Genomic DNA, 144,179 nt, shown 5'->3' with positions numbered 1-144,179 from the left:
CACATCTGAAGGAATTATGTTTAATTAATTTGTTTGTTTGGTAATTTAATGTCGATTTAATGATCAAGGATAGTGATGATAATTGTTGCTTTAAACTTCTACACGATCAATGGTACACACATGCGGATCAATTAGTGAAGTATACCTCGTACGCATGTTTGCGATTAACAAATCAATTAAGCGTGTCATCATTTAGAAGGGGTAATTATGCCTCTGGGCAAATACGCTTCCTGCTACCAACTTCGCACATTTTTGTCGATAAAACTACGTATGTTCCAACAGTTTAAGGACAATTTTTTGCAGTATTTTTTTTGTAGCATTTTTATAAATTAATCGCCATTTTCTATCGCCAAAAATTGCGTTTTAATCGACACCTTAATAAAATAATCGCCATTTGGCGATAATGTCGATTGTATTTGATTAATCTCTGGATATCTTGTTAATTGTACTTAACTGCTATGACATTAGGTCAAAATACCCAAGTTTATTTAATTACCTATATATTCTAGATAATCTTATCAACATTATCCCTACTTCTGTTTATTTTTAATTTACATTGTCTATGTAGCCTACCGTAACAGCAAATGACACAATGCATGATTTTCCGATTTATATCTCTGGAATTCCCATGCTACTATTATTAGTTTCCAAAAATAACCATCCAATGGTACAATTGAACATGCATGATCGACCACGTGATGCCCAATCAAAACCTTCGAAAACCTCCGGATTATTCCGTATAGATCATTAGATGGATGACGTCATGGCGCACTTGTTTTTACTTTGAGTCTGGTAAATTCGGCCAGTCCTGACTTCTTGTTTAAATGATGATAGTTTAAAATATCCTGGTATGTATTTGCATGTATTCAAAAAGAAATAAATAGTATGGAAAAAGTTGAGTCGAAATTTATTATTTTTTGTTTGAAAACGATTTGATGAAGCCTTCGTACTATTAGTAAACGTTACAAGTTTATCAAACGGGTGCACAAATCGAACTTCAAATAAGCACGATCTATATACATGTGACGCAGTGCTTCCCTATAGACAATATGGCGTCTTCCAACGCATAAACGCTGGTAAAAAATACTACGGGTCATTAATCTAACTAGTCATTAGTCAAGTTATTATTCCAGTGTATTTTTTCCTTTAATTCTAGTCAAGTAACAGTTACTAGTCTTTGTTGTTGCTCATAATAAATTAAGTCTTTCTGCGAGTTTTTCAATATTTTTATGACCACTACCATAGCTGTAAGTCTTACCATAAAAATGGTGGTACATGTATACCGTGGTAATTAGGAAAAAAACGTGGTATACCGCGGTATTTTTTCAAGGTGGTACCCAGCCCTATGAGATATGGCCATAATTTCACTCTTCTTTTCATACATTTAAGTCCGATTGGGCAATAATACTTTCTAATCTCGATTGGGCTTTTAAGCCCGATCAGGCAATGTGACAAGTCCGTTTATAATAGGAAGTGTCTAGCCGTCCGGTAACCGGACGCCTAGCCTGCATTCTAGCCGTCCAGTAATTGATTTCTTAATGAATATGTAATGATTTTATATAGTTTTAACTGTTATTCAATTAAGATACCAATATTTATCTGATTTTTCAGTCGATAAAACGACTGAGTTCGTGTTTGTATACAAATCTGTTGATATTCTATTTTTAGAAATGATAAAACATTGATTGCCGAACGTCAATGTTATTTTGTAAAAAGTAATGTTTTTCTAACGGCCTAAGCTTAATTCCTAAAACACAAGTTTATCAATATTTTTTTTTTGATGAATGGAAATCTTGTAAAACAAGCAATTCATTAATTAATGTTGACTATTATTTCAAAATAAAATGGATTAATTATTGTTTTTCTAAAAGTTTTGAACATCACAATGCCGCTACTGAAATTAAAAATCATTTAAAACAGTTATTCATTATAAAAATATTTGAATACTAAAATAAGAAAATAATTATTGTAAATATTTCAAAACTGTTTTATTTTGAAAATCCAGTGTAAAAGTTGTTATAATTAAAAAATTCTGACCCCATAAAACATTGTTTAGCCCGCCACCAGATGAACAGATTTTAATGAGTGACGTCACGGCGATGTCGCCATTATTGATTTCGGCAAACTTGCGTTTTATCAGCTGAATAATGCAGTGATTTATTCAAGACGATTAAAAGTAAATCTTTAGTATGTATTCACACAAAAGTTTGTTTGCAGATAAGTATCGATAGCTTTAGCATGTTAAGTAAATAACAGGTATCATTATTGTTCATTAGGAAAGCTATTACCGGACGGCTAGAACGCAGGCTAAGCTTCCGGTTACCTAGCTTAAGTTAAGATCTTCAGCTCTCTCGGTTTATATACTGGATTTGGACGGGAGAGCTGAAGTGCACTCCGTAGGGAAATCATACCAATAATCGTGCCAGAAATCTGACACGCTCGCGTTTGTACATTTTAAAAGAAATCGGCAGCAGCACTTTCTGATCAGTTAATATATAGTAAAATCTACCATTGTGCCAAATTTTACGCATTAAAACCCATAATTGATGGCAGAACTACCTGACAATTTTGAACTGGTCTGAAACGTTTACTCTACGCTGCCATCTTGCTCCTTTGAAATACGAGACTGACCTTTCACCCGCGCGAACCGCTAAGAGAGCACTCACATGTGCCGCTTCGTATTTGAAGTTGCATCAGCATCCCGGTGGCACAAAAACTTGAGAAAATGGTTATTTTTTATTGAAATTGATTTGAATTATTACTTTCATAGATAAATCCTTAAGAAAACTTGTATGTATAAATCATTTCTTTTGTTTACAAGGTGCTCTAGAGACTCTACATGTGTATTTTTAGCGGCTCGCGCTGTTACGTCATGCGAGAATCTCGTTGTAGCTATTCAACAATGGCCGCCGAAATGATGCTGATCTAGCAGTGACTTGTAAAAATTGGCGATTTTATTGTAAGATTTGCTTCCAGAATTTGATAAATGGTGTTAACTGATGTAGAAGTGATTACTTTATCAAGATATCCATACATCTTCGTTCAAAATTTCAGTTGACTACGTTTGCGACGAAAAGTTGGACAACTTTTTATTTTGGTATGGTTTCATAGTAGGCCTGGTCCAAAACTCTAAAGCCGCAACTATGAAAAAAATAAAATATAAAAAAGCAGCATTTAGAGTTTTGGAAGCCAGGACTACCGGTTACCGGACAACACTTCCTTTTTATAGCGAAAATGGCCTTCGCTATACAGGAGTTGACACTCCTATTAGAGGCAGAAAAGGTTCCTAACCCTAACAGGCAGATATAACTACAATACAGGTCACTTACTACCCAGATGGCCCTGGATTTCGGTGGATAAGCAAGAATACACAAATTGATACAATGGAGTCTGGTTGTGAAGCGATGCTGCTCGTCGGTGATTGGTCCTCCTGGCCATGTGATAGGAATCATCCTCTCCGATTGGCTGGTTCTCCTGTGACCTCTTACTGTGACCTAACTAACCCCAACTACGTTCCCACTACACTCCCCCCCCCCCCCCCCCCCCCCCCGTTCTATAAAGTTGGTCACCAGGGTCCGTGTGAATCACACAGAAAAGAGATGGCCTGGGAGGCTATAGATGGGTTCCTCGTAGAGACAGGCATAACAGGGATACCCTGCTTAATAATAATCATGGAGGTTTCACCATTAACGATTTTACATCTGGTGCAAAACAGACCAGACAACAAGGACTTCTGAAATCATGGACGAGATTCCCCCATAGGAGATTAATTGTCATTTAGAACATTTAGAAGTGGTTGTTCTAAACATCTCTTTTAATAACTGGAATTAAGGTCATGCGATCCCCATACTGACCTAAGTTCATAATTTTCTGGGTAACCCAGATAAACATATCAAATTATTAAGGTCCTGGGAAACCCAGGGGAAGAACTAATACCGATACTAATGCATACCAGGAACTACACATACTTACATCAGTTTATAACTTTAAGGTTACCCAAAAAGGCATAATAAATCATTAAGGCGCTGGGATACCCTGCGGAACAATATGTCTTATCAAAGTGTATCATGGGATACCCATACTGCAGTACACCAGGACATACCACAAAATGTACCTAGCAAAACATTCAGATCTGAGAACTCCCCAGTCATTGAAATACCTCATTTAAGATCATGGGACCCCCATATTGATCTTAAGAAGCAAAGCTGTCTAAAGTTTGGACCATTCTGCATTAAGGTTTAAAGAGACCCAGTAGAATTTATAGTCTATGGAAATAGTTTAGCACTCGACAGTATCAGGATAAGTTATCCCAATGATAAACCTGGGATGCCCATTAGGCTTGGGGTGCACTGAGCAGATGGACAATTTCTACATCTAGAACAAGGATAAACCCGGGATACCAGGAGGCTGGGGAGACCCCAAGAAGATGGACACAGTTTCTAAGTCTATTGAAGGACGAGGCATTGCCTCTACTGATCCGTATAGGAAAAAGGATCTGAAGTAGGCGATCCGTGACCCGGAGTCCCTTTCCCCAGGCCCTTAGCCCAAGGATCTCTATTGCTAAGACCAGACCGGTCCTGTGACAGATCCCGGAATCCCCATCCCCATCTGGAAGAGGTTTTTGCTACAGCCCAAAGGATGCTGTGGTTAAATAAAGGCTGCACAGACTTTGGTCTCACACTAGGAATGTTAGCAGGTGATACCAAAATACAATCAGACCCACAAGTGAGACTCTGGCACACCATGCCCCTACTGTTCTGTCCATCTGAACAGGAGACCTGAACACATCCCAAAAACCCTACACCAACAACCTCTCTTTCAGTATCTCCACAATGATGTGAAACTGTTGCGGCAGAGGCAATGAGGCCCTGACTGAACCTGTCAGAATTCAATATTATTACCCTGGACTGTGAACGGAAAGTGTAGTACAAACTTTCTATCCCTGAACGAAGGGGCGAGTAAAACCCTGAGGGAGGGAGTGGTACAGAGTACAATGACAAGGTTGCTGGTGGTGGCAACCCCCAAGCAAGTGAACCTTCATGGGCAAAGCCCGGTAGGAATAAACTAACTGTTGGTTCTCCCACGTGATAAGGCGGCAATTTCCCAGAATGATTGAAGGGCAATACCCTACCATGCTCTTGATATTGAACATAGCTGCTAGTATCAGGTCCGCAAACCTTTGGAATACAATGGCCTCTGAGCTTTCCACCGGTGCCTTGACCTTTAGTAACAAGATTCCCTACTATTTCTGATTCATCTATGACCTTACGTTCCCCAGATGCCACTTGAGGTCCAGATGACTTTGTACTGAACTGGGCTTTAGTTTGGCATAAACTTGGCAAGGAGTTTAGTGGAAGACATTGGTCATGGCCTTCAACCCTAGAGTCTGAAGTCCCAGATTTGCTGTCAAAAGAGTTACTCTTGTAAAAACCAGTCTCCGAGTTGGGCAAATCTGACGTACCATTTTGCCTATTTCCTTTAGCCACCAGAGATACATCAATTTCACTTATAGGATATCTTATTGTAAGGCAGTTCCTATGATTATCTTCTTGAATTACCATTAAAATATACAGGCCAGTATTAAAAAGAGTCACAGTGTTGTGCTCAAGAACATTATTGGATAACTGCTCCCTAAAAGCCGTATCTTTGTTATTGTCACAATCTGCAGGGCACTCGGATACTGGAGCTAATTGAGTACCCATAGTGTTTAATTTGCACAGGGTTGTTGCAACCAGGGTATTTGCAATGTTCATGCTTTGGTGCAAAGCTAACTGGACATTAGGATCAGGAGTGAATACGGTTTCCGTATTGTTTAAATTGAACAAGGCCCTTGGGGGATAGGAAGATACTGTATCAGTATTAATGTGTAAATCACATGGGGTGCTAGAGCTGGGGATGACTGTAGCATCCATGTTGTCTATAGCACACATGGAACTAGAAGAAGTGTTACATACATTATCTGCCTTATTGTACAGAGCACGTGGAGCACTAGAGACAGGAGTGACTAGGGTAACCATACTTTCTGGGGCATCCAAAGATATGGTAAGTACGGTATCTGCTTTATGGTATAGGGCGCTAGCGTTTGTGGCTGATACGGTACCGGTGTTATTAATAGTGCACATGGCGTTGGAAGGAAAGGTAAGTACTGTATCCGTAACACCATCCAATTCATATGGGGTGCTAGACTGGTGGTCTACTACGGTATCCACATTGTCTATATTGCATGTGGCATTGGACAGAATGGTAGTTACAGTATTTGTATTACTGTCCATATTGCACTGGGTGCTGGCATTAAGGGTTAATACGGTAGCCGTATTTTCTAAATTACTGGGGGCGCTCAGAGAAAGGTTAAGTATGGTATCTGAACCAACACACATAGTGCGAAGATCATGAGTGGGTACAGTCTCTGATTGTGAATGGTCTCCTTCACTAATTAACTTGCTGGGAATCAGTAATTTAGTGGTGTCAGCAACATTACTCCCACCATTATCTGATGCAGAGTTATCAAACTGGCTACTGGTCAGTCTACTGCTCCTCTGCAGAGACTCATCACTGACTCCCTCAAGACTGGAATCTGGACTCAATAAAGAACTAACAACCCCAGAGCTATTTGCCTGCTCTCCCCAAGGTTTCAGACATGCTCCCCACATGAGAGCACTACTATCATTTTCCCCCACACTCTCCCCACTTCTAAGAGAGCTTGATGATTTGCATTCAGTAACTTGGGACAAATCCTGCTCTGCAAAGTCCAGAAAGTTAAAGAACTGTTCAAGGTCTTCATCTGATTTTATTGGAACCCGGGGGACACAAGGCACACTACCCTGATCCTTAACTAGAGTATCACAGGACAAATCCCCCAATTCCGTTGAGGTACTTAACTCACACATTTCAGGGGAAATCTCGGATTTGGAAAAGTGTGAGGAGGCTTCCTCCCTTAGCACACTCTCATTCAGGAGATTAATTTCTGACTTAAGGGCTCCTATGACTTCATCATCTTCCTTAAATTTCTTTAAACTAGACTCAACAATTTCGTCGGAGTAGTTCTTCCACCACGATGACTTGTCATTCAGGGACTTATTTTTATTTCTTAGAATTCGTGTACAAGTCATCAGATACTCCACACAAACACAATATATGTCGCATTTCTCTGTCAATGTATCTACTTTCTTTTGGAGGCGATCCCTCTGGTATTTTAGTTCTTGATTCTCACCCTCCAGAACTTGTATTCTCTGTGATAAACTTTTATTACGTATTGGCGAATTGTAGGAACAGTTAGCCCCATGGGGAGTTAAAGGAAAAGTCACGGGATACCCGACATGTGTTTCCGAGAGATACGGGAGGTTATTAGCATGACCTTGGCTCAAGACCTTTACCGAAGATGCAGCCGGCACTGGTGTCACAGGCAGCGTATCATAGGTCGTCTTACATGGTGTGTGGGGGACTACTGTTTTTGGTGAAGACCACCCATGCCCCTCTTCTGCCGTCATGCCTAGTGTGTGAGGGGATACCACCTCAGGGGGAAAATATTCTAATTGTCTATTGGCTGTAATGCCTGGTGTGAACGGGGATAACGCCCCTGGGGACCAATATCCAAACCCCCAATTAGCCCTCCTGTCTCGTGTGTGAAGGGCTACCCCTCCCGGTGAAGGCCACCCATACCCCCACATAGGCGGGTAAAATCCGAATTGAGGCCCAGCCCCACCCGAGTTACCTGGGGATTTTGTATTGCTGCAAGGGGTACTTACTTTCTCAGCCATAACCTTAGATATAAAGTATAAAGCTGATATATCTGTTGTAAATTAAAATACTTGATAATTTGCTATTTGTTTTCTTGAACCTCAATACAGACAATATCCTTACACCCTCTCTAATTTTTATTCTTTTTGGCCTTTGATGTAAAAGCAATAAGATAATATATGTACAGTAACAGGGAAGGATACCTTCCACAAATTTACCAAAAGAAACAGTACACTTACTGTCTTTCTATCCTTGAATTGAATAGAATGGAATGAAATAACTTTTTGAATAATTTGGAAAAATTCCAAGTCACCGGTTGTTGTTGTTACCGGAACTTCCGGCGTAAAATGAAAGTACTTTCGGTTTGGCACGTTTTCCGTGCGCGAGGCCTAAACTTCTGAAAAATATGACAAAACAATTTCTTTTGTCCAAGCAAATTTAATCCACTAAAAGAATGTTCAAACCAAATCGATATAACCCCAAAAGAATAACCGTTTGAGCCTTACGGCGATTTTCCCAGTTTTTTGACAGTCCGCAGGCTGTATAAACCGGGCTAGAAATTATAGAAATAACCCTTACTAATCTTACACAGGAATCCTGTTCAGAAAAAAACCTGGCCAAAGGGACAGTTCAAAGGCTTTCGCCTTCTACTAGGTAACGGACAGGGACCTACTAGGGAATTTCCAGGCGAGATGTTCTCGATTACTTCTGACACCAATATAGCGAAAATGGCCTTCGCTATACAGGAGTTGACACTCCTATTAGAGGCAGAAAAGGTTCCTAACCCTAACAGGCAGATATAACTACAATACAGGTCACTTACTACCCAGATGGCCCTGGATTTCGGTGGATAAGCAAGAATACACAAATTGATACAATGGAGTCTGGTCGTGAAGCGATGCTGCTCGTCGGTGATTGGTCCTCCTGGCCATGTGATAGGAATCATCCTCTCCGATTGGCTTGTTCTCCTGTGACCTCTTACTGTGACCTAACTAACCCCAACTACGTTCCCACAACATTTTAATTATAATATCCGGTTAGACATCAAAAAAGCTTTGATAGCAAAAATGTAAAATGTAAGAATATTAAATTATGAACATCAAACTCGATCGAAGTTTGCTATTGATGATTCGAAGTACAAGTAGATACAGTAAATCCTTACTGCTTATGGTTCAATCCAAGACAAAACCTTTCAGGCAACACACAAAACTATTTTTCATTTGCAAACATTACCTTCTTACAAATGGAGTAGTAAATTAAAAGGGAAGTAACTTTAGGTTGCTCCTATTTAGCGTGCCGTACTGTACCGTTCACTTTTTATTCTTCTGTACGGAATGATGATCTATCTATCTACGGAGATACTCCCAACAATCAACCTCTGATCATAACTGGGAGGTCGGGGCAGTTGTTAAAAACATGTTGCTATGTTACATGATACATGATATTCATGTTGTTAAAAGAGTAAGAGCAGTAATATATACAGCTTGTTAAAAATAAAAACAGGATGATGACATTAGTACATACGAATCTAGGTCAGATGTGAAGCGCTGAAGGTTCACACTGTCCTTGATGTTATAAGGTAAGGCGTTCCAGTATCTGATTGAGCGGGGAAAGAAGGGGTTCATATGATATTGTGTTCTTGAAGATGGAATGATAAAGTTTAAATTTCTAGAGGTTGTCAGGTGGTTATGATCTACAGAGACGAGCTTGTGTGATATTTTATACAACATAACTGGAACAACTGATACGTATTAGAACTTCCTGAACATAATTAAAGATGCATGTATTCTTCTTTGTTCTAATGTGTGTCATTTAAGAGCTTCAAGCATTGATGTTACGCTGCTTTGGTACGAGTAGTCATTTATAACATATCTGGCTGCAGCTCTTTGTACCTTTTCTATTTCATATGTTAAGTTTTTCTGCCATGGATGCAATATGGTGTTACAGTATTCTAGTTGTGGGCGAACGTATGTTTTGTAGGCAGTTTCTTTGATATTACGGTTTTTACATTGTACATTTCTTTTTATAAATCTGAGGGTGTTACTAGCTTTTGAAGATGTAAATTCAATATGTTTCTTCCAACTGAAGTCATCACTAATAGTAATGCCAAGATATTTAGCATTTTTTTGTGGTTTTTAGTTCTTGATTATGTAATTTATATGGAAAGATGATATTTTTTCCTTTTTTTAGAGATTCTTATGATTTCGCATTTATCAGGATTAAATTCCATAGACAATTTACGTTCCCATTCTTCTAATTTTGTCAAATCATCTTGAAGTTTATAGGAGTCTACTAATGAGTCGATAGTGAGGTATATGATGGTGTCATCAACAAATAAGCGTATTCTACTTTTAACAGAGTCGGGAAGGTCATTGATGAAACAAAGGAAGAGACAAGGACCCAACACTGAACCTTGGGGAACCCCTGAAAGAACTGGTAAAGAATCAGAGTGTGAGCCTTCAACTACTACAGATTGAGAACGATTACTAAGGAAAGACTGAATCCAGGATAAAGATGTTTTGTTGACACCAAGTTTCATAAGTTTGTAGAGAAGAAGTTGATGATCGACTCTATCGAAAGCTTTCGAGAAATCCATTACAATGAGATCTGTTTGTTTTCCAGATTGGAGATTGTCAAAAATTTCCTGTGTGAAGGATAAAAGTTGAGTCTCACAGCTATGTTTAGAACGGAAGCCATGTTGGAAAGATGTGAGAAGATTGTTACTGTCGAGATGGCGCATGATGTTTGAGACCATGATATGCTCCATTAGTTTGGAAGCTATGATGAGGTCTGTGTTATGAGTCATTTTTTGATGATAATTATCCTCGAAGATAATTTATTTTTAAGCCTTTCATAGATATTCATTATTTAAGTTAATCAAAGCATGCACTATAAACATGTTAAAGCAAGTTAGGTCTGGTATCATTTAAGACAAAATATACCTCATATTATAAAAGATACAAATGAAGACTCCACACTGTGCATCCAAAGTCAGATTTGGATCTGTACTGGTCCTTTCAAGATGATTATATTTCATTTATTCGTTTGAAAATTAGAGAGACAGGGACTTTATAAAAATACATACCTATGGTAAAAATGTAAATTTTGTTCAGCTATTTTCCCCGGTCTCACGTCAGCAATTGTAAAGAATAGAAGAACACCGCCGTAACTTTGCTACAATACTTATGAAAATTGGATATTCACATCAGTCAAACTAAATATACATGTACATAGACATTGAATTGAAATAGTTAATGTCAGCTCATTGCTGTCTGTAGAAGCTGTGTCTACACTTTACCTGTTTATACTTGCCTTAGTCTATACAACCATTTTTTACTTTGTAATTATTAACACGTACAACATGGCGAAACATACAGATTGCATGCAGGAACAAGCAGATAAATTCCGGCTTATACATAAAAACATTATCATGGCACGCCTTATTGACTTCAGCACGGGATATTGACCTTACATAGATATAACTGAAACAAACGTTCAACCTTCCGTCTGGAAGCTTTTATGCCGAGTTTTCTTAGTTTCATTGAAAGGCACAAGAGCGGACATCAGTTAGTGCTGTCTGACTTTTTTCTCGCATACGGCTCTGGCCATAACCAAACATGACTTAAAGTTTTATTTTGCACACTTCGTTGAAACTTTTTGCCAAGTTATTACAAAGTGCTTGGAGTAAACAGTTATGGATAGGACATACTTACAACTGTTCTATAATGCATATATCGTCAGCATCCTTTTGATTTACCAATAAGTATGAACTGTGCCAAAACTATTTACTGTAATAAAAAGTCCAAAATGACATTCTTCAATCGTTGGATAAGAACAATGTGACTATTCTTGTGATGCTCGATCGCTCTGCAGCATTTGACACTATCGACCAGGAGACGTTGATTCATCGCCTAGAACTTCACTTTGGTATTACAGGCAAACCACTCGCATGGATGATATCATACCTTAGTGGCCGCTACCAGACCGTATGCATAGACGGTGAGCTATCACAACCAGTGCTCATGAAGTACAGTGAACCCAAAGGGTCTGTCCTGGGGTCAAAAAACTACACAATGTACACAAAACCAGTAGGAACTATCTGCAGAAAGCACGGACTTAACAATCATTTCTCTGCGGACGATTCGCAGTTATATCAATCCTTCGAACCGATGAATAAAATGTCTATTGAAGAGACCATCCATCGCATTGAAAGTTGTTTCAAGGATATACATGTATAACATATACCATAATGTGCTGCGTGAACTCCATTGGCTTCCTGTGTAGTGTTAGGGTAGAATACAATACATTTCCATGTCTTATAGCTCGTTATGTCATAAAGTGCATGTCACCAGGCGGGGGTTGGGGGAAGGGGCGTGGTTACTTTTCCGTATATGTATATAGTGGAAACTTTAAAAAAATTCTTGTATGAAACTGTTGACCCGATTTAAAAATAATTTAACACAAATGGTCCTTGTATGACCCTCTACCAAGATTGTTCAAATTATTCAGAATCGTCAAAAATCATGGCCGCCAGAGAGCGTGGTCACTTTTCCATATTTGTATTTATTGGAATTTTAAAAATCTTCTTGTCAGAAACATGCCCAATTTTAAAATACTTTTACACAAACGTTCCTTTAGTGACCCTTTATGAAGATTGTTCAAATTATTCTGATTCGTCAAAAACATGGCTGCCAGGTGGCGTGGTCACTTTTCCCTATATGCATATAGTGAAACCTTAAAAAATCTCATTGTCCGAAAGTGCTGGTCCTGTACCAAGATTATATAAATATACTGTTTCAAAATAATTCCACAGGCATTTTCCTTGTATAGTTATCTTCCGAAAATGTTGAAGCAAGTAGTGTATCTCGGGCGAGCGATCATGGGCCGTTATGGCCCTGTTGTTTTCAAGAACCATTTTAGTTCCATCAAAATATCAGAACATATGAATAGTGATACTTTATTTGAATCATTTTAGTGTGAATGAGATGACACCCTGTTTACATCGTTGGTATGGCGGGAGAAATTCGTTTGATAAAACTGTTGTTGTTGTTGTTTTTCTCAATAAATTGTAGCAAATATTTTCGAAATGTATCATGATTAAAATGCTGTAAATGCAGTAAAATATTTTGAACCCCCCCCCCCCCACACACACACACAAACAACACTTTTTGGGTTTGGTTTACATTACTGACCTTATTTCCAGGTTTAACTTATTCCAGGTTACTTCCCTGTACGTTTTTTGAATTGGTATTTTCTGACCTATTTAATACAGTATCTTGTAAATGAAATATAACGAATTTTGGTTACATCAAATGATGTGATCATATAATTTTATTCTGTTGACAACCTCATTCTATTTGTTTTTAAAGTCAAAATAATATATAATATCAATTGCTTGAATTTATAAACAAGCTTGAGGGGCCTCCGTGGCCGAATGGTTAAGGTCGTGGACTTCAAATCACCCTCATTGATGTGGATTTTTTGTGACTTTTTGGAAATGCTTTCCTCCCGTAGAATTAATAGAATAATAAATACTGCGGGATTAACAATCTTGAAAAGTTAGCATGCTATTGCCAATATATTTATTATAGCTCTTGAGGTTGGATTTCAAAACATATCTGAAGTAGTTTTGAAGACATTTGTAAACTATCAAGCGCCGTTTTAAGATTTGCTAGATTTTATGGTCCCTTTATCATCATGCAAACAACCACTGTTCATACTTTTCAGTGTGCATCCATAGATTATTACTAGTGATCCTTGAATCGACTCCAATAGGCTTAAAGGATATTAGGCAATCTATGCCAGGTGTCCAAAGAAAATCTAATTAGATAACGACATTGTTTGACATGCACTTTTGTATCTATGCTGTTATCAATGAATCTTGAAATCTCGACACTGATATCACATAGCTGTGACGCTATCTGCGTGAAATATACACCTTTTAAGGAGTCATATATCGCTTGACACTGATATCACACATCCGTGACGCTATCTGCGTGAAATATACACCTTTTAAGGAGTCATATATCGCATGATACTGATATATGAAAATAAGCGGTGATATGAGATGTAGGCAACAAAGTCACTGAAAATTGATTTCATTTCGATCTCTATCGACCTCTGCATCCACTCCGTTTGACTGATTACTAATATCCCGAAATATATAAAATCTATAAAAAAAACTCTTTCCAACGAATTGTTAATTTTAATTTATATTAGATGTTTGATAAAATTTGTGATAACTTCTTGTATTATACTCATGGTAAACCTAATTCACACTACATTATGTCCTGCATCAATGGATACAGTGATACAGGTCCCTGGGTGCTGACTACTAATTAAACAACAAGGAAGTTAAAAGTTAATTTTCGTGTTAATGGTTTAATAACACTGTTAGCATGAAACAAATAAATACTTAACATAACTATATTACATCAATGGTAAAATCCGATATACTCATAATAAAATAAACAAACGTGTTTGCAAACATGGACGAATCCAAACTGAAGGGGATCCATGCTAGAGAATAATGACAATGCATACCCGTAGCCCTGAACAACCTATAAACCGGGCCAGTCTATTTTATAATTAGAACAACATTGTTGACCCATTTAAACGAGGAGTACATATACATTGGTATACAGTATAACCTATGTCAACTTCACCTTAAAGACCCACCACAACCTAGTGACCTACTTTTTCCTCCCACAGAATCTTCGTGAAAAAATCATTTTAATATAACTATACTAAAAGATGACAGGTGGACCATTTAGGCTATTGCTGAATTAATATGTTTTTACAATTTCATCTGCATATTTATTCAGTCTATTTCTTTTCAGTATAGTTTTAAAAACATAGATAAATAATTATCATACACGTAACAATTGGTGTTTTTAACATTTCCAGAAATGTTAGAATTTTCGATTAGATCAGTCTGCAGACACCAAATATAAATTCAATTTGGTATGCCCTAATTCATTACGTTTCAGTTTTCCTAGAACGAAAGTTGCTAAAAACTACACGTTTTTTTTTTTGTTTTGACATTCTTATCTTTTTCAGTTTTCAGTTTTGTAGTAGATATACACGACTTTCCCACCAGAATCTTCACAAAGATGATTGTCTCGAGAATTGTTTAAGTAATGTTGAGAATACCGTAAAATCGACCACAATTGTGGTTACCCGTTTCCGAATAGGAATTTAATGACATGGCAGGAGTCACGTTTATATGTATTCATGTTTCTAAATAAGAAAAAATGACGCATATGATACATTCAGAAACCTTGCAAAGAAATATATGGGTTGTATTTAACATTTCTTTGTCTTTTCTTGCGGAGAAAATACGTCACAGTAACCATGACTACAAGAAGCATCGTAATTACTACACCGACAGCAATTACCACGATACTGAAGTTAATGGCGTTACCTATATAAAAATTTAAAAAAGGTTTTTAAAACCAACTTTTTATAGAGTGGTTGGATACAAATATGTCTGCATTTTTAGAAATCGACCGCAGTCAGCATTTGGCTAAAAGTCGTAGCGGTGCTATGGAATGTTTTTCGACTGCATTTGTTTATCCCGTATTTAATTGTACATATGTACTGTTCTTGTGAATGACATGAACTCCTTGTTTATGATACAATATATGTCAGTATTTTCAGATCGGCAATATTATATTCATGTATTGTCAAAAGCGATTATCTCACAGAGATGTGTTTTCAATTTTCACAACACTAAACAGCTACGAAAAAGCAAACCTGTTGCACATGTGGCTTTTGGCGTAGTAGTCACTGCAGACGGTTCGATTGAAATGTTCGGATTTATGTCCCACTGCAGGCTCTCATTGCAATAATAAGTCCATGTAACCACCTTGCTATGCCCGTGTATCAGAAGGCACGAGAAATAGTATTGCACATTGCTGTACCCGAGATCACAGTACCATGCAAAGTCTGTTGTTTTCTGTTCTTCCGGAGGAGGCCCACAACCTGTAAAATCGAATTCATGACTGGAAATTCTATAAAGTATCGTATTATAAGTCAATCGATAGACTTAACATAAAAATGAATTAAGAAATAAATGATAGTAAGAAAGGCTAAAACAATGGAATATGACAGTTTCAAGAATATACCAGGAGCCTCTCCAACTTTGCATACAGGGTGCTTGTTGCTTTCTCTTTTGTATGGCTTTAACGTATCCGCGATGACACCATATTTATGAAAACATTTATATTCCTGCATTCGTTCATTGTTGAAGGTGTTATCCAACGCATTACCGGGACAATACAAGCAGTGCTTAAATTTACTTTCATCATCTGTATAAACACTGAAGAAATACTAGTAGAAATATTATGTAAGGACTAAAGCGCACACATGGACGATATTCAGTCACATACCTTAAGTCTCTGGTCAGTCCTGGCAACAAATACAATTGAATTACGGAGTTGGTAGCAGAACATAACTCCACTTCATGAGAATTTAAATTTACTGCTCAACATCCATACTTCAGTAAAACTCATAGCTTGCAAATCATACGATAGCTAAGCTCAAGGGTACCAGTAACGTTAATTAGAAAGACAAGGTTAGCTTTGTGTAGTTTATAATTCTAATGTTCAGCGTAACTGCGACTGCAAAATGTGTCAAGTAAATATACTAGTATACCATCAAACAGTAACACAAAAAGGAATCAACTTTTCATCAAGAAAGAGTCTCTTTGGATAATATACTAAGTACAGTCTAACCTGTCTTAAGCAGCCAGCCAGGGGAAGCAGACAATTTGGCCGCTTAAGCCAGGTGACCGCTGATCGGAGGTGCAGCCAGTATATGTATTTTTCAGATTTCTAAACAGTTTAGCCTTTAGGCCCATTTCTTTTTCGGTTTTTTTTTATTATTTTACCAGGATACAATGACGTGCATTTGCCTCCGCAAAACGAATGGTTTTCTTAGCAATCTAAAACCCCGGCGTGTTTTTTTTTTTTTACAAAAGAAGTTGTTACAGACAATTTTCAAACTTCAAAACAAGTTTGGTGGCAGGGGAGCGGTTTCGTAGTTTGGCCCCTGTCGATTTTTCTGTATAAACAGGACAGGGTAGATATAAAGGCATATCTATCTTACTGGTTATTTATCATTATTAATTCTTTAATATATCTGGGGAATGAGGAACGGTTAATGATTTTACATGGCGGGTGTTTTAAAATTCCTAGCTCCGTACTTCCGGTTGAGGCTAAAACATAAACATCAGAACAAAAAGTCGGCCAGACGCTCGGCTGTTATCAATCCACTTTTTTTCAAGTGAAAATTAGGGAAATAAAGTGGTGGTTGGGAGACACATTCCACACCACCTGGGTATGCATCTATGTTCGCACTATACATAAATGCTACGAAATTGGATTTAAAAATACAAAATGGATGAATGGCAGAGTTCAAAGTGAGGCCCGGTTAGGCTAATTTTGGTCTATAAAATTTGGGTGATTTGGCCAATTTTCACTACATCTGGCATGGAAAGCGACAGGTGAATAGGACCGGAGAGTTGTCTTTATGTAGTCTATAGTATCTGCAATAGTCCATAGTAGTTTCAAAGAGAAATAAGCAAAAACGAGATTTCTATGGATATTTCAACACTGGTACCCACACGTCAATGTGGAATTCGCTAATCTGCACTCCTCTGCCACCTTTGTTTACAATTTTCGCCATTTGGTAAGGGAAGCTACTCTCCGCGCTAATTGTCTACGATAAAATCTAAGATTGCCGTTACGATCCGTAAAAGATAGAGTGGTTTATATTTTATTTTTCAAACACAATTAATTTCGTATAAATTTAATAATATTTTGATGACAGAAATATAAAAAAATCACAAATATTATACTATTAATTAGTTATCGAGTATTATCTTTAACCGAGATCAAACTGTGAACAACAAAATTGACACGAGGTGACACGCTAATTAACGATAATTACTGGCCATTTGATCATAACAAAAAGGGGATTACACCTTTGGTATCAGTTTTAATTGAGAAGCTCATGTCATTTTGTCGTTCTTGTGGTGAAGTCGCGTGAAACTTAGCAATCACGTGCTTCTCAAAAATCGGGTATCTTCGGCGATTATCGCCTAACAATAATTGGTTATGGAAGAAAAATGGCTGCTGACGGCAGGTGGCCGCTGAATAAAGTGATAAAATAGAGGAAAATTCGTCGGGGGCGTCATAAAATGACCGCTGAACGGAGGTGACCGCTGATCGGAGGTGACCGTTAGTACAGGTTAGACTGTATTGCAATAGCTGTTTCTCAGCTTGCCATTGCATTTGCAACTGCGCGCACAGAAAGCCAGGTTAAAAAACCCTTTATGGGATTCGAAAGATTCAGTCTTTTTCGTTGTTTTTTAACAAAAATCCCTATCTACTCTTTCTGGAATTAATAAATCAGTTAGGAATACAGTACGAGCTACTCACTGAAATGTTCTGTACAATCTGAAATATTTGTGTCTATTAGTCGGCCATGCTAGTACATGTATCAGGTTCGAACTGACTGTATCTTACGAATGCATGTCTTCGAACGAACATCAAAATTTCGCAGACTTTTCTACATATTTGACATACTACATTTTCATGAATAACTTCTATATATAACTCTCTGACTCACCTTAAATTGAGACGTGTCCCCTTTAAACAGTTTATAAGTTCAGCGATTTTTGATCATATTAAATTCTGTAAGTTCAGACTTGTGTAGTGTACTTTTTGTGATGATTTGTAACTGAATTTATCATTTATTTAATACTTTACCTATTGTTAATAATGACATCGTATTTCATTTACGAAGGATGGCCTTAACAGGGAAGTGTGAAGGCACATAGAAAGTCAAATTTCATTATTAAATTGACAACTTGCCGAAGATATCTGGACTTACAGATAACATTAATATAAACATATCATTTATTCTCTGTTAAAGTTTCATTTTCGCCAACAAAGTTTCCATATCATGTTGTGTGCACTCTGTAGCTTTGTGCGTTATAGATTTTAACACTGCTGTTAAGGTTCAACTACAAGTACGTGCCGGGAAATTAAGACTGGTTCTGGGTTCATTTACTGGGGTGCTGTTATTACCATGGGCGGCTGTCTGACACCCCAGTTCCCAACACTAAATCGCTACAAAAAGCAAACCTGTTGCGCATGCATTTTAGTTTGTGGCTTTTAATCGTAGTAGTCACTGCAGACGGTTCGATCGAAATGTTCGAACTTATGTCCCACTGCAGACTCTCATTGCAATAATAAGTCCATGTAACCACTCTGTTATGCCCGTGTATCAGAAGGCACGAGAAATAGAGTATGTCACATTGCTGTACTCGGGATCACAGTACCATACAAAGTTCGTTGCTTTCTGTTCTTCCGGAGGAGGCCCACAACCTATAAAATCAAATTCATGACTGGAAATTCTATTTATAAAGTATAGTATTTTAAGTCAATCGAAATACTTCACATAAAAATGAATTAAGAAATAAATATTAATAATAAAGGCTTAAACAACGTGATATGACAGTTTCAAGAACATACCAAGAGCCTCCCCAACATTGCATTCAGGGATCATGCTGTTTTCTCTTTTGTATGGTGTTAACTCATCCGCGATGACACCATATTTATCAAAACATAGATATTCCTGCATTCATTTATTGTCGAAGGTGTTATGGAAAACATTTCCAGGACAATACAAGCAGTGCTTAAAGTTACCTTCATCTTCTGTATAAACACTGAAGAAATAGATATATTAAGTAAGGACTAAAGCGCACACAAGGCCGATATTCAATCACATACCTTAAGTCTCTGGTCAGTTCTGGCAACAAATACAATTGAATTACGGAGTTGGTAGCAGAACATAACTCCACTTCATGAGATTTTAAATTTACTGCTCAACACCCATACTTCAGTAAAACACATGGCTTGCAAATCCTCCGATAGCTAAGCTCATGGGTACCAGTAACGTTAATTGGAAAAACAAGGTTAGCTTTGTGTAGTTTATAATTCTAATGTTCAGCGTAACTGCGACTGCAAAATGTTTCAAGTAAATATATTATAGTATACCATCGAACAGTTACACAAAAAGGAATCAACTTTTCATTAAGAAAGAGTCTCTTTGGGTAATATATATTGCAATAGCTGTTTCTCAGCTTTCCATTGCATTTGTAACTTCTCGCACAGAAAGCCAGGTTGAAAAGCCTTTATGGGATTCGAAGTCTTTTTCGTTGTTTTTAAACAAAAATTCCTATCGTTACACCGACCCGTCGAGACGGGCCGGAATTATAATGATTAATTATGAAAACTCGAAACTTGTTTTTTTTTTCTTGTAGAAAATATTAATCATTGTGAAAAGATACACTTGTTTGGAAACAACACTATACAAATGGAAAGTGTCGATATTATATCCATTTGTATATATATTACAAATCAGAAAAAAATCTCTTAGTAAAATAGGGGAATAATTTCATTGAAATGAGATAAAGAGTTATGGGGCATAATTATGACCTAATCTGGAATTACGACGGCAAAAAATAAATTTGTGTGAAGAGTCCATTCATTCATTCATTCATTCATTCAATGTTTAATGCCATTGAAATAATGTGTAAGCATAAAACGGGATTAACTTCAAGGGTTATGGAACACATGCAAAGCTCCGGGAATTATGAGAAAAATTTGTTTGAAGTTTCCTTCAGCTGAAACGCGTAATGTCATAACTGTTAACGGAATATTGCTGAAAAATGTATAACTGATAGTATCAAATGATGGAATTCTGTTAAAATTTGAAACTGTGTATTTTTGTTCAGTTCAAAGAAAGATGTAAGTTTGCATATAGTTTAAATTGTAAACACAGTGTTTACATCCAACTCCAGTCTCATTGAACTAAATGTCAGATTTCCAAGCAATTGTTTTCTATGTCTCTGGTTATATGATAGGTTGTGCTATATACGACAAACAGTTTCCCTGATGCAGATCACTTTAATCTATTAACGCATTAAATTTATTTAATTGAACGAACTATATTTTAACGTGATTCAATGCATATGCATATCTTTGAATACTGCTAACAAAGAATAGTAAATATATATCTATATATTTTGCTATTAATAACTGAACCGTTTCAAACAGTTGTAACAATAGTATTACGCTATATTTCTTTATTTTAAACGAACAATTAATTTCGTCTTAGAGGATTTCAAAACTTACTTGTGCGCAAGCGCTTTGGGTCATTTTACACTGGCTCACCGTAATTTGCGCTAGAAAGGGAAATCTAACGCCGTAAAATTAGTAGATTAGTCTAAATCCTCCTAGTTTGAAAGCCACCACTATGGAGAGGTCTTGATAGACCTCTCCAATAATTACATTACATTTAACAAAGAAAATAACGCTATGAAATATGTTGTGATATGTCTATGTGAAATTTGTCAGGAGCCCGGTAGGCATGACAATGGACATAGAAATAACTTCAATCAAAACTAGCACATATTAGCAGTGATTAAGAGTGCTGATTACTTTTTCCAGCTTTTTAAAATCAGTCACACATTGTCATTAAGATTACTTGAATGATCGCCATGGTCGAATTTACTTAACGCAATGGAAAAAATAACTCTTCACACCGTTTATACACACTATTTCCCTTTTTCTCCGTGTTTTGGTCCTGGCGGTGGAAAAGATTTCCACAGTGGATCAACTAATCCAAACAATAATACATACACATCTGCGCTAACTGTTTTCGTCATTTTATTAATACAAACTATAGATATTTTAACCAAATGTTTTTGGCAATATTCAGCTGTGTTCACGTTAAATTACTACAAAACTTTATTCAATAAGTAGTAAAGGAAGTTTAAAATACGCTCCCGTGGTATTTCTTTTGTGCTTTTTTTTTTAAACCTACGTTGTTTGAATGGGGATTTTTTTTTCCATAAAATACGGACAAGCTAGATTTCTTTAATGATAACTGAATGTGCGTCATCAGACACGACCTATTATATGCTCAAAAGTAATTAAGGTGAATACATTGTCATTAAGCTTTTATTATTGAATTAAATACCTGTATAATGAAGTGACTTATTCTGTATCCGAAGGTATAGTCGTACAAGAATATTAGCTGTGGTTCAAATCATGGCTGGGATTTCTTACATTTCGAGTACCTTTTAAACTATTATTTCTTTAAACGATAACTTTTCTTCTTGTCTTTGTTTTAGCCATTTCTTTCGTAAACAATGCGGAATAGTTTCGGAAACTCCAGTGTATAGCCTCAGCAATATGCCTAGAAGGATTTGTTGATTTCGAATTTAAAATTGTTTTTAATCAGATAATGAAATTAAAACTGGAACATAAAATAATGAAATGATAACCAAAAACGTTATTCTAGTTCAGTTAACTGAAATTTGTATCAGTCTAATTTACCAAGGTCAGGGAAGTCAAGATCCTGTGATTTTGAAAGACAACAGGATCTTTGAGAGAGCTTCAGACGAAAGGTAGCCTTATGTTTTATAACGTGTATGATCGTATAGAATTCTTTACTTTGGTGGAGAAACGTTAGCAATCATTTCATATGCTATTAGTACCCGTAGATATATATAATCAAACATGAAATGAGGCTCAGTCGTGTTCTTACAACCTGGCTGCCCGATTCATGCCTTGTCAAGAACACTCGCGTCTTGATTTTGCGATCTTCTTCTCAATAGGGAAGCACACTCGCTTCTTGATTTTGCGATCTTCTTCTCAATAGGGAAGCATCACGGCCGTGTTATATCGCAAAGGTCTCTATTTTGACCACCATCAATCGATTCAGTCTGCACAGTCGCTTTAAACACTTTTTTTTATTATATACATCAACCATCCTGACAGCAATTTATATGTTTCATATAATAATATACCGGTATACTGTTGTAGTGATCTTCAAACCTTATAGAAGAAAATCTCGTTTTAGACAAGGTCACAAATCCAGCGGCAGCTCAGCCAATGTTTAAGGAAATATCTGTCTTACTCTTGCACAGTAAAGCGGCGAACTGCTTTCTGTAATCTCTCGGTACAGTTGGTAGGATGCAAATTTTCCTTTGCGATCTCCGCAATTTGTTTTATAGAGGACAGTTTATCTGAAAATTATGGAATCCCTGGAGGGACGTTTGACTTCCTACCATTAATTTCTGACATTTGCAATTCTTACTTGCAAGTTCTCGACCTTTTACTTCCATCTTCTAACTTTCGCATATCTGAATTGTTACTTCCTGACTTCTGTCTTCTGACGTTCGTCTTCAACACTTCAGTCAGGGAAGTTGGAAGTCAGAAATGCGCAGCTTAAGTATAGGAAGTAAGAATTCAAGAAGTTGAAAATCAGAAGTTGGAAGTACGGAAGTCAAGTGTCTATCCAGGGCTTCCATAGAAAAATATCCTTTCTATATCCCTGGTTCATAAAAGGAATAAAATCTATCAAAAAAGATTCTTGGAACGCAACAAAATAAAGTAATAGCAGATTCGGTTTAACTGAGTCTTTACCTCAGAGATTACGAAATTCTTTTACATAGACATCTTGAATAGACTAGAAAATATAACACCACTGTACCAAAGGTTTTGCGAAATTGTTTCTGACTTGCGGAAAACCGTTACGTAACACTCTAGGTCTGTGAATGGAGTTCAAATCAAAGCATCTTTCGGAAACAAAACTGAGAAATTATGGGTAAAATAAGTGTTTTTACAACACATTTTCATTAGCATTTCCTTAGAATATAGTGTTCAGTAATCATAATTATGTGAATCTGTGAGGCTATATATATATATATTTTTTTGGCTGCATTTATTAAAAATGAGCTAGTTGTTCTGTATCCAATGTTTTGGCATCATGCAAACAGTTATCAATGTTTTTGTCAAACATCTTTCTAGGCGTCTAAATAGCTCTTCTGCAGACTTCCAAGGTTAAAAGTGTTTGGTCAGTCATGATAATAAAACAATTATTTTCATACATTCTGTGCCACATGTAAAAAATATTGTTTGATTACAACATTGTTTGACATGCACCTCTGTATGATTTAGTTTAGACTTCATGCTGTTCTTCAAAGATGTATTACATTGGCGAAATCATGTTATTTCATCTTTGAAATCTGATAAAAGATACTTGACCCTGATATGACACAGCTGTCACGCTATCTGCACGAAGATGCACACTGGAAGGGCATACACTTATTTGTGGAATGGAATGAGATACTTATTCCATTCCATTCCATTCCAATATCTCATTCCATTCCATTCCATTCCAAAACTTACTGATTTGTTTACATCTTAAGGTAATACCTCGTTGCCCTCATTGCCAAAGTTCAACTTCAGGTAGACTGTTAGCTAGACGGTCTCCAGGGATATGACTTGCAGAAAATCTGGCAGTTAAATGTTATTGCTATATTTGAAATTATTCAAATGGCTATGTTTTAGTTGTTTTGCCAGGAATAACAATTAGATTCCTTTAGAGTCTTATTTTATTTAATTAAGGTGGAAGAGAGCGGGTGGGATGGGGGTGGGGGATAGGCACTGATATCAGAATGAATTAGTTGTCTTGACTTGCTTTGAAACATATGGACAGGTTATTTATTCTGATATGGGCACTTATGATTAAGACCTGCAAATAGGTCGGAAATCATTGGTACATATTCAATACTCTAATCTTTGTCAACATTTTCAAAGGAATATAAAAATAATATAACAGATTTTGATACATTTTTTAAAGTTATACCAGTATAATGGTATGTTTTATTAATAGGGGGGGGGGTGGGGGGGGGAGTGTAAACATTTCAAACTCAAAACTTTTCACAACATACCACACCCAAAATGCGGACTGAGTAAAGTGAGATATTGGGACAATTGTTGTTAAGCTCCAGCGCGTGTAACTCTTGGCAGTGTTACAAATATCACTGGCACTGACTTTAACTTCCTGTCTGAAGTGAACATGGTCTAAACCACACAGGTACCTAGATATAGAATAAAAAGGTTATTTAACATTGTACTGTACAATACGAGATATATCTGGACTCGTACCCACCTGAGAAAACCATACTGAGCTCGCCTAGCGGCTCGTCCAATATGGTTTTCTCAGCTGGGTATATATAGCCGGCCACCATGGCGTCCACCTCGGGATCGGGAGGTCGAAGGTTCGAGCCCCATGGGGATCGTTCGTCCGGGGGATGTTTGTCATGGGACTCGTTCCAAAATGGCCGGTTCGTGAGCCGCGAGCTAGTTAAATGAATGGTTACCGACTCCTATCCGCCTGGCGCCTGGCATAGTGGTAGGAGTTGGGAGGTAACTGGTACGCACAGTAAAGGTGTCTCATAAGCCAAATTGGCTGGCCCTTTCAATAGGGGTGACACTATAATAAACAAGACCTTTACCTTTTATATCTCCGTATTGTACAGAACAATGTTAAATAACCTAATAAAGTAGTACATGTATTTAGAAAAAATGATAACCTCCAGCTTTTTTTTTAGAGAAGGCACCCATCTAGTATGGAAGTTGATCTAACAAATAAAGGCCCCATCACATCTGTCAAGAGCTTACTGCATCCTAAGAATATTGATGAACACAGAGAAAATGTGTAGAAATCTGCACTTTTTTCAACAAAAATGCCATTACAAAGTTCCTACTACATCCTGCCAATGTTTGCATTACTTTCGTACTATCACACTCCAAATACATCATATAAGATGAAACTACGTTATTGGTTTAGTTAGTAAAGTCATACCATGCTCTTATATTTGCGTTCCACGTAATCACTGCATATGGGGGGATGCGGGTTATAGAATGTTTTTAGAAATCAACATAAAGGTGCATTTTCTGAACATATAAATTTTGTATAAATTTATTTTAAAAGAAAACAAAATACAAAAGCACAATAAAGGCAAAGTTTTAAATGTATATATGTCGAAAATGAGATCATAGCAGTCTCCAAGGTATCCCCTGGCCACTAATAACTCATAAAGTTATCACCAAACTAATCCATTTTAATACTGCAGTAGCTGCCAGATTTTAGCAGATATTTTCATTCAAAACAATTGGCATTCATTTCCAAGGTCAAGTTATAACCTGTTTTATTTCAGTACAGTAGTGGTAATTTAATTTGAACCCAAGTAAATTTCCAGAATTTACTGGATACATAATTAGAAAAATTAAAGGCCAGTCTGGTGTAGGCCCCACACGTAAACTGAATGAGGAGCTTCCTAAATATGTGAATGTGAGTGAGGTCAAGAACTGGTTAGTTTGTTCCATCCAGATGAATCAGCTGACTGACCCTGATAAAAGATATTAGTAGAGTATTTGATCCCTGTTGCCGATCAACTATACATGTACATATGGTCAGAGGAAGTATTTTTAATTTACTGCTAGGATTAGTTGAGTGAAGAAAAATGGAAGATACATAAGTGAATTGTGTTGTACTCTTAACAGTTGAATTTCAAACAGGCACTGGTAACATGGTAAAAATTAGGGTTTGTAGGTCGGACATATTTTTTCTTTTTGGATATTTTTTTATTAAGGGATACTTTTCAGAAATTATTTTTGTGTCAAAACATGAATACAAATAAGGGGGTAATGCCTTTAGAGCATCAGTAAGTTGTCTAACATAAAAGATATTCTCCATGGCCATAAAAACATTTAAAGTCCGGCCAAAAATTTATGGTAGGTCGGGATACCGGAAACAAACAATTTTTATGCCTAAGTTCTAATCTATTTCAAAAATGTTAATTAAAGGTACAGGAAAATATCTCATTGGAGCAAAATTTTGCAGGCGAAATTTGTTTGTTTCTTTGAATATGCAATGATTGACATTTTGTGGCCCAGGAGCCTTTCCTTTTTTACTGAGCACTGGCAAGAAATCTCCAGCAGCTTTTATATAGCAGAGCCTTTGCTTTGCTAGAAAGAACTCATGTTGTTTTTTACATACGTCATGGCACCAATGTAGCAGATGTGAAAAATCCACAAAGAAACGTATAACGCCAGGACAGGAATTTGAATCCACATACACAAGGCAAACACTTTACCTCGCCATAAGGCTGGCTCAATGCTTATTATTTACAAGACAACTATATATATATACCAAATTAGTTAACGATTTGATATTTATGTGGTTTCAAGATTGACAGATATATTTTCTGCTATTTGATCTGCTAACTTCGTTTTTGGTCCCACATGATCAAGTTGCACAGACATGGTTTCCCAAATATCTGAACATGAGGCAATTTTTTTTTTACCCAATCAGATTGGCATCAGATTTGATTAAATTGTGGTCTCTAGGGTAAGAAGAACTCCCTCTGTTTTCTGACCTGGTGTCCTCTTCTTTGTTTCCATTCCATTCCATTCCAAAATGAATGGAAGTTTGGAATGGAATGGAATGAGATACTGGAATGGAATGATATTATATCTCATTCCATTCCACAAATAAGTGTATGCCCACTGGAAGGTTATATTTCAAGAAAGGTGATAATGTATAAACAAAGTAAACAGTGCATTTCGGCGTTGTTTATCATTGCCTAAGCCAGAAACTCTTCCGTGCATATATTATATTTCGCGTAAAGTCATATTGTAACTATTACAGATGAGTGTATTTTTGACATGCGTTTGACAGGCAGTGTACTGATTAAGGAACAAGGAAGTGCTTTTTTTTTTTTTAGATTTTCCGTGTTGCTGATTAATAAGAAATTAGTATATCCATGTGAAAACCTGTATTAGTAATATGGTATAATTATTACATAGTAAATAGTTTAAAGTACTGGAAAATCATTGATTTTCTTATGTTCATGCAGGCTATGCAAATCAGTTACGTATGGCAAACCAAATTCTACAATATTTTACAAATAAATGTAATTTGTGTTGTCAACGGAATGGCACCGGAAATTGCAAATGATGTTTAGTGCGTGATACGCTTAATTTGTTGCCATAATGACTGAATAATTCTATCTATGTACTCTACAAGTATTGCATTGTTATAAACAATATGGCTATCACTGATTATCTTATGCATAAATTTTGATAACTGTAAACACAACTATACAATAGTAAAATATCTTCTAAATCCCTTTTTTTCTCATAAAGAAATATAAATAGCGTTATATAACGCATTAGTACATATTAGCAATATGAGCATATCTGTTTTAAATACCAATGCATGATTCAAAATATGCTAACATCGGTTTCATTTTATATAGTCATGAGATCAGATCTATCAAAGCAATCTTCCTTTCAATAATTTTGAACAAATGTTTAGATATATCGTCCATGATCTACATTTTTAGAGATCAACTGTTTGAAAATTGTGAGGCATACAAAGACTGCTTGACTCTAAAACAACCTGTTAAATTTCCGAAACACACTTTTTGTGACAGACTAATGTACAGGCAGACGAACGAACGAGAAAACAAACTTTGTAGCGTGCTTATTTTCTACATTTTTCCTTGCCTATGTGCCGTGTTCCATGAACAAATCCCTTTCACTGTTCACTTTACATTTCAAACTACTTCTTGCCATAATAACCACATTTTAAATCATGTAGCAACAAAGTAAAAAAGTAAAACATTTGGTACATTTATAGGGCTCTTTATCTGTGTACTAAGTTTCATGACCCAGTAACGGGCGGACTGATGCACGCAACATTTTGGGTTCTCTGTTGCTATACTCTTTCTGGTATTAATAAACTTACATTAAGCTACTCACCGTTATTCACTGAAATGTTCATTACAATTTGAAATATCTGTGTCTATTAGTTGGACATACTTGTACATGTATCTGGTCCGAACTGACGATTCTTAAGAGTGCATGTCTTCGGACGAACATCAAAATTTCGCAGACTTTTATACCATTCCATTTATTCTCTGTTAAAGTACACTTTTCATTTTCGTCGTCAAAGTTTTCTTATTATGTGCACTCTGTAGCTCTGTGCATTATGGATTTTATCACTGCTGTATAAGGTACTACTACCGGGAAATTTAGACTTCCCCACATGATTGTAAGTGCTCATTCGAGAACATTTCTGCAAATGAATCCGCCTCTTGTTAATTACCACATTATTGCTAAAACCAAGGACATACATATGTGAAGTACGGACATGAAGTTTAATTACTTAAGTAGCTCTTATTGACAGTCGCTTGTGTGTATTTTTGCGGTTGATGATACGGTGATTAATATATGGTGTCTTTAGTAGGAAAAAAGAAAAACAAAACCAACACTTTTGCAAGACACTGCTACCATATTTCTCGAAGACTGGATATTAGATTTACCTAAGTGTCTTTTTCCTCTGCTTCATTCGTTACCTCTGTGTTGTCACGGTCACATACATCGTTTTTTTTACATTTTTAATTACGTCCGAGTTTTATTTGTTTTCATTATTTTGTTTTTGTTTTGTTTTTGTGTTTTGGAACAGAAACAAATCTAGAACTGAAACAAATCTATAAAAAGAAACTTTTGCAATATGGAACACAATAAAACCAGGCAATAGAAACTTGATATTATTGAGTTTGCTGAAAAGAGGTAATGGAATGTGGAACACCCCCACGTCCCCTAGCACCGCATAAACGGAACTTTTTTATACAGAAACATTGAATGCACTGTATGAATGTACTACCCTGGAAGACAATTGTTTTCTTTTATGGAAATTTGTATGGAAAAATACCCGCTAGACAGTAGCACTGACTACTACTACTACTACTACTAAAAAAGAAAACAATCAGGAAAAACGACATATGTTTCAATTTTTTTTATTTTGCGTATATTAATTAAGAATATGCCACAGATCAAACCTGTACATAATAATACATGAAAGAGCACAAAACGTAGTTTATTTACAGTAAGCACTTGTTAGTTTTAGAATCGGTATTCTTAGACCACAGCTGGTCTTTAGAATATCATTGTTGTGTCCTTTATTTTTCACAGAACGTGCTTAAAACACAATGATAGTTTTTGTTTTGATGTTTTTTATATAAAATTAAACAACTAATTATTCTCATTTACACAACTCCTATGATACCTTCAGACTTGAAATTTTAAGAACCTTAAAAAAGTACATGAATTTGTCTTAATGCATTTACCACTGTGTTGCCTTTTCTTGCAGAGCCAACAAGTCATAGTAATCAGAAGTATTAACAAGCAACGGCACGGTGACACAGACAGCTATCACCATCATATTAAAGTCAACTGAGTCACCGTTGCAAAAAATACATGATATTGTTTGAAAATACCATTTACTACCAAACTTAGTTAATTTGCGTAATTTGTTACTTTCGAGAATGGAATATTTAGTTATACTTTGGCAATGTTAAATGTTGCACCATCATTAATTATCGCAACCAAATGCTTTAACGTCACAAAGCATGTCACGCGTAGTAAGGGCATTTTGTGACTTTTTAATTTCGTGTTACCTTATTGTAACTATAACGGCTCAATTTACGTTAAGTCCTATCTCACGTAACTGATTATTAATCCGGAAGATTTCTTTTTTGAAAATGCGATAAAGGTCATTTATGTAGCTTTGTACGTAGGGTTGTCTGAACCCAATTGCTTCACGTGCCGTAAAGGAGTATACAGTAAATGTTGTGGCGATTGAAGTACTGTTCATACTATGCATTTTTCTGTTGTATAGGCAATTAAATGGAATAAGTTGATGACACCCGGCCACATTCGCTATTGCTTATATATGAAACTGATTGATTCCGAACAAACAATTTCCAGTTGTATCATACCTATTGTGCACAGTGAAAGACGAAAACTCCAAAACTTAACGTGGATTCCAAGTATTGCATTGCTATATTCACGCCTAAAAATTGTATCAGGTCCATCGAAACTCCTAACACATGTAACATTAAACCAGAACACACACACGGGTATTTTTGTAGTATTTGATAGAATATACTCTACAATTTTTCTGAATCATATTTAGTTTTTTGCAACTGTGTATTTGTAAATATTCAGATTTGTATCGAGAAATATGCACGAATACTACAGAAGACTTTAGTGGCGCAATATTAATCCGCCTAAGAACGAGTGCAAAACTTGTTTACACAGCTAACTATAAGCACTTCATATAATAGTGTCAAAACATTATTTAAAGAGCACCGTCAACGATGAAATCATGAAAGAACCTCTTTTATTGGAATATTCATCCCTAGTGAAAAATGTCCTACAGAATGTCTTTCTTATATGTACGCATGCACATGGGAAACTTCTCCCTGCAGAACAGTTTCCTATGGGAACGCATTCCCATGGGGAAACTTTTCCCTTGAGAATAATTCCCTATAGGATTCCCGTAGGAATTCTTTCCCACGGGAAAACTGAATAGTCTTTTTTTTAAACAAATACTCTGGCATGTACATTAAAATTACTTTTATAAGATAGCTATGCTGTTTTTTGATAGTTTAAATGTAAATAAAAAAAAGAATAAAAGAAAATTAACGTTTTATGGTAAAGTAACCGTTATAAAATCTATCCCACTCCCAAAATTTACTTATTTGCTACAATCAATATACTTACCTAATATTACAATGAACAAATTGAACACGTTGTTTTTTTAACTTCCTATGGGGGAATAAGAGAGAAAAAATCAAAAGAAGTATACTGATTAATTCAACTGAAGAAGGGGGCATTAACATGATTGATCTAGAAAGTTTCACAGTCATGTTACAGATAAAGTGGGTTAAATCACTACTATCAGCAGAAAAAGCTAATTGGAAAGTAATCCCAAAATATTATTTTGACAACTTTGGTAAAAATTGTCTAGTATTCAATATGAATTTGAACTCAATAAAAAGTCTGCCAAATAACATTTATAAAATTCCTGAATTTTATAAGAATATTATTAGCAACTAGATATCTTTCAGAAATATAAACAAAAAGCTACCAAAAACATTTTATGATGTACGTCAAGAAATTATTTGGGGTAATGAGCTAATTGAATATAAGAATAAAACTGTATTGTTTAAAAATTGGATACACTCGGACATAGTTTTCTTAAATGACATCATTGATAACAATGGCAAAATTGGCGAAAATACTATTTTAGACAAATTAAAAAACAGATCTAACTGGATATCTGAGATAACTACTTTGAAGAACGCAATACCAAAATTATGGTTGAAGAAAATTCAAACAAAAGAGTCAAAACGCACCCGCGTTAAAGTAAATCTAAAACTTCTTCCTTTTTCAACACTAAAACTAGAATTCTTGAATAACAAAGCGATATACAATATACTTTTGCAGAAAAGAGTCTCGAAACCATATTTGCATTCATTTTGGGAAAGCAAGTTTGGTCTCAAAATACCATGGAACAAACTTTACTCACAATTGAATTTGTCTATTGATAATAGATATAGACAGTTTCGATACAAATTGGTTAATAATATTATTGCCAATGGTGAAAACTTGTGTAAATGGAAAATTAACGAAAATCCTAATTGTAGTTTTTGCAAAATACCAGACAATTTAGAACACTTCTTTGTTGACTGTCATTTGATAAGACCTTTTTGGAACAGAGTATCGAATGCCATTAAGTCACTTGGTATTCATAGAAATATAGAGAACTTAAAAAGTGTTGTTCTAGGATACAACTTTGACAACAGCCATTACTTTGAATTCAATATAATTTTAACTGTAGCAAGTTTTTGTATATACAAATCCTTTTTCTCAAGTAATCAACGTTCAAAAGAATTAAACATTGTCAACATCTTTCTGTATGAAATGAATATGATTAAACAGTACTTAAAATATAAACGAGAAAGAGGTACATTTATAAATAAGTTTATAGAGAAATTCTAATATTATATATATATATATATTTTTTTTTTTTAATACATCTACCTGAGCTGACTTAGATATTTTTGGATGATATATGTTGAAAAACAATGTAAATTTGTAAAACGAAACTGTTGAAATGTACACATGTTGTTTTGTAAATGTGAATAATAATTTTAATAAAAGAAAAAAAAAAAAAAAAGTATTTCCCATTCCCAATGAAAAATCGTCCCAAATGTTTTCCATGGGAAAACATCGTTCCCATGTGAAATGACCGCTTCCCAAAGGAAATCGGCAATTTCCCATGGGAAACATCATATTAGAATAGCAATATCTACGAACATAATGAGACTAGAATAGTGAAAGTTCTTGGTTGGTATATGGTAGGTATGGGCTGTCATTCAGTACCATTTCTATGTTCAATTGGCGGCCATTTTAACAAATATGCTAGCATTACGAAAGAGGTAACGCCAAACGAAAGAGAACATGGCATGAGCCCTGTTTGCAAATAGGGGAGGAGATGCCAGCAATATGTATGTTCTTTAAGCTGTCATAGTTTAATGTTATTTTAGTCATGCATATATCGTTTTGATAAAACAATAGAGCAATAAAAGTTTTAATACAAGTGTAGTCCGCCTTCGTACATTATTATGTTTAAACTTTATATACAATGCATAGAGATTCTTTCATTTATTCGTTTTCCTTCTCTTTAGAAGGGCAATACTTAAAGTGCATCGGTGTAAACACTGAAACAGAGAAATAGATTTAACGAAAACAATCATACGTACAAGAAAGATTTACAGTAAGATTCATATTCATTTGGCAGGCAGCTAAATGCTGTTACAAATGTAGTATGGAATTTGTAGTAAAACTAATAAAAGATTAGATAAAATTTTAATTTTCGGCACCCCAAGACCACTAAAACCCTGTTGAGAATAAACATTAATTATCTAAGAAGTGATGGTTGGTACACGCGTATCCGACTCCCGCAGCGCCGGCGTTCAAAGTTCAATATGCGTGCAAACATTAGGTTATCTTCCAATATTGGCTCATGTCAGTGGTTTGTTTAATTTTGATAAACGATGTTGTTTTAAATGTTATCATAACGATTATGTTGTAAGAGGGCAACCGAATTCGCCGGTGTCTTTTTTTTCCTGTAATTTTGTTTTGCTAAAAATAGTTACTTTGCTCTTTCTGAAAGAAACCATTTTATGTTTAAATCTATACAAAGTCAGACCATTTAATAAGCCATCACTATAAGACGAATTAGTAGGGACTGTTTGGGATCCAAATCCTATGATACCTGAGCCAGTGGGCATCTTCTATTGTGTAAATGTGTAGGGTATCTTCCGTCGTATAATGATTAATAGAGCCGCGCCATGAGAAAACCAACATAGTGGGTATGCGATCAGCATGGATCCAGACCAGCCTGCGCATCCGCGCAGTCTGGTCAGGATCCATGCTGTTCGCTAACAGTTTCTCCAATTCCAGTAGGCTTTAAAAGCGAACAGCATGGAGCCTGACCAGACTGCGCGGATGCGCAGGCTGGTCTGGATCCATGCTGGTCGCAAACCCACTATGTTGGTTTTCTCATGACACGGCTCAATACGTTTCTTTATCAAATCAATCACTTGTATGATACGAAGTCCTTGAAGTCGCAGCGTGTAATTGATATCCATTTGTCAAACTGAAACAAAATTGAGAAAAAATGTATTGAAATAAGATCAAGAGTTATGGAACATCATGCCCTATTTTGGAAGTTATAATGGGAAGTTATTTGTGCAGTTTCATTCTGTTGAAATATGACAAGTGCGAACCAAATTTCGCTGAAGAATGTGTTAGTATGGGGCATTTTATGAGTTATGGAATCTAGGTCACACTCTGGGTACAATTGTACTGGCACGTGTGAATTTGGTTCAGTTGCAATGAGTAATAAACATCATTAACAATCATTAACAGTCACGACATTCGACAACAGGGGTATAGCAATAGCTTCTACGAATTTGTTGAGCCTAAAATCGCCACGAAGTCAGAAGTCATGTCATTTTGAAGTAAATTAAGAGGGTAAGATCCAGCGTCCATCTTTAAAACAGCAGCACAGAGTCATTGAAATGACGTGGATGATTTTCGATGCTGGTATTTTTTCACAGTTGCTATAAGTTAATAATACCATACTTAACGAAACTGCTAATTTTGTCAATGTCTGTCATATTCATATTCATATTCATATATGTACCACATTATTTTTAAAAATACAAGTGAAAACTTCAATAAAATTAAATTATGCTATGGTATCATTTATTTTTTCTATGGCCTAAACCAATTTGTTTGATGGGGACAATGTACAAACGAGCGACCTTCGTTATATGGCAAGAAAAGTTTGGACTAAATCATGTTGATATTTGATGAGTCAATTTCCTCACCCCTAAATCATATTAAAACGATATTTGCTTGTTTTATATATTGCTTAATTGTGGACTTGCAAATAACAAGAAATCTTAAAAGCATGTCGCTTATCTGACTGTTTTGCAACGAATATGATTGTCATACTAGAAGTTTTTTCTAAAATTGAGCCACACCATGAGAAAACCAACATAGTGCATTTCCGACCAGCATGTATCCAGACCAGCCTGCGTATCCCCGCAGCAGTCTGTTCAAAACCCATGGTGTTCGCTAACGGTTTCTCTAATTACAATAGGCTTTGAAAGCGAACAGCATGGATCTGACCAGACTGCGCGGATGCGCAGGCTGTTCTGGATCCATGCTGGTCGCAAATGCACTATGTTGGTTTTCTCATGGCACGTGCGGCTCAATTACTTGTTTTAACTTTTCTTTACTGTCATATTAGCAGGGATCACTTGCGCATCCATATTTCTTGACCATATATATTTAGAATTCTGTTACTTTGGTGCAGAAACAGTGGCAATTCGTTCAAATGTTATAGATACATGTAGAGAATAAACTTGACTTGTAGTCTAAACAGATATTTTCCGTGTCATTACTGTTTACCCGACTGTCCGATTGATGTTGTAGTACGCTCTTCGTTTCCTGCCATCGCGATCTCCGCCTCTACAGGCACGTATCACAACCGAACATATCAGACAAGAGATTCTCCAAGTTAGCCTCTTTTTGCATAGTTGCGTATATTTCATTCGTGTTAGTATTATTTCTGAATTACTGACTTATTATTAATATCATTGAAACCACCTCTGAACAGAGACCACCTGGCTCTAATAACCACATGTTTTGTTTCCCATTTTAACATTTACAGCGTATAATAAATACCACCTCCCAATAAAGACCACATTTTGGCTCTCCTAAGGGTGGTTTTTATAGACAGGTTTGACTGTATGTGATAAATGCAAGGTCCATGTACTGTGAAATCACTTAATTTCGCGGGCACGACATTTCGTGGTTTAGATCAAAACGGCTATTTCGTAAGATATAGATTCCTGGAATCCAATGTTCAAACATGAATTAAGTGAGAATTCTACTTGTTCGCTGGGATTTGATAATTGACTCAGCATTGATTGCTTTCAAAAACTAGTCCTCTTCGGACAGTATACATCTAATGCATCATCATAGACAAAATGAGAAGGAAATTTCCGTCTCGCAAAGCCGAACCATGAATCACCTATACCAACTTCTTTTCTCTTCGTGCAGTTAGAAAAACACTTTCCTAACGTTCTCTATAACTTCTCCTCACAGATTTTATTCTCTTTTGCACAAGACAACATGTCTGTAGGTATTCTTATCCACCTTGATTCATGTACAGATGTTGTTACTTGGAGATAATGCAATAAGGCAAATAGTACAGACTGCAAGAACACACTCAGAAGTGGAACAATATAATTATAATTCAGACTACAAGAATATTCCTAGTCAGGGAATAGAGGCTACAAGAACACAGTCAGACATGGAGCAATTTAAATAATAACCCAGGCTATTCAGGGAATAGAGGCTACAAGAACACAGTCAGACATGGAACAATTTAAATAATAACCCAGACTAGTCAGGGAATAGAGACTACAAGAACACACTCAGACATGGAACATTTTAAATAATAACCCAGACTAGTCAGGGAATAGAGACTACAAGAACACACTCAGACATGGAACATTTTAAATAATAACCCAGACTAGTCAGGGAATAGAGACTATGAGAACACACTCAGACATGTAACATTTTAAATAAATAACCCAGACTAGTCAGAGAATAGAGACTACACACTCAGACATGGAACAATCTAAATAAATAACCCATACTAGTCAGGGAATAGAGACTACACGAACACAGTCAGACACGGAACAATTTAAATAATTAACCAAGACTAGTCAGGGAATAGAGACTACAAGAATACACTCAGATATGGAACAATTTAAATAATAACCCAGACTAGTCAGGGAATAGAGACTACAAGAACACAGTCAGACATCGAACAAATTGAATAATAACCTAGACTAGTCAGGGAATAGAGACTACAAGAACACAGTCAGACATGGAACAATTTGAATAATGACCTAGACTAGTCAGGGAACAGAGACTGCAAGAATACACTCAGACATGGAACAGTTTAAATAAATAACCCAGACTAGTCAGGGAATAGAGACTACAAGAACACACTCAGACATGGAACAATGTAAATAATAACCCAGACTATAGTCAGGGAATAGAGACTACAAGAATACACTCAGACATGGAACATTTTAAATAATAACCCAGACTAGTCAGGGAATAGAGACTACAAGAATACACTCAGACATGGAACAATTAAAATAATGATCCAGACTAGTCAGGGAATAGAGACTACAAGAATACACTCAGACATGGAACAATTAAAATAATGATCCAGACTACAAGAATACTCCTAGTCAGGAGAACAATGTAGTAATAGTACGACTACAAGAACATTCTCAGTCAGGGAACAATGTAGTAATAGTACAGACAACAAGAACATTCTCAGTCAGGGAACAATGTAGTAATAGTACATACTACAAGAACACTCTCAGTCAGGGAACAATGTAGTAATAGTACAGACTACAAGAACATTCTCAGTCAGGGAACAATGTAGTAATAGTACGACTACAAGAACATTCTCAGTCAGGGAACAAAGTAGTAATAGTACAGACTACAAGAACATTCTCAGTCAGGGAACAATGTAGTAATAGTACAGACTACAAGAACATTCTCTGTCAGGGAACAATGTAGTAATAGTACGACTACAAGAACATTCTCAGGAAACAATGTAGTAATAGTACAGACCACAAGAACATTCTCAGTCAGGAAACAATGTAGTAATAGTACAGACTACAAGAACATTCTCAGTCAGGAAACAATGTAGTAATAGTACAGACTACAAGAACATTCTCAGTCAGGAAACAATGTAGTAATAGTACATTCAGGGAGCCAGTCTAGTCGTTCAGTATCAACGAGCTACATCTTGTCATCATATAAACAATCATTGTACACTTGAACAGTTCAACATTCCGAGTGCAATGGTGTTATGTTACGTATAATTTGAAGCCTCCATTGTTAATGGCGTGATCTATAATATTTTACATTCTAGGTCAAAAGTTAAGAAATCAACGACTGTAGAACAACTTTGCATGACATGCACTTTTTGCATGACTACGTATATTGAAATGCATTTTGAAATATGACGCCGATATGACACTGCTGTAACGCTGTCTACGCGAAAGATGCACAGAGTTATATCATGGCACTGATAAAGGACGAGATGTGCATAAGACGTCTGCATTACGTCGTCCTGATTGACTCAATCAAAGTTTTACATTTTTTTGTAAAGAAACTCTTTCATTTACTTAAATTCTAAACTATTTAACTCATATAAGGTAAATGTCTGTCATACGTGTTTACATTTACCCTGTAAACATGTAGTGTATTATTACACGCTTGTTCGGCAGAATGACATTTTCTTTGATATTGTATAATCTAAGACACAGATTACTGATTAAGGAACAAGGAAGTACAATTGTTTTATATTTTCCGTGTTGCGATTAAATAACAGATTAATACGAACGTGATATGGTAAAAACAGCACTATGATATTACCATAATTGTTACATCCTATATACATATACAATACATGTATCACACAGTATAATCTCTATTAACAACACCTCAACATCGAAGAGAAATACATCTGCAACAACGATTTCACTAATTGTATTATAACCATCAAACTCAACGTTAACTGTACAATACAAAATTAAAATATCTTGTGTTTTCTTATAATATATATATATATATATATATATATATATATATATATATATATATAGAGAGAGAGAGAGAGAGAGAGAGAGAGAGAGAGAGAGAGAGAGAGATAACTTCGTATGGATCAATGGCTTCTATAAACAAAACGAAAAATCTTTGTTTTAAATACCAATGCTTAATTTAAAGGAAAATAAAAATCACTTGCTATCTTATAGATCTACCAGAGGAAATACAAGTATTCAGATTCAGCGTCCGCCTTCAAGTGTGTTACAGTTGTATGAGGCATGTTCTTAAGGTCACCTGTGAATACAGTTCATTTCACTCTAAAATCAACTTGTTATTACCACACTGTTGTTAAAACCATTTAAAGATATACAAATGTGAAGTATGAACTTGACATTACTTTATAAGTAGCTCTCAGTGTTCTAATGACAGTCACATGTGTCTGTATCAAGAAACATTCGGTTTTGCCGATTGTGATACGGTCTTAGTTTTATAATGTCTTATGGAGAACAAAAAAATGGAAAACAAAAGCAACAGAAAAACAGCGCCTACAAGTTGTCTTTAAGACTGGTTTGAGATTTACCATTAGTGTCTTTGTCCTGTTCTGCATTCGTTAGCTCTGTGTTGTCATTGTCACATGCATTGCCTTATGTGGACGTTGGGGTCTCATTACATTAAAATAAAATATAGATTTTGAAATATTTTCATTTTTTTTTTATGTAAACCTTTTCATTTTTAGACAATTGAACTTGACGGGCAACTGAATACATGTACATTTTTGTTACATTTTAAATTAGGTCCTGTTTTGTTTTAGAACTGAATATCAAATTTATAAAAAGGACCTTTGGTAGCACGGAACGCAACCAAACAAAAACCAAACAAAATAGGAGAAACTCGGTGTCATTGGGTCTGCACATGAGAGGCAGTGAAATGTGTAACACCCATCTTGTCCCCTGGCACCGGCCGGCATAAGCGGAACTCTTTTATACAGAAACATTGAATGGACTGTATGAATAGACTACCCTGGAAGACAGGTATTTTCATTTCTGGAAATATACCTGCTTGACAGAATGGGGTCAACTACTACTACTAGATTTTCGAACAGCGTTATATTAGCTTCATCGTATACTGCTGTATGTGCATCTGGCTGAAAGACAAGGTCCTGTCCTTAAAAAGTTCGTTAAGATAGGAGGGAAATATTCTTACTAAACCAAAATGATACATATTTTATTTTGCTTACTGGTTATATGTAGAACTGGTATTCTCAAATCACTATGATCTTTAGAATGTCAATGTTTTCATCTGCACAGAACTTACTTAAACACAATGTTATTTTTGTTTTCAAGTTGTAATTAAAATTAAACAACTTATTATCTAAAAAAATGAGAAAAATGTTTCCCACTATCAAATCAACCTAGTATTTTCCTCCGTGGACTTTGACGCACGAAAAGTACTTTTGAAACTATTGAATGTACTTGCGGTTAGCACTATTCTAGGAAATGAATGAAATACGGAACTAGACTCACGTAGGTTTCTTCCTGGATAAAGTAACCCGTGTTATGCATTTAAGCTTGAGTTTTAGGGACGTTGAACAAAAGAACGTAAGTTCGACTTTTCTACAAGTTGAGGTAGCCATAAGTACAGCCAGATGCCAGAAACGCAACAACGGCACAAACTACTATCAACACTGAGTCAATGAAGTCACATATATAACAATACGAGATGTTCTTTGTAAACACCATTAAATTTTACTACATTTAAAAATGTATCATAGTAACTTGCATGATTTTTTACATAAATAATGTGCCTGATTTTCAAGAATGAAATATATTGCACTGCTCAACATCCAAATTGCTAATTTGCTATTTGTCAACTGCTTGTTTGGTAATTGCTAATTTGCTTATTGCTAATTTGCTAATTAGCCAATTGCTTATTTGCTAATTGCTAATTTGTGCTTATTTGCTAATTGCTGAAATGCTGATTTGCTTATTGCCAATTGCTAATTGCTGATTTGATATTTGTCATTTACTTATTTGCTTATTGCTGATTTGCTTATTGCCAATTGCTAATTGCATATTTATTAATTGCCAATTGTTCATTTACTATTTATATCTTTTTAGCCAGTTCGTGTAATCTGTCAACATGATTTGCATCCTTACAAACATCAGGTAAAACAGTTGGTATTCATATCATCGGCAGAGCACGAGACCTGTACTATCGAGGTTGCAGGTTGGATTATCGGGGCTGACCAAATAGAATTACTAAAAGTCTTTCGGAAGTTCAGTGAATTGGCACGTCAAAATAGTGCACGTTCAGGACCAAGCCTTAACATGTACAGTATGTGAAATAATTATTACAAACCTACCATAGCATTCATTTACGATTTTATAATTACATGTCTAAAGTGTAATGTAACTGCTATTTCTTTGATCTTAAACCCACGATCAAAATATTGCTTGTTAACTAATTAAGGTATTGACTTCAAACTTGACAAAAAGGTAGTTGGAGATGAGACGATGTGCATGGTCTGTAGGCCAAAGGTCAAAATCACAAACTGAGTTCAAATCTGTCCAATATAGTTTTGCTATGGAGTTCCTTAGAAACCATAAACTAATTGCAAATCTATCATGAAATATTGGATGATTTTGTTTTTGTTTTGTTGGGTTGGGTTGAGAGTCACAATAAAATTAAGGTCATATGAGCCACGCCATGTGAAAACCAACATAGTGGCATTGCGACCAGCATGGATCCAGACCAGCCTGTGCATCCGCGCAGTCTGGTCAGGATCCATGCTGTTCGCTAACAGTTTCTCTAATTGCAATAGGCTTTGAAAGCGAACAGCATGGATCCTGACCAGACTGCGCGGATGCGCAGGCTTGTCTGGATCCATGATGTTCGCAAAGCCACTATGTTGGTTTTCTCATGGCGCGGCTCATATGGTAACTTTTCCAGTTTTTGATGATGGAGGAAGACCCAAGGTACCCTTAAGGGCATAATTTGATCACGGGAGGACACCTGGAAAGAACCAACGACCTTCCGTACGACAGCTTCCTAACTTGAAGAATGACACACCGTAAGCGAGGTTTCGAACCTACATCCGGGTCGAGGTTTCGAACCCACATCCGGGTAAAAGGCCAGTGATTCGAAGTGAGCAGTTTTAAACACTCGGGCACGGAGGTCTATTGCATTTAAAAGGAAGTTGTGAAAGAGTGCCTTCTGATGCAATATATATTTTAGGATGGCGTGACAAGAACGAACTGTAGGAGGACAGCAACGCTCGACTATTCAACAACCTTGTCAAATGAATGAATGAATATAGAAGTCGAAAAAGGGGCATAATTTTGTAAAAATGCAAAACAGGGTTATAGAACCTATACAATGCAAAATCAACCCATGACAGTGGACAAGTGTGTGAAGTTTCAATCCGTTATGCCCATTATTGGGTACTGAGATACCAGCTTACATACAGAAACTTAACCACAAAATTACAAAGTCGAAAAAGGGGCATAGTTTTGTAAATAAGCAAACTAGAGTTATAGAACCTGTGCCTGCAAGTCAGTGTATCACAGTGAATAAGTTTGTGAAGTTTCAGTCCATTCTCACAAGTGGTACCTGAGATATTAGCTCACATACAAAAACTTAACCAGATCGGGACGCCGACGCCGACGAATGGGTGGGTCCAATAGCTCTACCTATTCTTTGAATAATCGAGCTAAAACCCGAGAGTCAACTGGTCTTGAAACATCTAACTAGGGGAGGGGAGCAGTAATCAGTGTAACAGAATTTTTAAGCTTATTAAGCGAAGACAACATCATTCAAATATAGGACCTAGATAATCCAACGAAGGCACCAAACGTTCAAATATTGTACACGATACGGGACCCAGAAAGGCCCCGCATTTGGTATAAGAACTGGGACCTAGAATGTACATCCCATATTATATATTGCAAAAACCATTTGGGTTCCTTATGGGCAGCACATATCGGTCACGTATGAACTACAATATAGTTCCCATATGGAGCCTATATGGGTCCTATGTAGGTCTGCGTACTGGGAAGGAAGAAGGAAGAACTGTTTTTAATTTCGTGCTACATTTTAATAACAAATTAGTATAAATGTGATTAATAATATTATATTTATAATTTTAACATTACTGGTTATATCCTATATACATGTATGCAATATTATACAGTATAACCTTCTCTCAAAGCAGCTTTGCGGAACAAATGACCCAATGCAAATCATTTGGTGAATAACATCTCTGTACACGATACGAAAAGCAGTCTTCGCAAAGGCATTCATTACTTATGTTCTTCACAATGGTACTGCTTTACAGAACATTTTCGCAAAGATATTGCTTTACAGTACATTCTTATAAGTGTTAGATCTATCTATCTACTGTACAAATATTGCTTTGTTATAAAGTTATATAAATATGTACTACAACTATTTCACTAATGATATTATAAGCATAAACTCATAAAACTGTTAACACAACTATAAAATACTTAAATAGATTTCTAGTTCATTATTCTTATATATACAGAACGTTAAATAGACCATATCAATGCATTACATGTGTAAATCGCTTGCCATTTTATGGAGCCATGAGATCAGATCTACCAATGAAATACAATTGTAAAGCAACTATTAAACTAATTTTACCAAAACCGTTTGAGATCATTTGTGTATAAGTTGTGTGATACATATTCTTAAGGGCACTTGTAAACAAAGACCACGCCTTGTTAAATCTCTGCGATACATCTTTTTTAAATGACTGATGTATATACAGTCGGATGAACGGACGGAAGAATGAATAACTGCTTTTGTCATATTGTCCTCGATGTACCAAATTTCATGAACAAATTTGTTTTACTTTTTTATACCGTAAACTATAGGTTGTCATAGCAACCATATTATTTAAATTTGGCAACAAAATAAAATGGCCCTTTTGTGACTTACTGACGAATGGATGGACAAACGGACAGAAAGAACACACTATGAGTTCCCTATGGTGAAACATCGGTTGCGAACTTAAAGAGTTTCAGTTGTTGTGAATCTAGTTCAAAACTTTCATCTCCATCTAAGACCTCTTGATGGTGATTTATTGTTCCCGGTTCAAGTTCATTTTCTATAACCAGACTAGAAGATTTGGATATACACTGAGCTGTATGATGTTTGGATGAATCAAAGTTAGCACCTCTATGACGCGATTGTTGACGCCGAACATGTTCGCAATTTATGCATTCCGGACTGTCTATCACTCTTTCTGGAATGAAATACAGTAAACAGTATTAATTAAGATACTTTTTATCGCTATGCGGCATTTCAAGATGGGCTTGTTTTGCTACTTCCATCTTTTCACAACATGTTTAAAAGGAGACGGACAGACTGTCATAAAATTTCGAAAGATAAGATTGTCAGCATATTTTACAAACAAGTCGAGTGTATTCATTAACATGTTACTATCTACACCTTAAATTCATTTTTCATCTACAGTTACAAAAATAGTTATTCCACATTCAAATAATAGTTTAACCGAGGAAGGCTTTGCTTTTTTTAAACAAACATTCTCTGGTTTATGATCACACGTTTTGTTTTTCAGATTTTTAGTACTTCTCTTGTGATATATAAATGAGTTGATTGAAAAGCTATATTGATACATACATATAATATGAAAATAAGCATACCATTTATTCTCTGTTTAGGTTCTGTGTTGTGCCCCTTGTCATTTTCGTCATCATAGTATCCAGATTCTGTGCACAGGTTATTTGAAATATGACCTTGTGGATTTGGCCGTTGACTTCTTGAATCTTTACAATGTATTGTTCCTTGTTCTACGTTTAGATCGTTAATGTTCCTGATGTCAATAGGCTTCATCTCCATCACACTGTGAGGAGTACCATTTCCTTCTGATGGCGGATTTCGTGGTTGGTGGGCTGGACATTGACAGGTCAGAGGATTACTCGTCATCGAATTTTGAAATTCTGCTCGTACAGTGTTGTTTTGATCATTATGGCTTCCATTATTCCTTTCTGAATGAAAGGTGCGACTACAAACATCTCCGTGAGTTATTGTTTGACATCCAACTGTGTGTTCATGCCTCTCTTCACCGTACGGCAGTAATCGCTCAGTTGAGGACATGTCTGCAAAAATAGTGCCCTCTCTGGTTAATTACCATATTAATACTGATACAATTTAAGAATAAACTGTCACTGTATTCATTAGAATTGTTTAAACAAAGTACGAATTGAAAACTTCTCGGATCTAATTATTTTCTTATTATGTAATAGTCAATTGTATTCACGTTAAATGTAGTTACCGATACTGCGGTTTCTTTACAGTGTATTTGTAGAAACAGAGAGGAAACAAAAAGAAAACAAGGTTTTTATATATTATGTAAACTGGTCTAAAAATATTACCCTTGTTGCCTTCTTCGGTGATCGTTTTCTCCGTGCTATCACAATCTGATACGCTTGCTTCTCTCGAGCTTTGGGTCTCATTGCCTAAATAAACAACATTATTTCATTAGTTTCTCTTTTTGCTCTGTAAAATCTTCAGCACTGTTAAGATCTGCATTAAGGCTATTTACTTTGACGGGCACCTGAAATCATACAGGTTCATCATAAATTGTGTTCTGGTAAGTGGAATCTCGGATCTATAAGAAGATTATCTCAGAGTACAGACCACAATCAAGCCAAATTGTAGCATACTCAGTTTTGATTGTGCCCGCTGATAAGAACAATAAAACCGGAACTATGAAAACATCTGTCTCTGCATAAACTCAGCAAATTCGACGTTTAAAAACTTAAATACTTGAAACTGTCATCATAATACTGACACAAACAGTAGTTATGTAAGAAAATGCTTGTTCATGTACATGTAACTGTAGATAAAACGGAAGTGTTATGCAGTACCTGTAAGGCAAAGGGGTGGACTACAAGGGGCTGGTTGCTTCTCGATCAGGGTTCTCGCTTCAACAGTACTAGTACCTGGAACACAAGACCAAGCAACAGTTAAAACAGATGATCTGTGAGAAAGTCCTATGAAAAAGCATAGAATGCAATTAAGCAAAATGATAGCAGGTCTGAGAGGGAATGACTAACGCACTTAGTACTGGTTTAACTGGGATTACTGAATGGACATCATGATCCCAACAGGACCAGAAAATATACAATAACCACTGAGTGCAAGTACGAGGAGTCCTACATTTTAAAAAGTAATGCAGTTTAAATAACCTACTAACTTTAAAAGTATATTTGGTATGCTAATGTTCAAACGTTGCCGTTTTATGTATATACAGTCAAACCTGTCGAAACTAAAACCTGGACTCATGTTCACAAAACATTTTCAGTCTCAGCTGGGTTTGATAATGAAACTTTGTTTGTCATTTATATCTAAATTTCATATTTAAAATTAGATATTAAGTTAATTACTATTTTCCAGTGACTATTCAGTATTGATTGTCGGTCTCATCTTTGAGAGTTCTAGTACAATTTGCTCTCAAACTCAGCTGAGACAGAAAAATGTTTTGTGACGATGGTCTTTGTAGCCAAGTGCACTAAGTTCACAAGTTGCCTGAAGCACAAGCCTCTGTGTAAAGTTTTCCTAGAACTGAAGTTGCTGAACGGAAAATGTAACCACAAGGAAATTGCTCATACAAAATTTTGAACCAACCGACATCTATTTTCCACAAAAGAGTACCTAATGAATTTAACTACAATTACGAGTTTCACACGCGGTATTTAGTCACATGCAGTTCTGTTTCTGAAACGGTCATACTTGAAATTTAAGGAAACTGCAACAGAAATCGTGAATTCCTCTTAATAGTATATGTATTTTATTTACCATTTTGTCGTCTTTGGCGACAGAGACAATAAGCCACAGTAGCTAGAAGTGCAACAAACAGCGACACGACGACGGCGGCGAAAATCATCACGATTTCAAAGTCAATGGAGTCACCTAAACAAACAAATTACAAGACTGTTAATTACAGCACAAACTATACATATGTAAGTAGCCCTTTACGGCATGGAAAAAGTGTAGAATATTTAGTTTATATAATTTGTTATTTCACTATTAAATGTATGATTTTAGACATATGAATATACAGATATCGAATGTAGAAGACCCTTTTTTGGAAAACCAAAGAATGCCTTTCGACTGTCATAATTTGAATTGTTGTGAATCCTGAAGTAGATTGTAATTAGTTTTCTTAACTATCAAGAACATGATATTCATGTACCTACCTTTTGTTGAGGTCGGCACTGCAGACGGATCAACTGAATCCATGGCCCACTGCAGACTTTCATTGCAATAATAAGACCATGTTACCACCTTGGTACGTTTATGTATCAGAAGGCATGAGAAATAAACCGAATATTTCACACCGCTGTACCCGGGGTCACAGTACCATTCGTAGTCTGCTGTTTCCTGTTCTTCCGGTGGAGGCCCACAACCTGTACGATCGAAATAAGGTAGAAAATTATAGAATTACCAGTAGGCGCAGAGACCCGGTGGCAATGTCGTTGTTTAAATACTGCATAGTTTTCACGAAAACCGCTCTATGTAACATTAAACGCCGTCTGATTCGTCGACTTTATGACTGCGCGTAGTAAATTAGATACTGTTCTAAAGTCTAATCAAATTAATCTATACAAGGTTTAAGAACAAACCTGGCGTTTCTCCAATTTTGCATACAGGTATCTTTTTGTTCTCCCTTTCATATGGCGTTATCTCCTTCGCGACGTCATGATACTTATCAATACATAGAGGCTCTTGCATTAGTTTGTTTTTGGCTGTACTCTCAAATGCATCTTCAGGGCAATACAAACAGTGTTTAGAGGTATCTCCATCGGTGTAAACACTGAAAAAGAAAAAAAATATTTAAAAACGAAAACTATAGCGCATAAAAGAAAATCCTATTGTAAGATTCCTACTGATCGGTTCTCGCAGGTATCGGTTCTGGCAGGTAAATGTCGTTGATACACGGAATCTCAGTGTAGTAAAACCTGGCAATTTACTGCTCAACATCTAATCACTTCATACAATTCCTTGACTGAGCCGAAACGTATAACTGATGGGATATCCAATAGACTGTAAAGTTTTTCCACTGAAACAAAAATCCTATGTAAAAATTGGAAATAGTTCTATTGATATGAGATCAAAATGTATGGAACACATGCCCTATTCGGGGAAATGTGAAGGGGGGGGGGGGGTCGAGTAATCTGTGTCGGTGTATCTTCTTGTAAAAAGGAAACTGGCACGTGCGAATGTTTTTTTTTTTTTTTTTTTTTTTTTAATTTTGAAGAGAAATAAGAAAAATACAAGTACGCATGTACTTGTTAATATAACGTTGACGGGGTAATACCCGCAGCTTCTAGCACTTCCGTCTGTGTGAGCTAAAATACATGACAATGTCAGTGTTTTTAACAACATATATGAGCATATCAAAAAGGTAAATTGCTCTTTTCTTCTTTTTTAAAAATCAATCACACAGAGCCAGTATGACGTCTTCAAACTGCCATATTTTATTCTTAAAACGCTACAGAAAGATAAACCCTATATAACTACATAAACTAAAATAACTCACTATTTTCCTGTCTCTCCGGGTTTTGGTCCTGATGGCGGAAAGTATTTCCCAAATGAATCTACTAATCCAAACAATAAGGTACACAACACCGCGCTCCCTATTTTCTTCATCTTCTTCATTATTAACGCAGATTACCAAGTGTTTACTAATATCTTCAACTTAAATCCCGTCAGTTAGCTCACCTGTCATTTAATCGATTAAAGTCCAAATAAGATTTAATGCACGCTAAGTTTTAAAAGGAAGTTAATGCTATCAGCGTACGCCTACATTTGATCCTAGGCGAGGGGGAATATGTTTTAAACGTATAAACAAGGAAAAAACTACTTAACAAAAAACCTAACAAAAGGTTTTGTTAAATAAATACCAATGATATGATTACCGATAGAACTTGAATTAGTTTAAGGTGAACTAAATAGGACAAAAAATACAAACTTTTTCACAATTGCTTAAAAGATATTTATTTCAGACTGCGTGTAAGATCCAAATATCGGTCACACAATAAACACTATATACGATACTAAAAATATTTTCACATAGAGAAGATATGGTGTTGACAATTGAAAGATATCTTATCTGGCATAATTTATAAAACAAACAAACTTTCTTTTTATTTCACATCGTTTCAATGGTGTTAACCAAATTGGAATCGTTTGGCCTACGCGTCAAGTAAAAATTATCTTATATTTGAATCTGTATGTTTGATAATTGACAATTATCAGATATGTTTCAAACATTCATTGAAAAACACGTAACCAAATGGCAATATGTGTCGCTTTTACCTTTTTATGATTCATGTCGTGTTGTTTTGAAATGATATTTAAAAAAAAACACCTTAAAAGTAGGAAAAACTTGTCCCGGTGTCTTGTGAACCATACGAGATATTAAACAATGTCATTTTGGCACAGAAACACGAGCAAGCACAACAAATTTTGAAAAGCCTGTCCTTGGCTGGTAAGCTAAGTCTATTCTTGGTATTTATCAAGGAAATGAGTATTCCCTGTGATAAAGTCATTGAAATCATTAATTATTTTAAATTCGTTTCCGTTATAAAACGTGTATTTTAGTACTAAATATATAACAGCTTGAAATAAACGGAAAAAACATTCTGGAAAATTTTCTGTATTATGATATTATGAAATATCAATTTTTGAGGAATACATGTTCCAAATTTTCTACACAGCCATAAAGGGAAAACATCGCTCTGACAGACACACCTGACGGCCAAACAAGCGGCCTTCATGCGTACATGACCTATTTTTCTCTGTAAAAAGGGTCGATAGTACCTGACCTTGACTTTGATCTTGACAATGTCACGCAATTTTGTATAAGAAACACAGTATAACAATCGTGTTTGTCATGAAAAATCCTCCTGAGATATAATTAATGTGACCTAGATAAAGAAATCCAGACAAATGTGTTGTTTGACCTTGACAATTAAGATGTACAAGGCTGATAACTAGCGCATAGGTTAAATGTCGGTATCACATTTTACCTATAACGAGAGAGTAGCCGCGAGGGTGGAGGGGGGGGGGGGTGCGACGGGTGCGGTCGCACCCCCCTTTTTCGGCAAAGCTTACATGCTTACATTTTTCATTACACCAAAATACCCTTGAATGTCCATTCTTTGATTTTTTTCTTCTCGCTACGCTCGCCAACTTACATATGTTTACTACTATTGACGCTGTAACCTTTGTATAAAGTCTGTTGATAACCGTCTATATCTCAAAAAATCAATGGATTGAGCCCCGGCAACTTTTTACAGATTTTTACCTAACATTTCAATATTGAATCTGGCGATTTTACAGAAGGTTGGATGTAACTATCAATACAGAGAACTGTTATTACAACCATCATATATTTAGATTGATCGGCTATAATTAACAGATTTTCCAACCTTCATCAAATGAATGAAACTCGAGCTCAAAAGTCTTATTTACTGAAAGTGCTAAAAGACTAGTGAATATGGATTGGGTGCTGATATAACAGATGCATTACTGTATAAGTGTTTGTTTTTATTATGGACTTTGTACGAGTTTTAGATCTAGCCTTATGAGGAATTAATCTAACGTAAGTAATTTTTTTTTTACATGAACTGCATATTAAATCAAATTTTATAGCTGTGCCTTTTCCTTCCAGTATATTTTTTAATTACAGATAATTATATTGTAAGAAAAATACAGTGTCACGCTACAGCTGCTAACAACAGAAAAAATATTTTGTCGTGCGTTTTTTAAACGCCATGACGACATTTCCGTTCATAGACATAGATTTCCCTGCGCTTTCGTGAATTTAGATTAGTTTTTAATTGACCGAAAAGCGTATTTTAACCCCCATTTCTTTTCTTTCTATAGCTGATGCCTAATTCACATTTGACCCGGCGTCGTCCTATATTCCTTGCGGATTTTGGGTCATCGTAGATGGCTACGAGCTACGGCGTATGTGTTCACATTATATACGAGCATCGTGCCATTGCTTTTGTACAGGCTTTCGGGGAAGGCCGGGAGAAATCCGTACGGACGCTGAGCGGAGATAATACGAAAATCGTGCCATTTCAGTGTAGTTGCCGTGCAGTCTCCGAAGAGACAAATAATGAAAACATGTTGGAGATGGCAAAATATATAACCATCTGAAAAAAATGTTTGCGGCAATGATGCGACCGCTGTAGAGTTGCCGCGCGATGATTGCTTACTGATGATACCCGTGTGTTTTCACGGTACCGAACGGGCAGCAAGCGGCAACCTTGCGGCATCAATGCGAGGGTCGTGCGAAGGTCCCATGAGTCAACAATCTCCATAGATTTCTTTTGGGCAACATGTCCATGAAAATTCGTGCGTTGGCTGCACAATCAGGCCTCCTAAAGATACCCGTGCGGGGATTGTACAATGCCATCTGCGACACGTCTACGAGCTACGGGCTTTCGATTTTTCTAATTTGTATAACTTTTTTAAACAAAATCGTAGAGGCCCGTGAATCCGTACGAAAATCGCACAGCCGCCTCCTGCACGGAAAGGAGGATAATGGCAGTCGACGGGCTCCGCAGACGCATCGCAGGCCAAATGTGAATTAGGCATTACCTGCTAAATATTCTCAGCTGTGTACATATACATGTAGGTCCTAATTATTCTTTGTATCATAGAATATGATTTTAGAACGCTCAGAGCATTAATTACTTTTATGCGAAAATAATTATACAAAATAATTATACATGTATATTCACAGTAGTGGAATGAAATGTAGAAAAATGACAGTTTAAGTTTACATATTAAATTTTCTAATAAATGGTACAATGTAAACAACAATGACCTTATTCTACGCACATCGCATCTGTCAAATATTTTTTGTGTGAAAAATAGTGTGTCTTTCTTGGTATTACTTTTGCATTATTATCATTATCTTAACTTACTGATTACAAATAAATTAACTGAACGTTATATTCACAGAAAAAAGCGATAAAATGAATCGCATATCTACCTATCAGTAAGCTTTCAAATAGACGCCAAATCGCATAAAATGACTTCTTGATTTAAGAAATTTTCAGGGGGAGGCCCCCATACCCGCACCCACTCGTCATTTCACGACTCGTACTCGCAGCCCCCTCCGAGAAATTCTGGTTACACCTATGTATAAACATTGTACTTTTGAAGAAGACAAAGTTCTGTATGTAACACTGGAAGCTGCTCAACCCGGAGGTTTTGTGCCCGAGCCCTGCTAATGTCTCGTTCCGGTTTTCCCAGCAAGGTGTATCAACCGAGCTAAAATACTTAGTAAATTGGTATGAACTTATCCCAAGTCTAATTCCCTACACATAAAAGAGACATATGTTTATGGATTGGGTAGTCAAGTAAAATTATTGTGATAGTAAATGTTTACTTCCTAAACGTAGTAAAAACGATTCGGCGTCCGGGCTGAGCCAATTAAAATAAACCTGATATCAAAATAAAATATTATTCCTAACACTTCCGCATTAACCCAACCAGTAAGGGTATCTCTCATAAACTTGTTACCCCGAATAGCGCATAATATAACATAAAAACAGGTCACGTTCGCGTCGCTCTTTTCTTCCTGGTAGTGCGAATGTAAGAAAATGTTTGTTTCTAAACATAGATAATCAAATACGGCGAAACTGTGTTTAATTCATGCGAACAACTTTACATTGGGGCATAGATATGATCACCGTGTGATGAAATATGATATTTGTGCGGCCACCATAATCATATCCTTTTGTGCTAAACGTTGCAGATTAGAAACTTTACATTTAAGCTGTTACTTTAAAAGCTCCAACTAATTATAGATCAAACATAAGATATAAAAATAGTAGGCTATTACTTCTATCAACAGTCGAGCTGGGGCATTTGCCCCAAATTAGCATTTAAGACGCCTGTTTTCTGAAATATATTTTTGTTCGGTTTAACGTCGCACCGACACAATTACAGGTCATATGGCGACTTTCCAGTTTCAGTGGAAGACCCCCAGGTGCCCCTTCGTGCAGAGTGCACCCGAGTAGAACCAGCAACATTGGTGGCTTCCTAACACGAAGAATTCAACGCCCCGAGCGAGGCTCGAACCCACATCGATGAGGGGCAAGTGATTCAAAGTAAGCGACCATAAACACTCGGCCACACGGAGGCCCCTTAAAATATTTTGAACATCACTTAAAGATGTACATTTGTGTCCAAGTACAATCAGCCATTCTTTATCTAAAGAAAACATCCTTACACGCGAAAATGTAAGACCTATAAATTTCAACTGATTTTAATCTGATAATGCATCGGTTACTATAAAAGCAGTAGTAAAAAGCTTTTCATTCTTTAAGGCCATTTATAAATCATGTAAACCAATCTTAAAATCTTTTTCAAAAAAACAATCAAACATTTTTTATCAATCCAGGCTTCAGCAAAATGTTATCAAATCAACCTGGGAAGAAAATACTGCCTGCACCAATCAACGAAGACCTGTTAGACTCAAACCGGAACATAAAATTCGCAAATATGGAAATTAGACTGGTTATTAACGAGAAGCACGCTAATTACCATAACAAAAAGTGTGTTCGAATTTCATAGAATCAGTTGCGTGCAGATAATCTTTCAATGACGCGAAATATCGCACGAAATCCTTGAAATAAAAAAAATAAGAAATTTCGAGGCGGCGATGCTCGCATGAGCCTAGAATGACACCTTATTAGAAATACCTGCACAATTACTGTTGGAACATATGTCAAATTGCCGAAACTGTGTCTTTGCCACATAAAACAAACTTCCCCTAAAATGATGTAATGTTATACGATATTTTAAAAGGAAGAGCACTATTTAACCTTGCTTTTTACAATATTGACATACCTGAAAAACTATTCAGACTAAAGCTGGAGTCGAAACTGCTTTGTCGCTATTTGTACTGTTGTTAAGTGAAAACGGGACTTGTCCGAAAGTCAAGCTCCTAGCAATCATGGACCGATTACACCAAAGAGGAAGTGACTGATATCAGGGTTATATGTATAGCCCAAAATGTAGTTCCATGCTGGTATGCAATCTGGTATTATGAAGATGTTGCAGTTATATTTTTGGCTTAGTATTATTGCCTATTATACTGAGAAAAGCTCTATATCATTTTCATAGTGAATTTTCGGGTTAAGTTTTTTTCATTGGGAAAATGTCAGCATCCATGTATTTGCTAAACAGCAGTTTTCATGGGAGCATTTGTAGCGGGTGATGTTTGTCAGAAAATATAATTTTGGGCCATTATTTTTCTTATATGTAACATAACATCTCAATACTTTTTTTTTTGTAAGAAGACTATGTTATACTAAATGACCATATATAGTGTTCATATCATTGAAATGCTCTAAAGGTACTGGAAATGAGGTCTCAAGATTTAATTGTTTATATGAAATAAAATGAAATAAGAAACTGAATTGGTATGGGGTAACCTCATTTAAAAAACGTTTATCATACAAATGTTGTTCTGAACCGTGATGACTAACGTTCCCAAGATTCAGTAATAAAATCTGTAAAACTCGAGCCATCAAAACACAATACAAGGAAAGGCAGTGACATGACTGTGCGACGGCCAGCAAAAAAACCAACTTGTTTTCTTATTTCAGAACATAAATGAGGGAGTAATTTATATAACAAGAGCTGTCGGAGGACAGCAACGCTCGACTATTCAACAGCCTTGTCGATTGAATGAATACGAAAGTCGAAAAAGGGGCATCATAAATTTAAACAAGAGCTGTCGGAGGACAGCAACGCTCGACTATTTAACAGCCTTGTCGCTTGAATGTATAAAAAAGTCGAAAAAGGGGCATAATTTAGTAAACAAGAGCTGTCGGATGACAGCGCGCTCGACTATTCGAAGAATTGATTGAAGAATGGGGTCAAAATATTTCCATAGATTTTCAGACAATAGTTGACAGAGTTATGTACACTTGCCTACAGATGGAAATCATGTTGATATACTAGTGTTAACAGTTTCAAAGCCACAGTTCAAATATTCTGACAAAAATTTCAAAGTCCAAAAAGGGCCATAATTCAGCCAAATAGTTGTCAAGAGTTATGTACTCTTGCCTGCAGATGGAAATCATAATGATAAACAAGTGTTTAAAGTTTAAAAGCCATATGTCAAATAGTCTTGACAAAACATGGACATATACGAAAACAGAACCAATTTCCAAGTTCAAAAAGGGCCATAATTCAGCCAAAAAAGATGACAGAGTTATGTACTCTTGCCTATTGATAGAGACTATAATACTGAACAAGATATAAAAGTTTCAAAGCCATATGTCAAACACTTTACACAAAATATAAACTGGTACGAAAAACTTAACCAAGATTTCTAAGTCAGAAGGGGCCATAATTCAGCCAAAATGCTTGATGGAGTTATGTACTCTTGCCTACAACTGGATATGGTGATGGTAAACAAGTGTTGAAAGTTTCAAAGCTTTATCTCAAAAGACTTTGTCAAAATGTAGACTGGTACGAAAAACTTAACCAAGATTTCTAAGTAAAAAAGGGGCAATAATTCAACCAAAATGCTTGATGGAGTTATGTACTCTTGCCTACAACTGGACATGGTGATGGTAAACAAGTGTTGAAAGTTTCAAAGCTTTATCTCAAAAGACTTTGCCAAAATATGAACTGGTACGAAAAACTTAACCAAGATTTCTAAGTCAAAAGGGGCCATAATTCAGTCAAAATGCTTGACAGAGTTATGTACTCTTGCCTATAACTGGACATGGTGATGGTAAACAAGTGTTGAAAGTTTCAAAGCTTTATCTCAAAAGACTTTGTCAAAATGTGGACTGGTACGAAAAACTTAACCAGGGTGTGACGCCGACGTCGACGCCGACACCGACGCCCACGCCCACACCGTGGTGAGTAGGATAGCTCTACTTATTCTTCGAATAGTCGAGCTAAAAAGTAAAATAGGGTTATGGAACCTACATAGTGCTTATCAGCTCATGACAGTGGACAAGTGTATGAAGTTTCAATACATTCCCATTAGTGGGTACTGAGATACCAGCTTACATATAAGAATTTAACCCAAAAACTCCTAAGTTGAAAAAGGGGCATAATTTTGTAAAATGCAAAGATGAGTTATTGACCCTTTGCACTGCATGTCATATCATGACAGTGAACTAGTGTGTGAAGTTTCAATCCTTTCCCATTAGTGGATACTGAGATACCAGCTTACATACAAAAACTTAACCAAAAATTTCTATGTTGAAACAGGGGCATAATTTTGTAAAAAAGCAAAATAAAGTTATGGGACCTGCTTTGTGCATGTCAGATCATGACAGTGAACAAGTGTGTGAAGTTTCAATCCATTCCAATTAGTGAGTACTGAGATACCAGCTTACATACAAAACCTTAACCAAAAAATTCTAAGTCGAAGAAGGGACATAATTTTGTAAAAAAGCAAAATAGAGTTATGGAACCTGTGCAATGTAAGTCAGTTTATCACAGTAAATAAGTGTGTGAAGTTTCAATCCATTCCCACAAGTGGTTACTGAGATACCAGCTTACATACAAAACCTTAACCAAAAATTTGTAAGTCAAAAAAGGGGCATAATTTTGTAAAAAAGCAAAACAGAGTTATGGAACCTGTGCAGTGTAAGTCAGTTTATCACAGTGAATAAGTGTGTGAAGTTTCAATCCATTCCAACAAGTGGTTGCTGAGATACCAGCTTACATACAAAAACTTAACCAAATCGGGACGCGGACGTGGACGCGGACGCAGATGCGGACGCCGACGCATGGGCGATTCCAATAGCTCTACTATTCTATGAATAGTTGAGCTAAAAAAGCAAAATAGGGTTATGGTACCTGCAGAGTGCTTATCAGCTCATGACAGTGGACAAGTGTGTGAAGCTTCAATCCATTCCCATTAGTGGGTACTGAGATACTAGCTTACATATAAGAATTTAACCCAAAACTCCTAAGTTTAAAAAGGGGCATAATTTTGTAAAATGCAAAGATGAGTTATTGACCCTTTGCACTGCATGTTGTATCATGACAGTGAACAAGTGTGTGAAGTTTCAATCCATTCCCGTTAGTGGATACTGAGATACCAGCTTACATACAAAAACTTAACCAAAAATTTCTATGTTGAAAAAGGGGCATAATTTTGTAAAAAAGCAAAATAAAGTTATGGGACCTGCTTTGTGCATGTCAGATCATGACAGTGAACAAGTGTGTGAAGTTTCAATCCATTCCAATTAGTGAGTACTGAGATACCAGCTTACATACAAAACCTTAACCAAAAAAATTCTAAGTCGAAGAAGGGACATAATTTTGTAAAAAAGCAAAATAGAGTTATGGAACCTGTGCAATGTAAGTCAGTTTATCACAGTTAATAAGTGTGTGAAGTTTCAATCCATTCCCACAATTGGTTACTGAGATACCAGCTTACATACAAAACCTTAACCAAAAATTTCTAAGTCAAAAAAGGGGCATAATTTTGTAAAAAAAGCTAAATAGAGTTATGGAACCTGTGCAGTGTAAGTCAGTTTATCACAGTGAATAAGTGTGTGAAGTTTCAATCCATTCCCACAAGTGGTTGCTGAGATACCAGCTTACATACAAAAACTTAACCAAATCCGGACGGTGACGCGGACGGTGACGCATGGGTCCAATAGCTCTACTATTCTATGAATAGTCGAGCTAAAAAAGGACACTGGTGCGTGATAGAATTGTAGTGGACTATGTTAACATTATGCCCTTTTTTGAAGGCATGCCACTGGTAACAATCATTTATGGGACTGTTATTTGCATATAAATCCGAAATTAAATTAAGGTATATTTTGCTTAGCTGAACAGAATGTATGTATAAAAAACTCTGGAAACATTAAAAGTATATACAATTTACAGTCAAACCTGTTTATAAAGACCACCCTTGGGAGAGCCAAAATGTGGTCTTTATTGGGAGGTGGTCATTATTCACAGGTTTAAATACACTGTAAATGTTAAAATGGAAAACAAAACATGTGGTCTTTAGAGCCAGGTGGGTCTCTGTTCAGAGGTGGTCTTTAACACAGGTTTGACTATACATGTAATTTTCAAATCAATGCATTTTCATCCATTTTCTTGATAATATAAACCCCACTGAAATCACTTGTTTTGGGCTTTCATCTCTAGCAGGACATATATTTTCCTTTTGGTTGAATCTTCCATTCATCAATCAACATACAAAATAAACTAATGTCAATATTTACAAATTTAATCAATTCATCTTTATCTTTAAAGTGTTAGATAACAGGCAAATTTATACAATGATTTAAGTATCACATGACAGCATAAAATGTATTCAACAATTGCATTCAACATAGGATAATATCAGTATTCAGAAAGATGATTTAAAATATTTTAGTAATACAATTTTACAGCAAAGAACACTTTAAACAAAATACCTTTTTTCCCATAAAATTTGAGGGGATTTCATTTTTATTTATTTATTTATTTGGGTTTTACAGCTCACCAACACAGTCTAGGTTATATGGTGCCATACAGGACTACAAATTTTGGTTCCACATCTCATTTACATCGAAATAAAAACATGCGGTATGGAATCGAAATTCGCATACCTGCTGGATTTCATTTTTATCACAAAAAAAAACAAGAGCTGTCACAGGAGACAGCGCGCTCGACTATTTCAATGCTGGATAGTGAAACTGGGCACATCTGAGGAAACTAGAGCTGTCACTGGAATGTTTAATGACTCCAATTGTGGATGAAGATATTGCACAATAGCCTGAGTCTATGTCAAAAATATCAACTTAAAGTAATAAGAGAGGTAAAGATAAAATGTATCAAAACACTATATAAGTATATCCTAAGCAAAAAGGGGCATAATTCATTAAATATTGGTGCCAGAGTTATGCACCTTGTGTCATATGGTGCGGGTGATGATGTTGAACAACTATTTTAAGTTTGAATCAAATCCATTCAGTAATAACAGAGACAGAGTGAAAGTGCATCAAAACTTTAACCTAAAATTCTAAGTAAAAAGAGGGAATAACTAGAAAATGCTTTTGTAAAAAAGCGCATGTCTCCCCAAATGCAAAGTCCTATAGGCAAGAAGTCAATAGGGGTCAGGAGCGAAAGTCAAAGAGACACTGATGGTTGGCTGCAATAGGGATCATCTACTTGGCATGTCCAGTCATCCCGCTAAATTTCAACACTCTTGGCCTAGTGGTTTTCAAGTCACTGTTCAGGCTCCTGTGACCTTGACCTTGACCTTTGATCAAGTGACCTCAAAATAAATAGGGGTCATCTACTCTGCATGTCCAATCATCCTATGAAGTTTCAACATTGTAGGTCAAGTGGTTCTCAAGTTATTTCCAAAAAATGATTTTACATGAACAGGCCACTGTGACCTTGACCTTTAATTGACTGACTCCAAAATCAATAGGGGTCATCTACTCTGCATGTTCAAACATAATATGAAGTTTCAACATTCTGGGTCAAGTGGTTCTCAAGTTATTGATCGGAACTGGTTATCAATGTTCAGGCCCCTGTGAACTTGACCTTTAACGGAGTGACCCCAAAAACAATAGGGGTCATTTACTCTGTATGAACAATCATCCTATGAAGTTTCAACATTCTGGGCTGAGAGGTTCTCAAGTTATTGATTGGAAATGGTTTTCCATGTTCAGGCCCCTGTGGCCTTGACCTTTAACAGAGTGACCCCAAAATCGTTAGGGGTCATCTACTCTGCATGACCAATCATCCTATTAAGTTTCATCATTCTGGGTCAAGTGGTTCTCAAGTTACTGACCGGAAATGGTTTTCAATGTACAGGCCCCTGTGACCTTGACCTCTAATGGAGTGACCCCAAAATCGATAGGGGTCATCTACTCTGCATGACCAATCATCCTATGAAGTTTCAACATTCTGGGTCAAGTGGTTGTCTAGTTATTGATCGGAAATGGTTTTCAATGTTCAGGCCCCTGTGACCTTGACCTTTGACGGAGTGACCCCAAAATCAATAGGGGTCGTCTACTCTTCATAACCAATCATCCTATGAAGTTTCAACATTCTGGGTCAAGTGCTTCTCTAGTTATTGATCGGAAATGGTTTTCAATGTTCAGGCCCCTGTGACCTTGACCTTTGACGGAGTGACCCTAAAATCAATAGGGGTCTTCTACTCTTCATGACCAATCATCCTATGAAGTTTTAACATTCTGGGTCAAGTGGTTCTCTAGTTATTGATCGGAAATGGTTTTCAATGTTCAGGCCCCTCTGACCTTGACCTTTGACGGAGTGACCCCAAAATCAATAGGGGTCATCTACTCTTCATGACCAATCATCCTATGAAGTTTCAACATTCTGGGTCAAGTGGTTCTCTAGTTATTGATCGGAAATGGTTTTCAATGTTCAGGCCCCTGTGACCTTGACCTTTGACAGAGTGCTCTAAAAAACAATAGGGGTCGTCTACTCCAGCAGCCCTACAACCCTATAAAGTTTGAAGGTTCTAGGTCAAATGGTTCTCCAGTTATTGCTCGGAAATGAAGTGTGACGTACGGACGGACGGACGGAAGGACGGACGGACGGACAGGGCAAAAACAATATGTCTCCTGGGGGAGACATAATTAATGAAAAATTGGTGCCAGAGTTATGCACCTTGCACCATATGGTGTGGGTGATGATGTTGAACAACTATTTTAAGTCTGAATCAAATCCATTCAGTAATAACTGAGACAGAGTGAAAGTGCATCAAAACTTTAACCTAAAATTGTAAGTAAAAAGGGGAAATAATTCATGAAAAATTGGTCCCAGAGTTATGCACCTTGTGTCATATGACAAGGGTAATGATGCTGAACAATTGTTTAAGTTTGAATCAGATCCATTCAGTAATAACAGAGATAGAGTGAAAGTGCATAAAACTTTAACCCGAAATTCTAAGTAAAAAGGGGAATAATTCATGAAAAATTGTGCCAGAGTTATGCATCTTGTGTCATATAATGTGGGTGATGATGCTGAACAACTATTTTAAGTTTGAATCAAATCCATTCAGATATAACAGAGGTAGAGTGAAAGTGCACCAAAACTTTAACCTGAAAATCTATGTGATAAGGGGGGATAATACATGAAATATTGGTGCCAGAGTTATGGCCCTTATGTCAGATGATGTGGATGATGATGAGGAATAAGTATTTCAAGTTTGAATCAAATCCATCAAGTAATAACAGAGATAAGTTGAAAAAAGAGAAAGTGCACCAAAACTTTAACCAAGGTGGGGACGCGGAAAGACGCCGATGCCGACGCTGGGGCGAGTAGGATAGCTCTCCTTATACTTCGTATAGTCGAGCTAAAAACCAGCATAAAAAGGATGCACCCTAAAACATAATATTACAAAATTCATCTCTATAAGTGGAATACATCAGTCTTAAAAGTTTGGTAAGGTTTCAAAATTTACCTTAAAAGACAGCTGAAACAGCATTCCAAATAAATGTATGCATATTTAAGCACTACTTTGAATAAAGGGAGATAATCCAAAACAAATGATTCAATAAAACTTTCAACTATGTCAATCAATATCCAAACCTTTTGACAAATATTACAGAAAACAATTATCAAAAATAGCATTTTCACAAAAAATTGATGAAATTCTTGTTCCTAACAAAAAAAAATGTTGCAGCCACATAATAAACAATGGCATTATGGGTCTTGAAACTGAATGATGATGTTGACATAGGTAATGTCACTGTTGGGAGGTCAAACTGTGTACAGGTCAAGGTCATTAATCCAAATCTGAGCTACAGCTTTAGTACACATTTGCCTCCACAATCTACTGTAACTACAAGAAACTGATTGCAAAGACGGCACCTAATCTCTGTCTTTGTTCATTTATACAAGTGATACGATTTTTCATGATTTGCACCCATTGTACAGTACAACAAAACTCATGTCAATTTTCTGGATTAATGCAAATTCTGCAGAGAACACTCTGTTTGTCTCCAGCATGTACTTATACACTTTTAAGTTTAATTGGTCATCTTACATTTATATTTGTATGAATATATTTATTATGAGTTCCAGAAAAACGTACTTCTTTACAGATGTTGTAAAATTTCATTGCAAAATAGTAAATATTGACAAAGTGACATACTTTGAAAGTAGGTCACATTCAATATAAAAAGTTGTACAATATTAAGCTAATTATTTTCATACATTTCTAGCATTTGTATACATGGAGAGGATGTAGCTAAAAGCTGAAGACTTAGGTTGATATTCCAAAATTAAACAATACAAAATTCAAGTTCAAAACACCCTGGTTCATTACAAAATGATAAATGCTTTAAGTGCCTTTCAATAATGTCAGATGGTAAATGGCCTAATGCATTTTCCCACTTGAAATATCAACAGCTCTTTTGACTTGCAGCAAACACTGAATATGTTTCTAACTAATTAATAAAGTAATTTCAGCATAGGCGAGGTTTAAATAAAAAAAAACCAAAAAAACATTCATTTTAATGGTGGAGTTTTAGCGGTACATCATCTGAAACTCCCCTGCAACTATCATTTACATCTGAAGTCATGCTCCATAATAACAACATAATTACTTTCAAATGCCCAGGTAAAATTACTTTGTGCGTAAAAAAATTGACATACTAGATTTAACTTTGCATTTCATTTCACTGGCATTCACTTTGTCAGTCAAAGCTACCTTCTGGTATTTGAACAAGTCACCTTTCTTCCAATAAATTAACTTCAATAAATAACAAGTGACAAACTTTCCAACCTCTTCCAGTTTGTAAGAATTTTCACCATCTGCACATTCAGTTGTGCTGAATTAATCTCTTTTCATATCTGTTTCTTGAAACAATACCTCGTCTCTCAAAAACCACTCACATATAGGAGCCAGAACTGGTTCAACCATGCTATTTGAAACTATACCAGTTTCTTCCATTTCAATATTTTCCGTTATTTACTTCTATGATGAAATTTTATTGAACTTTAAATCAATCTTTTTTTCCCCACTTTGGTGAACTGTTTGGTGATAAGCTGTACCAATGATTTTTCTAAACATATTTATTTTTCTCTGTTTATCCACACATGACATCAAACTAGAACCTAGATTTCCCGACTGCATGAGAATATAATTATTATAGTCAAGGTTTCATATTTCTGAAAGCCACTGCGACTACCGGAAATGTGTTTAAGATACAATTGTTTGTACTCATTCTAAACTAATCACTTGGTGATATGTGAAAAATTATAAACTTTTTCTAATGTAATAACACTATTAACTACTAGAATCATCTTCTCTGTCAGAAGTGTCTGCTACATGATTTTCAACATCTTTCTCTTGTTCTATTTCTTCAGTTTTTCTCTCAGAAGTGTCTGGTACATGATTTTCAATGTCTTTCTCTTGCTCTATTTCTTCAGTTTCTCCTCTTGGGTTAGTGTTCTCATTAGTTGCAATAGTGTTTTCATCGTTGTGTTCATCAGAGTTCGGAAATAAATGTTCTTCTGAAATATGCATTTAGTTGCATTAAAGAATTGATATTTTGATAAATATTCACATTTAAGTTTTGCAACCTTGAACAAACAATACTGTTGTTTTTCTGAAATGTGCAAACAAAGGTTCTGTCAACTGAAGTTACATGTATAGTTAGACGACCAGTTAACACACTTCTATTTTAGTTAACACCCTCTTCTGACACACACAAATATGGTATTGGACTTTTCTTTATATAAAAGGAGAAAACTGGTGTAAAGGGAATTGTGGTACAGAAAATTTCCCAGACTCTTGGTCTCAAGTTATTGTTAAGCTACACTTAAATATCCTCAAGATGTGATGTTTTTATGTCCTAAAACAAGTTAATAAAATATCACGCAGCTCTGAAAATTCCATGTTAAAATTAAAATTCAGTATGGAAGTAAACAGAAGTTCTTTCTTTAACCTTAAGCCTGCTGTCGCCAAGTGATTTTGCCTTTGCGACCAGTGCAGACCAAGATCAGCCTGCGTTTGCTTTTCAATCAGCAAATTTTCAGTGAACACCCCTTCAAATATTAAATGATACTGCCCAAACTGAATGACTGACCAGTCCATTTTAGATATTGAGCAGGCTAACAGTAGAACATATGGAAGTTAATGTTATTGTTCTTTCATGTTAACAGACTTCAATAACCTCTCTCGAAAGTGACCAGAGTCCTGTGTGGATATATCTAGGAATGTGTCTAATTAACCATAGCACCAACAAATCATGGATAAAAAGAGGCAATTGTCAATGGAAATATTCATTATAGACATAGTCTGTTGACATGATTATGCACCCCCAAAAAAGCTATGCCATGTGTTACATACCCACTCCACTGACAGAATTGCCATTTTTATTCAATAAAGTGCATGTCAAATGTTTTAATTCTATAGAAGAATGAAATAATTGACCAGTCATGGGCATTCTTTTCAAATCATTGAAAAAAAAAGAAGCATAATTTGTCAAAAATCAAAAACTTTCTTGTTGGTTAAACATCTAATTTTAATGCCATTTAGCTGCAATCGGCCTTTTTTGTACTCATTAATCAAGGTCAAAATACTGACTGAGTACCAACTCTAGATATATCAGAGAAAACCTTAGACTCACTCTGTAATGCTATACTATCCAGCCTATCAGATATACTGTCGGTGTCATCATTAACAACATCATCATCATCATCAGCAGCAGCAGCAGCATGTTGCTGTATATCTGCAAATATCAAAACTGACATATTTCAGTATCTACCGCATTGTGTCCTCATTATCTAAAAATCTTAAAATCCGTTCACAAGAAGAATACTAGTATGTAGTGTTGCTTAATGATATTTACAGAGTATGTAGTATTTTTGTAAACTGTTGGTTGTCTACAAGGCTAACAATGATGTTATAACTTGGCAAAAAAATATGAACCAGTGCTGTGAGAGGACAGCAACGCTCAACTTTTCAACAGCCTTGTCACTAAAGAAAGTCAAAAAAGAAGCATAATTTTGTAAAAAGCAAAACAGAGTTATGGAAACTGAACAATGCGTATCAGCTTACCAAAGTGTGTTAGGTCTCAATCAATTCCTATTAGTAGTTTCTGAAATACATGTACCAGCTTACATACAAAATCTTAACCAAATCAGGACACTAATGCTGACATAAGGGCAAGTGCAATAGCTCTATCTATTCTTCCAATAGTCACCTATAAAATACTACATTTCTTCATCATTAAAAAAAACTCATTAGTGTAGTATTATCAATTTCATTTTTTTTTTTTTTAAAAATCAGTATTTCTGTGATTTCCTGATATGAGGTGTTCCAAGTACTCATTCAAAGGACAGACCTATTTACCTGTTTATAATTTTTTTCTTAGGTATGTTTTTGCCAGAAACCAAAATGTTACCACAGACCTATTTAAGACTTTACTTAGACTGAAAAGACATTCATATCAGTACTAGATGCCAACGGGCGACATGTCATGCCCGCTAGCTGTCAAGATCTGAAAACTGTGACCTTGACTTTCGAGATAGGAACCTGGGGCTTTCGCATGACACTCCCTCTGATGTTAACATTTATGCCAGATATAAACAAGATTGCTCCATGTATGTCAAAGTTATAGTCCAGACAGACTGTCAAGATCTGACATGACCTTTGATCTCCAACTGTGACCTTGACCTTTGAGATAGGAACCTGGGGTTTGCACATGACACTCCGTCTCACTGAGGTTAACATTCATGCCAAATATAAACAAGATTGCTCCATGCATGTCAAAGTTATGGTCCGGACAAACAAATCCGGAGGGACGCAAGCACGGACGCACACACAGACGTACACTGAACAGTCATTTGGACGACTATGTCTGCGCTTTCCCAAGCAAGCTCCACAAAAATGACTTTTTTTGTTAGTAGCATTATATCTGAACTTATTCATTATGTGATCTCAAAACATATGCAAGCTACATACCACTGTCAACATATTTTCTAAATGTTTGATCATCTGGGTTATCATTTCTATGGCTCTCTATATGGGGTGCAAGTGAAGCGCCACCTGCTGGGTCTGGCCTACAACTCTCCTCATCTTCTCTATGTATATCCTCAGGAATATCACTCAAGTCCTCCTCAACCACTCTATGTATATCTGCAGAAATATTTGTTACATTTCCAGACTCAAATGATAATACATTCAAATTCGGAACACCATTAAAATGTGCACCAAATCTTTGCTGCGCTATTTCCGTGCTACTCTGAGACTCATATCCACTTGTTCTAGATCTCAAATCTTCAGATCTAATGCCTGCATTATCACTGTGATTTTGTCCATTCATCCTGTTAGGAGTTGGGTAACTTGACGCATGAGAGCTGTTTCTCCCCTCAGAGCTAGGTCTATGTCCAGTCTGTAAGCCTGAATCCACTGAATGCACTTGCTGACCACTTTCAAACAGACTGGAACCGATTAAGGGTGGAGGATTTAGGAGAGGGTTAATGCTGTGTGCTTTGACCGGAATAATCTCTGCCCTACACTGTTGCTGTTGGCAATGATTTACAGTTATATTGTTGTTGGTGGTGTTCTTATCTGTGCAGCTCAAAAGGGAATCAACCTTCAAAGGTGGTGTACTAGATGGCTGCTGGGGCTGTACAGCAAGTGGATTTCTTGGGTTAAAAACACTAGGGTTGCGATTGTCATCTTCTTGACCAATGGGTGGTACTCGCACATCTGAAAACACTGTAACATTCCCTTTATTAGTACATTTTACTTTGATATTAAAACTACCATGAGCTGTACAAGTATTTAGACTCATGCATACACTGCAAATGAAAAAGGCAAAAACCAATATACAACTTATCAATATTCTGAAAGATATTTTGGACATCTGTAATAAATACTGCCTTCACCAATCACTCCTTGAGATTTTTTATAAATGATAGATTTACAAGAACAACTACCAGTATCTATACAGAGCTGTCAGGAGTCAATATGTAAGAAGATTTATAGTTCTTGGCCTTCTTACTCAAAGCTATTGTAAGTATTCAAGAAAAGTGAATTTAAACAAAAAAAAAAGCAACCAAGAAATACTGACTTTCTAAGTACAAAAAGGGCCATAATTCTGACAACATGCAGGTTAGAGTTATGACCCTTGGTCTAGACCCTTACTCATTTAATGATGATAAACAAGTGTGCAAAGTTTCAAAGCTGTAGCTCTGGTAGTGTGTGAGAAAAACTGGATCTAAACAAAAATTTTAACCAAGAAACTCAAATTTTCCGGGATCTAAACAAAAATTTTAACCAAGAAACTCAAATTTTCTAATTACAAACAAGAGCTGTCTCCATAGGATGACACATGCCCCCGATGGCACTTTGAATGAATAGTTATGGCTGATGTTAGAGTTTAGTACCTTTGACCTATGGAGCTGGGTCTTGTGCGCGACACGTCGTCTTACTGTGTCACATATTCATGCATAGTTATTTTAAAATCCATGCATGAATGACAAAGATATGGACCGGACACACCCACTATCATGAAAAATGACCTTTAACGTCTAAGTGTGACCTTGACCTTTGAGCTACGGACATGGATCTTGTGCGCGACACGTCGTCTTACTGTGGTACACATTCATGCCAAGTTATTTGAAAATTCATCCATCGATGACAAAGATATGGACCGGACACACCCATGAATGCACTATCCTTTAATGTCTAAGTGTGACCTTGACCTTTGAGCTACAGATCTGGGTCTTGCGTGCGACACGTCGTCTAACTGTGGTACACATTCATGCCAATTTATTTGAAAATCCATCCATCGATGACAAAGATATGGACCGGACACGCCCATCAATGCACTATCCTTTAACGTCTAAGTGTGACCTTGACCTTTGAGCTACGGACCTGGGTCTTGCACGCGACACGTCGTCTTACTGTGGTACACATTCATGCCAAGTTATTTGAAAATCCATCCATCGATGACAAAGATATGGACCGGACATGCCCATCAATGCACTATCCTTTAACGTCTAAGTGTGACCTTGACCTTTGAGCTACGGACCTGAGTCTTGGGCGCGACATGTCGTCTTACTGTGGTACACATTCACGCCAAGTTATTTGAAAATCCATCCATCGATGACAAAGATATGGACCGGAGATGCCCATCAATGCACTATCCTTTAATGTCTAAGTGTGACCTTGACCTTTGAGCTACGGACCTGGGTCTTGCGTGCGACACGTCGTCTTACTGTGGTACACATTCATGCCAAGTTATTTGAAAATCCATCAATCGATGACAAAGATATGGACCGGACACGAAAATTGCGGACAGACCGACAGACAGACGGTTCAAAAACTATATGCCTCCCTTCGGGGGCATAAAAAGGGCCATAATTGTGACAAAATGCACATCAGTGTTATGGTTCTTGGCCTACATAGTCATCTAATGATGATAAACAAGTGTGCAAAGTTTCAAAGCTGTAAGCTCGTACAGTTTTTGAGAAAAGGTGGACCTAAACAAAAAATTTAACCAATGCCGATGCCAGTGCTGAGGATAAAGTGACGACAATACCCCGCAGATTTTCTTAAAAAATCAGACTAATGAAATGGGACATGCACCGTGACAGTATCAACAGTAATTCTAAAGAAACTTGTAAATGTTATACTACAAGCAATAAGAAACAAACAAAGTGTTTTGTAAGGCATTTTTTTTGTATCTTTAGTGTTTAATATGAATCTTTATATATGTATGTTACTATAAATAGTAATCAGTGCAAGTCTGTGGCATGTGGCTATTATCTAAGAATTAAATATTTCCATTCCTCATAGTTTCAGGGTTTCTCATATTCTCTTTTTTTGCCTTAAAGTTGTCAAATGATATAATTTTTGGTATTTTCCAGACAGGTATGGTACAAAACTGACACACTGAAAATTTCAAGTGATTTGAATGCAACTTGATGAAAATCCTGGCATTTTACTGAATTTTCAAAACTAAACTCAACTAAATAGAAAAGCCAGAAGGATCCACCCACCTTCCAATAGAAGTGCAGTTCCTGATTTTTATTTAAAATATCTTTAAATCTAAGAAACGCGAGAGCTATGGTGGCCTTAGATCGCTCACCTAAGTTTCACAAGCTGCTTGTACAATTTTGGTGGAGAGTGGTGCATGTAAAATATCTTTGAAATATTTCTGAAATTGGACCAGCATTTCTGACAAGATGACTTTTAAAATTTTCACTATATGCATATATAAAATACTACATACATATATGAACAAGAGCTGTCAGTTGACAGCACGCTCGACTATTCTCAGTGCTTGATAGTATAATATAAGCTATGAGTAAAACTTTAACATTACAATAAGCATATTCTAAGTCGTAAAGGGGCCATAATTCAGTCAAAATGCTTGATAAGAGTTGCCTCCTCCTTTTTACAGACTAGGGTCATGATGGTAAACAAGTATGCAAAATATGATAGCAATATCTCAATGGACTTAAAAAATATTTGGGGTGGTACGCAAACTTTAACATTTGTGTGATGCTCACGCTAACGCCGACGCTGGGGCGAGTAGGATAGCTCCCCTGTTCTTCGAATAGTCGAGCTAAGAAGTGACTACCCCCTCCAATGGCCATGTTTCTGCTAAACTGGAATAATTTAAACAAACATGTTATAGGGTCACCGAAGGACATTCTCACCATGTTTTACAGAAACCAGGTAGATCGTTGGCCCTGTTTTTCAGAGATCTTATCTAGTGACTTAGTTTTGTGTGTTAACATGGTTTTTCTGCAATTTCAATTTAACTTGAAGATCTAGTTTTTGACCTAGATAATCTAGTTTCAAACTTCTGAAAAAACTTTAAGAGGATCAAGTAGAAATTGCGGCTTCTAGAGTGTCAGAGGCACTGGTCGTTTTGTAAAATATCAAATTCTTGACTTTCTGAATAATCTTGGAGCAATTTGTAAACAAGAGGACCATGATGGTCCTGAATCGCTCACCTGTCCCCACATGAACTGAGTATGACATCGTTTTTTCTATTATTTGACATAGTGACCTAGTTTTTGAGCTCATGTGACCTAGTTCTGAACTTGACCTAGATATCATCAAGATAAAAATTCTGACCAATTTTTATGAAGATCCATTGAAAAATATGGCCTCTAGAGAGGTCACAAGGTTTTGCTATTATTTTACATAATGACCTAGTTTTTAAAGGCATGTGACCCAGTTTTGTACTTGACCTAGATATCATCAAGGTGAACATTCTCACCAATTTTCATGAAGACCTCATAAACAAGAGGACCATGATGGTCCTGAATCGCTCACCTCTTCCCACATGACCCAGTTTTGAGTATGATGTCGTTTTTTCTATTATATGACATAGTGACCTAGTTTTTGAGCTCATGTGACCCAGTTTTGAACTTGACCTAGATATTATCAAGATAAAAATTCTGACCAATTTTCATGAAGATCCATTTAAAAAATATGGTCTCTAGAGAGGTCACAAGGTTTTTCTATTATTTGACCTATTGACATAGTTTTCGAAGGTATGTGACCCTGTTTTGAACTTTAACTAGATATCATCAAGGTGAACATTCTCACTAATTTTCATGAGGACCTCCTGAAAAATATGGCCTCTAGAGAGGTCACAAGGTTTTTCTATTATTTGACCTATTGACATAGTTTTCGAAGGTATGTGACCCTGTTTTGAACTTTACCTAGATATCATCAAGGTGAACATTCTCACTAATTTTCATGAAGATCTCATGAAAAATATGGCCTCTAGAGAGGTCGAAAGATTTTAATAATTTTAGACCTACTGACCTAGTTTCTGATCGCAGTTGACCCAGTTTCAAACTTGATTTAGATATCATCAAGATGAACATTCACAATTTTCATAAGATCCATGAAAAATATGGCCTCTAGAGAGGTCAAGAGTTTTATATTTTACTATGTAGTTTGATCCTATGACCTTAAGATTTATATCATCAAGGTGAACATTCGACCAATTTCATACAGATCCATTCAAAGGGTATGGCCTCTAGAGAGGTCACAAGGTTTTTTATTTCAAGACCTACTGACCTAGTTTTTGATCGCAGTTGACCCAGTTTCAAACTTGACCTATATATCATCAAGATAAATTCAGACCAACTTTCATAAGATCCATTAAAGGTATGGCCTCTAGAGAGGTCACAAGGTTTTTATTTTAGACCTACTGACCTATTTTTGATGGCAGTGACCATTTCAAACTTGACCTAGATATCATCAAGATGAACATTCTGACCAACTTTTTATGAGATCCCATTCAAAAGTATGGCATCTAGAGAGGTCACAAGGTTTTTCTATTTTTAGACCTACTGACCTAGTTTTGATGCACTGGACCACTGTTTCAAACTTGACCTAGATATCATCAAGATGAACATTCGACCAACTTTCATAGATCCATTGAAAATATGGCTCTAGAGAGGTCACAAGGTTTTTCTATTTTTGACCTACTGACCTAGTTTTTGATGAACATGACCCACTTTTCGAATCTGACCTAGATATCACCAAGATGAACATTCAGACCAACTTTCATAGAGATCCCATGAAAAATATGGCCTCTAGAGAGGTCACAAGGTTTTTCTATTATTTGACCTACTGACCTAGTTTTTGAAGGAACGTGACCCACTTTCGAATCTGACTAGATATCACAAGATGAACATTCGACCAATTTCATGAGATCTCATGAAAATATGGCCTCTAGAGAGGTCACAAGGTTTTTCTATTTTTGACCTACTGACCTAGTTTTTGACGCACGTGACCCAGTTTCAAACTTGACCTAGATATCATCAAGATGAACATTCAGACCAACTTTCATACAGATTCCATGAAAAATATGGCCTCTAGAGAGGTCACAAGGTTTTTCTATTATTTGACCTACTGACCTAGTTTTTGATGGCACGTGACCCAGTTTCGAACTTGACCTAGATGTCTTCAAGGTGAACGTTCCGACCAACTTTCATGAAGATCCATTGAAAATTATGGCCTCTAGAGTGGTTACAAGGTTTTTCTATTTTTAGACCTACTGACCTTGTTATTGGCCGCACGTGACCCAGTTTCAAACTTGACCTAGAAATCATCAAGGTGAACATTCTGACCAATTTTCATGAAGATCCATTGAAAATTATGGCCTCTAGGGTGGTCACAAGGTTTTTCTATTTTTAGACCTACTGACCTACGTTTTGGCCGCACGTGACCCAGTTTTGAACCTGACCTAGAATTTACCAAGATGAACATTCTGACCCATTTTCATAAAGATCCCATGAAAACTGTCACCTCTAGAGATGTCACAAGGAAAAGTTTACGCACGCACGCACGGACAACGGACGCTGTGCGATCACAAAAGCTCACCTTGTCACTTTGTGACAGGTGAGCTAAAAATATGGCCTCCAGAGAGGTCACAAGGTTTTTCTATTTTTAGACCTACTGACCTAGCTTTTGACCGTACGTGACCCAGTTTCGAACTTGATCTATATATCATCAAGGTGAACATTCTCACCAATTTTCATGAAGATCCATTGAAAAATATGGCCTCTAGAGAGGTCAAAAGGTCTTTCTATGTTTAGACCTAGTGACCTAGTTTTTGACCGCAGTTGACCCGGTTTCAAACTTGACCTAGATATCATCAAGATGAACATTCAGACCAATTTTCATACAGATCCCATGAAAAATATGGCCTTTAGAGTGGTCACAAGGTTTTTTATTATTTGACCTACTGACCTAGTTTATGACCGCATGTGACCCAGTTTCAAACTTGACCTAGATATTATTAAGATGAACATTCTGACCAATTTTCATGCAGATCCAATGAAAAATATGGCCTCTATAGAGGTCACAAGGTTTTTCTATTATTTGACCTACTGACATAGTTTTGGACCGGACGTAACCCAGTTTCGAACTTGACCTAGATATCATCAAGGTGAACATTCTGACCAATTTTCATGCAGATCCCATGAAAAATATGACCTCTAGAGAGGTCACAAGGATTTTCTATTATTTGACCTACTGACCTAGTTTTTGACTGCAGTTGACCCAGTTTCGAATTTTATCTAGATATCATCAAGATGAACATTCTGATCAATTTTCATGCAGATCCCATGAAAAATACGGCCTCTACAGAGGTCACAAGGATTTTCTATTATTTGACCTACTGACCTAGTTTTGGACTGGATGTGACCCAGTTTCGAGCTTGACCTAGATATTATCAAGATGAACATTCTGACCATTTTTCATGCAGATCCCATGAAAAATATGACCTCTAGAGAGGTCACAAGGATTTTCTATTATTTGACCTACTGACATAGTTTTTGACCGCAGTTGACCCAGTTTCGAACTTGGCATAGATTATCAAGATGAACATTCTGACCAAATTTCATGCAGATCCCATGAATAATATGACCTCTAGAGAGGTCATAAGGTTTTTCTGTTATTTGACCTACTGACCTAGTTTTGGATTTGATGTGACCCAGTTTCAAACTTGACCTAGATATCATCAAGGTGAACATTCTCACCAATTTTCATGAAGATCCATTGAAAAATATGGCCTCTAGAGAGGTCACAAGGTTTTTCTATTTTTAGACCTACTGACCTAGTTTTTGACTGCAAATGACCCAGTTTCGAACTCGACCTAGATATCATCAAGGTGAACATACTGACCAACTTTCATAAAGATCCCATGAAAAATGTAACCTCTAGAGTGGTCACAAGCAAAAGTTTACGCACGCACGAACGCACGCACCGAGGGACGCTGCGCGATCACAAAAGCTCACCTTGTCACTATGTGACAGGTGAGCTAAAAATTCCAAAACTATAAACACACCTTGTAGAGGGGGCACAGAGATACCAATTTCAAAGCTTCCAATGTGCTCTACATTATTTTCTAATCTCATCTTCCATATGAACAACCCTGCATCATCTTCTGTGGCCTTCTCAACCACATACCAAAAATTGAACCTCTTTCCACGGAAAGGCTTGCCCATATCTTTCCTATCTATATTAAATTGTTTCACTGTAAGTCCTCCAGTAGAATTTGGTATTATAGCAAAGTCTCTACCTACAATGAGAACACTATGGCATAATATAAGAAATTTCTTCACATGGAAATCTAGAGCTCGTAAAAACATATTAAGACTATTCCAACATTAAATCAGAAATCCTGGTATGACAAAAGGGTTGACACTACTGGGTAGCGACCACCAAGTCCGGACGACCACCAAACCAGACAGTCCCGAAAATGCTTTATTTCGGTCTTGCTCATCTGTTTACGATCAAATGGACGCTTGATTTTCAACAACATAGCGAAGTTACAACGGTTAAATTTAAGTATTTTACAATAAATGCTACATTTCATTTCGTCTGCACTCAAGAAGCATGTTTACATGTCGGGGGAAGCCGGAAGTGGCGTGATGCACACGCGCAGTATTTCCGTGACGTCTCGCCATTAAATCTAAAGGCCCTACGCAAATTTGAGGTAAGCAGACGAGACATTTAGTAAACACTTAAAATTGGGAAATACAGCTTTGTTAATTTAGTGCATGATTTTAATACACCCTAAAACACATTTTTTTATCAAAATATCCACTTCGAAAAGTGAAATTTAAAAGATTCAGTCGGGAGAGATACGATCAAATCATCGATTCAAGAGCGATAATTCGAACACTTCTATGACTCAGTACGACTACTTTCCCTTGGTTGAAAATAAAGTTTAATTCAATATTGAACGTAAATTGAAAAGCAATAAAGTGACAACTCGCTGTCCATATATGGTCCGGAAACATGGTACTGTTAGACCTTAAAACAACGTGATTCGGTGGCCCGTCGTTCTGGCCTTGAAAAATTACTTGACCTAATGTAAGAAGTAAACAAATAAGCTCTTTAGTTGGGAAGAGAACCTAGCTTTGTTCAAGTGAAATTCCAACCATTAGATATATCTATTTCCCGAGTTATCGTGAAAAATATTACAAAAGTGTCCGGTTGTAGGACCCTAGCCAGTATACATTTGGCACACTAAACAGGAGGGCAATGATGTCCCTATACATCGCTCACCAGAGTTGATCTGGCCTACTGACCTAGTTTTGACCCCATATGACCAAGAGTTGAACCTGACCTAAAGATCATCAAGACAAACATTCTGACTAAATTTCGTAAAGATTTGGTTACAACTGTGGCCTCTAGAGTGTTCACAAGCTTTTCCTTTGATTTGACCGGTGACGTAGTTTTTGACCCCATATGACCCAGATTCGAACTTGATCTATAGATTATCAAAACTAACATTCTGACTAATTCCCATGAGTTTTAAACTTAAATTGTGGTCTCTAGAGTGTTGAAAAGATTTTCCTTTGATCTGGTCTAGTTTTTGACCCCACATGACCCAGATTCATACTTGACCTAGAAATGATGAAGACAAACATTCTGATCCAGTTTCATAAAGACTGAGTCATTAATGTGGCCTCTAAAGTGTCCACAAGCTTTTCATTTGATTTGACCAGATGACCTAGTTTTTGACCCCACATGACCCAGTTTCGAACTTGACCTAGAGATCATCAAGACAAACATTCTGACAATGTTTCTTAAAGATTGGGTTAAAAATGTGGTCTCTAGAGTGTTCACAAGCTTTTCCTTTGATCTGACCTACTGACCTAGTTTTTGACCCCACATGACCCAGTTTCGAACCTGACCTAGAGATCATCAGGACAAACATTCTGTCCAAGTTTCATAAAGATTGGATCAAAAATGTGGTCTCTAGAGTGTTCACACGGCAAATGTTGACGGACGACGCACGTCGATAGACGCCGACAATGACTGGTCACAATAGCTCACCTTGAGCACTTTGTGCTCTGGTGAGCTAAAAGTCAAACTGTCTACTTGTAAAAAGCCAAGCTAGGCTAAGTTAGCCAGACATGCCTGTATCAAAAAGATCTCTCTCTATCTGTTCTTGGGGCTTTCTCTTGTTCTGTCCCTGTGGTCAGATCATTATTTCATCTTGGTATTAGATAAACTGATATCTCCTGCCTTTATAAACAATTCTGTAAAAGACTAAACTAAGTAATTGTATTTACAGAAATGAAGAAGATATGAACAGTTGATACAAACCTTTAGTGATGGAGTATAAATCTCCTTGTAATGGAATACTTTGTTTTTTCTCACCACCCTCCGTCAATATTATGCTAATGCTTGGTTTCACTGAAAAATAGTTTTACATTAATTTATCATTCTATCATTCTAACAAAATTCTGTAGCAATGTAACGACCAGATAAAAATACCTTAATAGTTTTTTTTTACCTTTCAACATATTCTCCAAAATCCTATACAGTTTGTTTGCCTGAACTTGCATTACTCAAACTTATTGCCTTAAATGTCTGTATAACATATTTTATTCTACCTCTGATTGCTCTCACACACATATCTCTTGACCTTCTGGTCTTGGTAGGTATGATACTGTGATTATATATATAAACAAGTGAGGCAAGTCTCAAAATTGTCATTCAGCTGGAATCTTGTAACAAGAGCTATCAAAGGAGACAGCGCGCTTGACTATTTCCATGCTGGATAGTGAAACTGGGCACATCTGAGGAAACTGGAGTTGTCACTGGAGTGTTTAACCTTTACCCTGCTAAATTTCTAAAATGGACTGGTCCATCATTAAGTTTGGGCAATACCACTTACTATTCAAAGGCGTTTTGACTGAAAATTTACTGACTGAACAGCAAACAGTGCAGACCATGATCAGACTGCACGGATGTGCAGGCTGATCTTGGTCTGCACTGGTCGCAAAGGCATTATCATTTGCCGCCAGCAGGCTAAAGGTTAATGACTCCAATGGTGGATGAAGATATTGCACAATAGCTTGAGTCTGTGTCAAAAATATTAAGTAACTAGAGATGCTTTTGAGAAAAGCGCATGTCTCCCACAACTGCCCCTATGAAAAATGTTAGTTTCTCTAGATGTTTTAGACGAGTGGATCCAATTAGATGGTCTGGATGAGTGGATCCAATCAGTAATTCAAGGGCCATAAATCATAAGTGCCTGGGCCGATTTGACTAGTTATCGAACTTGGGTAAGGTCTTATGGCCAAACACATTTTGTTCAAGTTTGGTGAAGATCGGATGAGAAATGTTCGACTTAGAGAGCGGACAAGAGTAAACAGACGGATTTTTTCGGTAATTCAAGGGCCGTAACTCTAAAATGCCTGGACCGATTTGGCTAGTTATCGAACTTGGCCGAGGTCTCATGGTCAAACACATTTTGTTCAAGTTTGGTGAAGATCGGATGAGAAATGTTCGACTTAGAGAGCGGACAAGAGTAAACAGACGGATTTTTTCGGTAATTCAAGGGCCGTAACTCTAAAATGCCTGGACCGATTTGGCTAGTTATCGAACTTGGCCGAGGTCTCATGGTCAAACACATTTTGTTCAAGTTTGGTGAAGATCGGATGAGAAATGTCTGATTAAGAGTGCGGACAAGAGTAAAAAGGCCGATTTTTCGATAATTCAAGGGCCGTAACTCCAAAATGCCTGGACCGATTTGGCTAGTTATCGAACTTAGCCGAGGTCTCATGGTCAAACACATTTTGTTCAAGTTTGGTGAAGATCGGATGAGAAATGTTTGATTAAGAGTGCGGACATGAGTAAAAAGGCCAATTTTTCGATAATTCAAGGGCCGTAACTCCAAAATGCCCGGACCAATTTGGCTAGTTATCGAACTTGGCCGAGGTCTCATGGTCAAACACATTTTGTTTAAGTTTGGTGAAGATTGGATGAGAAATATTCGAATTAGAGTGCGGACAAGAGTAAAAAGACCGATTTTTGGTAATTCAAGGGCCATAACTCCAAGACGCCTGGACCAATCTGGCTAGTTATCGAACTTGGCCGAGGTCTTATGGTCAAACACATTTTGTTCAAGTTTGGTGAAAATCGGATGAGAAATGTTCGACTTAGAGTGCGGACAAGCTTTGTGACAGACACACACACACAGACACACACACACACAGACTGGAGTAAATCAATATGTCTCCCACACCCGAAAGGTTACAGCAGAGGATGGGAGCAAAATTTAAAGAACTTGGAGTGTGAAGCACAAATGACAGGAACGACACAGGGAAGAAAAATTCTAAATCCACAAAAAAATCCTTACCAGGTAAAGGCATGTCAAAATACACCTAAAAATTGGAGGTACCATCCATGTTGTACCACAGAAAAGTGGTCTCGGGTTTTCCCTATGGCCAATGATAAAAAAAGTTTCAAAATAAGCTATTTATAGTAACATAAAAGGGAAGCAATTCAAAACAATTTTATTGCAAGTGAACAAAAGAGGGATCTGCCAAATGAAAACAAGAGCACTGCAATGCAGAGCAATAAACACAAAGCAAAGTCATATATGACCTTTGACCTCTAAGTGTGACCTCGACCTTGAAGCGAGTCATCCAGAACACGCGCTCTGCATGTCGCCTTGGTGTGGTGAACATTTGTGTCAAGTTTCTTTGAAATCCTTCAAGCAGTTCAAGAGTTACAGAGCGGACACGAAACAAACTGATATGACTCTGACTCCTAAGTGTGACCTTGACCTTGAAGTGAGACATCAAAAACATGCACTCTGCCCATCGTCTCAGTGTGGTGAACATTTGTGTCAAGTTTTTTTGAAATTCTTCAAGGGGTTCAAGAGTTACAGAGCAGACATGAAATTGCTAACGGACTGACAGACAGACGGACACCAGCGTCATAACATAATACATCCGAACACCAAGGGAAGAAATTCCAAAGAAATTCTATGTCCACAAAAAAATCCTTACCAGGTAAAGGTATGTCAAAATACACCTAAAAATTGGAGGTACAATCCATGTTGTACCACAGAAAAGTGGTCTCGGTTTTTCCCTACAGCCAATAATAAAAAAGTTTCAAAATAAGCTATTTATAGTAACATAAAAGGGAAGTAATTCAAATTTTTTTTATTGTAAGCAAACACAAGGCAGTCTGAAAGACAGCTAAATCCCCCGCCACTGTTATGGATAGTGAAAGGGTAAACCTTTGACCTTTAGCTGTGACCTTGACCTTGAACTGATATGGCTGACTCATGAATTCTGCACAACGTCTTGATGAGGTGATCATTTGACCAAAGATTCATGAAAATCCTTCAAGGGGTTTAGGAGATACAGAGCTAAAACCTCTGACTTTGAGTTGTGATCTTGACCTTGAGTTGACATGGCTGACTCATGAGCTCTTGATGAGGTGATCATTTGACCAAAGTTTGATGAAAATCCTTCAACGGGTTTAGGAGATACAGAGCGGACATGAAATGGAAGGCTCAAACCTTTGACCTTGAGTTGTGACCTTGACCTTGAGCCGACATGGCTGACTCATGAGTTCTGCACATCGTCTTGATGAGGTGATCATTTAATCCAAGTTTCATAATTATCCTTCAAGAGGTTTAAGAGATACAGAGCGGACACGAAATGGTAGGCTCAAACCTTTGACCTTGAGTTGTGACCTTGACCTTGAGCCGACATGGCTAACTCATGGGTTCTGCACATCGTCTTGATGAGGTGATCATTTGATTAAAGTTTCATGATTATCCTTCAAGGGGTTTAGGAGATACAGAGCGGACACGAAATGGAAGGCTCAAACCTTTAACCTTGAGTTGTGACCTTGACCTTGAACCGAAATGACTGACTCATGGGTTCTGCACATCGTCTTGATGAGGTGAACATTTGACCCAAATTTCATGAAAATCCTTCAAGGGGTTTAGGAGATACAGAGCGGACACAAAATGTTACGGAAGGACGGAAGGAGACCATTCCTATAACCCCCCAGCACTTGTTGCTGGGGATTAAAAAGAGGGATCTGCCAAATAACGAGCTGTCCGTAAGACAGCCAAGCTCGACTATTCGAAATATTGTCACAGAAGCAGGAAAATATTACCCAAAAAGGTTAAATATCAAAAGAGTTTTAAGTTCAAAAGGGGGCATAATTTGACCAAAATGCATATCAGTTATGGGACTTGCTGCTATCAACTAGTTTTATAACCCCGAAGGCACATGTGAAGTTTCAATTCAATAGTTTTGGAGATAGAAACTCGCATGTAAAACTTAAACCAGAATTTTCAAAGTCCAAAAGGGGGCATAATTTTCCCAAAATATATGCCAGAGTTATGGGACTTGACCCAGTGAGGTTGGTAATTGATCTAGAAAAAGAAAAAATAAGTTTCAAATCTATATGCCTTTTAGTAATTGCCGTATGTACTTGCACGCAAAACTTTAACCAGGATTTTCTAAGTCCAAAAAGGGGAATAATTTGCTCAAAATACATTTAAGAGTTATGGGACTTGATCCAGTGAGGACAGTAATTGATCTAGAAAAAGAAAAAATAAGTTTCAAATCTATATGCCTTTTAGTAATAGCTGTATGTACTTGCACGCAAAACTTTAACCAGAATTTGCTAAGTCCAAAAGGGGGCATAATTCGGCCAAAATGAAGGTCAGGGTTATGGGACTTGCTGCTATCAACTAGTTTTATAACCCCGAAGACACATGTGAAGTTTCAAATCAATATCTGCATTAGTTTTGGAGATAATAACTTGCATGTAAAACTTTAACCAAAATTTTCTAAGTCTAAAAGGGGGCATAATTTGCACAAAATACATGTCAGAGTTATGGGACTTGACCCAGTGAGGTTGGTAATTGATCTAGAAAAAGAAAAAATAAGTTTCAAATCTGTATGCCTTTTAGAAATAGCTGTATGTACTTGCACGCAAAACTTTAACCAGAATTTTCTAAGTCCAAAAGGGGGCATAATTTGGCCAAAATGAAAGTCAGAGTTATGGGACTTGCTGCTATCAACTAGTTTTATAACCCCGAAGACACAGGTGAAGTTTCAAATCAATATCTGCATTAGTTCTGGAGATAATAACTTGCATGTAAAACATTAACCAAAATTTTCTAAGTCTAAAAGGGGGCAGAATTTGCTCAAAATACATGTCAGAGTTATGGGACTTGACCCAGTGAGGTTGGTAATTGATCTAGAAAAAGAAAAAATAAGTTTCAAATCTATATGCCTTTTAGAAATAGCTGTATGTACTTGCACGCAAAACTTTAACCAGAATTTTCTAAGTCCAAAAGGGGGCATAATTTGGCCAAAATGAAGGTCAGAGTTATGGCACTTGCTGCTATCAACCAGTTTTATAACCCCGAAGACACATTTGAAGTTTCAAATCAATATCTGCATTAGTTTTGGAGATAGTAACTTGCATGTAAAACTTTAACCAAAATTTTCTAAGTCCAAAAGGGGGCATAATTTGCTCAAAATACATGTCAGAGTTATGGGACTTGACCCAGAGAGGTTGGTAATTGACCTAGAAAAAGAAAAAATAAGTTTCAAAGCTATATGCCTTTAATTGATGGCTGTATGTACTTGCATGCAAAAACTTAACCAAGGTGTGACGCCGATGCCGACGCCGACGCCGACGCCAGGGTGAGTAGAATAGCTAGACTATTCTTCGAATAGTCGAGCTAAAAACAAGAGCACTGCAATGCAGAGCAATAAACACAAAGAAAAGTCATATATGACCTTTGACCCGTAAGTGTGACCTTGACCTTGAAGTGAGTCATCCGGAACATGCACTCTGCACGTCATCTTGGTGTGGTGAACATTTGTGTCAAGTTTCTTTGAAATCCTTCAAGCAGTTCAAGAGTTACAGAGCGGACACGAAACAAACTGATATGACCTTTGACTCCAAAGTGTGACCTTGACCTTGAAGCGAGACATCCAAAACATGCGATCTGCACGTTGTCCCGGTGTGGTGAACATTTGTGTCAAGTTTATTTGAAATCCTTCAAGGGGTTCAAGAGTTACAGAGCAGACATGAAATTGCTAACGGACAGACAGACACCAGCGTCATAACATAATACATCCCTTCGGGCATATAACAAAAGAGGTAAAGATAAAGTGTATCAAAACACTTTATAAGTATAATTCTAAGCAAAAGGGGGGGTATAATTTATAAAATATTGATGCAAGAGTTATGCACCTTGTGTCATATGATGTGGGTGATGATGTGGAACAACTACTTCAAGTTTGAATCAAATCCATTTCGTAATAACTAAAATATAGCGAAAATGCATCAAAATTAACCTTAAATTCTAAGTAAAAGGGGGCATAATTCATGAAAAATTGGTGCCACCTTGTGTCATATGATGTGGGTGTTAAGGTGAAACAACTATTTTAAGTTAGAATAAAATCCATTTAGTAATAACTGAGATAGAGCGAAAGTGTATCAAAATTTTAACCTGAAATTCTAAGTAAAAATAGGGGATAATTCATGAAATATTGGTGCAAGAGTTATGGCCCTTGTGTCATATGATGTGAGTGATGATGCTGAACAACTATCTTAAGTTTGAATCAAATCCATTTAGTAATAATAGAGATATAGTGAAAGTGCATCAAAACTTTAACCTGATACTCTAAGTAAAAAGAGGAATAATTCATTAAATATTGGTACCAGAGTTATGGGCCTTGTGTCATATGATGTGGGAGATGATGTGGAACAACTACTTTTACTACTTTCATCCATTTAGGAATAACTGAGACAGAGTGAAAGTGCATCAAAAGTTTAACCTGAAATTCTAAGTAAAAAGGGGGATAATTCATGAAATATTGGTATGAGATTTATTGCCCTTTTGCCATATGATGTGGGTGATGAAGAGGAATAACTATTTTAAGTTTAAAGCAAATCCATCAAGTAATTACAGAGATAAGGAGAAAAAAGAGAAAGTGTAAAAAAACTTTAATCAAGGTGGGGATGCGGAAGGATGTCGATGCCGACCCAGGGTGCGTAGGACAGTTCTCCATAAACTTCGTATAGTCAAGCTAAAAACCTCTATGGCTGCCACTCCCACATCCAAATAAATAAAATTGAGAGATAAGTTGGATAAGTAATTTTGTACGTATTATGAAAATACTAATTTATCTTAAGCTGAGGCTTCTATTTATGGGAATTATAATTATTCTGTATAAATTTAATGTTTTCAGGGGACAAAAATCATCCAAGAATACCCAGTAATGGACCATTATCTCCCAATCAAACATGTTCAACAACAAATAGCTTGGATGTATTCATTCCTAATTACAGATCTCTGTCTACACAAACTTTGTAGGACCTCAAAAAAACGAAACAACAACAACAAATGGGACAATACTGTTTATTGCAGAAACCTACCTTCATGCTGAGTGCCACTACTATCATCCTGTACTGTACTCTCTTTAGCCCCATTTGGTAGTGGCTGGCCTCCAACAGCACCTAAAATATATAGAGGAAAAACGTGTGAGTGAAAGAAAGTAAGTTAAATAGAAATCAGCTACATAATAAAACCTATTTATTGAAGTACATCTTTATATTTAAACAAGAGGGTCATGATGACCCTGGATCGCTCACCAGATCGCTACATGTTTCAAATGTCAAACTGATGATTTTTAGAAATTTTTTGGAAGATTTTCTGATGTACTATCAAGTAACCCCTGGGGCGCGGCCAATTTTACCGCGGGGGTCATGATTTGAACAAAGTCTGTAGAAGTCTACTAGGCAATGTAATATATCAAATATCTAAGATCTAGGCCTTCTGGTTTATTTTTAGCAAATTTATGAAGATTTCCCTATGTACAATCAAGTAACCCCTGGGGCTGGGTCAATTTGACCCTGGTGGGGGTCAAGATTTGAACAACTTTTGTAGAGGTCCACTAGGCAATGCTACATGTCAAATATCTAAGCTCTAGGCCTTCTGGTTTATTTTTAGAAAATTTTTAAGATTTTCCTATGTACAATCAAGTAACCCAATGGGGCGGGGTCAATTTGACCCCGGGGGTCATGATTTGAACAAAGCTGTAGAAGTCTACTAGGCAATGCTACATGTGAAATATCTAAGACCTAGACCTTCTGGTTTATTTTTAGAAAATTTTTGAAGATTTTCCTATGTAAAATCAAGTGACCCCTGGTGCGGGGTCAATTTTGACCCCGGGGGTCATGATTGAATAAATTTTGTATAGGTCCACTAGGCAATGCTACATGTGAAATATCTAAGCTGTAGGCCTTCTGGTTTATTTTTAGAAAATTTTTGAAGATTTTTCTATGTACAATCAAGTAACCCCATGGGGCGGGGTCAATTTGACCCCGGGGGTCATGATTTGAACAAAGCCTGTAGAAGTCTACTAGGCAATGCTACATGTCAAATATCTAAGATCTAGACCTTCTGGTTTATTTTTAGAAAATTTTTGAAGATTTTCCAATGTAAAATCAAGTGACCCCTGGTGCGGGGTCAATTTTGACCCCGGGGGTCATGATTGAATAAATTTTGTATAGGTCCACTAGGCAATGCTACATGTCAAATATCTAAGCTGTAGGCCTTCTGGTTTATTTTTAGAAAATTTTTAAGATTTTCCTATGTACAATCAAGTAACCCAATGGGGCGGGGTCAATTTGACCCCGGGGGTCATGATTTGAACAAAGCCTGTAGAAGTCTACTAGGCAATGCTACATGTGAAATATCTAAGATCTAGACCTTCTGGTTTATTTTTAGAAAATTTTTGAAGATTTTCCTATGTAAAATCAAGTGACCCCTGGTGCGGGGTCATGATTGAATAAATTTTGTAAAGGTCCACTAGGCAATGCTACATGTGAAATATCTAAGCTGTAGGCCTTCTGGTTTATTTTTAGAAAATTTTTGAAGATTTTTCTATGTACAATCAAGTAACCCCATGGAGCGGGGTCATGATTTGAAAATTTTTTGTAGAAGTCTACTAGGCAATGCTACATTTCAAATATCTAAGATCTAGGCCTTCTGGTTTATTTTTAGAAATTTTTTGAAGATTTTCCTATGTACAATCAAGTGACCCCTGGGGCTGGGTCAATTTTGACCCCTGGGGTCATGATTTGAATAAATTTTGTAGAGGTCCACTAGGCAATGCTACATGTGAAATATCTAAGCTCTAGGCCTTCTGGTTTATTTTTAGAAAAATTTTGAAGATTTTCCTATGTAAAATCAAGTGACCCCTAGGGCGGGGTCAGTTTTGACCCCGGGGTCATGATTTGAACATATTTAGTAGAGGTCCACTAGGAAATGCTACATGTCAAATATCTAAGCTCTAGGCCTTCTGGTTTTGAGAAGAAGATTTTTTTAAGATTTTCCTATGTAAAATCAAGTGACCCCTGGGGCGGAGTCAATTTTGACCCCTGGGTCATGATTTGAACAAATTTGGTAGAGGTCCACTAGGCAATGCTTCACACCAAATATCTAAGCTCTAGGGCTTCTGGTTTTTGAGAAGAAGATTTTTAAAGTTTTTCCTTTCTGTTGCCATGGCAACCAGAGTTCTGCATGGAATTCAATTCTTTGAATAATTTTTGTAGAGCTTCACCCAAGGAACATTCCTGTGAAGTTTGGATGAAATTGGCCTAGCGGTTTATGAGGAGATGTCATTTAAAGTAAAAATTAACGGACAACGGACGCCGGACGGTGACTGATCCTAATAGCTCACCCTGAGCCTTTGGCTCTGGTGAGCTAAAAAAAAAGACACACTCAGATCTGGGTAAAAATGCTCGTCTTTATAAAATTACATATCAAAAACCCTTTTGATAATGACCAAATTTAAAAGAAATATATGTTTACAAATGCAGGCCATTTCTCTTTTAATTAATTTTAGAATCGATATAACATACTTTGAAATCATTAAATATATGTAGGGGATTAACTTTCTTGGATTTCATAGATGTATCAACCCATCCAATTAAAGCCAGATAAGTCCTATCTATTTAATCTTCGATATTCATGATTTGAACAGGAAATTTTTCTCCAAGTGTCTTGGGTTTTCTCACTGCTTCAGACTTACTTCACCCTGTATGCGTAAGATGTACTGAGAGAAAAGTAGGTAATCTTGCCCTGCACAGGCGTTGTGTTTGTTGTTAACAAAGAATAATGATCAGAAATGAATGCTAACCTATTTCTTCTGTTTTTCCAGTCAGGATACCATTACCATCTGTGCTGCAAGCCATATCTCTAGTGTGGGAACCAGCAGGAGGAAGTAATGGCTGATGTTCACTACTAGTTCCTGTACCAACACTGGCTGTTACACTGCTTCCATGACTACTTGAGGTATGACTTCCTAAGCTAACATCAGGGGTACCTTCATCCGGTATACCTACAACATAGACAATATAAACATATTATACGAAATATGGTCTCTTACTTGGTACAGTAAAACATGAACTGTTTGGTATGGAGGAGCAGATAGAAAATATAACAGAAAACAGACATGGACCATATAACTGCTTGAGCCATTGATGGTTGAGTGAGGCATGTTTCACTGCACGTCATTACAGTTTTACTGCTTGTATTCAAATGTTCAATACACTTTTCAACAGTACTTCAGATATTAACAGTGGTCAGTTTATCATTCATTATATACCTATATAAATTCTGTCAAAAATAAGGCTTGTATTTCACAAGTAAATACAAACAGGCAGAAAAAAAACTAAGTATTGTACCTTATGTATTGCATGTTTCCGGACTACTTTCATTAATTTATATGCATGACCTAACCAAGTTTTATAAATAGCGCACACCAATAACAATTTAATGTTAAAAATCATCGTAATATGTATCTTGTGTTACTTTTATGTCTATAAAAATCTGGCTCCAAAATGATAATGGTTTTGAATGGGTGGCAATCAGTGCTTTCATGAGGCGTGGAAGCCCGACAAGATCCACTTGAGTCAAATACAACATTCTAGATTAAGCTAATGTTATGATAACCCTAATATATCAGTATTTGCACATAAAGCGAAAAACTGTGATCCAGAGAACTTGCAGAATTTACCAGTATTTAAACAAGCGGGAAGGGACAGGAAAGAAAATTATCTGTGCAATTATTTTTAAATTGGGCCTGTGTTTTCTGATAAAAATATTTTTTTAATTTCACACCACATACATCAGTAAAAAAATGACTACAAACCAAAATGTTTCACTCTGGCAACCCCTCCACGGGGCCAAGCAGAACCATTCAAATAAAGCTGAGAGAGGTCCATGCCAGGATGTTACAGACCAATTTTGGTGTATTTCTAACCAAAGTTTCAGAGGAGATATCTAAGTAAAAATGTTGATGCAGGAAGCAGATGACAGTACCATCCACGAATAGATGGACTGATGGACCAACATACAGCGACACGCGATTCTAATATAGCTCTCATAAATTTTGTATCTGCAGGTATTGTAAATCAGTATATCATATATTTTTTAATAAAAACCCGTTCCAGGATGACATGACTTTACATGTACCTATCCTAGTGTCTTGTTCTCCTCTCTCGATCTGGTCATTTTTCATTCCCAAGTCTGCTAATGGTTGGTTCTCTGGTACACCTGGTCCTGCAAAACATCATGTCATAACTTACCGCAATTTAATCAATGTCTAGATATCATAAGCCAATCAGAAAGAGTATGAGCAATGAGAAGTACTTAACTTAGCATTTAACTTATATTCTAATATGAAAATTCAAGTTTATAGTCCTTATTACACAGCAGCACTGACATTATCTCAACATACATATTGTTTTGCAGCATTATGACCATACTAGTGCTGAGATATAGTGCCACCACATTTCAGAATTGAAACAACATGATGGAGCTGTGTTTTAATTAATTCAGACATATAATCACAGAAAAATTCACTACAAAACTATGCATGTCTAATTTATTTATGAGACATCTCAACTGTGTTTTAAAAGTGTATTCAAAGCATGGTCACATCCTCTCAGACACTGTGATTTCCTGTTTCAGCCACTATTTCACATTAAAGATATAATGAGAATCAAAAAAAATATAGCAAAACAATGTTTATATGTATTAAAACATGGTTCTGCTAAACACATTAAAGTAAATACTATTGTAGTTTGCATTTTTTAACAGCTCTGAGTAAACTGTAAGAATAATGTACAAAACATTCCACAAATCATTCTGTTCATAATATGAATAGAATGCAATCTACAGTTTATTTCCTCCAATACATTTGCCTTATACTAAGTAAATCTAATATGCAAATGAAAAATGGATGATAAAATTTGTATCGAAGGTTTGGACACATGTCAAATTTAGGACATGATTTCCTTACTACCACAGCTAACTAGTACGATAGATTTTCTCACTGTTTAGAATTTTTATTTCACTTATAATAAGTCATTATTTGGAAACAGACAAGATCATTAAAGTAACGTCATATACCACTACACCATACAAGGAGCTGTGTTTTCAAAATGTAAAATCATTTGCAAAGATTTTTTTTGAGGTTTTAACTTTAAAGGTTAAGATCATATGAAGGTCATCTACATATAGATCACTGCAGGTCTTGTCATAAGGTTTGTTGAATGTAAGAATGTACTAAATTTGGTCATTTATGTGGGCTGTAGGACTAAAATGTTGATTATTAAGATTTTAAGTTTGAAGGTGAAGGTCATAATGAGGGTCAAAGTCATTTACATATGGGTCAACCACAAGGATTGTTGAGTGTCAGTATAAACTAAATTGGGTCATTTATGCGGGCTGCAGGCAAAATGGTAAAATGCGGTTTGTACAGACAGACTGTTTAATCACAATTTTGCCTGTGGTCATAAAAACAATGATGCCTTGTCAAGTAAACAGTTGACTCTCCTTACCCGGACTATCCTGACTATCTGTCACTGTGTACAACAAATCTAATGCAATTTAACATTAACAAGGCAGTCTGAAAGACAGCTAAATCCCCCGCCACTGCTATGGATAGTGAAAGGGTAAAACCTATGATTTTAGCTGTGACCTTGACCTTGAACTGACATGGCTGACTCATGAATTCTGCACAACGTCTTGATGAGGTGATCATTTGACCAAAGTTTCATGAAAATCCTTCAAGGGGTTTAGGAGACACAGAGCTGAAACCTTTGACCTTCAGTTGTGACCTTGACCTTGAGTTGACATGGCTGACTCATGAGTTCTTGATGAGGTGATCTCACCCAAGTTTGATGAAAATCCTTCAAGGGGTTAAGGAGATACAGAGTGGACACCAAATGGAAGGCTCAAACCTTGGACCCTTAGTTGTGACCTTGACCTTGAGCTGGCATGGTTGACTCATAATTTCTGCACATCGTTCTGATGAGGAAATCATTTGACCCAAGTTTTATAAAATTCCTTCAAGGGGTTGAGGAGATATAGAGCGGACATGAAATGGAAGGCTCAAACCTTTGACCTTCAGTTGTGACCTTGACCTTGAGCCGACATGGCTGACTCATAAGTTCTGCACATCACCTTGATGAGGTGATCGTTTGACCCAAGTTTGATGAAAATTCTTCAAGTGGTTTAGGAGATATAGAGCGGACACAAAATGGAAGGTTCAAACCTTTGACCCTAAGTTGTGACCTTGACCTTGAGCCGGCATGACTGACTCATGGGTTCTGCGCATCGTCTTGATGAGGTGATCATTTGACCCAAGTTTTACAAAATTCCTTCAAGGGGTTTAAGAGATATAGAGCGGACACAAAATGGCAGGCTCAAACCTTTGACCTTGAGTTGTGACCTTGACCTTGAACTGACAAGGCTGACTCATGGGTTCTGCACATCGTCTTGATGAGGTGATCATTTGACCCAAGTTTCATGAAAATCCTTCAAGGGGTTTAGGAGATATGGACAGGACACGATTTTGTTTACGGACAGAAGGACGGACGCAGACCATTCCTATAATCCCTCCGCCACGGCGGGGGATTAATAAGACATAAATGATGCAATCAAGGTATAAAGACTGAGATAAACAAGCAAATTCGATGAATTGGTATCCCCCGCCGAAAGGGTTTGTGGTGAGGAATGGCAAAAAAAATATATCCGGCAAAAAGTTAAGGATGTTAATAAGAAGCAAATAATTTCATTAGTCAAAATCAATTTAACAGAAAACAAATGTTTAATTAAAGAGTACATAATAAATGTATGATACTTTGATCCTGATTAAAGAATTTATTTTGAATGGGATATGCTTACTGTAATAAGCTTAGCTTTTAAAATTAAATGCAGTTAATTGAAATGTGAGCTTGAAGTTTAACTGGAACGAAATATTGTCTTTGAGTGGTTTGGCACCAAGCCTTGCTGTTTAACATGTACATTTGAACTTAAAAGAACAGATGTCCTTAAGAGAACACAGGTAAGATATCTTGAACATGGCTGAGGGCAAGGTTTGTGCAGTCACAACTTAACATGTTGAAGGTTTGAACATTTAAAAAAAAAGAAAACAAGAGGACCATGATGGTCCTGAATCGCTCACCTATCCCCACATGACCCAGTGCTGAACTGAGTATGACGTCGTTATTTCTATTATTTGACACTGTGACCTAGTTTTTGAGCACATGTGACCTAGATATCATCAAGATAAAAAATTCTGACCAATTTTCATGAAGATCCATTGAAAAATATGACCTCTAGAGAGGTCACAAGGTTTTGTCTATTATTTGACCTAATGACCTAGTTTTTGAAGGCACGTGACCCACTTTTGAATTTGACCTAGATATCATCAAGGTGAACATTCTCACCAATTTTCATGAAGATCTCATGAAAAATATGGCCTCTAGAGAGGTCACAAGGTTTTTCTATTTTTCGACCTACTGACCTAGTTTTTGACCGCACATGACCCAGTTAGGAACTTGATCTAGGTATCATCAAGCTGAACATTCTCACCAATTTTCATGAAGATCCATTGAGAAATATGGCCTCTAGAGACGTCACAAGGTTTTTCTATTTTTAGAACTACTGACCTAGTTTTTGACCGCACGTGACCCAGTTTCAAACTTGACCTAGATATCATCAAAATGAACATTCTGACCAATTTTCATGAAGATCTCTTGAAAAATATGGCCTCTAGAGAGGTCACAAGGTTTTTCTATTTTTAGACCTAATGACCTAGTTTTTGAAGGAACGTGACCCACTTCTGAACTTGAACTAGATATCATCAAGGTGAACATTCTCACCAATTTTCATGAAGACCTCATGAAAAATATGGCCTCTAGAGAGGTCACGAGGTTTTTCTATTTTTCGACCTACTGACCTAGTTTTTGACCGCACATGACCCAGTTAGGAACTTGACCTAGGTATCATCAAGCTGAACATTCTCACCAATTTTCATGAAGATCCATTAAGAAATATGGCCTCTAGAGACGTCACAAGGAAGGTTTTTCTATTTTTAGACCTACTGACCTAGTTTTTGACCGCACGTGACCCAGTTTCAAACTTGACCTAGATATCATCAAGGTGAACATTCTGACCAATTTTCATGAAGACCTCTTGAAAAATATGGCCTCTAGAGAGGTCACAAGGTTTTTCTATTTTTAGATCTACTGACCTAGTTATTGACCGCACGTGACCCAGTTTCGAACCTGACCTAGATATCATCAAGGTAAACATTCTGACTAATTTTCATAAAGATCCCATGAAAAATATGGCCTCTAGAGAGGTCACAAGGTTTTTCTATTTTCAGACCTACTGACCTAGTTTTTGACCGCACATGACCCAGTTTCAAACTTGACCTATATATCATCAAGGTGAACATTCTGACTAATTTTCATGAAGATCTCTTGAGAAATATAGCCTCTAGAGAGGTCACAAGGTTTTTCTATTTTTAGACCTACTGACCTAGTTTTTGACCCCACGTGACCCAGTTTCGAACTTGACCTAGATATCATCAAGATGAACATTCTGACCAATTTTCATGAAGATCCATTGAGAAATATGGCCTCTAGAGAGGTCACAAGGTTTTTCTATTTTTAGACCTACTGACCTAGTTTTTGACCCCACATGACCCAGTTTCGAACTTGATCTAGATATCATCAAGGTGAACATTCTGACCAGTTTTCATGAAGATCTCATGAAAAATATGGCCTCTAGAGAGGTCACAAGGTTTTTCTATTTTTAGACCTACTGACCTAGTTTTTGACCGCACGTGACCCAGTTTCGAACTTGACCTAGATATCATCGAGATGAACATTCTGACCAACTTTCATAAAGATCCCATGAAAAATGTGACCTCTAGAGTGGTCACAAGCAAAAGTTTACGCACGCACGGACGGACGGACGATGGACGCCACGCGATCACAAAAGCTCACCTTGTCACTTTGTGACAGGTGAGCTAAAAAAGGAATGGAAATATATTTATGTATATATATATATATATATATGTATATATATTTTTTTTTAGGGGGTGGGGGTGCGGGGGAACGGGAGAGGAAACAAAATTTCACATGTTGATTATAAATATTGATGGAAAATTAAAAATGAAAAAAAAAGAAAAAGGGTAAAAGGGTGAAGTTGGGGGGGGGGGGAGGGGCAGAGGATGCATGATCAGTGGTGGGCATGACTGGGTGGAGGAGTGAGGTGGGGGAATGATACAACTTGCATGTTGATAAATAATCATGGAAGGTTTGAAAAAAATCTAAAATATGAATTTTTTTTTGAGGGGGTGGCGGGGTGACCAAGGCAAGTGGGTGACCAGGTGTGGGTGCGCAACTTCACATGTTTATAATAAATGTTCACAGAAAAGAATGAAAGAAATTTAATGAAATTCTGCCAAATGGTAAGTTTGGTATGAACAAATATGTGGATTTTTAGACAATTTAAGGGCAATAACTCTGAAGTTACAAATAAATCGGAACAAAGTTGTGTGTACACAACCACATTATGGTGATCCAAAATCTGTTTTAAGTTTCATAGTTCTAGGTCAAATATATCAAAAGTTATGATGCAGAAATTACCATATTTATAGTACCCTATATAGTTAACACTAGAAACTTCTAAGGGCCATAACTCTGGTGTTACTTGGGCAATCTGACTGAAACTTGACGGGCCGCAATAATTCATAGTGGTGAACATGTATATGAAGTTTTAAATAAATATTCCCAACCATTTCCTAGATATGGCTCCAGACTGACGGACGGAAGGATGGATGGACGGATGGAAAGACGGACGGAAGGACGGACAACGCCAAAACTATATCCCTCCGACTTTTGTCGGGGGATAATAAAGACTTAGTGTGAGGTTAGCAATGTGAGATAAGATTATCTTGCACCTGATATTATATTTTGGAGACTAGGTGAAAAATGATTCTCTCACACTGGTATACTCACACCGCAGGTGAGAAAATACCCATGAAGAGAATTAGAATATCTCTGCATAAAGAGTGGGGCAAAAATTTGTAATTATTACTGAAATGAGTTCAACATACCATTTACATTTACATTTTCATTGGATCTCGCCCTTTTCTGTCTCCGGTATCGCCATACACTTACAAAAATTATGATCAGAACCAGTCCTCCTATGACACTTCCTGTTACAATCACTTTCCACCGTGCTGAAATTAAGGTAGCATATCATATTTCATAAGCCTTAGGTATGTCATAAAATAAAAAATAAATTAATCTTCAAGAAGGAAATTCCAAACTGATGAGGATTTTTAACAGATATTTTGACAAAATGAGCAGCACCATGAGAAAACCAACATAGTGCGTTTGCGACCAGCATTATTAAGATCCAGATCAGCCTGCACATCTGTGCAGTCTGCTCAGGATCCATGCTGTTCGCTTCCAAAGCCTATTGCAATTAGAGAAACTGTTAGCAAACCGTAATGAGCATGGATCCTGACCAGACTGTGCAAAAGCCTACTGCAATAAAAGAAACCATTAGCGAACAGCATGGATCCTGACCAGACTGTGCAAAAGCCTATTGCAATTAGAGAAACCATTATCTAACAGCATGGATCCTGACCAGACTGTGCAAAAGCCTATTGCAATTAGAGAAATCGTTAGCGAACAGCATGGATCCAAAGCAGACTGTGCAAAAGCCTATTGCAATAAAAGAAACCGTTAGCGAACAGCATGAATCCTGACCAGACTGCATGAATGCAACGGCTGGTCTGGATCCATGCTTGTCGCAAACGCACTATGTTGGTTTTCTCATGGTGTATGGTGTGTAATCTTTAATCAGTCACAAATGTTAACTGGTAACTGATAAACATGTGATCAATTAGAAGGCATTTCAAAGTTCTATACTATATCTTAGTAGTGGCTTCATTTTAGGTTATTCAAGGGCTGAGCATGATTACTGTATATAAGTAAAGAACAGGATACAATAGTTTCAAGATCAGCACTAGAATTTCATAAAATGTGTGACTAATCAAGTCGATTAAAACATTAAACAACTCAAACTACTTTTAAATATGTAAATATGTCAAAACTTTATGTCATTCTTTCAACGAAGACATAGTTATTGACATTTTTTGATATATTTGACCTGCAAGGAATACACTGAAACACCTCAAACCCAAAACTCTCTAAAGACCAAAAATCCCTGTAATTAACAGCAAAAAGACAACCCTGAAAACCAAACAATTTTCAGACAACCTTCCCATTTATCATGATAGAGGGTATTCACTCTAACTGCTTGGAATTATGACTCTAAGTGAGATCCGTATGCCACTATGACTCTCTAAATGAGATTCTCACCTAACTATGAATCTTTTAATAAATGAGATCACCTTGCAACAAAGACTATAAATGAGATCATTGCACCAATGACTCTTGAGATGATAATGTAATGTTTACACTCTAAATGAGACCCTCTTGCAATTTTAATTCTCAAAATATGGCCCCTTGCTACTATGACTCTCTAAATGCAATTCCTCTGCAACTATGACTATCTAAATGAGATCCCCTGCACTATATAATCTTTGTAAACTGCAGCTCAATACATGATTCACTGTGTCATTGCATTACTTACCATATATGTACTTACTACTGTAAAATCATTTAATTTCGTGGGAATGAAATTTTCATGGTTTTGGTCAAAACGGCAGTTTCGTTGGGATATGAATTGTGGATTTCAACTTTTGAACATAAATTGAATGGGAATTTTACTTGTTTGTTGGGATTAAATTTCGTGGATTGACTTAACCACGAAATCCTCGAAAATTAGTCCCCCACGAATATTAATGATTTCACAGTATCAGGTTTTGCTACAAATAGAACTCAAAAAAAACCCCCACAACAATCACTGTTAAGATTCTAAGACAATTTCAAACAAGAACAACTTTTACATGTTCTATGTTTTGTTCTAAAATGCACTGTTTCAGTTTATGAGACAATTAAACTGGATCAGGATTTATATATCAGAACTTCTCATGTAACTGTAAATCTTACGCTTTTGTTACACAGAGTCTACTTTCAAAACCCCTATATAATGAAAATACCCCTCAAAACTGAAGTTACAGCCAAGTTTGCAGAGTTTAGTATGAATGTACAGGAAGTTTTAAAGATGTGAAAAAATGAGATCTACTTGCAACTATGACTCTCAAAATGAGATCCCCTTGCAACATAAAACATGAATTATAATTTATGCAAAACAATGAAATCAACTGGCAAGTATGACTCTCTAAAAGAGATCCCCTTACAACAAAAGGAAGCATGAATCATGACTTAATTTATGCCAAACAAAAGGGCCAAAATGGCCCTAGGTTGCTCACCTGAGTAACACACCATAACAGAGTAACCATGTTTTATCTAGTGATTTCATGGAGACAAATATTTTGACTAATTTACATTAAGATTGGACTAGAAAACGTGGTCTCTTGAGTGTAAAGAAGCATTTTCTTTGATTTGATTTGACCTTGTTTTTTACCCCACATGACCCAGATTTAAAAATGCCTTAAAAAAACAAACATTCTGACAAAGTTTCAGAAAGATTGGAGGAAAAAAATGGCCTTTAAAGTGTATATAAGATTTTCCTTTGACTTGACCTAGTGACCTAGTTTCTAACCCCACATGACCCAGATTTAAAACCATCCAAGACTTAATGATAACTAACATTCTGAACAAGTTTTATGAAGATAGAATCAAAAATGTGCTCCCCTAGGGTGTAACAAGCTTATTCCTTGATTTTACCTGGTGACCTAATTTAGACCCTACATGACCAAGAAAAAAATCATCCGAGATTTCATGCAGACAATTATTCTGATCAAGTTTCATGCACATCAAATGCAAATTGCAGCCCCTACTGCATGCACAAGGTTTTTCTTTGAATTTTTCCTTTAATTTGACTGGATGACCTAGTTTTTGACCCTACATGTCCCAGATTCAAACTTGACCTAGATATCATCAAGATAAAAATTCTGAGTAAGTTTCATAAAGATGGAGTCATAACTGTGGCCTCCAGACTGTTCACAAGCTATTCCTTTGATTTGACCTAATGACCTAGTTTCTGATCCAACATTACCCAGTTTCGATATTGAGCTCGAGGTCATCAAGAGAAACATTCTGACCAATTCTCATGAATTACAAATCTAAATTGTAGTCTACAGAGTGTTAACAAGATTTCCTTTGACTTGGCCTAGTGACCTAGTTTTTAACCCAACATGACCCAGTTTCGAACTTGACCTAGAGATGATCAAGACAAACATTCTGACCAAGCTTCATAAAGATTGAGTCACAACTGTGGCCTCTAGAGTGTTCACAAGCCCTTTCTTTGATTTGACTGGAGGACTTAGTTGCTGACCCTACATGACCCAGATTTAAAATGACCTAGAGATCATCAAGACAAACATTCTTACTAAGCTTCATAAAGACTGAGTCACAACTGTGCCCTTTAGAGTGTTTACAAGCTTTTCTTTTGATATAGCCTGGTGACCTAGTTTATGAACACACATGACCAGTTTTGAACTTGACCTGGAGGTCATCAATGAGAACATTCTTATCAAGTTTCATAAAGACTGAGTCACAACTGTGGCCTCTCGAGTGTTCACAAGCTATTCCTTAGATTTGACCGAGTGACCTAGTTTTTGAACCCACATGACCCAGATTCAGACTTGACCTAGAGAGCATCAAGACAAACATTCTGACCAAGTTCCATAAAGACTGAGTCACAACTGTGGCCTCTAGAGTGTTCACAAACTTTTCCTATGATCTTGTCTAGTGACCTAGTTTTTGACCCCACATGACCCATTTTCAAACTTGACCTAGTGATCATCAAGACAAACATTCTAACCAAGTTTCATAAAGATTGGGTCCCAACTGTGGCCTCCATTGTTCACAAGGCAAATGTTGACGGACGACAGACGACGAACGCAGACAGACAATGACCTGTAACAATATCTCACCTTGAGCACTTCTTACTCAGATGAGCTAAACATGAGCGTCCCTTACAACTTAGACCCTCTAAATAAGTTTCTCTTTTAACAACGGCTCTCCAAATGAGATATCCTTGCAATAATGACTCTAAATGAGATCCCCATGCAAATATGACTCTCTAATTGAGATCCCCTTGTCACTACAACTCTTTAAATAATATCCCTTTGCACCTAAATGAGATCCCCGTATATACCTAAGACTCTCTAAACGATATTCACTTGCAACTATGATGTTTTAATGGGATCATTTTGCATCTGTTATAAATTCTAAATGAGATTCTTGCATCTAAGACTGTCTAAATGAGATCTACATAAAACTATGGATCTGCAGAAAGATCAAGAATTGAGCACTGATACATAATCTTGGTTTGAAACCTGTCTATCATACTAGCTTTCACATTTTGGATTAGTCTGAAATACAAAATATTCAAAAATTCGGAAACTGCAGAATTTAGTGACTGACACTTATGAATCATCTATTTCTACCAGTGGCTGAAGATCTTCATCATAACAATTTTTAGAGTATATACGAGTACATGTTTCTTTCTTATGATCTCTCCTTTTTACACAAGCTATTTGACATATTAGTAAACTCATTCCTTGGTGTTTGTAATTCATACATATAAGATTACAAGTTATAAGCAATATTTTTCAACATGTTAAAACAACAAAATAAGGTAACTTACTTTCAGGAGTAACTGTCACTGGAACTGAAAAATACAACAATGACTATTTAGATTTTGAGAGATTAAAAACAAATACAAAATATACAGGATTCTTCTTGTAACTATTTATATTTTATTCCTTATTCATCATTAATTAAAAACAAGAGGCTAAAATGGACCTAAGTGGCTCAAGAGGACATAAACCATCTGACCTTTTAATGGGCCAAATACCTCAAACTGAACAAATTTATGACATGACCTTATATTATTGCTACAAACCAGGTTTGATGAAGATGCATTGAGTAATTCATGAGAAGTAGGTCATTAAAAGGTATTTTTACTTTTAGCCATAGCAACCTCTAAAAGAGACCAACTACCCTTATTTGAACAAATTTGAAAGAATTATTCTACATATCAAGTCTTGATGAAAATCCATTTAGCTATTCATTAGAAGAAGTTGTTTAAAGGTATTCCTAGTTTTAGCTCTAGCAGCTGCTGAAAGGGGCCCCAAGTGTCCGCAATTGGAAAAGTTTGGTAACGGGCCTTATAAAAATGCTGCAGATCAAGTTTGATGAAGATTCACAAAGCAGTTCATGAGAAGAAGTCTTATGAATGCATTTCTATTTTTAGTTCTAGCAGCCTCTAAAAAGCACAGACTGCCCCCATTTGTATAAATTTGGGAGAGGACCTTATAATAATGCCGAGATAGAGCAGGAGTGAACTTAACCTGAAATTCTAAGTAAAAAGGAGGCATAAATCATAACATATTGCTGCGAGAGTTCTGGACCTTCTGTCACAAGATGAGGGTGATGATGTGAAACAACCATTTTAGATTTGAATCAAATCCATTCAGTAACAACAATGAGTTATGGCCCTTGCAATATGAATGTTGATGATGAATAACACTTTAACCAAGGTGTGGATGTGGAGCAGACGCGGACACCCAGTCCAGTAGGATAGCTCTCCATATACTTCTTATAATAACGATATAATGACTGTCCTTTATATAATAAAAAATTAGTACATAACTATTACATCATCTTGTTATTGTAAAAGTTCGAACTTAGTTATTTGCTAGCATAATAATGCACTGGCTCGAATGGCCACATTACTGTATAGCCTATTTATTGTGTAATCATAAAATAATATTTATCATTACCTTCGCACGGTTGCCATGGTGTAGACCTTTGTGCATGCCATTGAAGAGTCTCATTACAATAATAATTCCACTCAACTTTGTCTGTAACGTTACATACAAGAGCGCACGAGAAATACACAGAGTACAGGACAAGGCTGATACCTGGATCACACTTCCATACATGATTCTTTGTCTTATTCACGTCAGGTGGAGGGCCACAGCCTGTCATAAAATAATATATATATCATAAATAACACTCAGAATAGCAAACATTATTTGTTAGCGGTATATGCTGGTCACCCCCTGCCAAAAGTTTAAATATATAGTCAGTGGTAGCATTTTTCTGTTGTAAAATATTTGACTGACTGAATTAAAAAAACAAGAAGCTGCGTTCAATAAACGCTTGATGCCCCCAGTGGCATCCTTGTCGATACAAAGCAACCTAAGTCCAAAACATGGTCAAGTTCAAGGTCAAGGTAAAACTGAGGTCAGGTGATGTCAGAAGATGAGGAATGGTCACAGGTTACATCTGCATTAGTATCAAGTCATTCTAGTAATGGGTATTGATGCTAGACGAAACGGTCCCATTTGGTTAACCTCGTATGGACGGAAGGATGAACAGACGAACGAACGAATGAACGGAAGGACAGGACAATCACTATATGCCTCCAGCATCAGTAGATGCAGGAGCATAAAAATTATTCAAAATATTTACCCGGAGATGTCAGCTCTACTTATCTATATTCAATAAGTATTGCTGCATTATGAAGTCCAAAATGCAGGTTTCTGATTCTTTTCTTTAATGTTTAGCCTGCTAAATTTCTAAAATGAACCGGTCCATCATTTAATTTGGGCAGTACCATTTACTATTCCAAAGACTGTTCACTGACTGATCTTTGTCTGCACGGGTTGCAAAGGCAGAATCACTTGCCACCAGCAGGCGAAAGGTTTAAAACAGATTTATAATTTACAAACTGTTTGCGTATAAACTAGAATTTAAGTTAAAGATGTATGGTATTTGACAACTGGTTTTGCTCAAAATCTTAATAGTCCAACAGATATAACCCTGCAAAGATACATTGTAGAAATAACCTCTCAAAGAATAACACACTTGTTTACTGTTACATCATTTGAGCTGCACCATGAGAAAACCAACATAGTGCATTTGCAACCAGCATGAATCCAGACAAGCCCGCGCATCTGCGCAGTCTGGTCAGGATCCATGCTGTTCGCTGTTTCTCTAATTGCAATAGGCTTTGAACTGGTCAGGGAGATGGCCTTTTTGAACCAGGCTGGTTGGTTTGAACCAGGCTAGTTTAAATGACCTATAATAAGACATGTATACATAGGTCTAATGAACCATAAATCATGAGACGCACGTTTTTCTGGTTTTAGAAGAGGACTAACAATCATTATGTGGATATTCGCATCATGGTATGGACATTTTATAATTTATTGGACTATTACTTATGCAATGCAAGTAAATTTCAATGAATTTGACACTTACAACAATCTGCGAATTGCTTTGCAAACAGGTACGTTTTTTGTACACTTAGGTCACCATAGATTTTACAAATTTCTCAAAATAAAATAATCTAACTGGTGGAAAATCTTTATTTTGGCCATTTTGTAAAATCCGAGAGATAAAGGAGGAAGAACACACTGACTTCCGCTGATTTGAGATGCAACCACATATTCGTATCCCCCTGCATCTGTAACTAAAATATGGCAACATTTATCTCCCTTTATACTATTTCAGTTTCGCCAGCATCAAATGGCTACTTTCAGTCACATGATCATGATACAGCTGGGAAAATTGCAAAATGGCGGCGAACTGATGAAACACAGCAAAATAATGTATAAAAGCCGAAAATTACCGTAAATTCGATGCAAATAACTCCTTCTTTACTGACAGTTCTAAATCTGTTACATATTCTCTTCATTCTGCGGCAAAAAATAGTCAAGGCAGCTTATATAGCTTGCCTGAGCACGGAGTGCATGCTCAGAAGTAAGCGAACACGCCAAAACAAGATTGCGAATGTGATTCTTAGCGCATATTTTTACAGGTTTTTCATCACAGTTTGATATTAATGACAAATATGGTTCATGAGGCCCATGTGTACATGTCTTGTTATGGGTCAGTTGGACCAGCCTGGTTCAAATGAACCAGCTGGTGCCAACAGGCCATCTCTCTGACCTGTTGAAAGCGAACAGCATGGATCCTGACCAGACTGTGCCGATACACAGGCTGGTCTAGATCCATGCTGGTCACAAATGCACCATGTTGGTTTTCTCAATTTTACTTTTCATGGTTTTGTCAAAACAGTAATTTCATTGGAACATAAATTTGTTGTGTCTACAGTTGATAAATTAATAAGTAAATAAATTTGATATTTACTTAGGACCTTAATTAAGGGATTGGCATAACCATGAAATCCATGGACATTTACCGCCAATACATGGTAATGATTCCATAGCAGACCGAATATCACTCTACTGTGAGGAGTATATTTATGAAGTTTATATCCCTTCCCATGCAGGAAAAGACTAACAAGGAACCAAGATAGAAATCTGATTTGCCATATACATGTATACATAAAACTTCAGTAAAGTATGTTTATACAGATAAATATTTGCTTTCATACAAATTGATCAATATATATTTTTTTTCTTATCTATTTACGGAAAACAAAGAATGAGACATATCAATAAAAGAATGGATATTCTGAAAAGACAGACATTCCTTCAAACCACATCTTATGTACCATCAACAGTTCAAGTAGCCAATTTATGTTACAACTACCCACACAGTACCAGCCAAGTTATGGAATGAATATATCTATTGGTGTTTTATTTTCCTTTAGTTGATCATGTATATTTTGGAGTCTAAGACAGCTATAGAGCGTAAGCAAGCTCCCATACTGATTGTTAAGTAACTGTACAGCTGAACCTGCCTATAGCAGCCACCTCTATAAATCAGCCACTTAAGCAGCCAGTCAGCTAAGTTTCCAAACTGACATTTTGTTCTAATTACAACCTGCCTTAAGGCAGATTTGAATGTATACAGTAATTGTTCAGACAGATATTACCTGGGACATCTCCTCTATCACACAATGGATACTTCATTTCTGTTTTTTCATCTGGCAGCACTTCCTCGTCTACCTTTTTCCCATTATATTTCTGGATACACATGGGTTGCTGTAGGTAACTGTAAGTGCTGTCCTTCAAAGCTTTCAGGTCACAGTAACGACAATGTGTTTTCCCTCCAACTGATGCATTATATACACTGAAATAATTTATTTGATAACAATTAAGCACTATGATTTCAACAGTTTTTCAGTAAAAGTGGTGACATTTTACTGTAACATTACTACATTGTTCTTTGAAACTAATTGATAACATCACAATGGGTAAGTATATGACTGTATTATGTAGTCTACCAGCAAGCGAACGATTAAATACTCCAGATCTGGGTATTTAATCTGCAAGCAAGCATAGACCAGAGGTGGAGGTCAAATTACTTCAGATCTAGGTATATTAAATCTGCAAGCATAACAACATCATGGTAAACATTTACCTAACCTGGGGATCAAACTTAAAACCTCTAAATCCATAATGTTGGATTCTAGCTACAGAATCAAGGGTTTCTGAGTGAAACAAGACATTTTAACTCTAAAGTTACCATTAAAGACATATTCAAGTATACATTGTATAGTAAAATCACTTAGTTTCAAGTGATTTCAGCGAAAAAAAACTGGTCTTTCCTGCAGATTCAGTTTTTTATGACAAAATTATTATTAAACAGTTTAATTTCAGGTTATCAATAATATGAAACTGATAAAACAAAGGGAGGTAATTATGTCAACACTTACTATCTGCCTGATTCATTTTCAAGTGGTCCAACAGTTAGGTTATAATCCTTCCAGGATTTAGCTTCTTCTTTCTCAAACAACAAAATAAAAAACAACACCAGTGCAACATGGTGTAAATACCTCATCTGCATGGTCACTGCCTGTGAATATATAAATAAAACCTTTCTAACCTTTAGCCTGCTAAATTTCTTAAATGGACTGGTCCATAATTCAATTTGGGCAGCACCATTTATTATTCGAAGGGGTGTTCACTGAAAATTGACTGACTGAATAGCGAACAGTGCAGACCATGATCAGACTGCACGGATGTGCAGGCTGATCTTGGTCTGCGCTGGTCGCAAAGGCAGAATCACTTGCCGCCAGCAGACTAAAGGCTAAATAAAGCATAACTAGTCTTGGAAAATAGGCGATGAGAAAACACAAGCATGTACATGTAGTTCAAAAATGTATTCTATCAACATTGCTGACCTCAAAATCCAACTACAGTTCGTTTTTGTAAACATCATGTTTGTAAACATAGATTCACAGCGTTTTGTAACCTTAACTCCGGCTTCCATATTTTAGTGTTTCTGGTATAAGAAAAATGTCAGCTCAAGCTAAAACAAAACATAATCAAAAGTTAGAAAGGCCAATGAAATGAGGACACTTATCATGCGCAAAACAGACATTTTTTTCTTAAATTTATGTTTTAATGAAATTTTACCCATACTTTAGTTCTATTTTTCACAGTGAAATACCAAATATGTTTCACTTTAACATGTAATAAAGTATAACATTTCAGTCCCTGATTTATACCTTGAATTAATAGATACAGCAAACTTGGTTATAGGGGAACCTTAAGGAACTTCAACAAATTTTCTATTTCAAAAAAAGTTATGGATTTAATCAAAATTGTAATAAAAACCTGTTTCAAGACTGTTTTATTTGTGTCAGTATCATAACTTATAGACCATTTATTAACCTAATTATCATATAAGTGCAGAAGAGCGTGTCAAATATCATTAAATTATTCCATTGAATTCAGTATTTTCTATCATTTAATTTCTGATTTATTTAATGAAACAATCTTCAAATACCTCTGCCAAACTTTAATCACTGCTATCTGATTAGTCTGTGTTGAAGACCCTGTGGTTTGTTCACAGGAAATAACTCCTGAGGCTTAGGATTCAAATTTTGTATAATTATCTCCTTTTTCTTCTCAAAACACTTAGAAAAATCGGTCAGAATATATAAGAGAAATGGTTAAACAAATTTAAAAAGATTATCTAGTCGATAGCCAAACTACTATCTGATGAAAGAGATGACATATAAGTTAACATAAGGCATAAAAAAAATTGTTTGTTTCCGGTATCCCGACCTACCCTAAATTTTTGGCCCGACCCTAAATATTTTAATGGCTTTGGAGAATATTTTTTTCAACTTTTTAACAATAAGTTGAAAAACTGCACTTTTTATGCTTTAAATATGGCCAGTGATGTTAGAAATCAACTTACGGATGCTCTAAAGGAATAACCCCCTTAATTGTATTCATTTTTTGACACAAAAATAATTTCTGAAAAGTCTCCCTCAATAAAAAAAAAATCCCCAAAAACCATTTTTCCGACCTACCTACCCTAATTTTGAGCATGTTACCAGAAACAAAGAATTTTTTTTTTAGGCCTAAGCAATGACATTGCACTTCTTTGTTTTTCAAAAACAAAATCATAAAAAATAAAAACAAAACAGGAAGACTAAAATAATTACATTAAGTCTTGACATATTTTTGCCGCTTTAAAACGTGGTTATGTATTAAATTACTATTAAAATAAAATAATGTTAAACCCATACCTGATATATATCAAGTGTATATCAAATTACTTCATTTATGTGCTTACGTCATAAGTATAGATAAACAATCATATAATATACTTGTTTCGCATAAACATCCTTCCCAGAAATATTAAATATCACTTCATTCCATGAACTAGAATACTACCTGTAGTCTGAAATAGTTTTTTTCGAAAACACAAGCCACTCAGTGCAAAAGTATATACTGATAATGTTTTCTGTGTGTTGAAATATCTCTGTGCGCTTCTGCTGTATTAATTAACATTTTAACTGACTGAGATGAGCTTTAAAGCAGCATGTATATCAAATTTTTCAAAGTAGAATTATGATATATAGTTTAGTTTTGTCTTATTGTATTTATTTATTTGGGTTTTACGGTGCACCAACACAGTATAGGTTATATGGCGCAAAACAGGACTATAAATTTTGGTTCCACATCTCATTTACATCGAAATAAAAACATGAGGTATGGAATCAAAATTTGCACACCTGCTGGAATCACAGAGTTACAGCAAAACCAAGTGTTAAGACCCTATTAGCTGCCTCTTACGATCATGCAAGGGTAAGGCAGTGGTTCCAATTCTTTTCATACCCAGATCGTCCCAGAACCACATGGGGCTTGTCTTATTGAGTTTTAACTGACATAGTGTTACAGTTTTGTCAACTGACCACATTCCAGATGTTGATGATGGATGAAGTCCTCACTGGTGCATTATTTCCAGCATGGGCAGGCACCTGTGTAGCACCATCAAACTTTCATAATCTAGCTGGACGGCTTCTTTAGTCTGTATTCAGACTAAATCATTATTTTGATAGGTAAATCCTGAAGTCATGCAAATTTTGTACAGTTATGCCCCTTTTCTTCTATCAATAGAGGTGAAACAATAGAAATGAAGAAAAATATTTAGAAAATTTAGAAAGATTGTTTAATCCATCTGCTAGACAAACTAGAAAGAATTCAATGCCAAAAGTTATTCCTCAAAGCCACAAAATAATGATAGGAACAGTTGTTTATAAAACAAATATGTCACCCAGGAAGATCTGTCATCGTGACTGGATGTGTAATTTAACCCTTACCCTGCTAAATTTCTATAATGAACTTGTCCATCTTTCAATCTGGACAGTACCATTAACTGTTAAAAGGGGTGCTTACCAAAAATATACTGACTAAATGGCGAACAGTGCAGATCTTGATCAGACTGCATAGATGTGCAGGCTGATCAAGATCTACACTGGTCGCAAAGGCAGAATCAATCATGTCCAGCATGATAAGGGTTAAGCTACTTTTCAGTCTGAAGTATTCTGTGACCTTGCCCTTTGACATTAAACAACCCCACAAAACAAGTCATCTACTGACCATAAACAATCATACTATGAAGATGTATGGTCGAAACACTCTTCAACCAGTGATACATGTAAGTAACTTTTTTAAATCTCAGTCCCTGTAACACTGGTCTTTTTGCCTACTGACCCCAAATACTATAAAGGCCAATCATTCTCGAGTTATTAATTGGAAACCATATTCAGTTTTGACTTTTTACCAAATAGTCCCAAAAATAGCGTGGATTATCTCAACTAGCCACAGGCAGTCATTCTGTGAAATTTGACAGCTGCAGACCCAAATGTTCTCTAGTTATTGACTGGAAACAGGTCCCTGTGACCTTGTCCTGAGAAATATTGACCCCAAACTCTACAGGGGAATTCAGTTTACCACTAGCACCTTATAATCAAATTTGACCACTAAAAGCCCAGGTGTTCTTCAGTTACTGACCACAAATCAAACTTTTAATACATAAAAACTCAGACATTAAATTTTGTCCTCTAGAAAAAATCAGATAAACATAGATGAACACAATAATGTGCACATTCATTATTCAATATTGTTAGACCAGACTTTACATCTCTGAATAAATCATGCTGCAGTACTGGAAAAAAAAACCTGCAGACATTCCTGTTATTCAAGAAAATAGACAAAACAGGATGTTTATAATCAGACATCAGACTTGTAATCAATGGATGGCAATTCAAGCAAACACACAACTGGTTTGGATGTTCCACGGGGAGTATATAGCTTTATTTTAGTATAGAGCCCACACAGAACATTAACAAGACTTTTTGTAAAATAAATAAGCTCCCACCCCCACTCCAATCGCTACAGGCCCAAGTATTCTTAAACTATTTTATGTCCCAGATCGCATTGTGACCTTGTCTATTGACCTCCTGAACTCCAAAAAACAGTTCAGCTCATCTACTACAATGCAATGCAGTCTGATGGCTGCAAGCCCAAGCATTCTTCAGCTACTGACTGAGAGTTTTGACCTACTGACAAACAATATAACTGGATTGTGTAATAACTGACTAAGAGACAATCATCCTATTAAGTTTGACAGTTTTAAGGCTAAAGCAATCAAAACTGATTTCAGTCTTGAGGTCAGTGTGACCTTAACCATTTACCACCTGACCCATAAACATCAAGAATCATTTAAAGGTCCATTACTAATGGAAAGTGAGTTGGCAATTTTTTTCACAGCCAGTGCATAGACTTCTGCAAGACACTAAATAATGAAGATTGGCAGGTCAAAATTTACAGAAGGTCTTTTGAACTCAAAGAAATGTATGTGTATTATGTTGAAATTTCAATGAATCGACAGAATGACCCCCCAGGTCTTTTTAACTTTCTTCATACTTCATAGAAAAATAATTGTACATATACTGCGATTTATTTCAAATTTCTACATACCAACTTTCATTTTCCAATAAAATGAAATAGTTTCTGTGCTTTTTAAAAGAAATTAAAATGTTCACTTTCCTTAGTATTGGACCTTTAATGACCCCAGAATAATAAGGCTATAATAGCGGCTATAAATTTGATGTTCAAGCATTCTTGAGTTATCATCTGTAAAATGGCAAAAAAAGTTCTACTGTTCTGGGTCAATGTGATCTTGACCTTTGACCTACTGATCTCAAAATCAATAGGGGTCATCTGCTGGCCATGATCAACCTACCTATTAAGTTTCATGATCCTAGGCCCTAGTGTTCTTGAGTTATCATCCGGAAACCGATTGGTCTACAGACCGATATCTGATGATCAGCAAAACAATATACCAATCCTTCTTCGAGTGGTGGGAGGGGGGGGGGGGGGGGGGGATAATATTAACTAGAGACAAGACTGCATTTTCAGTGGCTGCTTTGGTTGTTTGGTTGTTCTTAAATTGTAGGTAATTCAACACAATTGTATGACATTTGCAATTTACATAATCTTTAAAGTTCAAAGTTTCATCAAAAAATGCACCAATTAATCTGCTTTCACATTTTATATCATCACCAGCAATGTTAATCAAATTTGTAAAACATTATTTTTATTCAATTGAGGTCTGCTACCAAACATAGTAAATTCAGTTTCTGAAGTGTTTATTTTTTAACCAGGGCCTCCGCTGCCGATCGCCAATGTCGCCATTTGCGATAATTTTAAGAATTTGGCGCTAAATTTTGCGAACTGGCGAAAATAAGTGGCGCATAGTTTTTTTCCTCGGCATTTGTTTTTTCCGTAGTGATATAAGCGGCCCAAGAATTGGTTCCCGATACACGTGTTTACCTAGACGCTGGTAGTGAATAAAATCGATAACCAGTCTAGGCGGTGTATTTGACAATTCGACTATTGAAGTTGGTTGACACTTTGAGAAGATAATTGCGTAATAATGTGTGAATTGAAGATTAATCAGTAATCAAAACATCTGCCAGCTTGTATGTTTGACCTCTGTCGAGAATTCACCAAAATTAACGCCGATTACGGTGTACTTTATGTGTTGCGATTTTTTACAAAAAAAAGATTGTCATGTTTGTGGCATGCAGTTGTATGACTGACGAATTTTAAATAAGTTCGAAAGATACATTTAATTTGTTACTTTTTGCAAGATAATTTTTGATTCCTTAGTTTTCATAAAAGATTTTAACGATGGATCCGAAAATTAAAACACATCGGCCTCAATTTGCATCCTGGACCTGGTTAATTTCTTTGAAATTGAAATGTTCAGAAACTGGAAGATATCACTTGCTACCGCGGCTTCTTAAAAATCATTAGAAGAGTGTTCAACTCGACCTTTTAGAATAGAAAAAAATCCGAATTTTCCTTTCCGAAAATAAATGAGTCCTGAAATATTGGTAATTCTGACATGGATAGATATGATTCTTAAATTAGAGAATGATTTGTGTCATTTTTTATCCAACTACAAATTGAATTTACTTCTACAATAAACTAATACACCTTCAAAAGTTGTTATTATTCCTAATGAAATTATTTACAATATTTTATTTCTCTATGCACACTATGACAGCCAACTAAAAGAAATAAAAGTGGCTCAGAACTTTGGCTCAAAAATGGCTCTAAAGTGGCTCCAACTTTTTCAAATTGGCGAAAAGGTTGGCGACAAGTATGAAAAACCCAGAGGAGGCCCTGTTAACCACCTTTAAAGGTACTTTGAATGAGCGACGTGAGAGAATTATGAAAATCAAGATCATTGGAGATGGTTTGGAGGAAATACAATATGGGATGTTTGGGACGTTTTTGTATATGCATGAAAAGAAGGTCATACAATTGTTTCATAGATAAGTATCTATGTCATGTTCAATGTAACTTAATCTATATACAACCCATACTTTTGTCTACTGGCTGAATTACTGAACCAAACACTTGAAAATTGTCATTGTTTTAGTTTAACCTTTAGCCTGCTGGCGGCAAGTGATACTGCCTATGCGCAGACCAAAATTTGTTACCCTGTAATACCGTGTTCACACAAGCAGATCTGTTTTATTTTTATCAGGCACTAATTGGCTATAATTGGTAATTAACATTTAAAACCCATCAAAATATAATCTAGTTTGCATCCACACTAGGCAAAGAAACGTGGTTTAAATATATACATGTAATACTGGAAGTTAACAAATATTTTTCAATAAGCAAAAAAGGTTACAAAGAAGGAGGCTTACAGAAACAAGAAGGAGTCATCAATGTTTAAACTTCTGTGTTCATCTAAGAATTTCTGTTCATTCCATCAATAGTCCATTTTGAGGATCAGCATGACTCCATGTCACAATTTAATGTTTTGTGTTTTATCAACACTCCAATTACTTTTGCCAGCCACAGCATCAATTGTTTGATACAAAAGAGAAACTCATGGTATTCTTCTGTAGTATTACTTTTTAATATGGTATTAAAACCACCTCCCGAGGTAGTTTTAATGCTACATTACAGAAACCACTTGACCTTTACATAATTCGCGGTCTTAACCACATATAGTGTGGACGCAAACGAGTTTAAAAAATAAACCCAAGTTAATATAGGATTAAAAACGCAGTCTGAACATGGTATAAGTAGGATCACTTTTAAGCCCTCTACAGACGGTAGGTTTTTGTTGTACAACACTAATTATCTCAAAGATGTACAATTTTGAAATTGTACATTTTTCACATACAGACAGTATTCCATTCCCATATAATTCATACAGAGATTTACCTAGTAAACATAGTGCATCAGGTACTGAAAAGAATGTAACCATTAATAATAAAAAATAATATTCACGTTTTTATCTCCTGTGAATTTAATTACGCTTGACACAAATGAGCCACGCCATGAGAAAACCAGCATAGTGCCTTTTCGACCAGCATGGATGCAGACCAGCCTGTGCATCCGCGCAGTCTGGTCAGGATCAATGATGTTTGCTTTCAAAGTCTATTGCACCGTTAGCGAACAGCATGGACCAGACTGCGCGGATGCTGGTCGGAAACGCACTATGTTGGTTTTCTCATGGCGCGGCTCAAATCATTTAACTTTTCAGTGTCATCCTTTTACCATTATGCATTAGAAGCCATTTTATATTCAGATTTGTGTTTATTTTTTGGGCAGTTGTTTCTGGAATTTCATTCACTTGCCTCTTACCAACTAATTATTTACCAATTTGTTGCTTGTCAACGTGGGTGGTACGTAAGGCAAAACTTACGAAATAGAACATGTCCTAATCTGTAAGTCAAGACTTAAGATTTACGAAATCAAGGAATAGCATCATACACACGATAATATTTGGCTGTACATCTTGAATTTAATTGTTGTACAACAAAAACCTACCGTCTGTAGAGGGCTTAAATGGATAAACATGTGTAATTCTCTTCAGGTCTTTGAAAGGTCACGCAAACAGCACAAATAAATTAACAAGAGGACCATGATGGTCCTGAATCGCTCACCTGTTCCCACATGACCCAGTTTTGAGTATGACGTCGTTTTTTCTATTATTTGACAAAGTGACCTAGTTTTTGAGCTCATGTGACCCAGTTTTGAACCTGACCTAGATATCATCAAGATAAAAATTCTGACCAATTTTCATGAAGATCCATTTAAAAATATGGCCTCTAGAGAGGTCAAAAGATTTTTCAAATTTTAGACCTACTGACCTAGTTTTTGATCACAGTTGACCCAGTTTCAAACTTGACCTAGATATCATCAAGATGAACATTCAGACCAACTTTCATACAGATCCCATGAAAAGTATAGCCTCTAGAGAGGTCACAAGGTTTTTTTATTATTTGACCTACTGACCTAGTTTTTGACGGCACATGACCCAGTTTCAAACTTGACCTAGATATCATCAAGGTGAACATTCTGACCAATTTTCATGAAGATCCATTCAAGGGTATGGCCTCTAGAAAGGTCACAAGGTTTTTCTGTTTTAAGTCCTACTGACCTAGTTTTTGATCACAGTTGACCCAGTTTCAAACCTGACCTATATATCATGAAGATAAACATTCAGACCAACTTTCATACAGATCCCATAAAAAATATGACCTCTAGAGAGGTCACAAGGTTTTTTCATTATTTGACCTACTGACCTACTTTTTGAAGACACGTGACCCACTTTCGAAGTTGACCTAGATATCATCAAGATGAACATTCTGACCAATTTTTATGAAGCTCCATTCACTAGTATGGCCTCTAGAGAGGTCACAAGGTTTTTCTATTTTTAGACCTACATGTACTGACCTAGTTTTTGACCGCACATGACCCAGTTTCGAACATGACCTAGATATCATCAAGATGAACATTCAGACCAACTTTCATACAGATCCCATGAAAAATATGGCCTTTAGAGAGGTCACAAGGTTTTTCTATTATTTGACCTACTGACCTAGTTTTTGACCGCACGTGTCTTAGTTTCGAACTTGACCTAGATATCATCGAGGTGAACATTCTGACCAATTTTCATGAAGATTTTATGAAATATATGGCCTCTAGAGAGGTCACAAGGTTTTTCTATTTTTAGACCTGCTGACCTAGTTTTTGACCTCACGTGACCCAGTTTCGAACTTAGATATCATCAAGGTGATTTTAGGTGAACATTCTGACCAACTTTCATAAAGATCCCATGAAAAATGTGACCTCTAGAGTGGTCACAAGCAAAAGTTTACGCACGGACGGACGACAGACGCAGCGTGATCACAAAAGCTCACCTTGTCACTTTGTGACAGGTGAGCTAAAAAGTAGGAGGACACAGATTTTCAGTTCTCACTGTCAGTGCGCATTTCAATAATTCATAAATTCATTATTCAAAAGAAATATGGAAAATGATAAATGAGGAAATGCAGAATAAGCATTGAATAACACAACATGTAAACAATTTACCTGAAAGGTCAAGCAAACAGCACAAATTAATAAACAAGAGGACCATGATGGTCCTGAATCGCTCACCTATCCCCACATGACCCAGTGTTGAACTGTGTATGACGTCGTTATTTCTATTATTTGACAAAGTGACCTAGTTTTTGAGCACATGTGACCTAGATATCATCAAGATAAAAAATTCTAACCAATTTTCATGAAGATCCATTGAAAAATATGACCTCTAGAGAGGTCACAAGGTTTTTCTATTATTTGACCTAATGACCTAGTTTTTGAAGGCACGTGACCCATTTTTAAATTTGACCTAGATATCATCAAGGTAAACATTCTGACCAATTTTCATGAAGATCTCGTGAAAAATATGGCCTCTAGAGAGGTCACAAGGTTTTTCTATTTTTCGATCTACTGACCTAGTTTTTGACCGCACATGACCCAGTTATGAATCTGACCTAGATATCATCAAGCTGAACATTCTCACCAATTTTCATGAAGATCCATTGACAAATATGGCCTCTAGAGACATCACAAGGTTTTTCTATTTTTAGACCTACTGACCTAGTTTTTGACTGCACGTGATCCAGTTTCGAACTTGATCTAGATATCATCATGATGAACATTCTGACCAATTTTCATGAAGATCTCTTGAAAAAATATGGCCTCTAGAGAGGTCAAAAGGTTTTTCTATTTTTAGATCTACTGACCTAGTTATTAACCGCACATGACCAAGTTTCGAACCTGACCTAGATATCATCAAGATGAACATTCTGACCAATTTTCATGAAGATCCATTGAGAAATATGGCCTCTAGAGAGGTCACAAGGTTTTTCTATTTTTAGACCTACTGACCTAGTTTTTGACCCCACGTGACCCAGTTTCAAACTCTACCTAGATATCATCAAGGTGAACATTCTGACCAATTTTCATGAAGATCTCATGAAAAATATGGCCTCTAGAGAGGTCACAAGGTTTTTCTATTTTTAAATCTACTGACCTAGTTTTTGACCCCACGTGACCCAGTTTCGAACCTGACCTAGATATCATCAAGGTGAACATTCTGACTCTTTTTCATGAAGATCTCATGAAAAGTATGGCCTCTAGAGAGGTCACAAGGTTTTTCTATTTTTAGACCTACTGACCTAGTTTTTGACCCCACATAACCCAGTTTCGAACTTGACCTAGATATCATCAAGGTGAACATTCTGACTCTTTTTCATGAAGATCTCATGAAAAATATGGCCTCTAGAGAGGTCACAAGGTTTTTCTATTTTTAGATCTACTGACCTAGTTTTTGATCCCACATGATCCAGTTTTGAACTTGACCTAGATATCATCAAGATGAATATTCTGACCAATTTTCATGAAGATCTCATGAAAAATATGGCCTCTAGAGAGGTCACAGGGTTTTTCTATTTTTAGATCTACTGACCTAGTTTTTGACCGCACATGACCCAGTTTCGAACTTGACCTAGATATCATCAAGATGAACATTCTGACCAACTTTCATAAAGATCCCATGAAAAATGTGACCTCTAGAGTGGTCACAAGCAAAAGTTTACGCACACACGCACGGACGACGGACGCCACGCGATCACAAAAGCTCACCTTGTCACTTTGTGACAGGTGAGCTAATAAAAAGGTAGAAGGATACAGATTTTCATCCATGCAGGCTGATCATGGTCTGCACTGTTGACTAGTAATTCTGTAAATTTTCAGTGAACACCCCTTCAACTAATTAATGGTTCTGCCCAAATTGAATGATAGACCAGTCCATTTTAGAAATTTAGCATGGTAAAGGTTAAACATCAATTGCTGAATGTGCTCACAAATTATGTGACGGTTTAGAAGGACATTTTTATATATGAAAAATGAATATCATCAAAAGTTAAACATGGCCATCTGCAAACTAAAATCGACTTTGGCAAGACAATATTCACACATTTTTAGAAAAACATACGATCTGAGAAAAGAAAGAATAACACTTTAAAACATTACAGCTCACAAAATATTTCAAGCATTGAATGATAAAATCTTATGTGTACTTTCAATTAAGAAAATAATTATCACTTCTTCCAAATAAGGTATATCCAGTAATTGATCAGCTAACATTTTAGTGTTTTGGGGTTTTGTGACTAACCCTAGAGCTAGACTTTCCACCTAGACTTTCCATCTAGCACTAATTAAAGATTTCTTTGGAAACATTTACATTTTGCGTGCCTTTACAGACAGATGACCCATATTTGTAACCATCAAACCCAGGGTGTAGGAACCCAAACTGCTCAAAAAAGGGGGCAACATCATTTACTTTGGATTTCTAAAGTTATCTCCCTTTTTGTTTTGCAAATGGCAGCCTCAAAGGACAATCACTAATGTAACAGTCAAATTGACTAAAAGGTATGATAAACTTTGGTTTGTGTAACTTTAGCACTTGGACATTATTGCAATTCAAATGCATTATAACAAAGATGTTAAGATGAACCTGCTAAAAATGATGTTCTGGAAGTTTTAAGTTTGTCCTATGTAGGTTTGTCCTAAGTAGGCTTCGAGAAACGGGCGCCAGAGGTTGTGATGTGCTACCCCTGCACCACTGTGCCTCTTGATGGAGAACATACATAATCAATTTACAGTAAAATTGTTTTAACTTGTTGCTTTCAAATATATTAATACACAAGAATACACATGTATGTCAGCCTGTTTGAACCATTCTGTTTATATAACCAATTTACTACCAGGAGTGAGTATAACTGACAGCTTCTCCACATGAATCAGAGGTGGAGAACGCATGACTTAGTCATACTGTCAACTGTTAAATCACCACAGCTCATTCATCTCATCCGGGAAGTAAACTTGCAATCACATAACTGAGACTCTCATGTCCAACTTACTATGTAAACCAGGCTGATTGTACGTATGCATTACTTACATGTATGTTTCACAAAGTAAATACGTAATTACTCTAAAATACCTAAATAGTTTGAACAGTACATTACACTTATAATGCATATGTATAAATAGTTAAAGGAAATTGTTACAATAAGTCCTTTGATTTACTACATGTGCCTACATAAGGAAAAAGGAAATAAATTCTACCAAGTGTAAACGGAAATAAAGAGTAGAGGTCAAAAGATTAAAAACATTCTCCTTACTTCAAGCTTCAGTTCAATCAATACCCTGACTCAACAAATTGTTGTAACCTTTACCCTGCTAAATTTCTATAATGAACTTGTCCATCTTTCAATTTTGACAGTACCATTTACTGTTACAAGGGGTGCATACCAAAAAAGATACTGACTGAATAGCAAACAAAGCAGATCTCGATCAGACTGCACAAATGTGCAGGCTGATCATGATCTACACTGGTCGCAAAGGCAGAATCAGTCATGTCCAGCATGATAAGGGTTGAACATTTAGTACTACTCTAAAATACTTTAATTACGTAGCAAAAATGTCAACTTCAAGAAAATAAAAAAAGAAACTGTTTAGACAAGTTTTATTTTATATTCTAATATGGCTAACAATGCTTTAATCATCACAACGATGTTATGTTGACGTCACGTCAATGTGATATTTAGCGCCATGTACGCATTGAGAAATAGCGCTTTCAAATTTCATGAAATATTTTACTTAATAACATGTTTTAAACAAAATGTCACATTGCACAAATGTTTTGATCAATTTATACACATACTGAATTAGTTATTCGCTTTGCTGAATAATTCGCAATAATTTTCACTTGAACTGAATTCTGCCGCAAGACGTATTACCGTTTCCTGTCCTGGCGTGTTTTAACAAATACCTACTATTGGCGCATGCTTGCGCGGAGAAACAGTTCCATCATATTTGATATAAATTTTACAATAAAGAACATATTTGAATCGAAATAATTTATAGCAAAACAGTGCTTTATCACTATTTATACACTCGGGTGGTTATACGTCGTCCGAAATAATTTCACTCCGGCTGCGCCCTCGTGAAATTATTACGCCCGATGTATAACTGCCCATCGTGTATAAATAGTGATAAAGCACTGTTTTGCTATAAATTATTTCTTAAATAAACAACACTTGTCAGCAAACAATGAAGCAAAAGGTTGAAAGTTTAATAAGAGCACAAAGTCATTCTGAATGGGGGTTATGTTTGACGGTGTTTGGTGGGAAGGGATTGGTTGGGCCTCCCACGCATTTTGACCCTCCCACCACAGAGACCACATGTACATGAAGTACATTTACATGATGAGAAGTTTCAATATAAACATGTATAGTGTAGTGAATTTCAACGTATCTAACATGAAAACATTATTTGAGCAAAAAATAGAAGAATTTGAAAATATTTCTTGCTCTGGTCAGAGACTATATTAGGCTCAGGTCAAATACTTTTCAAGATACATGTTACACAAGGTCATTTATGCATATTCTTGACTAAGCCAAGGGCCATTACTCTGGTCTTACTGAATGAAATTCAAAACAGAACCCCTAATGGACACCTTGATATGCCGATTAACAATCCTATAAAGTTTGATGACTCCAGGTTATATACCATATGTAGAACCCATTAATTTGTAAGGATGGACAAAAAAATGTGGCATGTACTAGTTTAGTGACTCAGCAACTGCTTTAAAAAATATTTGATAAAAAATGTTGCAGCACAATTTAATTATAATAAAAGTACACATATCACTTTGATCAAGTCTTATCAGGTTCTAAATGGTTCATCTGAAGCCATGAGAAGACTTTAATGACTAAGAACAAACAGACAGTGTCTATAGTCACATGTGACATATTACAACATATCTATATAATATATACTTCTGTTAATGTTTAAATTCAACATGCAATTTCTTTCTCAATAAAGAATCAATTTTGTGAATGATGCTAAAGCCACACACCCGAGTTCAGTTTCTTCCAGCCACACCCCCAACCACCACCCCAACCCTGCCAACTTTTAAAATTAACTGAGAAAAGGTCATAAAGCATAAAATATGTTACAATTTCAGTATATGTTTTAAAAAATCAATGTATAAAAAGTAATTGGAGGACAGGTGGCAGGGGCGGGCAGGCTGTGTGGAAGAGGGCAGGAGGATGTCACCGCAAAGTGTCTGTAGCTATCACAGTTCTTGGATTTTTTGATAGTCAAATCACACAATGGGCTGTTCAGAGAACTTCAGACAAAATAAAAGCTATAGATGACTATTCTTTAAGAAGACAACCAAAGAACAACAATTGAAATTAATAAATTATTCATGATGTTTGGAACGTAATCAGTAATTTCTATCAGCAATTGTGTTTAACAGAAATTAATGACTTTTTTACCCACAGGAACCTTGCCTTCTTGGACTGTAAGGTGCTAGAGTGTCCGAACCATAAAACCTGTCAGATATAGCTAATATTCAGACTTTTCTTAATACATAATTTTAACACACCAGAGGTACAGGTATCAATAAGCCAATGTTTCAACATTATTTACAAGTTTTAATGAGAACCTGTGTTTAAAATTATCATCATTGTTCAATATGGATCAAAACCTTTCATTTGATACCAAAAACATTTTAACAAGTTAATAAAATTTACTCAAGTAAACAGCAAAATAGAGTGTGCTATTTATCATAACTTGAATAGTCAGTATACAGTATAGTAATTAGTATAAGTAATGGTGGACACAGGTAGATGAACACGTAAAAAAATAAAATTGATATAAAAAGGAACTTATCGGAGATGAAATTCCCGAAAACAATATGTACCCACTTTAAGTTGATGCGTAAACTGAATTCCATTTCAACTGGATAGAAACTGTAGGAGTTTAGTACACAGACGGACTGAGGAACGGACGGACAGATCAAACACTATGCCTCTTGTGACTTCGACGTTACCAAGAAATCTATGAAAACACTTCAGTTAAAGAAATGAATGCTATCAATATATCCGTAGTAGAAATTTGTGTCATTCAGCACTTTCTATGGGTTAAATGGTTTAATTTTTGTTTTGATTCAATTCAGTGGACATGACAGTTAGCAATACTGATCACACTTAGCAATGTAACAGATCTCGATATAAATGTAATTATGGCCCCGTAATTATCTGAAAACCTGATAATATTGACATCAGGGACATCCAAGAAAGATTCAATTTCTGAGATTAGTTATAGAATTCTAGAAACTTCCATAAATTTCATTATCAGCATTTAAAGTTTAAACCAGAAATAAGGCAGGAGAGACATCCACTCTAGTGTTAATCAGGTTCAAATAATACATAAGTCCACATGTTTTAATTACCTTACCAAACGCCCATATCTTAGGACAGGCATCAAATTACTTGACAACACAATCCATTATCCGAAATAATTTAGCTGTGTACACTACTACTTCGGAAAATTCAGGAAGAGTATTTTCTTCGTAAGCTGATTGTTTTACCTATACTCCATTGCTAGAAATAAAATAATAAAAAAACATACTACTAAAACTAATCAAGTATGTACATTCTAAAAGGAGAAAACACTGTTTGTTTACCTTATGAAACCGAAAGTAAAAAACCCAACTTTGAAGTTGTTGTTGTTGTTGTGTAATTGTTCATTCTGCGGTCCTGAGGTCTACTTTGCGGCGCTGAAAAACCCGAAATGCTCCGACCCGTGCAAAAAATTCTCGAGATGCTTTGATTTGTCTACTAATGAATCGTATTTTAAAACTTCAAATCCATAAGGAGAGTACAAGGTCATCCTTACACTTAATATGGTTCTGAAAAGCCAAATCACACTTACAAGATGACAATTTAACATCAAAAAGTCTTTCCAGCCCAAAGATGTACGTGTTCTTTTTTTTTTCAAGAAAACTATGGAATCTAAAGGCCAAACCATTTTATGCTAGTTTGGTTCAAAACAAATGCAGGCTAATCCCTGAAAGTTTTATCAGATCTTAATCAATTAAGTCATAAGATAAGTTTTAGTTTTTAAAAGTGGTATGACGTACATAAACTTGACACAGGCCTGAAAGAGCGTTTTTACCCATTATAAATTAGCTTTTTAACCGACCGGAAATCTTCTTCTTCGTCCTTAAATTACTACACTCCTTCATAACTTTGAAGATGAATAAAATTTTATGGTGTTTTACATATAATATTATATCAAGTGTGTACATGTGCCAAATCAATAAAACTTTCCAAATTTAAAATTATTTTACAATATTAAAACACTACAACTAAACATACACTGGTTGCTGTTTAAAGGTTAAGTGCAGAGATTAAGACATGCACATTGACAAAAGCTTTAAAGGAGTCAACTGTGGCTGTTGTATGTCACGACAGTGGGCAACATTTTCCACTGACCGACTATTCTTTGGGAAAATGAGTATTTAAAGCTGTACATGTTACCGTGTCCATGCATTGCTCTTGAATCAGTTGGCATTAATAAATTCTTCTCGGATATATGGCCACTTTGTAACGTGATGGACAATTAAAAATTAAGCGAGCTCTAAATCTTCTTATCTTTATTGATGACCAATTAAAATCTGTTAACATATCAGAAACTGAACTTGTATTATAACAGCGATTAGTGACAAATCTGGCAACCCTTCTCTTTTTTCTCAATATGATCTATATGGCTTTTAGTATGTGGGCACCAAATAGTACATGAATATTCCAACTTTGGTCTTACTATTACCTTATATGAATGTTTTTTTTTCACTTTAGAAGAGTTAATTTCTAAATTTCTACGCAGAAAACCAAGATACTGATTAGATTTGCTTTGTTAGTTTTTGAGCTATTGAACCGATGTATAATATTAAATCGGAGATTGGTTACAAAGGGTAAGAAAAAGGATTTGACGCATGTTAAATGATTCAGTATCTGAGCAATATCAAGATTAGAGATGGGGTAAAAACTGGAAGTGGGGGTCGGGGATGGATAGGAACCGGAAAAGAGTAAGTAAAGAGCACGATGTAAGTTCCTTAAAAGTTGCCAAAAGTTTACAAAATTCAACGGATAATCAATGCATAATCAAAACATGAATCAAGATATATATGCAAGAGAAAACACCGCACGAAAGACCAGTTTAACTTATTGCTTGCAGAATCGCTTACTCGTAGAGCGGTTCCACTTTTTACGATTGACGATAATCTAATATTACGTTTTTGACTACATTATGGCATATTGCAATAGTAATGCTACTATTCTACGGATATATTGAAAGCGTTAATTTCTTTAATTGAAGTGTTTTCATAGATTTCTTGGTAACGTCGAAGTCACGAGAGGTATAGTGTTTGATCTGTCCGTCCGTTCCTCAGTCCGTCTGTATACTAAACTCCTACAGTTTCTATCCAGTTGAAATGGGTTTCGGTTTACGCATCAACTTAAAGTGGGTACATATTGTTTTCGGGAATTTCATCTCCGATAATTTCCTTTTTGAGTTATATCCTTCTTTAGACCTACATCAGAGTATTGTGTACTCAACACCGCTAACATGGAATACACCATCAAAACGAAGAGAATATGCGCATGTTGTAAGATCAATTGTATTATCTGATTATCGATTAGGAGCAATGCTTTTTTTCTAGGCTTTGAAATATTACGCATCATAACATTGTGTTCTTTAAGTGTTTCTATAATTTTCATCCAACTGAAATAAAACTTGGTATACAGCATAAACATGAATTGTTATTTGCATGTCTTGTCAAGACTTTGGTCTTTATTCTGTCAAGCATTTTCAAGCATTTTAAGTTAATGACGTCATTCTTTTTTAAACGTTTAAGTTTACAAAATACCTGTTTCTATTTTTGTCGGAGTATTTCTTGTCTTCAGCTGTGACTCGCGTTTCAAACTGATTTGTATTAGTATTGCCTGAAAAGACGTTGGCATTTTACTGTATGTTCAAATCTTAATGGAAAGTTAAAAAGTCACATCGGATTTGCTATTAACAACACGGTTGATTTAGTTTGGGCGAAATAAGAAGAATTAAGAAAAATGTATACTACTTAGTCAGTATAGACATGACTGTACACGGATTAGAACGAACTAAATCGCCGGGTGCATTTAGGCCCACCGACAATAAGCTATGCGTTACTGTTCAGATATTGTATCAATTCTTATTTGCAATGGTGAACAAATACTTTGAACTTCAGAAAACTCACATCAGCTTCGAAATCACTAATATTGCAAAGGGAAATATTAGTGAGCTAGCCTAGATAGACATAACTTACTTTTACATGAATAAAAATGAAGCGCAATAGTTCTCCGAAAAACAATGGGAACGATAATAAATCATGAAAAGGGGAGATATAAAAAGTGGCGAGGGTGGGTGGAGGTGAAGGGAAGAAACATAGCCAACATATAAAACAAAAGATAGGAAAATGAAGTTGAAAATAGGTGGCTTTTAAACGGTCATTCACCTTTATAAAAATCTGTATGTTTGACTGCAAGCTCACGTTTATCCTCTTTTAAGCCACTGGGACAAGACAGTGTAAATTATAAAATAATTCCTCGCTAAAATAAGCTCTAACTTTAGTGACAAAATACCAGTCTGTATAAAAGTTAAACATAAACAAGGTCAATACAAGTTGTTGAAGATATCAGTCGAAAGTCAGAAAAGGGGACAGGACTAAGCAAGTTGCAAGATAAAAAATTCCACTCGTTCCGTCCGTTTTTGTAGGATTTAGATCTCTAAGAGAAATAAGACCACAAAGTCTCATATTTGAGTAGTCATTGCATTAGCAAATAAAAAATTGTATCTGCGCCAGTCACTAAAATGCACAATGCTTTACAGGTTTTGTTTTGTATATATTTTGTTTGGATACTTTTTTTCTTACAACTTTTACTAATATTTAATAAAATGGACGTTATGTTTATTTTTTCATAGTTTATAAACAACATTCCTGTAATATACGGGATGTGTAAGATCAAGTTTAGAATGTGTTTTATAAGGTGTGTGTTATACTTTTTTTAAAATTCAGAGATCTGTAGTAAAATTTTGTGAAAACCTTCCGTAGTTTGATAGAGATCGATAACCCTTTTGTAACAACGTTTTTGTTATATAAATCTTTTTACAATTAAAATTTATAACTTTGAAAAAGCTTTTGCAAAACGAGTGTTGTGATATATAGACACCGTATGGTGTTGCTTTAGGGACAACTCTGTCCAGGTCGGAGTGGGTGGGCATTAATGCTTTAATAATATCAGACTGGTTCTCAATGGACAAACTTTAAGCATGGAATCTTGTTCAAAACATTTAAAAATAATTGTCGATGAGTGGGGTAAAGCTAGTCCCCAATGGGATAAATATTGCTTGTCTATTTGTTTTGTTGCCGAATGTAATAAATATGTTATTTAACAGAAACTGAAATGTGTAAATGTTGAATTTACTATTAGAAATATGCTCTTGTATAAGTACATGCCAAATAATTATGTGATAAATAAGGGTATTAAAAAGGATAGAAAAATCGTAAGTGTTAATCGAACACTTATATTGTCGTCTATTTAATAGTCTTTTTATGACACTCGAGAAATTTAAAACTGCATTATGGTATCAATGAAAGACCGTTTGTACCAGGAAGATTTTTCTGACATATATATTTATCATATATTCATAGTAAAAAATGGAAATTTACTGTAATTTTCCTGTACTATAAAATGCATTAATGCATGAAACCCGTAATCGCCTTAGTTTTATTCGAACATATAGAGAACCGGCCCTTTGTAAGGAATGTCGAATGTGACACTATTAATATAATTAAAGTTAACCAGTATTTTCAATTAGTGTGAACATGACGAAAGTTGAGAAACATATATCAAAAGTATCTATCCTTTACATGTTTCTGGACATTTTTTTATTCGGACGGTTAATTGACACAGTCCAACAAAATGTACCAAGCAATAAAATGAAATCTCTATGCATCAAATGGCACGATGGACTATGTACTCTTATGGATGAAACAATGAAACGGGATGTTTTGTTATTCTTCCTTCTAGAAGAGCAGCCCTGAAATTTAGTGGATAAAGAAATTAAACATACATCTGATAGATTACTCCATGCATTCCATGATGCAATGTTCTTGATGTTTATGTCTATCGAGAAATATATTATCCGCTATCTGTGCGATGTACAGTGTTTTAACTATATGAAAGGTGGCTGATCACGTTGAAGCAGTACTTTTTTTTTTAAAACGTTTCAATTTTCATATACATGTACTCTGTAACAGATTTATTTAAGCAACAAGAAAGATCAATTAAGTAGAGTCAGATCCCCATTAGATACTTTTATGAAATTTTGTAATTACATGTACCTCCATTTAATGTAATAGTATTTAAAAGGTATAAAATTTCTGTTAATTTTCTGGTTTCACATTCGCATTTGATAGATATTGGAGTATTTCAAATATGTGAAACAAAGTGCAAGTTTTAAAAGAGGGTGTAGCTTCGGAATTAGTACTGACATATAGAAAGCAACGTTGCAATATTTTGCGTTACATATTCCTTGAGGCATTTATGTCTTTAAGATGTCCTCACGGATATATAACATCAATTTTTTTTATCTAAAAATTTGACAGTGTCGTTAAAATAAATCAAATTTTAATTAAACTTATGTTTGGTTATTTTCTAAATTCTACATGAAAAATTCAGATGCATTCATCAATATGGTGTGTATTTCATTTCCTTCGTTTCGCACTGAACAAAGAACAAGTCATGCCTTTAAAAACTTCCGCTAATTCTTTTAACTTTTCATATACTATCTGACACGTCTAGAAGTTACCAGAAGTAATTAAAGTTTTGAAGTCAAGGCCTTGATTTAAGACCAAAACAAATGCGCGGTAGTATATACATTTGTAGTTGACAACATTTAAAACAAACATGGCATATTACATATATAATAGCGTTATTATAAAAGTGGCTTGATCTATGATGATGCTGTATTCGGCTAACGTGGAATATTCTAAGGCGCGCAAGCGCCGAGTGTAAACCATCCTGGCAAACTCCAGGAGAGCCGAATACAAAAGCCCAGATCTAGTTACTGTTATAATGACCCTTTTATTATATACCACCTTTTTGTTTATTGTTTTGTTATCAAACGAAATCATCAATGTTTATCGATGTAAAATAGAACTGAATGTAATTTTTGTGTTCACTATTTATAGAACAGTGTCAATTAAAGGAGTCCGGAAACATACAATACAAAAGGTATAATACGAATTTTTTCTGCCTGTTCGTATTTACTTGTGAAATACAAGCAGTGTTTCAGGCAGCATTTATAAAGGTACACATGTATATAATAAAGCCAATTATTTCAACTTTGAACATCTAAATGTACTGAGTATATTATGAAGTATTATTGTTATCGCAAGGTCCTATATTGTTGTTAAAGGTCAGTCTAAATAGTAAGCTTGTGACAGGTTCATGTTAAAAATTTCCACTTATAGAAACTAATCTTATCTTTACATTTAAGTACCTCATAATTACAAAAGCAGCTTCTAGTTAAACAAGCCACCTTTACTGACAAAGAACAGTAACCATGGGTCCGAATTTATATTTTGTTTTAGTTTTAGCAATTTTTGGACATGCAAGTGCTTATATTAACAAGAATGTGTACGAATGTCTGATTGACCAAAATCTTACAGCCGTGGCGCAGCTCATCAAGGATGCAAATTTGGTTTCAACACTTTCAAACGGAGGTAATCACTATTTTCACTTGATATAAATATTCATTTTCCCCCTGAAAGAAGTAGCCATAGAAACATTTTGGAACCATAATTTTGCAAATCCTATGGTGATACCGACAACTGATGTAACTCGGGCATATTTTCTTGGTCTCTTACTCACATTTCACAGAGCTAAAAAAAAGTTCATGCTAAGATCCGAACATAATCTTTACTTAACCCTTATCATGCTGGGCGCGATTGAGTCTGCATTTGCGACCAGTGCAAATCATAATAAGCCTGCACATCCGCGCAGTCTGGTCATGATCTGCACTGTTTGCCATTCAGTCAGTATCGTTTTGGTTAGCACACGTTTTAACAGTTAATGGTACTGTCCAAATTTAAAGATGGACAAGTTCATTATAGAAATTTAGCAGGGTAAGGGTTAAAATTACTCTCCGGACATTTAGTATACTGTCTTAGTCCCAACTTTTACATTCCATTTATCAAACCAATATCTACCCACCATTAGACTGATCTCAAATATACCAGTTTATACTATTTATAGCGCTTTCCTCATTGGTTTACAAGTTAGTTCCATAATGGATCACTTTCCTTTTTTACATTTTATACCAGCAACAATAACAGAAATAAATGCAAGTGGTTCAATTTTAAATCGGGTAGGCATGGGACCTTTGTTAGACATATTGGCAAATATTCCGACTACATACCAACTTTTTCCATGATCAAATGGAAACATATTTTGTTTAAATTTTTTATTAAAGGACCATTCACAATTATGGCTCCGACAAATAATGCCGTTGCTAGCATCGATCCCACCACCATGGTTTCCGTGACACGAAGTCCGGTCCTTCTGAAACAGATTGTACGGTACCATATTATCGATAAATATGAGGTTATACCATCTTTGATAAGTGCTGGACAGGTCGACACTTCAGAAGGACAGCCTATTACAGTAACTAGCGGACCAACTGTAAGTGCCTTTGTTTGTTTCATTATTCATCCGTTCGTCTGTTCGTTTAATATGAGGCAAGATTGATTTTGACCAGTATACAAGTATCTTATAAACATAACGCAGTTTCGTAATCTTAAACAGTTTTCCTGGATATCATAACGGTAGATAAACTGACAAATGTTTGGCAACATTCCAGGGCATCCTATTAAACAACGCCTCGATGCTACTAGCAGGGTCAAACAGTGATATTGTCTGTAACAACGGCATTATCCACGTCATCGATACTGTACTCGTGCCACCTGTATTCAGCACAGACAATCTAGCAGCTGTTCTTATCGAGAGGGATGATAAATTTAAAGACTTTTTTCTGTATGTTCTCCTCAGCAACATGACCCACCTGATCGAATGTAAGTCAGTTTTCTCATAACTGATTTGTTGATTAAAAGAATAGTGCAACTGAAAAGAATTTAGCCTACAGATTGCATTTTGGGCCTAAATAAGATATTACTATTTTTACAAATTTCCTGTCTAAAATGGTACATGTAACTCTGTGTGCTCATTGGCAACATGACCCACCTGATCGAGAGTAAGCATTTAAATAGTCTTTAAGACTGTCATGTATCGATTGTTAAGTCTTTTTAAGTCTTCCCGTACTTGGATTCAGTGTTCTTATATTTTCTGGTCCTTTGGCGTTTTCTGCTAAGTTGTATATAGTTCGATTTGTGGATTAAAACTTAGTACCAAGAAAATTATATTAGCTTACAAATTACGAAAGGTACAGAAGAAATATCACCATTTGATACAAATTTCCTCTCTGAGGTTCAAACTCATACTTTGTCTAGTAACATATTCATTTTCTATAATTTTTTTTTAACCTGTACATACTTCTGTGTATACACAAACATGTTCATTTCATCTTTACAAATACAGTAGACCCAGTATCAAATCCATACCTTAATTTAGACAACCTTATTTTAAAGAAGACATTTTCACATAACGATTTTTTATGTCAACAAGTCAATGTTCAATGTTCTCAACCAAAGCCCACTCCACTATTTGCTGAAAAGACTACCTGTTTCAGTCCCAAATGACCTTATGACTGCACTAATAAGAGCACTTTTGGACCGTTTGAAACCTTTTTTTCTGTCTAGTTTGTGGTAAATGAGAGCACTTTAATCTTGTGTATATAATTGTTATACTTTTTTTTTGCAGTAGGAAACATGTAGTGGTACACTAGTATGAACTTCTTTTATTTTAATTTCTTTAATTGCATAGCATACAGAAAATCATTACACCCGGTAGTAGACTTTATAAAAAATTATCAACAGTCCGATTATATGTTAAAACTTAATATTTATTATTCGTAAAGATCATTTTTCTCTTTCATTAGGCGTTAAAACTTCACAAGTATTTTTATGATGAATGTTTAAAAGATACAGTAGTTTTAAAACAGTATTTCTAATTTCTTATTACATAGGGAAAGGACCTTCTATAATATTCAGAATAACAGTTTCAGGATAATATAGGAACATTATCATTTATAAATAATAGTGTTTGGTCTTGTTCTTTGTAAGCAACAAAAATCTGATTTTTTAAAAGCAATAATTCTTCAGTCAAACCGAGTCTGCTATTATTCTTCTTGTTTGCATTCTTTGCTTCCAAAGGATCTTTTTACAGATTTTATCGTACAATTTTAGCTAAGTCAGAAACTTAAGGTTATGGTTTACAACTATGAAGGCAAACCAAATAACAAGACTACCTTACTATTAAGACCACTCTGAATAGCGGGGTTCTGCTGGAAAATACGTTCGTACTCATCCGTACTCCAACTGCGTGTCCGTACTCAATGTAACTCGAATGTAAAGTTACTATTCTTGAAATTGTGATCGAGTCCACCAAATTGTGAAATGATATGAACAATTATTGGTAATTTTATGTTTGTAATAATGAGACATAAAAAATCGCTTAAAAGCTTTCAGGATGTGCTCTTGATAGTGTTGTTTATTTCCGGGCCCTGGATACGGATATTTAAAACATGTTTACCGTTTCCAAGAACAACTGGAATGGTAAATAAAAAATGTACCGGAATCGTCAAGTCATCACATATGAAAACAAAACATAAATCGTCGTGAATATATATTTTTATGCAAGAATAGCGACAATACACGTTTGTTTTGTGTATTAACGTCTGCAGAAGCCCTTGGGATATGTTTGTAACCTCGACCTTCGATCTCGGTCACAAACAATCCTGCGGGCTTCTGCAGACGTTAACACACACACACACACACACACACACACACACACACACACAAAAAGTGTGTATTATCTCTACATTATAAAAGATGAATATGATTTGTCATATTAGAATAATGAATATATGTTTTGTTGTCTACAGCTGGAGAGTACACAATATTTGCTCCAACTGATTTAGCGTTCGGAAGATATTCCCATCTGAGCGACATTCACCGAGATACTCCAAATGCCGCGTCCATCTACATGGGTAAATTCATACTATGTACAATGCATGTGTGCAAAATGTCTTGCAGAGTTTTGAGCATTTCGCATTACAAGTTGCTGGAGAATTTATTACATCTTATATATTTTCAAAATGCGTGTATTCAAGAATGTACGAATTTGGAGTTTACCAACAGTTTTGCAGCCATTGTTGATTTACATAAATTGCCTGTTAAAAAAAGCCAAACTAAACGGATCTGCACATTCATTGATTTGACTAAATTCGGTCATGTGTATGCAAGAAATAAGCCTAGTTGAACACCAGGATGCACTTCCCAAATACTTCCTCATATTTCATAATATATAAAAATCTAAGTCAAATAAAAAGAATGAAAGCTCTACACATTCAAAATAAAACGACGAGGTCTTTTGGAAGGTTTTTGAAAATAGTCTGATTGAACCATTTCAGAGGTACTTAAGTACCACATGGTCCCTGGTGCCAGGACAAGCCATCAACTTAAAGACGGACAGACGCTTTTTACTCTGCATGGATCACCTATACATATATCTTTGAGTAGCAACGGTATAAACCATTAGTTTCCTACTGAAAGATGTTATCCGTCTCAAAACTGAAATTACCTCAATCATACTTTATAAGCAATAATGTTGTCATTAAATTCTATGGTCCTTATGAAACGTTATTTGAAATGATACCGAGACACAAGTCAGATTTGTTTATTTCTTATTTATTACAAAGACATTGTATATATGATTAATATGATATCAATGCTCCTTTACACTTGAAAATTTAAATTAACTTATAATTTGAAATAAGATAATCGTGTCTTCATTTTTTATACACTAAATAACCGCATTCCCTTCTGTGTTTACATAAATCTTTATGGCAAAAAGTCAAAAACTGTTCAAGCTAATGCTTATCATTTTAAAAATAGGACAGACAACTGTTATAGATGTATTCGTCACGGCTTTTATCACGCTTGACATTGGTCTTTGGAAGGAAAATGTCATTCGTCTTTTTTTTGCAATATCTGAAGTAAGTGTGTTAGAGGTGGCTGCATCTTTTATTGTAATATGTTATTTCAGATGCCGCTATGATGGTTTAAACAAATTATCAAGTCATGGATCATATTCTTTTTTTGCTTGCCCTTTTCATAAACGATAAAATGGTACTTGAGGAATATTTCCCAGACCGTACCAGTTTCATCCATGCCGTATACCATGTTAGTTGAGGGAGACATTTCAGCCAGTATCAGTGGAATTCATGCCATATAAACTGGAGCTGGTTTTTTTGCATACCTTTTCATAAATAATAGGCAAGTTTAATGATAGGCGATACTAAAGTGGTTGGGGAAAACATTCCAGCGAGTTACAACATAATGTCATGTCATATATTTTCTTCTGATCAAATTTTACTGATCTCCTCGTAGATGATAACATGCCAGTATTTGATTATTTTAGGTATAACAGTAGATGATGCTTTGGTAATTGAAAGAAACATTCAATCAAATAACAGTTTATGTTAAGTCATATATTTTCTTTGGTTTCCATCTTCCTGATCTCAGCGTGAATAAGGAAATATTGAGTCATTTCAGGTATATTGGTCTACGATGCTACATGTATTGAAAACAAACATTTCAGCGAGCGAGAGATATTGGATTATTTCAGGTATAATGGTAAACGATGCTATGGTATTTGAAACAGACATTTCCTCGATAACAGTACGTGTCACGCCATATATTGTCTTCGGTTCCTATTGCACTGATCTTCCGATAGCTAATGATACATTGGTATTTTGCTATTTAAGGTAAAATGACAGACGATGCGAAGGTGTTTGAATCAGACATTCAAAGCTGTAGCAGTATATTTCATGTCATGATGGCTTCCCATCTCACTTATCTTCCATAGATGATGATGAGCTCTTGTGCTTTTTCAGGTTAAATGGAAGATGATGCAATGGTGATTCTAACAAGTATGTGCCATGCTATATTATTGTCTTCAGTTCCTATCTAACTGATCCCACCACAGATGATGAGCTTTTGTACTTTTTCAGGTATCATGGTAGATGATGCAATGATGTCTAAAACAGACATTCTAACCAGTAACAGTATGTGTTATGTCATAAATATCGTATAATCTTCAGTTTTCACCTCACTGATGATGATATCTTACGGTGTTTCAGGCGTAAAGGTAGACGAGGCAATGGTGGTTGAGGCAGACATTCCAGCCGCTAACGGTGTGATCCATGCTGTTGACCACGTTCTTTTTCCAGCTGATCTACTCGCTAAGCTTGTACAGGGATAATTAGGTTTCTAATAAAAGTTTACATATCATATTCACAGTTGCTTTCTAAACAACCTTTGCATTTTGCACAATCTCTACTTATAATATCATATTTATAAAAGGCTTAAAACTTAAACGAGAATTGAGTCATATTTAACATATACAAAAACATTCAGTGTGGGCTTTTCTACATAAACTACAGTGTTTTCCATTTTTCAGTCTGATTGTATGGAGGAATTTCATAATTAAAGACCTATATCGTCCGATGTAGTTGAAAATATATTTCTAATCACTTACTATATTTCTTCAATACAACTAGTATTCTACGCATAATGTAGTCTTGTCTCGGACGTCTGTTGTGTCAATTACGTGCTTGTTACATACATGTATATATCGTTCTGCGAAAGCCAGTTCCGAAAACGTCATATTCCCACCTTCTTTAGAATACTTGAATATCTAGTGAAGATGAAAAGTATTTACTGTCGATGAAACATACCTACAATATGTACAAATAATTGCTTTTTCATACCATACTATTGAAATCATGTTATGCAGGTTAATTACTTTTGGAAAAATTCATTTTTCTTTATTTTGTCAACGTAAGATATGTTTTCCCGCCAGCAGTTTGCAATCTGACTCAAGATACTTGTCCTATAATCAGACCGTCGTCTCGCGTACCGACAGCAGGTCTTTTGACAATGATTGTTTTAGAGATACATATAGAGCATGTAATATCAAGAAGTAAAATGAGCAAACCATTACTTTCTTTCAACAATTACAAGGAAGATAAACAAAACTAAAATTGTCATTTTTATGACGGATAGAAATCCCTTGAAATGAGTTGAATGCAAAAGATTTAAATAGGCAATATGGAGATTCAAAATTCCAAACAATGGCAGGCCATATGTAGCCTTATATTCAAAATTTCAATTTATTTATTACTTTGAAAGAGATTATAGTTACTGAGATATATTCATACATTGTAACGAACAAAATGCGGTCGGTTTCCCCTGTGGCTAAAATAAGTCGCAAATAGCAATCCGTGACCGAAAGTAAGCAAGATTCCACAGTATGGCAACCTAATGGGAACGCTTAATATTTGTTATTGATGATAAGTTTGTCTTTTTAAAGAAATGCAACAATCACAAATGAAATGATTCAGAAACTGTTTGTATATACTCTTTCTAAGCTTTTCTCTAAACTGAAAGCCAGATTTTAGTTCTGCCCACAACGTTACAAGGATATAATTTATCATTTTTCTTCTGTATGTATTTGAAACTGGCAGTTATTGTTTTAAAGATTATTCTATGAAGGAATATCAGAATATTATTGGTTTATTGCTGTAGACATTTGGAAAGACATGTACGATATCACAGTAAACCGATTTAAATACATTATTAAAATATTTCTTTTAAAGAGTACATCGACTAAATACTGACTAAAATTATTATCAGGCTAAGTTATGAAAAAAAAGGAACCCAAGGAGGACCTTAAATTGTCTACCTGTCAATTTATGGTATAGCTCCTGAGAGGGGTTGCTGTAACAACTGAACTTAAGCTTAAATGCGTTGATAATCGTAAGGAGACAAACCCTTGGATGTTGAATAAAATCCCTTTAATTTTTTTCCCATTTGTTATAATAGCTGTCAGAGCATTGCAAAACTAGTTTGTTAGAATGCTGAGTATAAAGTTTTCACAAAAGATAATAGGTAAGGTTACATTTCTCGGAAGCACAGAGCACCAAAAACACAGTCTAAGAGCCACGCATTTGAAAAGTAGGCCCACAACAAAAAGAAGCTGTAATGGAAAAATATTACAGACGGGTTGCTTCAAAAATATAACAAGTACATACATGTATATGGAATGCTATGTTCCTTAATCACAGTGACACTACAACGTAAACCACAATAGCGCAGACATTCATGTACCACAGATAAACACACAGCCAGGCCCAACTAACTAACATAGAAAAACAGACAAGTAAGATACAAGAACGCAGTAGGGCACCGCTTTAGGCTCACAAGCACACAAACGCACAAAGGCTGCCATGTGTACATGAATTGAGCTGACAATGTCTTGGTCAAAAACATTATTAAAACTACCTATATGTTTAGAATACGAGTATTTAAAAATGTGTAGTAAACTACGTACACAAATGAATAATTTCTATTAATAAAAGTTTCTTCGATTCCGTTATCACATATATTTCTTAAACCGCTGGCAAAATGTGTAGACCTCCAGTACTGCTGTATCATTTCTACCCTGACGACTCCCGGTTGTACCAGTTCTTCAAGCCAATACAATAGAAGTTGTAACAAGGAGGTAAAGCGTTATATTGCACTGATGACCACCTCGCTAATTTCGTCTCATGGATGAACTGCAACATGCTGAAGCTGACTGCTGAAAAAAATGAAGTGATGCTTTTTACACCAAAGCAAAATATTGCCAGACATACTGTATTCACAAAGGTCGATGACGGTAATAAAATCAACAAACTGAGTGAGAAGTCCCGGAGTTCTGTTAAACTTTAACACTGATATAGAACATCAGGTGAACTATGCGTGCAGATATGGCAGAGTTTACACCCGCCCATTTCCTTAGTAATGCATGCGCACGTGCACTCTACGTAGGGCAAAAAGACAGACATGACGGCAGAATGTAAACTACGTTAAGGTTGCAATATAATGTTTATGTCTTTTACAAATAAATTACTAGTGCAGGACAAAATTTATACATAATCCTTTGTACAATCCGCAACTACCTTGCTCAAAATTAGAAATTTTGACTTATGCGCATTATAACTGATAATAAGGCATTCATAAAGGAGCAGCAATAAACTATTCTTCAGCCATATTGATCTTACATTGGACAAGTTCAGGTAAAAGCAAAAATCGGAAACTGAGATTATCCATCAATTTAAGCTGATGTTTTTAAATAATCTGTTGCAAGTTTGTCGCAAATAGCTTACTTGGTAATATCATTAAACGTCGAACTTAGAAATTAAAAGTTAAATCAAGAGTAGCTGAAGTAGGCATTTCATTCTATTCATAAAAAACTAAAGATTTTTGACGGGGTTACAAGTCATCTACGTTAAATTTGATAAAGGTGGACACAATTCCCCCGTCCCCTTTGATTATCTATCCAATCATATCCCAATTGTGATTAATTCATTCCGTATACAAATAGATAGTTATTATCTTAAAATTGTTATCTTTTATTTCAGTCTGTTGATGTTTTAAATATTAAACTTTTATTCAACAATATCGATACCAAAGGAGTTTGGGTTGGTGAAAATATTTAACAGTGGGTGGGTGGCGTGGGGGTGCAGGTAGGGGATGGGGTGTTCTACACTCACAATCTTTATCTGTTGTTAGACCATAATCTCAGATGTTTTTTTTTTTTTTTTTTTTTTGAAATCGAAGCAGTGTATTTAAATTATTCTATTCATTGAAGGTTGCTAATTTCTCCGCAAGGTATATATTCAATTATATTCAGAATATGATTAAGTAATTGAATACCAACAGCAATTTAAGTCCGTCATACGATGCAGATCTTACATATATATATATATTTTTTCAATATAAACATCATTTTAAAACGTAAATTCCATCAAAAGTCCAAAAGATCTTCTCATAATTTTTATTTACAGTTTGAGATAAGGTGTGACATGTTTCTTCTGGATTAAAAAAACAGCCACGCCACGTGATATATTTGCCCGAATACGTGCATATTATCGCATTGATCACTAGAGGGCAAAAGTTCGTAAGTCACATCAAAGACATCTTATATGCTTCAGTAACTTTTTGACCTGGTCTAATTAGGTGACATCCTCGAAATCACAAAAAAGTCAAATGTTATGGTCTTGGTCACCAAGGCGATCTTCGTTTAATCACGTCAGTATCACAATAATTACATAATAACTCGCCTTATATTACTAAAATGGCAACTTCAGTGACACAAAGAACCGCGTCCCTTGAAAACTTGTAGTAAATAAAATATCATTTAAGTCAAAGAAAAATAAATACTAGAGGCTACTGCTATTTGAACCCCCCCCCCCCCCCCCCCCAAAAAACCCCCAAAAAACAATAACCCCTTTTGACGGATAAAATGAAAGGAAATATGGAAATACGACATTTTCAAATGTAAGGAAGGAGTGTTCTTTTTGTTTTGCAAGTGGATATAGACTTGGAAATGCTTGCTGACGGACGAAAGGCGGCTCCTCAGGCAGGCTAGAGTTAATAACTAACACTCAATTATTCGTGGTCAACTTATTGTTAGAAACTTGTTAGCGCATGGCCTACTGATCGATTGTACATCGAATAATGAAATTGCACCTTTACATAATTATAGTTTAGTGTAAAAGTTCAACTTGATTAGACCTGATTAGCACTAAGCTGACATTTTCATGTTAAAAGGTTGCAAATTATAGTACCTTGTCTTATCTTTCCCTTTAAGTATTTCAAAATTACACAAGCGACGTTTAGTTCCACAAATTACCTGTACTGTCATAGATCAGTAACGATGAGCCCGATTTTTAACGTGGGTTTAGTTTTAGCAATAGTTGGACATGCGAGTGCTTTTATTGACAAGAATGTATACCAGTGTCTTATTGACCAGAATCTTACAGCCATGGCGCAGCTTATCAGGGATGCAAATTTGATTTCAACACTCACAAATGGAGGTAATCACTATTTTCACTTGATACAAATATTTCATTTTCCTGAATAGACGTTTAACATAATTCAAAACTAAAACTTTCTTTGTCTGACGATTGACAAAAACGATATTCATTTAACGCTGTCAAGTTTGCTCGCAGCGTTAACAGCAATCTTTGCAGTTCAAAAGTCACATATGCTCCAATACAGAACACAGGGGTATATCAAACATCTGAATAATGGGAATAAAAATTTTCTTTAAATACACAACTATCTTTCCACTTTTGCATACATTCTTGCGAAACAACCAAACAAGTTAACAAACAGCTAGCCATCAATGGACCAATATAATTTGTATTAAAACTGATGAGCCCGTCGGGGTTACAAATCAGTATTGGACCGATTTTGAAAATGTACTGTTAATTAGTATCGGAAGGCATTTAAATTCTCGTTGTTTACACACATAGCAATGATATGAAAAACATAAAATCTTTTGACGGACATATATTGCTAATATTCCGTACACAAACTGACATCTATCCAAAATGGACATGTTCAGTATATATTTCTTTTCATATTAAAGGACCGTTCACAATTATGGCTCCGACAAACCATGCCGTGGCTAACATTGATTCCGACATAATGGTCGCCTTGACACGAAACCCTGTCCTTCTGAAACAGGTTGTACGATACCATATACTCGATAAATACGAGGTTATACCATCTTTGATAAGTGCTGGACAGGTCGACACTTCTGAAGGACAACCTATTAAAGTCACAAGCGGACCAGCTGTAAGTTCTTTTAACTTGTATTTTATAACTAACTGTTTTCCGCAGCTTCTGGTTTTACATATATCTCATAATTAGATTCAGCCGAATACCAAATAAAGCATAAAACTTAAAAATGATATACTGTGTTGCCTTTTTCCACGAATTGCCATGAAGAATACTCGCATGTGGAAAAGCTAGTATTTCAAATTATACGAATGACCTCTCTGAGACCCCTTGCTCTACTCCTACAGTGAAATACTGTTAAACAGACGATGATGTAGTTACATGAAATACACAAATACGAATCAGATGGATTGCGCCATTTAAGCATACTCACCGAGCATATTCGGAGGGGGCATGCCCCTGGACCCTCTAGGAAATCCGCTCCTGAACTAAAATCATGGAACTTTGACGCTTAATACTTAAACGCTATGTAGAATATGTGTGTAACAACCTGGACTTTCTTAAACATGCATTCTGCTACTGAGGTCCGAACATGAAAAGATATTCGCATATAGATAAAGTGATAACAACATTTCAGGGCATCCTATTAAACAACGCCTCGATGATGCTAGGAGGGTCAAGCAGTGACATTGTCTGTAACAATGGTATTATCCATGTTATAAACACTGTGCTCATACCACCTGTATTCAGCACAGACAATCTAGCAGCTGTTCTCGTAGAAAGGGATGACAAATTCAAGGACTTCTTTTTGTATGTTCTCCTTAGCAACATGACCCACCTGATCGAATGTAAGTCAGTCTTCTGATAGTTGATTTGTTGATTAAAAGACATTGCAAATGAAAAGACTGTAGTCTACAAATTGCATTTTGGGCCTAAATAAGATATTACCATTTTTGAAATGACCAATTCATTTCACTTTTGCAGCGTACAACCGGCTGGGTGTTCGTTTGGCTTTCTGGCACTTCCCAGGTCTACCCGGCGTACGTCGATGTGCGCCGGTCATGCGAGATAGGCAAAGCGGTAAATCATACATTTTCGTGATAAAAAAATCGGGTAAACATTTGGAAATTGGGATTTATACCAGTACAGAAACATACTGCAAGCAATATTTTATGAACTTATTTGGAAAAGGCCGCAATAGAAAATTATAACAAACTGGAATCGCAACTCACGTGGCCGGCGTGCGCCGAGACGTTCGTTTGCTATTAAACCGACGAGAATTCTTTTCTTGCCTCTCACGTGACCGGCATTGAAAAGAAACATTATACCTGACGAGTCTGTGGTGACATATTATTCTAATAACATTCATGAATAGATTGTTATTCCTTATCACGGATTTAAAAAGTTGTATAGTCGTCACTATAATTGCATCGTCTTCACTTTAAGTATCTCAAACATTTTATTTTAACTCCCTTCGCATAAATTTCGCATACAAAAAAATGTCAACAGTATAAACGTTTTTGCAGCATTACAACATATAAATGCATTGATTTTACTTCTTAAAGTAGAAAAAAGTTTAGATATGGCAAATATCATGTTTGCAAGTAAGAGTTGTTATTCGACCCGTCGAATTATTTCACGAAACGCCGCGACAGCAAAATGAGTTCTCAAATTAATTGAAACATGTTTCTGCTGTATTATATATCTTTATTCAGATCCTAAGTGTAGTGTGACACTATTTCTTGATGGCTACAAATAGGTCACCTTTAGCGTGTATTATTAAAACTAAAAATGTTGTGTCATATTTGAATTGTATTAACTTCAGCTGGAGAGTACACAATATTTGCACCAACTGATTTAGCGTTCGGAAGATATTCCCATCTGAGCGACATTCACCGAGATACCCCAAATAGAGCGTCCATTTACATGGGTAAATTTATAGTTTATACAGCACATACATGTAAAGTACGATCTAGCAGAATGCGCCGGTCTTGCAAGTTGTAAAAGTATCGAATACATTATATGATTTTGGTACTACACTTGTGTAATAAAGCTTTGATGTTGACGTTCTTTTAAGTATAGGAGACGTTGGTGGAATAGACTTGGTCTATAGTAGTAAATAAATATGATAAGACACTCGTGTGAAAACATAATGTATACTAGTAGCATAAACCCAATTGAAAATGAAGTTAAGTGCATATTTCATGTACTACCTTGTGTTTCCGACAGGTAAAAAATAATTAATGCAGTAAGTCAATAGTAACCATTTTAGCCATATGAATGGAATTGTGGTTTAGTTTATTATTTAAATGTTCTACAGTACAAGCTATTCGTTATCCATTATTCATTAATGACACAGTTTTGTGGCAAGTTCAAGTTTTGGCATGGTCATTTGTGATATCTTTAATTTTGCTCAATCATAAACATTATATTCTGTCACTGTCAATGAACATTTGCGGTCATTCTAACCCATTGTATTCCTAACATATTAGAAAATTTATCACCATTCAAGTTATTATTAACTCTTTATATATCATGTAAACCATGTGGGTTTCTGACTGTTTGCTCAACAAATGATGATTATTATTATTTCTTATTATCATTATTTGACTGAACCATTTCAGAGGTCCTTAAATACCACATGGTACCCGGAGCCAGAACAAGCCACCATCTTAAAAATGGACAGTCACTCTTCACTCTGCATGGATCACCTATACACATATCAACGAGCAGCAACGGTATAAACCATTCGAAAACAGCAGATATTAAACATTTTTACCTGTGATATACATCGTAGGGTTTATCTAGTAGACAGTTTGGATCATGAAAATTGCAATGCTTTCCAAAACTTAATGAACCTCCTTTATAATTCTTAATCAGTTCTTCGAAACCATCTTCGAAGCTTTAGTTGACCATTGTCAGTATTATGAAAATAACACTAGTGTTTATATATTAATTTATATTTACACTTGAACGTATGAAATACTTTATGTTGAAGATAACTTTTCGTGTTTTCACTTTTTATACTCAAAAATAATCACATTTCCGAACGTGTTTATAGATGTTGTTTCCATAAGAGTATTTAAATTCTGTTACTTCATCTGAAGTAAGCACGGCCAAGGTAATGTGTTATTTCAGTACGACATTATAGTTTAGACAAAAAATCCTGACATGACGGTTTATTCTCTTACCACACGACACCTTCAGGTGTTTTAAATAAATAGAATACTTTGCCATTTGAGAACCCTTTGATAATTTAAACAGCACAGTCGGTTTGTCTTTTTGTCCCATCTCATTAACCTCGTCATGAATATTACTGGCTTACTTTAGGTAGAATGGCAGAAGGTGCAATAGCGGTGGATGCAGACATTACAGCCGGTACCAGGATGCAATATACAATACCATATATTCTGTTCCCATCTCACCAATCTCTTTATAATGTTCCCATCTCACCAGTCTCTTTATAATGTTTTCATCTCACCAGTCTTTTTATAAATTATGAGATACTGGCTTATTTCAGGTAAAATGGTAACGATGCAAAGGTGGTGGAGGCAGACATTCAAGCCTGTATAAAGATGCTATATGTTATCCTATATATTGTTTTCTGTTCCCATCTGACTTTAAGTTATCTCTCGATAAATATTGAGATACTTGGTTATTTCAGGTAGAATGGTAAAAGATGCAATGGTGGTTGAGGCAGACATTCAAGCCTTTATCAAGATGCTATATGTCATCCTATATATTTCTGACTTTTCCCGATAAATAATGATATACTGGGTTAATTTCAGGTAGAATGGTCAGAGATGCAATGGTGGTTGAGGCAGACTTTCCTGTCGGTGACATTATGTTTCGTGCCATATTTTGCCGTCTCTTCCCATCTAACTAATCTCCCAATAAATGATGAGATACTGCTTTCAGGTTTAATGGTAGACGATGCGATGGTGGTTGAGGCAGACATTCCAGCCGCTAATGGTGTGATCCATGCTGTTGACCACGTTCTTTTTCCAGCGGATCTCCTCGCTCAACTTGTACAAGGATAAGTCGGCTGCTAATAAATGTTAACAAATCGTTACCACATTCGCGTTTTGTTGTTTTAATACTTTTGTTTTGTCAACGATTTAATTAACATTCACATTTACATTCACCGTACCTTGACACGGTGTTATAATTATTTTTGTCACTTTGCAGTCAGTGAGTTCATTTAATATACCATTTTTTGAAAAGGGAAGCACTTTAGTTTGTGCTCTGGGGTTTGCATGGCATTACATTAACTCTTATGAGTGTCGATGCGGCGTTAAACTCAAAAAAAAAAGAAGAAAAAAAAACACTTCTAGACAGATTAAATCAGACAGAGTTTGCTTTTACTGCGCTAGGCTGCGTCCCATGCCTAATAGATTACATGTATATAGAAAAAAGATTCCGACAATATGAACCTTAAAGATAACCTTACTAGCACGTCCTTTACTTTTAACTTACAATCGAAAAATTAAATTATAGACCGTATACATAGATGTAGAGATATATTAGTAATTGAGATAAGACACTAGAAGTAGCATTTATTGATAACCCCAAGCTTGAAATTAGTTCACTGAACAAGTTAGTATGGTGTATATATAGATGTTTTAACTTATGAAGAACTGGGATTGTCATGTGAACTATTTCTTCCAAACAACAATGACATAGAAAGATAACATTCTACTCTTACGTTAGATTATAATAGTACGACATCTCTTACATGCTATTTTTTTAATTTACTTTAGGAAAGTACACATAAATCAAACCTAATAAATACAATGGAAACTGTAACGGTAAACAATAAACAAGTATATCACTATAGTACCTTTTGACACTACTGAAACGTTTGTTGACGGCAATTGAATGTACAAATATAGTTCTAAGTCTGACGGTTGAAGGCTTGTGATCTTTTATATAATGACTGAATTATCATACAGATATAAAACACACTTGGACTTCTTGCAAATCCGGGATTCTTTAAAAGATTGCCAGAAGTTGCAATGAGGTTTTACAGGTCTGCAAGAAAAAATAACAATCCAACCTTAAATTAAGCACCACAAGCTTTATATTTGCCAGAAATCTCAATGTACTGGGGGTGTTCGAAAATACTTGCTTATTTTGATCTGGAACGTTCAAAATTTAAGTAATAACAAATTGCTTTCATTCATGCCCTCAAAGTAATCCCCATGACTAGAAATGCACAATTTCAGTCGATAAATCCAGTTCTGAAATGCTTGGTGTTACGCTGAATTAGGTATACTAGTAACGTACTGGTATACGGCAGATCCAAGCGCCTGTCTGGGCCAATATCTCCGTCCAGCGAGGAAGGTTTTCACTATCGGAAATAGGAAGAAGTCACAAGGGGCAAGGTCTAGTGAAACTGTATTTCTCTATTTGCAAAACAATGGACTTGGGCATTTGTGGCCCAGATTTTATTGCTAACATTTCTAACAGGGTCAAAATAACGAACCCAAATTTCATCGTCTGTGACTTTATTTGCAAATTTCTTTTCATCATATTTTGGAAATATTTTGAGCAATCGTTTGGTTTTTTCAAGGTATAACGTTTTGAATATCCAGTGGATGACAAAAAAAAAAAAATCCCAAAGAATATTCAGTTCTTTCTAAGAATCGTTATGTTATAAATTCAACCAAATAGTTTCCTTTTCCAACCAGAAAGGATCAATTGTAATACCTTAATATGGAGGTTTGGTACCTTTACTACAGACGATATACTAAAACAATACAAATTCTAACGTGACTTTAGTGAGCTAAACAAAGCAATTTCAAGCACAATTATTGATGTGGAATGTAAAGTAAGTTACACGTTACTATGTACTACCAAGATATTTACAAAAACAATGCATATGCAGAATGGAGAGATAAAAATGATTTCGACAGATTGTGAAAACTAATAATTTTTGACAGGCGTATGATGACTCATAACTTAATTAAAAGTTTGCTGTTATTTCTACCTTGAAGTTTAATTTTCTTAAATTGGCTCTTTTATATTGTAGCTTACAACTCATGAATTAAAACAATATTAAGAACATATTGTTACCTTACGGTTTTATCTATGCACGTTACGTAAGAATTACTGTAGCTTCAGTCATTTGTCACTAATTAGAGCAACTCACAGTGATGCAATTATACAAAACACATCCTCTATTTTCAAACAAATATTGAGGATTTGTCTAATGAGCGCATGTACTGGAAACACAATTCTGATACCGATTGTGTATTGCAACAATGCTAAAATATCTCAGCCGTGAAATGTTCTTGCTTCTTTAACCATCACTCAACAAATGAGTCATCCTTCTGGCAGAAATATTCCTAACATTCAAGATATCTTTAAAATGTAATGAACTCTTGATAGTGAGATGCCAAACATTCGTGCTATATCACGTACTGTATACCCTGCATTTCTTTCAATAATTTCGTTTACTGATTGCTACATTTTCGTCACAATATGCAACCTTTGGCCTTCCTGATTTGGTGCATTTTCGATTGTCTCTACCCAGAATCAAATTTCTTTTTCCATTTAAAAACCGTGACATAAGACACATTAGTAGAACAGCAGAAATTTCAGCAAACAATTGTTTCAAAGAACAGTCTATCTTTTTTTTGAGCAAGCTTTGATGAAGGCCCATATTTCCTTCTTCTTTGCACCACTTTTACAAACCATTTTTGGTGGCTGCTGCCACCCGTGTCAAAAAGAAGACTAAGTTTAAGAAATCCTGTCAGTTCTTAAGACCATCCTAACAACCAAAAATAGTTCCAGGCTTTCCAGGAAAACAAATATATACGCAACGTGCAGAATATGCAAGGCTACAAGGTATGCCTTAATACCATTTTAAATGTAAATTGGGCGACTAAAATCAACATAAACTGAAGTCAACGTTTCAATTAAAACACCTACGTGTATGAATACCAATATGCAAATTTATGGTCACGGAATAAACGATGGCCTCATGTCACCTAACTGGGGCGTTGATATTTAGCTATTGGTTGTTCCTTATCATCGTATCATACCATGGTACTGTTCTAGAGGTCACGTAGCTTATAACGTAGAAAACCTAGCATGGGAATCTAGACTGACAATTCAAGTTCTGATCTGGGGAAACCTGTTTCCTAACCGCAGTGTCACATGTATAACACCCGAAATATACTTCTGATAGCAATTATCCATGGCTAAAAATAGAAACGGAATTTCAACGGAAAAGACACATCAAGAATGTTTCCGAACATTTCTGGTCCATAGACAATACCAGTTTGTACCTCCCAAAGCTTTTTCAGCAAGGTGTAACAATTTTCAGATATGTCAGAATAAACTTAAATGTTCGTCATAGCTATCAAATTGTAAGATATTTACATACGATATTATATCAATGCCACCCTAGTGTAATCTACGAATGTTGCCGAATTTTACGTTACGCGAAAATATGACCACATGTTAATTAGGCTATTTATAGAAAATCGATAATCAGCCGTGACACGGGTTTCCTCAGTTAAGGTATTAGATCACTAATAGTAATGTTTACAAAACGGCCTTTGCTTGGTATATTCTGAAAGGTAACTGTGTTTTGCACTATTTTGCAATTTTTAAACAACTTTTACCGTGCCGTTTTTTATAAATTTTGTATAACTTATGGTATCTCCTCAAGCTCAAATAGAGACAAATTTCAGAGTGATAGCCACTATCCAAAATGATTGCAGAGAACCCATTTTACCATTAATTTTAATAAAAGAAACATCAAACTATTGGTAAACAATTATAAAGCACAAAATAAAAATGTCAATATCATTTTTTCTATGGTGCCTCAAGTGAACGGATTTAATGAGACAGAATTCATACTTCAACATTGAAAAAATAAGGTCGGATGCTGTGTTTCTGTTTTGAATTTTGCTTACTCCATTTAAAAATAACCTTAAGGCAGACGTAAAACCTACCTAAATTTCTTCCACAATATATAATCTAAGAGTGAAAGCAAAATAGAGAACTTTCACCTCGTGTAACTCAATATTTTCAAAGATGTGTAACTCTACCCCTTCTGTTTAAGTAGTAAATTCACTTTGAACACCAAGAAATCGCTTATAAGATTAATCTTTTTCCATTTTTGTACAAGAAATCAATAATAAGTCTTGAAAGAAGTAAAAACTTACTAGAAAAAAGGAAAATAAGGAAAAAAAAAATGGTCCCAGTAGGGCTTGAACCTACGCACCCCTAAGAATTGCAGTAAAAGTAGGTTTATGGTAGGAATTGAATACTCTTCAAAAAGGAGGTTCTCTATTAGTGATCTAATACCTTAACACTAACTACCGCATTTA

At 36.0% G+C, this 144,179-nt stretch overlaps 5 protein-coding genes across 12 annotated transcripts in view; 2 read left to right on the top strand and 3 right to left on the bottom strand.

The window, feature by feature from the left end:
* Positions 1 to 9,021, bottom strand: part of LOC123557481 (anaphase-promoting complex subunit 10-like) — an 18,781-nt gene extending 9,760 nt beyond the window's left edge. For 2 of the 3 annotated variants that reach the window (XM_045348958.2, XM_045348960.2), the window contains exon 1: positions 8,900 to 9,021. The gene's annotated coding sequence lies outside the window, so the exon portion shown is untranslated. Of the gene's footprint in view, positions 1 to 3,329; positions 3,469 to 8,899 lie in introns of those variants that run through there. The other variant, XM_045348959.2, reaches the window with a different exon arrangement.
* A 33,788-nt stretch (positions 9,022 to 42,809) lies between these two features.
* On the bottom strand, positions 42,810 to 48,892 carry LOC123557480 (uncharacterized). 2 transcript variants are annotated; one of them, XM_045348955.2, is made up of 8 exons: positions 48,328 to 48,884; positions 47,411 to 47,601; positions 46,985 to 47,194; positions 46,584 to 46,697; positions 45,653 to 45,727; positions 45,158 to 45,241; positions 44,426 to 44,881; positions 42,810 to 44,004 (listed from the first exon to the last, which is right to left on the bottom strand). In XM_045348955.2, exons 1-8 carry the CDS (start codon positions 48,444 to 48,446, stop codon positions 43,745 to 43,747), a joined length of 1,509 nt encoding a protein of 502 aa, XP_045204890.2. In that variant the 5' UTR covers positions 48,447 to 48,884; the 3' UTR covers positions 42,810 to 43,744. The 2 variants fall into 2 exon arrangements, with proteins under 2 accessions (XP_045204890.2, XP_045204891.2); XM_045348956.2 differs by lacking the exon at positions 45,653 to 45,727 and having other exon boundaries at positions 48,328 to 48,892.
* Positions 48,893 to 62,202: 13,310 nt separating this feature from the next.
* Positions 62,203 to 118,788, bottom strand: LOC123557478 (uncharacterized). 5 transcript variants are annotated; one of them, XM_053543796.1, is made up of 14 exons: positions 118,672 to 118,788; positions 102,680 to 102,819; positions 101,897 to 102,093; positions 98,829 to 99,029; positions 97,691 to 97,714; positions 93,054 to 93,179; positions 87,110 to 87,196; positions 85,773 to 85,973; positions 83,005 to 83,085; positions 75,892 to 75,981; positions 73,619 to 73,852; positions 65,749 to 66,507; positions 64,412 to 64,513; positions 62,203 to 63,293 (listed from the first exon to the last, which is right to left on the bottom strand). In XM_053543796.1, exons 2-14 carry the CDS (start codon positions 102,808 to 102,810, stop codon positions 63,067 to 63,069), a joined length of 2,460 nt encoding a protein of 819 aa, XP_053399771.1. In that variant the 5' UTR covers positions 102,811 to 102,819; positions 118,672 to 118,788; the 3' UTR covers positions 62,203 to 63,066. The 5 variants fall into 5 exon arrangements, with proteins under 5 accessions (XP_053399771.1, XP_053399772.1, XP_053399770.1 ...); XM_053543797.1 differs by lacking the exon at positions 118,672 to 118,788 and adding an exon at positions 118,438 to 118,643; XM_053543795.1 differs by lacking the exon at positions 118,672 to 118,788 and adding an exon at positions 118,443 to 118,643.
* Positions 118,789 to 124,591: 5,803 nt separating this feature from the next.
* On the top strand, positions 124,592 to 130,559 carry LOC123559092 (periostin-like). The gene is made up of 6 exons (XM_045350910.2): positions 124,592 to 124,812; positions 125,562 to 125,770; positions 125,949 to 126,159; positions 128,148 to 128,252; positions 128,676 to 128,789; positions 130,407 to 130,559. Exons 1-6 carry the CDS (start codon positions 124,653 to 124,655, stop codon positions 130,526 to 130,528), a joined length of 921 nt encoding a protein of 306 aa, XP_045206845.2. The 5' UTR covers positions 124,592 to 124,652; the 3' UTR covers positions 130,529 to 130,559.
* Positions 130,560 to 134,981: 4,422 nt separating this feature from the next.
* LOC123557477 (periostin-like) lies at positions 134,982 to 139,914 on the top strand. Its single transcript, XM_045348946.2, has 6 exons — positions 134,982 to 135,188; positions 135,746 to 135,954; positions 136,475 to 136,685; positions 137,663 to 137,767; positions 138,462 to 138,575; positions 139,756 to 139,914. The coding sequence occupies exons 1-6, from the start codon at positions 135,029 to 135,031 to the stop codon at positions 139,875 to 139,877; spliced, it is 921 nt and encodes a 306-aa protein (XP_045204881.2). The 5' UTR covers positions 134,982 to 135,028; the 3' UTR covers positions 139,878 to 139,914.
* The last annotated feature ends 4,265 nt before the right edge of the window (positions 139,915 to 144,179 follow it).

The sequence above is a fragment of the Mercenaria mercenaria genome, chromosome 5 (assembly GCF_021730395.1).
Source record: "Mercenaria mercenaria strain notata chromosome 5, MADL_Memer_1, whole genome shotgun sequence".
NCBI lineage: Eukaryota > Metazoa > Mollusca > Bivalvia > Venerida > Veneridae > Mercenaria > Mercenaria mercenaria.
The sequence above is the reverse complement of the archived record's forward strand: the minus strand, read 5'-3'. Positions and strand labels throughout refer to the sequence as shown.

Coding starts and splice junctions, on each gene's coding strand:
- LOC123557480 (XM_045348955.2), bottom strand. CDS start 48,446: ATGAAGAAGATGAAGAAAATAGGGAGCGCGGTGTTGTGTACCTTATTG. Junction 45,728..46,583: donor TCGCCAAAGACGACAAAATG/GTAAATAAAATA, acceptor CTTGTGTTCCAG/GTACTAGTACTGTTGAAGCG. Junction 44,005..44,425: donor ACCTAAACAGAGAATAAATG/GTATGCTTATTT, acceptor ATTTCATTCCAG/AAAGAGTGATAGACAGTCCG.
- LOC123557477 (XM_045348946.2), top strand. CDS start 135,029: ATGAGCCCGATTTTTAACGTGGGTTTAGTTTTAGCAATAGTTGGACAT. Junction 136,686..137,662: donor CATGACCCACCTGATCGAAT/GTAAGTCAGTCT, acceptor TATTAACTTCAG/CTGGAGAGTACACAATATTT. Junction 137,768..138,461: donor TAGAGCGTCCATTTACATGG/GTAAATTTATAG, acceptor GAACCATTTCAG/AGGTCCTTAAATACCACATG.
- LOC123559092 (XM_045350910.2), top strand. CDS start 124,653: ATGGGTCCGAATTTATATTTTGTTTTAGTTTTAGCAATTTTTGGACAT. Junction 128,253..128,675: donor TGCCGCGTCCATCTACATGG/GTAAATTCATAC, acceptor GAACCATTTCAG/AGGTACTTAAGTACCACATG. Junction 128,790..130,406: donor TATATCTTTGAGTAGCAACG/GTATAAACCATT, acceptor ACGGTGTTTCAG/GCGTAAAGGTAGACGAGGCA.
- LOC123557478 (XM_053543795.1), bottom strand. CDS start 118,469: ATGCCTGTCCTAAGATATGGGCGTTTG. Junction 102,820..118,442: donor TCCTAAGATATGGGCGTTTG/GTAAGGTAATTA, acceptor ATATATTCACAG/GCAGTGACCATGCAGATGAG. Junction 64,514..65,748: donor TAGAAAATATGTTGACAGTG/GTATGTAGCTTG, acceptor TGATATTTGCAG/ATATACAGCAACATGCTGCT.